Raw genomic sequence first — 144,179 nt, 5'->3', positions numbered from 1 at the left:
TTGTTTGTCCCTCTCAGCGCTGTTTGTACCTCTCAGCGCTGTTTCTACCTCTCAGCACTGTTTCTACCTCTCAGCACTGATCTACCAATCAGCGCTGTTTGTACCTCTCAACACTGATCTACCTCTCAGCACTGTTTCTACCTCTCAGCACTGATCTGCCAATCAGCGCTGTTTGTACCTCTCAGCACTGTTTGTACCTCTCAGCACTGTTTGTACCTCTCAGCACTGATCTACCTCTCCGCACTGCTTCTACCTCTCAGCACTGTTTGTACCTCTCAGCACTGTTTTTACCTCTCAGCGCTGTTTGTACCTCTCAGCGCTGTTTGTACCTCTCAGCACTGTTTGTACCTCTCAGCACTGCTTCTACCTCTCAGCACTGTTTGTACCTCTCAGCACTGTTTGTACCTCTCAGCGCTGTTTCTACCTCTCAGCACTGCTTCTACCTCTCAGCACTGTTTCTACCTCTCAGCACTGTTTGTACCTCTCAGCACTGATCTACCTCTCAGCACTGATCTACCTCTCAGCACTGTTTGTACCTCTCAGCACTGTTTCTACTTCTCAGCGCTGATCTACCTCTCAGCACTGTTTCTACCTCTCAGCACTGTTTCTACCTCTCAGCACTGTTTCTACCTCTTAACACTGTTTTTATCCTCTCAGCACTGTTTCTACCTCTTAACACTGTGTTTATCCTCTCAGCACTGTTTCTACCTCTTACTACTGTTTTTATCCTCTCAGCACTGTTTCTACCTCTCAGCACTGTTTCTACCTCTCAGCACTGTTTCTACCTCTCAACACTGATCTACCTCTCAGCACTGTTTCTACCTCTCAGCACTGATCTATCTCTCAACACTGTTTTATCCTCTCAGCACTGTTTCTACCTCTCAACACTGTTTTATCCTCTCAGCACTGTTTCTACCTCTCAGCACTGATCTATCTCTCAACACTGTTTTATCCTCTCAGCACTGTTTCTACCTCTCAGCACTGATCTATCTCTCAACACTGTTTTATCCTCTCAGCACTGTTTCTACCTCTCAGCACTGATCTATCTCTCAACACTGTTTCTACCTCTCAACACTGTTTTATCCTCTCAGCACTGTTTCTACCTCTCAGCACTGATCTATCTCTCAACACTGTTTTATCCTCTCAGCACTGTTTCTACTTTTCAACACTGTGTCTACCTGTCAACACGGCAAAACACACACATACACACTCACTTCTCTTGCGCCACACAAACCTTTTGCTATACACACAATCCTCTCGTCACACACTCCTGCTACATACACTCCTCATGCCATACACACACATTCATCCTGCTACACACACTCCTCATGCCATACACACACATTCATCCTGCTACACACACTCCTGCTACATACACTCCTCATGCCATACACACACATTCATCCTGCTACACACACTCCTGCGCTGCTTCTGTGTGTATTTGTAGGGCTCCCAATTGGGGCAGCGGTCTAAGGCACTGCATCTCAGTGCTAGAGGCGTCACTACAGACCCTGGTTCGATTCCAGGCTGAATCACAACCAGCCGTGATTGGGAGTCCCATAGGGCGGCGCACAATTGTCCCAGCGTCGTCCGGGTTTGGCTGGGTTAGGTCGTCATTGTAAATACGATTTTTTTCTTAACTGACTTTCCTAGTTAAATAAAGGTGTGTGTGTGTGTTTGTGTGTGTGTGTGTGTGTGTGGTCCCAAGCGAAAAGAACCCGGTGTAAAATTGATGTGAAACTCCAGAGAGAAAAGAAACACAAGTCTTCTTAAGCTGCGGGGAACAACACTCTTACTTACAGCACCTCACCCTCAAGCTGTTGCACAATGTGAAGATTCTGCTTAAAGTGCACACACTTTAAGAAACCACTTAGCACTGCCAGCACCTGCACAGACAAATGCAGAGAAAGTGTGTAGATGTTGGCCTACTGTATAGTAGAATTCATTTTTCTATTGGGCAACAATTCAAATCAAATGGTAAGAAGATAAGAAAGAAAAACAGAGGAATAGACAGTAGGATATCTTATTAGTCACTTTGTGTTACCACTTTTTCCAGTAACAAAGAGATAAATGCGTCAGTGGGTGTGCAACCCATGCATTAGTGAATTGTACTGTAGTCATACCATAGACGTGTAATGATAGTGTACATCTATTTTTGTATTTTCCCAGTTGAGTCTTTCCCTTAAATGTTTTTGTACAGCTCATGTGCCACGTTTGACTGTGTGTAATAGCTCTGTTCTGTTCTGTCGTGAGTCACTCCTACTGTCAAACAGATTTGAGTATAATATGCAGCATGGCTGTGAGCCCTTGGCTGCCGTCTTCAGCACATAATCGCCTCATTCGCTTTCTTTGGAAGTTTCTCTCAGTTGTAACATTAATGCTTTGGCAAAATGTACTCAATATTTGTCTCTTCTCTCTCTCTCTCTTCCTCTATCTCTATTTGTCTCTCTTCTCTCTATATATATATTTTCTCTCATTCCCTCTGTCCCCCCTGAAACTCCTTGTAAGAGAGAGGAAAAGAGAGGGAGGGAGGGAGAGAGAGAGAGAGAGGGAGAGAGAGAGAGAGAGAGAGAGAGAGAGAGAGAGAGAGAGAGAGAGAGAGAGAGAGAGAGAGAGAGAGAGAGAGAGAGAGAGAGAGAGAGAGAGAGAGAGAGAGAGAGAGAGAGAGAGAGAGAGAGAGAGAGAGAGAGAGAGAGAGAGAGAGAGAGAGAGAGAGAGAGAGAGAGAGAGAGAGAGAGAGAGAGAGAGAGAGAGAGACGGGAATTCCCCTGGTTTCACATCTCATGGCCCATCAGTTATCCTTCTGACTGTTGGCTGTGAGTCTGCTGATTCACCAGATGAGGGGGACTGTTCTACTCCATTGACTAATGTTCTACTGCGTTTCCCACCCCGAAGGTTAACCCCTGCAGCTGCCCAATCTCACACACACACACACACACACACACACACACACACACACACACACACACACACACACACACACACACACACACACACACACACACACGGAAACCAAGTTTATTATTTGTTTCCTCTTCTTTGAATTTCCCCTCCCCTGTCACACATTATGATATATCAAAACCAAAAGTTCTATGGAAAGTGCATCATGAGAGGAGTATGTTAAGTTGGAACCTACTCTGAAGCAGGCTCCTACATACAGCTTTTCTCAGAGGTCTTTCTATTGACCTAGAAGGGCCAATAGCTATCCAGCTGCAGCTTGAGGTCACGTTTCCTGCAAAACACAACAGGCTGTTCTTTGTGGCTTAAAGTTGAATCTGCCCTTTTCACAGGATTCCAACTCTTCCATGAAAAATTAAAGGATGCAGCTGTTGATTTTTTTTTATATATATGCTGTGTTCAAAATACATATATTTTTTTTATGTGTCCCTGTTATGAAAAAGTCCGTTTGGTTTGCTAGGCTTACAGCGTTGGGGGGGGGGGGGGGTAGACTATACAGAAGAACAAGCAATATTTGAAAGCCCATACAGTGCATTCGGGAAAGTATTTAGACCCCTTGACTTTTTCCACATGTTGTTGCGTTACAGCCTTATTCTAATGTGGATTCAAATGTTTAGTTCTTTTCTCCTTATTTTTCTGATCTACACACTATACCCCATAATGGCAGAGCAAAAACTGTTTTTGTAGAAATGTATTACATTGACATAAGAATTCAGACCCTTTACTCAGTACTTTGTTAAAGCACCTTTGGCAGCGATTACAGCCTCCAGTCTTCTTGGGTATGACACTACAAGCTTGGCACACCTGTATTTGGGGAGTTTCTTTCATTTTTCTCTGCAGATCCTCTCAAGCTCTGTCAGATTGGATGGGGAGCATCTCTGCACATCTATTTTCAGGTCTCTCCAGAGATGTTCGCTCGGGTTCAAGTCCGGGCTCTGGCTGGGCCCCTCAAGGACATTCAGAAACTTGTCCCAAAGACACTCTTGTGTTGTCTTGGCTGTGTGCTTAGGGTCATTGTCCCTTTGGAAGGTCCTAAACGATCTGGAGCAGGTTTTCATCAAGGATCTCTCTGTACTTTGCTCCGTTCATTTTTCTCTCAATCCTGACTAGTCTCCCAGTCCCTGCCGCTGAAAAACATCCCCACTGCATGATGCTGCCACCACCATGGTTCACCGTAGGGATGGTGCCAGGTTTCCTCCAGACGTGACGCTTGGCATTCAGGCTAAAGAGTTCAATCTTGGTTTCATCAGACCAGAGACTCTTGTTTCCATCTTGCCTATGCCGTTCTGTACCATCACTCATTCATATATCTTTATGTACATATTCTTTATCCCTTTACACTTGTGTGTATAAGGTAGTAGTTGTGGAATTGTTAGGTTAGATTACTTGTTGGTTATTACTGCATTGTCGGAACTAGAAGCACAAGCATTTCGCTACACTCGCATTAACATCTGCTAACCATGTGTATGTGACAAATAAAATTTGATTTGTTTCTCATGGTCTAAGAGTCCTTTAGGTGCATTTTGGCAAACTCCAAGCGGGCTGTCATGTGCATTTTACTGAGGAGTGGCTTCTGTCTGGCCACTCTACCATAAAGGCCTGATTGGTGGAGTGCTGCAGAGATGGTTGTCCTTCTGGAAGGTTCTCCCATCTGTTCAGAGGAACTCTGGAGCTCTGTCAGAGTGACCATCGGGTTCTTGGTCACCTCCCTGACCAAGGACCTTCTCCCCGATTCCTCAGCTTGGCCGGGTGGCCAGCTCTAGGAAGAGTCTTGGTGGTTCCAAACGTCTTCCATTTAAGAATGATGGAGGCCACTGTGTTCTTGGGGACCTTTAATGCTGCATACATTTTTTGGTACCCTTCCCCAGATCTGTGCTTCGACACAATCCTGTCTCGGAACTCTACGGACAATTCCTTTGACCTCATGGCTTGGTTTTTGCTCTGACATGCACTGTCAACTGTGGGACCTTATATAGAGAGGTGTGCCTTTCCAAATCATGTCCAATCAATTGAATTTACCCCAGGTGGACTCCAATCAAGTTGTAGAAATGTCTCAAGGATGATCAATGGAAACAGGATGCACCTGAGCTCAATTTCGAGTCTCATAGCAAAGGGTCTGAATACTTATGTAAATAAGCTATTTCTAAAAACCTGTTTTCGCTTTGTCATTATGGGGTATTGTGTGTAGATTGATGAGGAAAACGATTTATTTAATCCATTTAAGTATAAGGCTGTAACTTTTCAAATAGATTACCAACGCAACAAGGTTTGAGAGTTTTCACAAATTGCAAATCCATGCCCTGCTAATCATTTCCGCAAAACATAACAGTTCAAAAAGTAAGAACTGAGTTGTGTTTAGGAGATTAGATTGCAGCAAATGTATCACATCTCTGTTAAATGTGTCAAATTTGTTTGTCAACCGGGAAACCAAATCATCCAACAACAGCATTCGAATGAAGGCAGCAGACGCTTCTGGTAACCTGGCAACACAAAAACCTCTCTAGCCAATCAAGGGCTTCGCTCAGCGCATTAATATAATGAAATAGAAAGACTAGCTATCTAGTTGTTAGAAAATTCCAAGTCTGTCAATGCTGTAGAATTATTAAGAAGTTCGATTAAAGGTAAATATTTTGTATTCACATTTTTATTCACTCATCTGAATCTCGTTAAGTTTTTGTGAATAGGGAACGTGTTTTAACGTGCTGGGGATGGTGTAGTGCGACGTGGAGGGCTGTTCAGCCAGTTGCTCTTCCGCATATAAGAAGGCGTTTCTTTTAGTAGATGCGCACTTATAGGCACTGACATTTTAGTGTAAGACTCACGAGTGGATATATGGAAGTGCCTGCATGTTTCCTCCGCTAACATTTTCTAATTGTGCAATTTGAATGCCTTGAGAGGATACCTTCATAACCGTATGTATAATTTTCATATCAGCTCATTATGTGTGCACTTCTGACTATAACCCTTTTCATCTAGGTAGTTGATTCGATTTACCAAACTTTTTGATTTGCCTGTTTGTGAGATGTAAACTTAAGCTAGGCTCGCCAGCAGTTCACTTCTTACCTGTTTAAAAAAATTGTTTTAGGTATCAATTTTACACGCTGTAGTTTCCTATCTTGTGTAACCCTTTCGCGTCGTTTTCTGTGGCCATCTAACGAATTGGTGAAGTGCTTTTTAGAAATAGTTACTGTACTTGCACGAACTTGTTCTGTCGGCTTCCACGTTCAACCAGTTTCACGAGCGCGTGCTGTAAAATGTGGAATTAGCCAGTCAGTCAAATTATTGCGAAGTTAGCTAGGCCGATTTAATTGAAGTGTTGCTGTTATTCATGCCTGTGTTATTTCCCCAAATGTAAATATTTCGCACATGTATTCCTAAAAATCATCTTCCCCCTTGAAATTAAAAGTTAAGTTAGGTAGCTAGTTAAAATCTTGTTTTTTAATAAGTATTGTTTGATTAGGAAAAAAAATAATAATTTAGAACACGATGTTTGTGACATCCAAATGATTGCTCTCGAGCACCTTTCTATTTTACTCTGCTGTTTAGTTCTCGATTGAAAACATTCTCAGTCTGTTCTAGAAGTTCAGGAGGCATCATAGTAGCTAGTGATCAAAGGCTGGAATTCCAGTGCATTCTGTTTTGGCATCTCCTCACAGACATGCCATGCATGTTCTGTGGGGTCAGAAACGACTTGTTTTTGGTACTCGTAAACTAATTTTTTTTTTTTCCTGTCCTAGTTAATTAGAAGATGGCTAACAAGGCAGAGTCCACAATGAGCACTACCACTAGTGAGAGTGTGTCCCACAGTGTGCTGAGCTGGGACCAGGTGAGCCGTCTCAATGAGGTCCTGACAGCAGTGGTGCCGGTCCATGGCCGAGGTAACTTCCCAACCCTGGAGGTGCGGCTGAAAGACATTGTTCAGATGGTGCGCACCCGTCTGGAGCTAAGGGGAATTAAAGTGAAAGATGTTCGTCTGAACGGCTCTACAGCCAGCCACGTGCTGGTGCAGGACATTGGCTGGAGCTACAAGGACCTGGACATCATCTTCAGGGTGGACCTACCCCAGGAGTCAGGGTTCCAGTTGGTCAAAGATGTGGTGCTGGGCACTCTGCTGGACTTCCTCCCTGAGGGGGTGAACAAGGAGAAGATCACTCCCATGACCCTAAAGGAGGTCTATGTTCAGAAGCTGGTCAAGGTGTATACAGAGCAGGACCGCTGGAGCCTCATCTCCCTCTCCAACAACAACGGGCGCAACGTGGAGCTGAAGTTTGTGGACTCTATCCGCCGGCAGTTTGAGTTCAGCGTGGATTCGTTCCAGATCGTGTTGGACTCGCTGCTCTCCTTTTACGACTTCTCGCCAGAGAACCCTATGTCTAGCCACTTCCACCCCACCGTGGTGGGTGAGAGCGTGTATGGGGACTTTGGGGCTTCTCTGGACCACCTCATGAACAAACTGATCGCCACCAAGCGGCCGGAGGAGATCCGTGGCGGCGGCCTTCTCAAGTACTGCAACCTACTGGTAAGAGACTTCCGGCCCACCTCGGAGGAGGAGTTCAAGGGCCTGGAGCGTTATATGTGCTCCCGCTTCTTCATCGACTTCCCCGACATTGGTGAGCAGCAACGGAAGTTGGAGGCCTACCTGCAGAGCCACTTTGTGGGTGAGGAGAAGAGCAAGTATGACTACCTCATGATCCTGCGGCGCGTGGTCAACGAGAGCACGGTGTGCCTCATGGGTCACGAGAGGCGGCAGACCCTCAACCTCATCTCGCTGACGGCCTTCAGGGTGCTGGCTGAGCAGAACGCCATCCCAGACGCCTCCAGTGTCACCTGCTACTACCAGCCGGCGCCCTACGTCCGAGACCACAACTTCAGCAACTACTACGTTGCCTCGTGTAACCAGAATATTCCAACATGGCTGCCATGTAACTGAGAGACCCATATAACACGAAGACTGCTGCTTTGAGAAAGGGGAAAAAAGTCAGATGTGCCAAAAAAATTGAAATTAGGCCATAACTGGCATTTCGCTCTGTAGTCATAAAGGATATATTTAAATGGCCAAGTGTTTTGATTTTGGTCTCCCTTCTCCTTTCTCATTCCTTATCTACAGAGGTGTCAAGATCATTGGATCCAAAGTGATATTTTTTTGCCTTTTCTCAGATTGTAATGTTTTTGTTTCCCCTAATGAGAAGATTGGTTTCAAATTAACGTCCTGATTCAAGAATGAGATCTACTTGGTGCCCACATGTTAAGTGTATTTGGTCCATCTTCAAAGAAAGGGAAACAAATATTTAGAAGTTTATTTGGGTTTTGCTCCTGTGTGTATTGAAGAAAGAAAAAACGCAGAAAATTGTCGTTTAAAAAAAAAGAAGAAAAAAAGTGTATAATTTTTTTTTATATATGGTTAACTAAAGAGATGTGAAGCACAAGGTGTAAAAGGTAATCCTGAGATGACATCAATGTTTAGTTCACTGATGAGCAGTATGGGTTTGCTCATCAGTCTTTGAGGAATTTTCTATTAGTGAGATGACTGTCCCATCTCCTTTAGAAGGCATCCAAGTTACAAGGGAGGCAGAGGAATGGCTAATTTTGTTTTTAAATCAAAGGTGTAAAAAAGGAAAGGTAATCTGACCGAATATCACTAGCGCAGTGCTGCCAGAGTGCCTGTGCTGTGTAGACTTTGTAGAGAAAAATGTGTTATTTTCTGCTGTGACTTGCCTCCTTCCTAAATCTGTTCAGCCAATACTATGTATAAACAATAGTTCATACTATGTAGGGTGCATCTCAATAGTGTTAAGTGGCTTCCTCTCCTTAGTATCCTCTCCTCCATGCAACAGGTCAAATAGAAATGTAGACTGCCTATCCAAACCTTTCACCTGTTTGTGGTAATGCTTGAAAGGAAAGCAAAGGAAGCCATGAACGAGTATTGAGAAGCACACCATGCAGTGTAACTCTTTGGGCCTTTTTGCTCACCGATCGTGGCTAATGTATGTTGTGGGGAGTTGCTATTCTTTTCTTTTAAACCTCTTCCAAAACATTGGTGCAGCAGTGACCACTCAGATGTCAGAGTTTATGGTCCATGTGGTGGGGTCTGTACTGTAAGCTCATTCGGAGAACAGGACTTCACCTCCCTCTTTCTGGAGTCTAGTCTGAGAGTCCGGGAGAGACTGTCCTTTCCCTTAAAAGGAGCCCCACTTGGCGGGCCCTGGAACCCCTTGCAGGCCTTCCTTTGCAGGCAGTGGCCTGAAATGGGATCCCAGTCTGGTGCAGGCCAGCTGGCAGCCAATAATGAAAGTGGGGAGGGAGTGTAGGGTGGCGGGGTTGTGCCAGTGTGTGATGGCAACCTTATGCGTGGGGGCTGACTCACTTCCCTCTCCACCACCCCCTAAGGGTTTGCAGGGGCCAGGTTTGAACCCTTTTCTGGCCATGGGAGGATAGGGGAGCACTGCTGCCTGCCTGGCACATTTGACGAAATGTAAGTGTCTGGAATTCCGTTCCTATTTTGGACCTCACGTGTCTTGATTTACATGGCAGAAGTTGTACTCTGATCTACGACAGGCATCCGAGTACCCCCTCCCACCCTAATTAAACTTTAAAACCAATTTAGAAATTGCACCCCCACCATCTCCCTTTCTACTGACCTGGCAATTTTAATTTCCAGTCTAGTGAGCCAACTGTTCGCCTTAAGTATTTCTGTCCAACCAAACCCAGGGACTTTTATTTTTGGACCTAGAAGGCAACATGGCTTTCACTGATGGATGAGCAGCAGTGACTCAACCGTTTGCCCTCCTGCCCCCCCCCCCCCCCCCCCCCCCCCCCCCCCTGCTTGCTGACAGCCTGCTCCCTGTCCCTCTACTCTGCTTACACTCCCTAGGTGCCAGCTGCTGCTCGATCAACTTGTGCAAACTAAACTGCTCATCCAGATAAGAGCTAGGATGTGGTTATCTGCTCCGTTCACAGGCCTGGGGGGGGGGGGGGGGTCGGCATGGTCTCTGGAGCGGGTCACACCCATGGGTCGGGGCACGTTGAGCAGCCCAAACTAAACGTGGACACTGCTTTTAGTCCAAGGGCCACCCACTAATAAAGGCTTCAGAAAAGGCATTACGTGACCCAGGAAACAAAACTGCAAAGTTTCAACCTCATTATGTAGACAATTATATGAACACATTCATTACATTTTATAAATCAATGGTACAATTTCAATCAGCTCATTATGGTTAATTTCCCCTAGCAATGGAGGTTGCCATGTTAGTAGTTACACACTTTCTGCTGTCCATGCTTGCAGAAAGCAATGTACGGACCTGAGGAATCACGAAATAATACGAGATAAGATAAACTGTTCCAAGTTGTTTAAATTGCTTTATGTAGCTGTTGGGACCTTGAATGTTTTGAGAGCTGTGTTGGCTAGCAAATGTGCTGTCTTTAGTTTGGCAAGCAGGCAAAAGCAATGATGGCCCTTGTAGGCTGTACATCTTACATTAACTGAGAACAACTGTACGTGGTTAAAACACATTTCCTTGTTTCGGGGTTCATCTGGATCAGTGAAGGACCGGTAACATGTTGCTTGAGCCTATGCAAGGACAACCACTGAACTCATGAATAGTTCTGTGTGCAACAAAAGTAACCAACATGTCCTTTTTTGATGAGTTTTTTTTTTTATATATATATATATATTTTTTTTTAAATAACAAATGAATGCAAGTTTTGAACCGGTGTTCATATTCATAACATAATCTCTAATGTTTTTTTTTATTTCGCCATCTTGTGTGCTGGGTCACGGAACAGCAATTTATTTTGTGGGTGGCAATGGGACAATTTTAATCTGGGTTAGCTTTAGCTTAGCCACCATGTGGGCACATTTGGTGTGGACCAAAGTCTGAACCAGCAACTAAGCACTTAAGTGCCTTTACATTTGGTGGGATAATTTTTTTTTTTGTGGGTGGGAGTTGAGAGAATTAGTTAAGAGCTGAATAGTTGCTACTAGTTACCATGAAATTGTCATTTGCGTTTGGTTGAATTCTATTTTTCGTTTATGGGTTGAGACACTGCCATTGAATTATTTATGTAGACCTTTTTTTGGTGTCATGTGAAGTGTTTTTCTTCTTAAGCCCAACCCCAAACCATACTTTGAAACTTAGCTGTCTAGTCATTCCAGTAATTATTTGTCATGATCTACATTTCTTTTTTTTGCCCCCACCTCCCTCCCCTTCAATTTATCGAAACCAAAGCAACACCTGCAGCTAGTGCAATGACAAGCCATACATAATAACTGTCTGGCGTCAAATGACTTGTACACCCCACTCAATGGAAGCACTTTAGAGGCCTTGTCTTACTCCATACCCAGCTAGCGGAAAGTGTACATGTACATAAGCTATGGAGGAGACTGTATGTTGGAGGTGAGCTGGTTCTCAGGGAGGTTAAATGTGTTGAAGGGCTGTTTCAGACTTTTGAAGGCTGGGGTGTAAACTTTTTGAACCTTGGAATGTTTTTGAATTGTGCTCCCATCTTGGCCACCAGATTCCTATACTTGGTATTTGTCTCCCTCTCTGGTGTGTATTAGAGAAGACTTCTCATCTGTCTCCGCGCTGAGACCATTTCTGAGACCATTTTTAATTTGTGAAAGCTTGTTGCGTTTGGAGCCGATGGTCTTTAACCTTGGTTCTGATGAGTCACTTTTTTTACACAGCATTACTTCATAATTCAGGTGGAGAGGAGCTGTCAGTCATTCCTACAAATATTTACCACCATGCAAAGTGATGACTCAATTGAGCTTTGAGCCAGAACCAGCAGCTCAGTAGCTCTCCAGAACCAGGGTTGTAGACGCACTGATATTGAATTTGTGTAAATTCTGTGTCTTTGTGTCCCTTACCCTGCCTGAATGTGTTATGGTTATTGTGGTCTCTGTCTCTATCCTAACTGGGAATGTGTGCCTATTTATCAATTGTAAACAGATGAGTGTTATGTATGCTCCCCTAGATAAGAATGGGTGTGGCCAGGCTTGGCTATGTGATATATCGCTGCCCATATTTGGAGTTGTATGTTTCATGGATGGTGCAAGTGATGTTTCCCCCCCATTTTTATTTGTCCTATTTTTTTTCCCCCCTCTTTCATCTGCTGTAATTCCATGTGATTTTGCGTTATGGTCCCCTCGATTGTCTGGATTTCGGGGGGGGGGTTGGGTGATTTTTTTTATTTATTTTTTCCCAAAGAGCAAGTCTTATCTTTTTGGAAAGTGACGATCCCTTTTTGAAGCTCTTTGCTATTTTTGCATTAAGAGTTGTGGAATTTTACAGCAGATTTTTTTTTGTGTGTACGAGGATGCCTGTGTGGATGTGAGTTAAGTTAAAGATATGAAATTCTTGCACATTTTATTTTTTGAAATGGTTAATGGCAAAGAGCTGTCAGCTTTCTGATTTATGACGTTGATGACATCATTATACTATTTCATTTCAGCACTTTTACCTTTAGTTTTCCTTTTGGATAGAAATGTACTTCAGGAAAATGTGTTTGAAGAGGGAAAAACAACATTTAAATAAAGTATTAAATTCCAAATGTTGTCCAAATGGTGTTGCTATTCTGTTAATTAACATTTTTAAATGTGTTTTGTGTTTAGGTTTTAAAACGTTTGGTTGCACTTTGAGGTGTGTCAGTGGGTACATTGTGTGCATGGTTTTGCCTTAGTGAGCACTAGTACAATAGTTAAGCTAATTTGTTCCTCAACTTAATGTGTAGTAAATCTGTCAACATTTTTAAAATTATTATTATTAGACTAAAGCAACTTGGTCAATAACATCGAGCCTCTGTTTTCTCATTTCGATCACAATAGGGAAATGGTTACAAACACTCAGTTCAGCAATTACAGGCTTAGGTCTTATTCCCAACTCATTTTGATGCGGTCCTTTCCATGTAATGGAAATATTGACCCTGCCAAGTTTTCTAATGGGCGGGACATTGTTTTCCCAACATGCTGCATTGGACCACTTGGAAGCATCAGGGCCTACCTAGGGTCCAATGGCTAACTATCCATCAGTATTCACTTCACTATTCTCTCCGAGAGCAGGTCAGCCAAAAACTGGATGCTGGTGAGATTTTGTTATTCTAGTGCTTTCATACCTTGAAGTGTGAACCTGATCAATCACACTTACCTTTTTTTTTGAGGTTGAAGAACTGGGTAAAAAGTGTTCAAACTATCCATCCATACGTAATGCTGGAAACCTCAAGCGTAGACACTGAATCACACCCTGCTGCCATTAATAAAAAGGTGACTTATCTGCTGGGAATTACTCATGGTGTAACTTAAGTGATGCAGCTGTGTCCCCCGCATAATCTCTTAACCACTTTTTCCACCTCTGTCATTGCCGTTAACCCAAGGCACTCGCACTGTCTTTCTGTATAATTTAAACTGTCTTCCCCTCTGACTTTATTGAATTGATAGCATAACAGTCTCCCGTAAGTCATTGAAGTCTAGGTTGAAAACGAAAGGAGACCGGGAATCTTGCAGATTCAGTGCCTCTTTAATTCCCTGCTGGACACATAAAAAAACTTTTATTTTAAAGATGCTTTTTAATGTATGATCTTAATTACTAATCTTTTTATTCTCCCACCTGTCTTTGCTTCTTTATTTTATAATGTAATGCGCTTTGTTACTTGTATTGAAAGCCCTATGCAAATAGTTAAATGTAACTCAGACTCCACTTGCATTTGAATATCTATCAATATGCTGATGGCACTGTGACATCCCTGCCGTGCGATCTGAGCGATACCGAATAGACTTACTTAGACATTAAAGTCATGTGGGGGACTGATTTTAAATCTGTAATATCTTTAAATAGCCTCTACTGTCACTGAATTCCAAAGCACACTTCTGTCAGACGTGGCCCTTTCTGGGTGTAGATCGTGGCTTCTCACTCTCCTACACCCAGGTTCTGTTCTCGGGTTGTAAATTCCTGGCAGAGACTCTTTCCCCCCCCCCCCTTTTCATGCAGAGAGAGACCACAGAGTGAACAAGGGATTTCACTTGGCTCCTAAATCCCCAAAATGGGAGTTTTAAACTATGTCCACCTTTTGAGAGTGTGGGAAAGGTCCGTGGACACTTAAGGGACAGTTATGTTGAATGTGTTTCATTTTGTGACCTCATGAAGGACAGGAAACACACAACTATATCTCTGTGTACAATTCTCAATTATGGGGTTTGCATTTAATTCTTGTATAAAATGAATGAGTAAAGATGAAAATATTTGTTAAATTATGTGATGTTAACTTCTCTGGGATATGTGGGACGCTAACGTCCCACTTGGCCAAAAGCCAGTAAAAATGCAGAGCGCCAAATTCAAATATATTACTATAAAAATCAAACTTTCATGAAATCACACATGAAAGATACCAAATTAAAGCTACACTTGTTGTGAATCCAGCCAACATGTCAGAATTCAAATAGGCTTTACGACGAAAGCATACCAAACGATTATGTTAGGTCAGAGCCAAGTCAAAGAAAACCACAGCCATTTTTCCAGCCAAAGAGAGGAGTAACAAAAAGCAGAAATAGAGAAAATGAATCACTAACCTTTGATCTTCATCAGATGACACTCATAGGACTTCATGTTACACAATACATGTATGTTTTGTTCGGTAAAGTTCATATTTATATCCAAAAATCTGAGTTTAAGCAAGACGCTACTGTCTCACTTGGCCAAAAGCCAGAGAAAATGCAGCGCGCCAAATTACTATAAAAATCTAACTCATTAAGTCACACATGAAAGATACCAAATTAAAGCTACACTTGTGAATCCAGCCAACATGTCCGAATTCAAATAGGCTTTTCGGAGAAAGCAAACAATGCTATTATCTGAGGATAGCAACAGAGTAAACAAAGAGAGAGAAGCATATTTCAACCCTGCAGGCGCGACACAAAACACAGAAATAAAAATATAATTCATGCCTTACCTTTGACGAGCTTCTGTTGTTGGCACTCCAATATGTCCCATAAACATCACAAATGGTCCTTTTCGATTAATTCCGTCGATTTATATATCCAAAATGTCCATTTATTTGGCGCGTTTGATCCAGAAAAACACCGGTTCCAACTTGTGCAACGTGACTACAAAATCTCAAAAGTTACCTGTAAACTTTGCCAAAACATTTCAAACTACTTTCGTAATACAACTTTAGGTCTTTTTCAATGTAAATAATCGATAAAATTGAAGACGGGATGATCTGTGTTCAATACAGGATTAAAACAAACTGTAGCTAGCTTTCTGGTCACGCGCCTCTAACAGTACACATCAAGTGACCCTCGTTCAAGATGGCCGTATTTCTTCGTTACACAAAGGAAAAAACCTCAACCAATTTCTAAAGACTGTTGACATCCAGTGGAAGCGGTAGGAACTGCAAGAAGGTCAATTAGAAATCTGGATTCCCAATGAAAACCCATTGAAAAGAGTGACCTCAATAACAAAAAAATTCTGAATGGTTTGTCCTCGGGGTTTCACCTGCTAAATAAGTTCTGTTATACTCACAGACATGATTCAAACACTTTTAGAAACGTCAGAGTGTTTTCTATCCCAATCTACCAATAATATGCAAATCTTATCTTCAGGGGATGAAAAGCTGGCAGTTGAATTTGGGTATGCTTTTCATCCAAACGTGAAAATGCTGCCCCCTATCCTAGAGAAGTTAACATTTCATTTTGAAGGAATTATATTCCCTGTAAAGTTTAACTAGTCAGCGGCCACGCCCCCATGAGCACAGACATGATCTGGCGCCATAGAACCGCCTTTTCTATTGTTACGAATAAAACTCCCTCCTGAGGAAATCCTCTTCAGACCACGCATACCTCGGTGTAAGCTGAGGTGGCACAGATTTGAGTACCAAGACTAAGTAAACCCACAGCGGGTGCTGGGATTGCGAATAGTTGAGTACCAAAACTATACCACGTGGAGCATTGGCTACACGGCTGGAAATGGTTAAACTCTGAGACTATCAATCCCTACAGAATAAGAGCAAATCTTAGATACGAAGTACTAGTCTGCAGCTAGAAATTACGTAAACCGAGGACGAGAATAGACAACCGGCGAAACATCTATCCTATGAGAACATTTCTGAATGGTACTCTGAAGTATCCATTCTAACCACGAAAGACTTTGATCTTCAGGGAAACAGAAAGAAAGACTCGAACTGACTCTCCAGCAGACGGACCGACAATTCCAACAGAAAAGACAATATACGGGCGTAAATATATTGATTGCAATTATTCCCGAATGAGTGAGCGTTCATGTGCAAAGGGTTAGCATTTCAATGAATATAATTATCCACTGTGTAGTGAAGCCATTTTGTCTTTCCCGCTTCTTTCTCAGTCCACACCCCCTTCCCTTTGTCCACCAAGCTGTCATATTGGTTTAGCCCACTAGGGGATCTTCCCTATCATTGTTAGTAACCAATAGCTACTGTTTGTTTGTTTATGCATTTCTGTGATTATTTAGTTAGTAAATAAATGATTAAGCCAATTGGTGTACGGATGATTTATAATAAAGGCTGGGTTTGTGCAGATAACCAACAGTTTACGACGTTCAGATGAGACTGACGTGAGGTAAAGAATAATTAATTAATAGATGACTAATTGATCAGATGTTAAAATATCTGAAGAGTTATATTCGGAAAATTATAACTTTGTAATCTGAAGATTTTCCGTGGTGCCCCGACTTCCTAGTTAATAAAATTTACATGATTAGTTTAATCACGTAATAATAATTACAGAGAATTGATTTGGTAAAATAACAGTCTTCACCTTTAATGATGCCAAAGACACGACACTTCACTCTGTCGGTGTCCTCAGTATAACAGCATGCCTGTCGTGCTCTAAAGTCTTCCTCGGCTACAGGATGGTAAATCTCTCGTTTCCTGTGGGCATCAGTGGACACATAGAGAGGTGACAGGAGGGTGGGCACAATGCATCCCTCCCAGGTCCCTGTCCAGCCCAATAGACAATCACCATCCGAAACCCACACACAAAAACAGCCCAGCATATGGCCAGGCCAAACAATGCTTGATTTCTGGAATACTGCAGATAGAAATATGCAGAGAGACAATGAAAATGCAGCATGCAGCAGAATGCTTAGAGAGGGAGGAAAGGGACGAGAGAGAGACCCCATTGGGACAAGGCCACAATGAACCCGACTGTCCTCTCTCGCACACACACACAGTTGTGGTCATTTATCCTAAAAGATACAGAAGGGTTCCCCAACTGGTTTCCACTGGGTGGTTATATTTGGCCCCCCCAATTTTTTTAATTTTTTTAATATTACAATTTTATTGTTGGACATAAAAGACTAAAAACACCAGGAAATCAGTTTCAAATTATTTTAATTTTAGAAATCTGTCCCCAAGTATTCCCATAAAGATGTGATCGTATACAAATGTAAGCAAATTTAGAAATTAATGTTTTAGTCAAATATCAGTTTGGGCTTCTGTGGTCAATTTGATTTTTTTAAATTATGTTCCGTCCCCAGACCATCCGCTCAAGAAAATCGGCCCGCGGCTGAATCAAGTTGATGATCTCTACAATATCTCCCCCTTCTCTGCTCTACTTGGTTTGTATCTGAGGTCTCTGGGCCAAATGCCACTAATTAGCTCTGTGGTTGATTAAGGTTGATGTAACTCACATGTACAACCCAAAAATGTGTTGATCAAGGTGATCTATAGCACCGATCACATCTGTTTTAAAGGGTGTGATGACATGACTGATTGTGTGTTTGTTATGCTTGATACAGACTGGGACCACATGTTAGTGAACCCTCCACTCCTGGGCCTGTCCACGTAGTAGTTTCAAAGTCAGGAGAAGTTCAGAGAAGGGGGAAGAGTTTCTGGGTAACACAGCCTCAGCTCCACAAGCAGTGCCGGGGGCAATGTAATATCTAGTCAATTGTACAACTGAATGCATTCAACTGAAATGTGTTGTCTTCTCTATAGAGCAGTGTAAAACAGAGATCCACTCAGTGTGTTAGTGTGTGTAAAAGGGGGAAGAAATAAAGCGTGACACCTCTTATCGCAATGAGTCCTTGGTCAGCATGACTGTACAACACCCTGAGGCATCCTCCTGACTCTGCAGGCCTGAGTTGTGGCCTGTGGAACTAACTTCTGAGAAATCTAGCAGTTTGAGCAAACTGTCCCTCCCGTTCAGGAAATGGATAAGCTGCACAAACATTCCCCATTTCCCCCCAGCAACAGCCCTAAAGCAATGAGTGCCATTTATAACAGGCGACATACTCAAGGTCCTGAGAAAGAGGTGTGGGGAGGGGGGGTTCGCCGGCGGCAGATACCAATGTGGTTGAAACGGAGAGAGCAAGACAGAGAGTGAGAGAATAGAGTGGCCTGCATGCACTACTGCATGTTTCCGGTGGAGACATTTCTCAGAAGCACCTCTATATCCCCATTTGACCCCCTCCCCTAACTTCCAGTTATGTGTGTGAACTTCCAGTTATGAAATATTGAAATCAGATTAGATACTTTTGAAAAACTAGATATTACTTATTGGATTACTTTGAAATCCAGAAAAGATGCAAAAAATACATTGACACCTTTGTGTTTTCTCAATGGAATTCAATTCAGCATTGAAAAAAGGCGCAAGTTTAAGTTTGTTCCACCTGAGTGAGTCTGACCACAAGACAGAGACCACTGTGATAACACACCAAAAGCTTTTGATGGATCCTTTTTGTCTTCTAATGCCACTTAAGGGAAAAGTAATCCAAAAGTAACAAAGTAATCAGATTACGTTACTGAGTTTGGACAATCAAAAAGTTACATTACTAATTAAAATGTTGGACAGGTAACTAGTAACTGTAATGGATTACATTTAGAAAGTAACCTACACAACCCTGAAACCCAGCATGTCGGCTCAATAGGAAATTTCTTAAAAATGTCTATTGCCCAATCTGTAACACTTCAGCGATACAGATTGAATAGAGCCCTAAAACCATAATCATTTGGGGAGACTGTATTAATAATGTATTAATGTAGGCATTAGCTGTGCAGCTCCCAGAGGCCAATTCTAAGAGACTCCAGGATTGACCCTTTTGACTCATAACATACGCTACTGTTATCATCTGCTGTTGCCTAGTCAGTTTATCCCTACCTATAGTATATGTACATATCTACCTCAATTACTTCGTAACTCTGCACATCGCCTCGGTACTGGTACCCAGTGTATATAGCCAAGTTATCATTACTTATTGTGTATTTATTCCTCGTTATTATTTCCCTTTTTTTCTCTCTGCATTGTTGGGAAGGGCACGTAAGTAAGCATTTCACTGTTAGTTAACAAAGCATGTGACAAATAAAATTGTATTTGATTTCAAGGGTTGATTCTGGACCGGGTAGTGTTCTCCCCCCACTACAGCAGACAATCTTTGATGAATGGGTAGTTAATTAGAGTAAAGGTGAACATTCGTCAGCGTTTGTCTCCAACATGAAACAGTGCAGATATTTCAGAGGAGTAATTCTTGGCTGCTCTGATGGACAGAAATGTGCAGTGGCGAGCCTTAGGCTACATGTTTTACAATCACATGCAGGGTCACTCGTAGGTCTTATGTGTTCTGTGTACTAAAGAAGTGTGGTTTGATGGTGATCTGTTCAGACTATTCTCCTAAGCGTGTGTAACTGTAAGTAATTACTGATATGGACTGTGTGTATGTATATATATATATATATATATATATATATATATATATATACAGGTTTCTGTGGAGGAGTCCGCATTAATTCAACATCAAAGGAAGAGATGTAAGATGTATTGGACTCAAGCACATGGTGATCATTGACAACCTTGAAATCATCCACATAAGAGAGTGCCCATTGGGACTGAAGTCCTTTACTAATCAACAGCTACATAGAAAATGAAATGGGCAGCACTCCAAAGGATGCCTTCTTCATCCTCCAGTGTATCAAAATCAGTGAAACTGAAAGCCAGAAACAGAACACACTTTCTGTGATCAGAAACTAAAAGAGCGTGTCTCTCTTAATCGCTGTTAGTGTAGCAGTGTTGATCGTTCTGCCTGACCTCTCTCACCCATTCCTCTGTGGAGAGCAGAGCGAAAGGTGGCCAGGTGTGTGTGTTGCTTTGTCCACCACACCATTGTACCCAACTAATCCCTCCTTCACAACAGGAAGTCTGTGAATGATGGATTTACCCCGCTCTTCATCCCATCCCTCGCTCCTTCCAGCTTTGTCTCTGTCCAGAGTTTTAATCCGGCTTTGATTAATGAATGGATAAAAAAAAAAAGACAAAATAAAGGTGATGGATGGAGGGTTAGGGACAGGGCAGGTGGAGGGAAAGGGGCACGGGAGCAGAGGAAAGGGAGAAAAGTGGAAAATAGAGTAGCGCGGACAGGTTTTAGTCAATGAGACCACTTCACAGCTTCCTGGAAGAGATGGCTCTTTTCTGTGGAAGACAAGTGTAATGGAAAAAAACTATTCTGTGTGAAACACCTGCTGTTTATCCCTCCACTGCTTATCTGTTGTTTTCTCCCGTCCTTACAGTAATGTTGGGCCATGCCACAGATGTTTCCATAACAGTTTGATAGAAGCAATTTTTAAATCAAATGTTCAACATGGACTTTAATCATTACAATTCATATATTAGAGTACAGTATGTTCATACATGTACATATTCTCAAACTGGATTAGACTAAACAACAATCCTACACTGAAAAAACAATCATGGCAAAGTCTTTTGAATTTTCCTTGTTGTGATTAATGTAATGTGTTAGTGAGCTTACAAGTTAGGGTGCGATAAGAAGGAACTGGTAATAAAAGTTCACAAAAACAATGTATAAGTGTATTTCCTGAAAGCGCACACACCCTCGCAATATCGGTAAGCAGAAGATACAATTTCAAACAGCACAAGGTCAGCATAAATCAGAATGGTACGACTGTTTATTTTCATGTCTTTACCTCAAAATGAAAAACTCTACATCATTAACATGGCACGGAATGTATTGGGATGCAGCTCAAATCTCTGATTACATCTTCTCTCTAATAGACCACTAAAACAACACTAACTATAGCTGATACTTACATTCACTTACATGTCTCAGGAAAGCTTGTGTGTTAATTGACAGAAGAGCAAGGCTGGCATACAGTGAAAAAAATCACAATGTAATAGAGAAAGGAGAAATCAAGTTAAACATACTTATGAAGAAACTGACTGCATGGTGAACACAATCATTAGTTCATTTGGTATTCAGAAATCCAAAATTATGCATTGACGTCACTAGGAGATTTGTGCAAAATAAATTCTAGATACAATATGTTTAAAGTTAGGATGCTGCACTATTATTGCATTCCTAACATCTGACGTATAACTTTAACTGTGATAATGGGCATTGGAAGATGCAGCATCCCATGGTATAAATTCAATGTAAAGAAAAATAGGAACCGTTTGGTTCTTCATTAAAAAAAACATTCTTACACACAGTACCGCGCTAAGTACACTCCAGAAACAAACTATCTGCCTGTGTTTTCAAAAGAGGAAAAAAAAGAATGCTAATTTAATATTTTATCAAACACTCTTAATCCGTTCAACAATTAACTTCTATGGCATTTAATGAATGTTCTTTGACAGAAGCAGTAGAACTGTGTTTATGGTTTCATTGTTTCAAGTGACACACACACGCACACACACACACAGCTGCCATTAACACATTAAACACTACAGTACGTTTACCTAAAAACAGATTCACATTTAAACTGCTTGTGAACATATACAACCTCCAAAACCTACCATTCGGTGAAGTTTTGCAAAAATAAAAAATTTGAAACATAACATGAGTGATGTCACTCTCACACACACAGGAGGGCAGGTTTTTAAGATAGGCCAGCGGAGTGTCCTGGGATAGGTTGGTGAGTTCACACAGGCTCCGTCACAGAGAGATCCATCCTTCTATCCGTCTGTCATCTGATTGCATCACACTGCTAATAAAAACATCATCTTAGGTTCATCAGTATCCAGGCTTTTCAGAGTGTCAGCGTCCGGTATACTGTCCTTGTGAGGTCCCAGACAAAGCCCACTGAGGCCCTGGGTGGCTTATAGCCTGGTCAGAGAGCTGAACCACAGGGGTCCTGCTGGTCAGAACATGGAAGTGGAGCCAGTCATGTGACTGTAGATGTAGTTATGTTGCGTTCATAACCAAGTGTGAAAGTGTTAATTACCAGTTGGATGCACTCACATGCTTTGAACTCTTAAGTCTTATTAATGAATATATTCTTTCTACAGCTTATCAGTGTACACCCAATATGTTCACCTTGTTGATGATGCTTATTATGCATTATGGTTGAACCAAAAGATTACATGTAACAAACATTTTATTAAATTGGAAACAATTAAATGTATACAGTACCAGTGAAGAATTTGGACACACCTACTCATTCAAGGGTTTTTCTCAATTTTTACTATTTTCTACATTGTAGAATAATAGTGAAGACAAACTATGAAATAACACATGGAATCATGTAGTAACCAAAGAAAGTGTTACAAATCAAAATATATGCTAATTTAGATTCCTCAAAGTAGCCACCTATTGCCTTGATGACAGCTTTGCACACTTTTGGCATTTTTTCAACCAGCTTCACCTGGAATGCTTTTCCAACAGTCTTGAAGGAGTTCCCATATATGCTGAGCACTTGTTGGCTGCTTTTCCTTCACTCTGCAGTCCAACTCATCCCAAACCATCTCAATTGGGTTGAGGTCAGGTGATTGTGGAGGCCAGGTCATCTGATGCAGCACATCATCACTCTCCTTGGTCAAATAGCCCTTACACAGCCTGGAGGTGTGTTGGGTCATTGTCCTGTTGAAAAACAAATGATAGTCCCACGAAGTGCAAACCAGATAGGATGGCGTATCGCTGCAGAATGCTGTGGTAGCCATGCTGGTTAAGTGTGCCTTGAATTCTAAATAAATCACGACAGTGTCACCAGCAAAGCACCATCACACCTCCTCCCCCATGCTTCATGGTGGGAAATACACATTGCGACTGCACTTGAAGAAACTTTAAAAGTTCTTGAAATTTTCCATATTGACTGACCTTCATGTCTTAAAGTAATGATGGACTGTCGTTTCTCTTTGCTTATTTTAGCTGTTCTTGCCATAATATGGACTTGGTCTTTTACCAAATAGGGCTATCTTCTGTATACCAACCCTACTGTACCTTGTCATAACACAACTGATTGGCTCAAATGCATTAACTTTTAACAAGGCACACCTGTTAATTGAAATGCATTCCAGGTGACTACCTCATGAAGCTGTTTGAGAGAATGCCAAGAGTTTGCAAAGCTGTCATCAATGCAAAAGGTTGCTACTTTGAAGAATCTCAAATATATTTAGATTTGTTTAACACTTTTTTTGGTCACTACATGATTCCATATGTGTTATTTCATAGTTTTGATGTCTCCACTAATATTCTACAATGTAGAAAATAGTAAAAAAAATAAAAACCTGGAACGAGTGTGTCCAAACTTCTGTTACTGTGAAATGAATTTAAACAATGTTTGTTGATGCTAATATTATGTACAATATCTAATTATGTTGCCATATGATAATAGCCTAATATATTCATGCTGTAAACTATCGTCTTAACAGTGTCACTCAATTAATTCAAATCGACCTAATAAATCATGACACCGCTCACTGTTGTCATTGGGTGCACCGTTTGTCGACATAAAAGGGTAATGTCATGAATGCTTGAACCAGGTTAAGGCGGCACAGGGATGCCAAAACGTTGGTGGTTTACCCAATAAATTACTGGGAGTTCATAGAGTGTGCAACTCTATTTTTTATAGCAAACCAGCTGCATCAACCATAAATTAAAAGTACAGCTATTATGCTGTACTTAAACAAATGAGTGTTCACAAACCATATTAATATATTGCTTTGTTGTTGCATTTATCTGCTGAAAATTATGTGGTTTGAGCGCAGGGGTAATAGACTAGGTTCCCACTAGTAATTACCAGTTGGAGGGGCGTTCAAGTGGATTTTTCCCAGTCGTATATGGTAAAAACCTCCTTCCCACTTGGATATGAACGCAGAATGAGTCTCAGGGTGTTTCTCAATATGCATACTACCGTGCTCCACACTCTCATTGAGTACGTTCTTATGAGGGCGAGAGTGTGGAGAATGCATAAAACATCACATCTGAGAAGCACTCGCACTCCCCCTACTGTATTACCTCACGCTTTATCTCCCCAGTCACTGAACCTTCTTCCAGCCACAATGGCAACAAGACAAAACAAGACATTCACAAAGCAAACATTTACTTCATAATTATCAGCTAGATTATCAGCTAGAATCATAAATGTAGCTAACCAGATAGTTTAACAGGCAAAAATGACCTAAAACTAATATTTTGCAATATGTAAATTATTCATAGCTATCTGGCTGGCTAACAGTGGTAGCTAGCCAGTTAGCCCTATTGACTTATGTGCTTGTGATCTACAGTACGTAGGCAGTTAAACATGCCAAAATTAACACAGGATGTATTTATTAACATATAATGATCAAGTATTGTAGTCAGGAAACATTTGAGATGTGAATAGGCAACATTTCATTCCTTAGTCAGAGTGTATTTTCTCTGCTTCAGCTAAAATAATGGCCACCAATGATTTCGGGAAATTCTCCATTTCTAACGCTGTTGCGTCATATTTCCTTACATACTTTCCATTGAAGCTAGCATCGATGCATACTTCAAAATATGTACAAAACGGAGTGTGCATTCAAGAAGTGCCCTCGGTGCTCTGTTTCGCATACTTTGATTTGGACTCATACTTCGACCCTCCCGTGAGCCTATTTGCGTGCTCGGAATATGGAAGTATGCATTTTGAGAAACACCCTCAGAGTCCTTGGCTTTTATCTCTCTCTGTCGGAGTTCTGATTGGTTCACACCTAAAACACACACGAACAAATACATACAGGTGGTGTCATTACAATGAGGCTATAAACATTGCTTGACATTTTACTATCAGGTTACACACTGCACTGTGTATATAGTAGTAGTCAGCGGAGAGCATTTTTACTGCGAAAATCCAGAGATGTTACCAAAAAAGGCAATGAAAGCAGAAGTAAAAGATCAAATGAAAGATATTAAAGAGAGATTGTATAATTCTCTCATTCATTTGTAGGCCTGGTTTGCCTCTGTCTGATTGAGTTCAGTTTGAGTTGAGTAGAGCACACAAACCTGAGTGTATATACAGTTGAAGTCGGATGTTCACATACACCTTAGCCAAATACATTTAAACTCAGTTTGTCAAAATTCCTGACATTTAATCCTAGTAAAAAGTCACTGTCTTAGGTCAGTTAGGATCACCACTTTATTTTAAGAATGTGAAATGTCAGAATAATTGTAGAGAGAATGATTTATTTCAGCTTTTACTGCTTTCATCACATTCCCAGTGGGTCAGAAGTTTACATACACTCAATTAGTATTTGGTAGCATTGCCTTTAAATTGTTGAACTTGGGTCAAACGTTTTGGGTAGCCTTCCTCAAGCTTCCCACAATAAGTTGGGTGAATTTTGGCCCATTCCTCCTGACAGAGCTGGTGTAACTGAGTCAGGTTTGTAGGCCTCCTTGCTCAAACACGCTTTTTCAGTTCTGCCCTGAAATGTTCTATAGGATTGAGGTCAGGGCTTTGTGATGGCCACTCCAATACCTTGACTTTGTTGTCCTTAAGCCATTTTGCCACAACTTTGGAAGTATGCTGGGGTCATTGTCCATTTGGAAGACCCATTTGCGACCAAGCTTTAACTTCCTGACTGATGTCTTGAGATGTTGCTTCAATATATCCACATAATTTCCATCCTTATGATGCCATCTATTTTGTGAAGTGCACCAGTCTCTCCTGCAGCAAAGCACCCCCACAACATGATGCTGCCACCCCCGTGCTTCACAGTTGGGATGGTGTTCGTTGGCTTGCAAGCATCCCCCTTTTTCCTCCAAACATAACGATGGTCATTATGGCCAAACAGTTCTATTTTTGTTTCATCAGACCAGAGGACATTTCTCCAAAAAGTACGATCTTTGTCCCCATGTGCAGTTGCAAACCATAGTCTTGCTTTTATATATGGCGGTTTTGGAGCAGTTGCTTCTTCCTTGCTGAGCAGCCATTCAGGTTATGTCGATGTAGGACTCGTTTTACTGTGGATATAGATACTTTGTACCTGTTTCCTCCAACATCTTCACAAGGCCCTTTGCTGTTGTTCTGGGATTGATTTGCACTTTTCGCACCAAAGTACGTTCGTCTCTAGGAGACAGAACGCGTCTCCTTCCTGAGCGGTATGACAGCTGCGTGATCCCATGGTGTTTATACTTGCTTACTATTGTTTGTACAGATGAACGTGGTACCTTCAGGCGTTTGGAAATTGCTCCCAATGAGGAACCAGACTTGTGGAGGTCTACAATTTTTTCTGAGGTCTTGGCTGATTTCCCAATGATGTCACGCAGAGGCACTCAGTTTGAAGGTAGGCCTTGAAATACATCCACAGGTACACCTCCAATTGACTCAATTGATGTCAATTAGCCTAATCAGAAGCTTTTAAAGCCATGACATCATTTTCTGGAATTTTCCAAGTCAACTTAGTGTATGTAAACTTCTGACCCACTGGAATTGTGATAGATTATTTCACTTACAAATCACTGTGTCTGTAAACAATTATTGGAAAAATGACTTGTGTCATGCACAAAGTAGATGTCCTAACCGACTTGCCAAAACTATAGTGTGTTAACAAGAAATTTGTGGAGTGGTTGAAAAACGAGTTAATGACTCCAACCTAAGTGTATGTAAACTTCCCACTTCAACTGTACACAAACTGGCATATTTCAACTAAATGTCTCTGGATAGGAATGCCTACTGAGTAGACAACCCTGAAGTCATTAAAATGGCAGTGTTTGCTGGTACATTATTGTAATGTACTGAGTTGCATCCAAAACAGCGGACATCTCACTGTTCCAGTTGTTCCCCATAGAAAGTGGTAAGCAGGCCAGTGTATAGTAATACTCATTACTTCCTCTGGGCAGTTCAATTCGCTGTGTCGACTATTTCCTCATAAGGAAATTTCTCTCTGTTCACAGCCTTGTGGCTAAACCCTTATGGTACCAACGCTTGGACTGAAAATTGAAAGATCATTTAAACTAATGTTCTGCAGGGAAAGCTACCGCTCTGCAGGGAAAGCTAACAGGCTAGGGCTAACACCAGCCGATCAGCAGGGAAAGCTAAAGGGTTAGGGCTAACACCTGCCTCTCTGCAGTCCAGCTGCTGATGCACTCATAGGCCAGGGTAGTGAGGGGAGAGACTGAGGTAGTTACCATAGTTAGCATGAAGAGCTAAAAGTGCACTTTGCAACATCAACTAATCTACATACAGATAGATCCATAATGGAGCCTCCACTTCAAAGAAATTCCCTTCCCTTCCCTACCCAATCTAACCCTACACAGGCCCAGGCAAAAACATAATCTAACCCTACACAGGCCCAGGCAAAAACATAATCTAACCCTACACAGGCCCAGGCAAAAACATAATCTAACCCTACACAGGCCCAGGCAAAAACATAATCTAACCCTACACAGGCCCAGGCAAAAACATGCAATTTAATTACTTAAAAATCATACAATGTGATTTTCTGGATTTTTGTTTTAGATTCCGTCTCTCACAGTTGAAGTGTACCTATGATAAAAATTACAGACCTCTACATGCTTTGTAAGTAGGAAAACCTGCAAAAATCGGCAGTGTATCAAATACTTGTTCTCCCCACTCTATACACAGTCAAATAGTCTCTCACAAGTTACAATACAGAACTAAATGGGTTCACAAGCAATCACCTCCCAGTCTTAGAAACATTACAAATAAAATGCATCCAGCTTCTAGAAATGTCATTTCTACTGGTGATCCTAGCAAGCGTTTGTTCATAAGATGCTACCTCCAACATTGATTCGATCCACTGTTTCAGAGCAGGAGTGGCATGACCCGTGCAAATTCCTAATTTGTTACATTAGGTAACTCTGTTCTATTGCCCAAGAGACATTCTGGGTGAAACTGGAATTGTTGACCCCAACCATTCCTCCAGATATTTCAAAACATCCTTCCAGAAAGGTAGAACTAATGTTAATTTCCATATTGCGTGTAAAAATGTCCCTGTGTCTTTTTGACATTTCCAACACAGAGAATTGTTGGTCAGCCCCATCCTATGAAGCCTTGTTGGGGTCTAATAAAACCTATGTAGTATCTTATATTGAGTAAGTTTCCCCCTGTCTTCCCTTATGTTCCTCCCTGAGCTGGACAAGATCTTCAAAACAGGTATCATCCTCAATTTCACACTTTAGGTCAATTTGATATATTGTTCCGAGGTGTTTATAGTCTTTACTCTGCAGATGATGAAATATTGAGTAGAAAATGGCTGCTTTATGTTTGGGTAATTCCAAATACTCAGCTATTGGGTTCTTTCCTGGATTTCATTGATAGCCGGTTAACAACCATTCTCTCAATTGTAAATATTATTTCCAGAAATGTCCCTCGTCTCCAACATCCTATTTGTGTACCAAATCGGAGTAGGACATTAAAACATCTTCATTGTACAGATCACCTATAGTATGAATTCCTTTCATTAGCCACTGTTTCCAGTACACAGCCTTCTTTCCTATCCGTAGCCTAGGATTGTGCCACAATGATGAGTATCCTCGTTTTAGATGTGAAATTCCACATATCTTGTGTACTGTTCATACACCTCTGAGTGTAACAAAATTGAGTTGGGAGTTTCAATAGACCTCTCCTCTGTAAGACTATGTGACAGAGTATCAACAGAGGTGAAAGGATAACTTAGAACAGGAATTATTGTTATGCAATCCAAGCCAGCATCCCTTTGCCCCAAAGCTTCGGCAATTTAGCCATTTCAAATGATAAATTGTAGAATTTAACATCTGGTAAAGCCAAGCCTCCTACATCCCTTGGTGAGAACATTTCCTTCATATTAATTCTGTGTTTTTCCCTATCCCACAAAGTATTTAGTTAATTTGTCATGTTGTTCGGTCTGGAATATTCATAGGTAACAATGCAGAGATATAATAAAATTGTGGGACCACAACCATTTTAATCACGTTGATCTTTCCACATAAAAAGTTACCTTTTCCTATTTTTCTAAATTGGTCTTAATCTTGAATCGTAGTGGCTCAAAATTTTGGTCTCTTCACTTGGTCCAAATTTGAGCTTAACCTAATGCCCAAATATTTAATCCCAGTAGGAACCCATTTGAAATTAAATAGGGTAACGGTTCCAGAGTAACATATGGCATTAATTGGCATTGCTTCCGACTAACTGCAAGATGGCGCTGACAGAGATGGTCGCCTCGCTTCGAGTCCTTAGGAAACTATACAGCATTTTGTTTTTTGATGTATTATTTCTTACATTGTTACCCCAGGAAATATTAAGTCTTATTACTACATACAGACAAACTGAGCAACAGCACCTCTTCAACCTCAGGAGGCTGAAGAAAGATGGCTTGTCACCCAAAACCCTGACAAACTTTTACAGATGCACAATCGAGAACATCCTGTCGGGCTGTATCACAGCCTGGTACGGCAACTGCACCGCCCTCAACCGCAAGGCTCTCCAGAGGGTGGTGCGGTCTGCACAACGCATCACCGGGGGCAAATTACCTGTCCTCCATGACACCTACAGCACCCGATGTCACAGGAAGGCCAAAAAGATAATCAAGGACAACCACCCGAGCCACTGCCTGTTCACACCGCTACCATCCAGAAGGCGAGTTCAGTACAGGTGCATCAAAGCTGGGACCGAGGGACTGAAAAACAGCTTCTATCTCATGGCCATCAGACTGTTAAACAGCCATCACTAACTCAGAGAGGCTGCTCCCCACATTGAGACCCAATCAGTGGCCACTTTTATAAATGGATCACTAATCACTTTAAACAATGCCACTTTAATAATGATGTTTACATATCTTACCTTACTCATTTCCTATGTATATACTGTATTTTATACCATCTATTGCACTTGCCTATGCCGCTCGGCCATCGCTCATCCATATATTTCTATGTACATATTCGCATTCACCCCTTTAGATTTGTGTGTATTAGGTAGTTGTTGGCAAATTGTTAGATATTACTGCACTGTCGGAACTAGAAGCACAAGCATTTCACTACACTCTTATTAACCTCTGCTAACCATGTGTATGTGGTCGATAAAATTAGATTTATTCCAATTGATTTTGTAGCCTGCCATACTAGAATATGATTCAATACAAGTAAGTAATCGTGGTACAGACCGAAGAGGATCAGAGACCAGCAGTAGAATATTATCTGCATACATAAGTAGCTTGAATTATTTTCCTCCTCAATGTACACCCCTTATTTCTGGATCTGTTTTTATCATTGTTGCAAGAAGCTCTAAAACTATGGTGAACAGGAGAGGGGAGAGCGAGCAAAACTGCCTTGTGCCTCTAGAAAGACTAAAAAAAGGAGACATAATTCTATTTGTAAGTACTGATGCTTTAGGATAGAGGACCCTATCCATTTACAAGTCAGGTCCAGAACCACATTTTTCTAGGGTTCTTAAGAGAAAAGCCCACTCTACCCTATCAAATGCCTCCTCAGAATCTAAGGAGACAGCAGCGATAAGAACTATATTTGATCGGTTTAACCACATGAGATGTAAGAGCCTCCTCATATTATCACTTCAGGTCCTGTTATTAATAAATCCTACTTGGTCACTATGTATAATATTAGGTAGTTCCTTCTCTAAGCGTATCGCAAGGCTCTTAGTAAGAATCTTACAATCCACATTAAGGAGGCTGATAGCGCTAAAATTCCCAGGTTCTGTAGTATCTCAATCCTTTTTAGGAATCAGCGATATCAAAGCCTCATTAAAGGTGTCCGGAAGGGAGCCATTTTTAAATGCCTCCTGGAAAAACCACTGTCAATACAGGTTTAAGAATGTCAATATACTTTTTATAATATTCTTCAGGAAGGCCGTCCAGACCCGGTGATTTCCCTGCTTTCATAGATAAAATGGCAGCTCTAACATCCTCTTCTGTTATAGTACAGTCCAGGTCCTCTACCTGGCTATCTGATAATCAAGGTAATTCTGTACCCATATCTATAGGGCTCGCTGAGGAGGATGTGTATAAATTAGTGATGCACCGATATTACTTTTTTGGCAGATAAAAATATACAATTATTTACTTGCCAAAAAAAACAATACTGATATTTAACATTTTAGCGGCCTTTTAAGCATTCCAGTACAGTTAAATAGTTGAAACACACACATGGATGCAGCGGTCTAAGGCACTGCATCTCAGTGCAAGAGGCGTCACTACAGTCCCTGGTTCGAATCCAGGCTGTATCACATCCGGCCATGATTGGGAGTCCCATAGGGCAGCACACAATTGGCCTAGCGTCGTCCGGGGTAGGCTTACATTGTAAATAAGAATTTGTTCGTACATGACTTGCCACGTTAAATAAAAGGTTACACACACAAAAAAGTTATTTTGTTGGCATTTATATACACTACCGTTCAAAGGATTGGGGTCACTTAGAAATGTCCTTGTTTTTGAAAGAAAGGCAACTTTTTTGTCCATTAAAATAGATCAGAAATACAGTGTAGACATTGTTAATGTTGTAAATGACTATTGTAGCTGGAAACAGCAGATTTTTTGTGTAATATCTACATAGGCGTACAGAGGCCCATTATCAGCAACCATCACTCCTGTGTTCCAATGGCACGTTGTGTTAGCTAATCCACGTTTATCATTTTAAAAAGGCTAATTAATCATTAGAAAACCCTTTTGCAATTATGTTAGCACAGCTGAAAACTGTTGTTCTGATTAAAAAAGCTATAAAACTGGCCTTCTTTAGACTAGTTGAGTATCTGGAGCATCAGCATTTGTGGGTTCGATTACAGGCTCAAAATGGCCAGAAACAAAAGACCTTTCTTCTGAAACTCGTCAATCTATTCTTGTTCTGAGAAATGAAGGCTATTCCATGCGAGAAATTAACAAGAAACTGAAAATCTCATACAACGCTGTGTACTACTCCCTTCACAGAACAGCGCAAACTGGCTCTAACCAGAATAGAAAGAGTGGGAGACCCCGGTGCACAACTGAGCAAGAGGACAAGTACATTAGAGTGTCTAGTTTGAGAAACACATGCCTCACAGCTCAACTGGCAGCTTCATTAAATAGTACCCGCAAAACACCAGTCTCAACGTCAACAGTGAAGAGGCAACCCAGGGATGCTGGCCTTCTAGGCAGAGTTGCAAAGAAAAAGCCATATCTCAGACTGGCAAATAAAAATAAAACATTAAGATGGGCAAAAGAACACAGACACTGGACAGAGATATGGCTTTTTCTTTGCAACTCTGCAGTTTCTGTTTTCAGGCTGGTTGTATTGGTGCTAGCTACAGTTAAAATTGGAAGTTTACATACACTTAGGTTGGAGTAATTAAAACTCGTTTTTTAACCACTCCACAAATTTCTTGTTTTGGCAAGTCGGTTAGGACATCTACTGTGTGCATGACACAAGTCATTTTTCCAACAATTGTTTACAGACATATTATTTCACTGTATCACAACTCCAGTGGGTCGGAAGTTTACATACACAAAGTTGACTTTGCCTTTAAACAGCTTGGAAAATTCCAGAAAATGATGTCATAGCTTTAGAAGCTTCTGATTGAGTCAATTGGGGGTGTACCTGTGGATGAATTTCAAGGCCTACCTTCAAACTCAGTTCCTCTTTGCGTGACATCATGGAAAATCAAAAATCAGCCAAGACCTCAGAAAGAAAATTGTAGACCACCACAAGTCTGGTTCATCCTTGGGAGCAATTTCCAAACACCTGAAGGTACCACGTTCATCTGTACAAACAATAGTACGCAAGTATAAACACCATGGGACCACGCAGCTGTCATACCACTTAGGAAGGAGACGTGTTCTGTCTCCTAGAGATGAACGTACTTCGGTGCGAAAAAGTGCAAATCAATCCCAGAACAACAGCAAAGGACCCTGTGAAGATGCTGGAGGAAACAGGTACAAATGTATCTATATCCACAGTAAAATGAGTCCTATATCGACATAACCTGAAAGGCCGCTCAGCAAGGAAGAAGCCACTGCTCCAAAACCGCCATAAAAAAAGCCAAACTATGGTTTGGAACTGCACATGGGGACAAAGATTGTACTTTTTGGAGTAATGTCCTCTGGTCTGATGAAACAAAAATATAACTATTTGGCCATAATGACCATTGTTATGTTTGGAGGAAAAAGGGGGATGCTTGCAAGTCGAAGAACACCATCCCAAACGTGAAGCACGGGGTGGCAGCATCATGTTGTGGCGGTGCTTGCTGCAGGAGGGACTGGTGCACTTCACAAAATAGATGGCATCATGAGGATGGAAATTTATGTGGCTATATTGAAGCAACATCTCAAGACATCAGTCAGGAAGTTAAAGCTTGGTCGCAAATGGGTCTTCCAAATGGACAATGACCCCAAGCAGACTTCCAAAGTTGTGGCAAAATGGCTTAAGGACAACAAAGTCAAGGTATTGGAGTGACATCACATAGCCCTGACCTCAATCCTACAGAACATTTCTGGGCAGAACTGAAAAAGAGTGTGAGCAAGGAGGCCTACAAACCTGACTCAGTTACACCAGCTCTGTCAGGAGGAATGGGCCAAAATTCACCCAACTTATTGGGGGAAGCTTGAGGAAGGCTACCCAAAACATTTGACCCAAGCTAAACAATTTATAGGCAATGCTACCAAATACTAATTGAGTGCATGTAAACTTCTGACCCTCTGGGAATGTGATGAAAGAAATAAAAGCTGAAATAAATAATTTCTCTTCACTATTATTCTGACATTTCACATTCTTAAAATAAAGTGGTGATCCTAAATGACCTAAGACAGGACATTTTTACTAGGATTGAATGTCAGGAATTGTGAATAACTGAGTTTAAATGTATTTGGCTAAGGTGTATGTAAACTTCCGACTTCAACTGTAGGTACCAAGGTAAAGCTAGCTTCCCCAGAAGTTACGGTCGAACAAATTATGCTTTATTACCAAAGCGCTACTGAAAACACATCGTTCGTGGCCGGTGTTTGCAGACTTTTATACAGCTTTGACAGTGCTACTGTATCTTTTTTGACTTGCAAAGACCCAAATGGCATTCCATAGTATGCATGTCGTGAAGCTAATAGCAGTGGCGCTATTGCTGTGTAACTCCGGTAGGGCAACATCTGAAAAATAGCGGACTTGGTAGTGTGTACCGGTGTTCGACCAGTCGGCGAAAGCCAACATCACCCACGACAGAGAACGGTTGATTGTCAAGGGCAATGAATTCCATTATCTTGGCTTTAATGGATTTCGGCCTTTGAGTTGTCGTCTCGCTGAAATTTTCAAATGACTGCTCGACCCACACAGCAGACATTGTGGGCTAAGTTAGGAACGCTGTGTTGCACGTGTAGTGCAACATTTTGTGTGTCGTCATTACGTCATGTACCTATGTTATATAGGTATGCACGTCAGCTTTGACATCGGTTTTGCACATCAGCGTTAAAATAGACATCGGCCGATACCGATGTTGGCATTTTTAGTTAATATTGTCCGATTCCGATATGTTCACCTATATATCGTGCATCCCTAATATAAATCTTCATAAAAACACACTCTCTCTCTTTGGATGAGGTCACCATCTTATTGCCCTTCTTAATTGCTGGAATTATGTTAGAAGTGTTCAGCATTTTTAGTTGTCTTACCTAGTAGCCTGCCTATCGTCTCACCTCCCTCATAAAAACTGGTTAAAAAAGTATAAAAACAGTACATATTCTGCCTTTTTGTTATCCATTACATGTAACTGAAATTTCAATTTGCAGGCAGTTTGAAATGTGCCATCTGTAAAATGTCTGGTCAAATCCCTTCCAAACCACATACTCGGTGTCTAATATTTTTACTGCTTCAACCCTTCCGCTCTTCTTTTTGGACGCATGTGCCATTATTTTCCATCTAAAATATGCTTTATAGGTTTCCCATACTGTGAAACTCTTTTCAGTTGAGCCTATGTTGATCTCAAAAAAGGATGTAAGATCATCTGCTAACGATTGGCTAAATATCTCATCTTGTAATAGCATGGTCTATATCAATATGTAACTATACTATAGCATGATCTATGAGGGCAATGGGCCCAATCTTGCAATGAATCACGTTATTAACCATGAAATTAGTTATCAAGAAGAAATCTATTCTAGTGTGTGTCTTATGACAGTGGGAGAAAATAGAGAATATACCCATCATTAGGATGGACTAATCTCCGTATGTCTGTAAGGCCCATATCTTCTGCTAGCATATGTATTGCAAGTCTATCCTTTGGCGTGGAGTTACTTGTAAATGTACTTCTATCAATCATATCAATCATCACTTGGTTGAAGTCTCCAGCAAGGATGATCTGCCCCTCCATATTTCCCAGTATAACGTTTACCTCATGGGGGGAAAAATATATATATATATATCAGTGTCCTCATTGTTGGGAGCATATATGCTGCATACCACTACATTAATCCCATTTATAAGAGCCTCAATGCAGATAAGCCTGCCAAACTCGTCAGAGTGGTGCTTCAAAATTAAGTATTTTGTTTATCAGAATAATCACCCCATTTTGTTTGGAATTAAATGAGCAATGATAAACTTCTGCAACCCAGCCTCCTCTAAATTCCAGTGCCTATCTGTTAAATGTGATTCCTGTATGAACACAATATTTGCCTGTTTTGATTTTAAAATGTAAATCTTTTTCCTCTTCCCTTGGTTACCACAACCATTTATATTCCAATAGATTATGTTTACATAACCATTAGCCATATTTGTGTTGAGTAGTTATAGCCTGTGAAGTGTCCCATTTAACACACGTATATAACATTTCACAATATATGCTCCAGCTGTACAATAAAACAGTGTAAATAAACGTAGAAAACCAATCCCAAAATAAAATATAGCAACTAGGAATGTAACTTTGCTTCTTGATGATAGATAAGATAACCTGCAGTCTCAACTCAAAATTCCTTATGGTCTGTGAGGCGCTTGAAAGCCTAGGCTAAATTAGCAACACTCCCCAGAGTCCCGCAAACACATAAGCTACCTTCATTTGTATAGTAAACAGCATACAATTCAACTTGTATTTTACTTCGTCCCGTCTTCTTTATCTAGGCTAAACACCTTACTCTAGCAAGAATCTCTGCCTCAATGTTGTCCTTAAAAATAATTTTCTTTCCCTTCCAAGAAAAGAGCAGGGTCGCTGGGAATGCCAGTGTGTGCCTGACGTTCTTCTCAAGGTTGTTTCTTTACCATTGCAAACGTCTTCCTCTTTATTGCAAGTTCCTTGGACAAGTCTGGGTAAATAAGACAGCTGGCGGCCTACACACTGAACACCACCCTTTTCTTTCGCCGCTTTAAGTACCTTGTCCCGGGCTGTAAATCGTAGGAAGTGGATGAGAACCGTTCTCGGGGGCCTATTCTCGTCAGGCATGGTTAAACTGCAATGGGTTCGTTCAAGTCATCAATTCCAAATCCTTCTGGGGTGATTTTCTGCACACACACACACAAGATTAGTCCACCGCCAACCTCACTCCCCTCTTTCAGATTAAGCAACATCACTGTATTTCTTCTACTTCTGTTCAAGTTCTTCGACACAATTCCACAATATATCCAGCTTTTTCTCATGATTCTCACTACCATTCTCCAGACAGGAGATGTCTTCCTCCACTGTCAAAATCCATCCTTCTGCCCCATCCATCCTCTCTTGTATCGCATCAACTTTTTCCTTTAGCTCGGAAGTTGTTTTTATCGTGTGTTTATCCATGTCTTGGTGGGGGGGGGGATTCGGGAGGACTTGCTGTTTGTTTGCTAGCCGATGTGGCCTTCTGTGAAGTTTAGTGTGTATTGACATTCCAATAACGCCACCTTAGCGAGATGTTTCAAAATGTGAATTATCTTTATATTAATATATTGACTTGCAGTACAGTTTAAGACAAAAATGAAAGTGTGTGCCCTTAAATTTCAGTATTTACATGCGGTTATTAGGAGCTCTCTAATGTGCTGCCTTCTTTTTTGGCAGTCCCACGTGAGTCCTGCCTCCATCATTCTTAAATGGAAGAAGTTTGGAACCACCAAGACTCTTCCTAGAGCTGGCTGCCCGGCAAAATTGAGCACTCAGGGAAGAAGGGCCTTGGTAAGGAAGGTGACCAAGAACCAGATGGTCACTCTGACAGAGCTCCAGAGTTCCTCTGTGGAGATGGGGGAATCATCCAGAAGGACAACCATCTCTGCAGCACTCTACCAACCAGATGGAAGCCACTCCTCAGTAAAAATCACATGGCCTCCCGCTTAGAGTTAGCCAAAAGGCACCTAAAAGACTCAGACCATGAGAAAATGATTCTCTAGTCTGATGAAACCAATATTGAAGGCTTTGGCCTGAATGCCAAGCGTCACGTCTTGAGGAAACCTTGCACCATCCCTACGGTGAAGCATGGGTGGCAGCATCATGCTGTGGTGATATTTTTCAGCTGCAGGGACTGGGAGACTAGTCAGGATCGAGGGAAAGATGAAAGGAGCAAAGTACAGAGAGATCCTTGATGAAAACCTGCTCCAGAGCGCTCAGGACATTAGACTGGAAGGTGAACCTTCGACCCAACAGGACAACGACCTTAAGCACAGTCAAGACAACGCACGAGTGGCTTCGGGACAAGCCTCTGAATGTCCTTGAGTGGCCCAGCCAGAGCCCGGACTTGAACCTGTTCGAACATCTCTGGAGAGACCTGAAAATAGATGTGCAGAGATGCTCCCCATCCAACCTGGCAGAGAAGAATGAAAGAAACTCCCCAAATACAGGTGTGCCAAGCTTGTAGCGTCATACACAAGAAACTCAAGGCTGAAATCGCTGCCAAAGTACTGAGTAAAGGGTCTGAATACTTATGTAAATGTAATATTTTAGTAAAATAATATATATATATATATATATATATATATATATATATATATATATATATATACACACATTTTCTCAAATTTATATAAACCAATTTTTGTTTCGGCATTATTGGGTATTGTGTGTAGATTAGTGAGGGAAAACAAATATTTAATCCATTTTAGAATAAGACTAATGTAACAAAATGTGGAGTCAAGGGGTTTGAATACTTTCTGAATGTATATGCCATATTAATTAACAAGGCTGATGGAACAGATCAGAATGTTAAGCTTAAAATGTTGCTAAACTACTATTTCTTCACATTTTAGGCACAGCAATGTACACATAGCAGTAGGCTTACGCATGAATGTTCCAAAATTCAATTGCGGGAAAACACCATTCTAAAATACGCACCGCACATGCGAGCGGTTTCATGGCCAGAGATGGAAATATCGGTTAGAAATTTTTGAAAGAAGGGGGATTTAAAGATGCAACAACTATCATGGGTTGCTAATATGACTAGGATAATGCCTTTGGCTGCTAGACAATGAAAGTTTAAAGAAAACCAATAGAACGCATATGAGTAATTCTAAAAATAATATTGCTACTTTGAAGCAAGGTAATGCCTCATAATATGAAGTAAAATGTTCAGGTGTCAAACAATGAAGCAACAGGAAAAATACAAGGATGCTAATAATAGGCCTAAATGTCTTCAGGTAGATGGAAAGGCTTTCCCAAAAACCTTCTCTATTAAAATGTTAACTAGCTACAAAGTAGACTATGCCTATCTGCCAGAATATTATGATAATTAGCATAAATCCAATGGCCATTTCTTTTCCAAACTCCATCTCATGTACAACAGAAATACTGCTAACCAAACAGTGCTACGTGCCTGCACACATCGAGTTAAAAGGCAACTACACTCAAATCAACATTAGATTTTTTCCAAGACCTCAAATTTAGTCTCCTGATGTGGTTCAAGCATTGTTACGGCATTAGAACATACAATTGTGTTGTATTTACGTTTAAAAAAAAGTGACTTTGAGAGCAAAATCTGAAACCTGTAAATTTCTGACTCAGTTGACAGTCTCATTTATCGGTTTCAATAGTAGGCCTAATATTAGCCTACTTGCCCAGTACAGCTTGGGTTGGCCTGACTGTGAAAGACCAATATGGAATTTATGATTTTAGGTCATTCAGAGTGTATAAGTCACCGTTTCTCATAGAATTTTTCACATAGGGCACCTTTCCTTCACTGGGCGGCCCGTTTTAGAAATGTTTTAGCATAATTAGAGTATACCCACTTCTCCAGGCACCACTATACCAGCGTATAAGCTTACAAATGAACCAACTCCACAAACTAACGAGTCACCCAGAGCCAGTAAGGAGTCATTGCATCATTTCCCCTCTCTCTGCTTCATCTCAATACAAGATCAAAAAAATATATATTAAAAGAGCAATTGTGTAACGCTCATTCCTTTTCAGTTCTGCTTTTCCTTTCCATCTGATTTAGGGTGATAACTCCAGCTGACAAATTGAGTTAAGTAGAACACACAGACCTGCGTAAGTATACTAAACAGGCATATCAAGTGTTTACATCAGTGGAGGTATTTTAGCGACTGTGACCAGTAATTTTGAAATAACCCAGAATAAATAACTAAAATAAATATGCACTATGCAGAAATCGCTTCACCATTTCCTGGTTGCTAAAATGTTAATAGTTTGCCTAATTTCAGTTTGTGACAAACAAGCAAGTATAGTGTAGAGAACCATCTAAACCGCTGTGAAATGTACAGTACCAGTCAAAAGTTTGGACACACCTACTCATTCAACGGTTTTTCTTTATTTTTACTATTTTCTACATTGTAGAATAATAGTGAAGACATCAAAATTATGAAAGAACACATATGGAATCACATAGTAACCAAATAACTGTTAAACATAAAAATATATTGTATATTTGAGATTCTTCAAAGTAGCCACCCTTTGCTTTGTGGTCAGCTCTGCACACACTTTGGTAAAAGACCAAGTCCATATTATGGCAAGAACAGCTCAAATAAGCAAAGAGAAATGACAGTCCATCATTACTTTAAGGCATGAAGGTCAGTCAATCCGGAAAATTTCAAGAACTTTGAAAGCTTCTTCAAGTGCAGTCGCAAAAACCATCAACCGCAATGATGAAACTGGCTCTCATGAGGACCGCCACAGGAAGGAAGAACCAGAGTTACCTCTGCTGCAGAGAATAAGTTCATTAGTTAACTGCACCTCAGATTGCAGCCCAAATAAATGTTTCACAGAATTCAAGTAACAGACACATCTCAACATGAACTGTTCAGAGAAGACTGCGTGAAATCAGGCCTTCATGGTTGAATTGCTGCAAAGAAACCACTACTAAAGGACACCAATAATAAGAAGAGACTTGCTTGGGCCAAGAAACATGAGCAATGGACATTAGACTGGTGGAAATCAGTCCTTTGGTCTGATGAGTTCAAATGTGAGATTTTTGGTTCCAACCGCCGTGTCTTTGTGAGACGCAGAGTAGGTGAACGGATGATCTCCGCATGTGTGGTTCCCACCGTGAGGCATGGAGGTGTGAAGGTGTGGGGGTGCTTTGCTGGTGACACTGTCTGTGACTTACTTAGAATAAGGCACACTTAACCAGCATGGCTATCACAGCATTCTGCAGTGATACGCCATCCCATCTGGTTTGCGCTTAGTGGGACCATAATTTGTTTTTCAACAGAACAATGATCCAACACACCTCCAGGCTGTGTAAGGACTATTTGACCAAGAAGGAGAGTGATGAGTGCTGCATCAGATGCCCTGGCCTCCACAATTACCAGACCTCAACCCAGTTGAGATGGTTTGGACTGCAGAGTGAAGGAAAAGCAGCCAACAAGTGCTCAGCAAGACTGTTGCAAGTGCTCAGCAAGACTCCTTCAAGACTGTTGGAAAAGCATTCCAGGTGAAGCTGGTTGAGAGAATGCCAAGAGTGTGCAAAGCTGTCAAAGGGTGGCTATTTGAAGAATCTCAAATATATTTTGATTTCTTTAACACTTTTATGGTTACTACATGATTCCATGTGTTATTTCATAGTTTTGATGTCTTCACTATTATTCTACAATGTAGAAAATAGTAAAAAATATAGAAAAACCATTGAATGAGTAGGTGTCCAAACTTTTGACTGGTACTGTATTTTCCAAAACCAAAAATATTGTATTTTCAGCTGGTGTACAATACCGAAAGTAGATGAAGAAAAAATGAAACATAAAACATGGGAAGCATAGAAATAGCGCACAAAGAACAGATCTACTGCTTCTTAGACTTGCTTTCAATGAGAATGACAGATCTATAAGTCACATTTCTATGTGAAATGGGTTGGGTTGCACAAAAAGTGACATATTGCAGCTTTAACATTCAACCACATAACAATTCCGGTTTCATTTCCAGTGATGGATCACCCATTTTATCAAATGTCTTGGGTTTACTCAAAAGTATTTGCTGAACAGTTTGCTCTCTTTTTGCAGACAATTCGGTCCTTTGAACAAACCAACAAAAATAGTCTGAAGATTAGGTACATGTTACATTTTAAAGTCGTAACACACACAAAGTGCAACACTTAGAATCTGATACAATGTGGGAATATACCCACAACTCAATGCATGAGAGTGTGTGTGTGTGTGTGTGTGTGTGTGTGTAGCCCTGCAGATGTAGGTCAGCCAGGTTGGTAAACTAGACAGAGAGAATGGTGTGTGTAGGCCCTCACCCGTGCATCGTACTCCAGGACAAAGGGAGGGATGTCTATCTGTTCAGGCAGGATACAGGTGAACAGCTGCTGGAGGGTCTCTACATGATGGACCTTCTGCTTCATCCCTGACACACTGAACGTAGTGAAGAACCAGGTGGACACCTGACACACAAGAGAAATTAACATGATAAGATTAGATACATTGAGAAAAACTGGTGAAAATGGGGGGGGGGGGGGGGGGGGGTTTACAATTGGACCTGCCCTGAAGGTTCAATTGTAATACTTGTTTATAACACAGATGTGTTTTGGCTGAAGCCTTCTACTGTATTTAAGTGGTAATCTATTGAGACAAATTTACTTCTCCCTAAATTCCACTTATTAGGTTTGATTTAATAAGGCCAATAGACTTCACTCTCCTCTTTAGTACGCAAGTGTGTGCTTTGCTTCCCATTCCAAACCATTTTAACCCATTCATTCTAATGACCCCAGCACAATGCCTGGCCCGTCTCTCATACACACCTCAGGGTCAAGTTACCTCGGAGTTCATGGATCCTTTAAATTGACCAATTAGTATATTGCTAAACTGTGAGCCTTCTCCCATCTAAAGGGCTGATTCAACTCAGTAACTATGCAGATGAGACCAGAAATTGAAGCTTGAACAGGGTAATGTGTCAGGGAGGCTCACAGCCAAAATAAGTCTTGGTGAAACTGCAGAACAGTAGTGGGGTGGTGTGTGTGCATGTGAAAAGAGCCCTGCTGATCTTGGTCAGAAAAGAGGGCATAAAACAGTCAATTCAGAAAGTAAACCAAATTCCAAGTACAAATTTTCCTAATTGAAAATCATTTTTATTTAAGTGTACCTGAATTCACTGGAATTGACCCCAACCCTGGTATATACTGTACATATCCTAATAATGCCTAGTAGTAGAAATACACCTAACAAGTTTTTGGGAAGCAGTAAAACAGGGGTACTGTTGACTTTACCTTGGAGCGAAAAGAGGGGTGTACAAAGTAGAAAGCACTCAAGTTATTCTTAAACCTGGAATACAAAACAAAGCAAAAGCCATTTACTGACATGTCACTATTGGCTAGCATGTTAAATAGTTATAATTATTATAATGATTTATTATTGCCCAAAACAGCCATATCAAAAATATGCCTGGAAAGAAGACTTAAGCACAAGCATAGAAATAGCACACATAGAACAGATCTACTGCGGCACTGCATCGCAGTGCTAACTGCGCCACCAGAGTCTCTGGGTTCGCGCCCAGGCTCTGTCGCAGCCGGCCGCGACCGGGAGGTCCGTGGGGCGACGCACAATTGGCATAGCGTCGTCCGGGTTAGGGAGGGTTTGGCCGGTAGGGATATCCTTGTCTCATCGCGCTCCAGCGACTCCTGTGGCGGGCCGGGCGCAGTGCGCGCTAACCAAGGGGGCCAGGTACACGGTGTTTCCTCCGACACATTGGTGCGGCTGGCTTCCGGGTTGGAGGCGCGCTGTGTTAAGAAGCAGTGCGGCTTGGTTGGGTTGTGCTTCGGAGGACGCATGGCTTTCGACCTTCGTCTCTCCCGAGCCCGTACGGGAGTTGTAGCGATGAGACAAGATAGTAATTACTAGCGATTGGATACCACGAAAATGGGGAGAAAATGGGATAAAATTTAAATAATAATAAAAAATAAAAAAAAAGAACAGATCTACTGCTTCTTAGACTTGCTAGCAATGAGAATAACAGATCTATAAGTTACATTTCTATGTGAATTTGGTTGGGTCGCCCAAAGTTACACATTGCAGCTTTAACATTCAACTACATAGCAATTACAGTTTTATTTCCAGTGATGGATCACCCATTTTAACTGCCATCAAGTTCTTCAAGCGGCTTAGGTTTACTCAAAAGTATTTCCAGAACAGTTTGCTGGTTATTTTTCTTTTTGCAGACAATTGGGTTCTTTGAACAAACCAAAGAGAGATTTTTTACAAAATGACCAAATGTCCATAAAAGTGCTCCAATTGTTGCAGTGTCCTCAGGCCAAGGAACTGTCAAAAGAACACAAACTAGGAAAAAAATTAAAATCACCCAAGGCCATCCAACAGCATGCACACACACACACACACACACAACCCTCTACCCTTTCCCATGCCTCTCTGACATGGACATGCAACATCAATAGGCTACACCTGCCTATGTAACTAACATGCAATTACATGGTTTTAGTCCCCAAATGTGGAACCAACCCATCATCTTTCGGAGGTAGACAGTAACCACCCATAGCCAGTACAGGCTTAAGGCGTCTGCCTGCTTCCCAGCCGAAACAATTTGGAAGAGTTTGTGCATATATTATGACAACATTTTGTGACGTTTTGGACTTCAGTAAGGCTGTTTAGGCACACGTCATTTTTTCTCGAGGCAAGCTGAAGTCAGTGCCACTTTGTCAGTGCCTGGTCAACAGTACAGATTCTTCAATAAAGTCTTGTCATTCAATGTAAGATGATTTTTTTTGCATGCAAACGAGTTATTGAGGAATACTGCACCAAAAATCTTAGATGTAAAATTGTGTGACTAAGACCTCCTCGGCTAAAACGTAGCAGTTTCTCGTTTTTCAAGCGAAGGTCTTTTAAGGGAGTATGCGAGCACACTCGTTCGGTTCATCCGAACTGAAGCATGCTGACACTTTTACAGAACACTTGGAAAAAAACGCCCCAAACAAATGACCATTTAACCATTGTTTCATCGGTGTTCTGAGAGACCTAACAGAGTGGAGTAGAGCCTTGTTTGGGCCAGTCCTCAAGGAACAAAATCTGTCTCTTTGGTGGAACAGCCTCTCACTCCCTCATCTCCCCAGCCAGACAGGATCATGAGTCTCTCTCTTCTTGGTCTAGGCCTAGGGGAAGAATAGTAGTGCCAAAATGGACCTCTGCTCCAAGAGCCAACGCTAAAGAGCTATAGGTAAGATGATTCCTAAATGTAGCAGGTCCATTTATTGGTCTAGAACAGAGATGGGCAGCTGGCTCGATCAATTTCCAAAAAGGAACTCAGTCGGGGTCTCAACTTACTGTTGAGAGTTAGAATAGTAATTTTGAAATTTGGTTGTGCATAAGCAGTTTTTCCTCTTATGTCAGTCACTGACAGTCACTCAATTATCCCATGTCAGCTAACATTTTTTAGATTGGTAAATTAGTCTAGCCAACAATTTAAACTTGTCGTAATCATAGTCGAATTACCGACCGGGGGGACCCCATTGATTTGGTTCTCACTCAGATATATTAAAAATGGCAAACATTTCTCTCCGCTGTCAAGAGTGAGGCAGCTAAAATGTTTTGCTCTCAAGGTGGGGGCCCCCCAACAAAATTTCACTTAGGGCCCCAAAAAGGCTAGGGCCGTCTCTGACTGTATGTGTGGGTATGGATGTGGGTACGCAGCCCTCCACCCTCATCAAAGTTTCCCATCCCTGGTCTAGAGCAGCAGTGCTGGTGACTCGGGAGTGCAGGTGTACAGTGCAGACATGGAGGACCACACAGTTTCTCTTATGGGGGACATAACTTGCTCATCACAACTATTGGGAAAATAAGTCAGCAGTGCCAAGAGTTATCAAACATGTTCTTCTGGTTGTAAGCTGGTTTATTTGGATGATGGACCTACTACCCCATCAGCATACTGTTTACTGGTGGAAACTCAGTTTATCTACTACACTGAACAAAAATATAAGCACCATTACACAGGTGCACCTTGTGTTGGGGACAATAAAAGGCCACTACAATTTGCACAATGCTACAGATGTCAAGTTTAGGGCGCGTGCACCAATTCTCTGTCAACAGCTCTGATCTCTACCATAAGCCGCCTCCAACGTTGTTTTAGAGAATTTGGCAGTACATCCAACCGGCCTCACAACCGCACACCACGCATATGGCGTCGTGTGGGCGAGTGGTTTGCTGATGTCAACGTTGTGAATAGAGTGCCCTATGGTGGCGTTGTCCGTAGCTTATGGCCCAACGAACACAATTGCATTTTATTGATGGCAATTTCAATGCACAGAGATACCGAGACAAGATTCTAAGGCCCATTGTCATGCCATTCATCCGCCGCCATCACCTCATGTTTCAGCATTATAATGCACAGTCCCATGTCGCAAGGATCTGGAAGCTGAAAATGTCCCAGTTCTTCGATGGCCTGCATACTCACCAGACATGTTACCCATTGAGCCTGTTTGAGATGCTCTGGATCGACGTGTAGAACAGCGTGTTCCAGTTCACGCCAATATCCAGCAACTTCGCACAGCCATTGAAGAGGAGTGGGACAACATTCCGCAGGCCACAATCAACAGCAGGGGATCTGGTGTTTTGCGGGTACTATTTAATGAAGCTGCCAGTTGAGGACTTGTGAGGCGTCTGTTTCTCAAACTAGACACTCTAATGTACTTGTCCTCTAGCTCAGTTGTGTACGGGGGCCTCCCACTCCTCTTTCTATTCCGGTTAGAGCCAGATTAAAAACAACAAAAAAAAGATACGGTCGGTTGTAGAATCTCTCAATGACTACAACAACTAGCTTCAAAGACTATAATCTCACATTGTTCACGAAAGAGGAAGTTGTGTAGTACGACCACTGCTGAGAAGTTGGAGTACTGTGGGTGGTGCTGCCTTATCTATGGCTGTGGGGTTGAGGTGAGAAGGCTTCTGGTTTTCATTTGCAGGTTGTGGTTTTCAGCTCTAGTGCAGTGTAAATGTGTCAGTAGACAGGGAAAAAAGTATTTAGTAGTTGACCTCGTCTTAGACTGTAATAGACGTACTAAAGCAGAGGGTACGCATGGTTATGGTGTATAGTGTTGACATTGGCACTGCTAAGTTAAAATGTATGGTGCTGTGACATCTTGAAACAGAAGAGGGGAGATTAGAAGTCACGTAGAACCTGATGCCATTTTCTTCAATTGCACATGAAATTCATTCATGGCCGATTGTTGTCAGCAACAAGCTGTTTGATCAGTGAAGTTTGTAGAGTTGGCCAGAAATGCAAATGTTTTCGTAATGTTAGTGTCTTTGATTTGGGCTGTGTCACCGCCAATATATAATTTTCTGGGAACCATCTCAGAGCGTTGGGAAGCCGTTCCATAACAGACTCCAGGTTTCCAAAACGTATGTGTACCCAAAAGCTATCCCGTTTCAGTTCTCAGAAAGTGAGCAATGTCTCCTTGGTCTCATGGTAGCTTGAACAATATGTTTAGATCAAATAAAATGTTATATGTCACATGGGCTGAATACAACACCTTACAGTGAAGTGAAATGCTTACTTACAAGCCCTTAACCAACAACGCAGTTAAGAAAATATTTACTAAATAAACTAAAGTAAAAAAGTAACACAATAAAGAGGCTATATACAGGGGGTACCGAGTCAATGTGCAGCGGTACAGGTTAGTCGACGTAATTTGTACATGTAGGTAGGGGTAAAGTGACTATGCATAGATAATAAACAGCGAGTAGCAGCAGTGTAAAAACAAAGGGGGGTCAATGCAAATAGATGCTATACAAAAAGGTGATAAACCAGAACTGGTCAGTGAAAATCAACTATTACTGGAGGATGAGCCAACTGTACGCTCTAAAGAACAAACTACAGCTGATAGTTCATAGGGGTTAAAGACCCCAGAACAATTTCACGGTAAATCCCCATTCACAGGGAGAACGGTTTCATCTTACGCATTCAGATTTGATTCACTTGTCGTATCTGGTAACCAACAGTCTGTAATTGTCTCTAGACTTCAGTTCTCTCTCTCTCTTCACTAAATCAGTCAAATATGTGGTGTGCGTCTTACTTGGTGTCTACAATCTCGTTGAGCTTCTTAAGGAATTCAGAGTCCAGATGGTTGTGTTCTCCGGTCAGAGTGTGAAAGTAAACCATCACATACTCCTTCACTGTGATGTGGTCCATGACATGGATAAAGTACAGCAGGGCCTGTAGTGGAGTAATACACACATGGTGGAGAGGTCAAGGCTTGTTCACAGAGCAACAATATTGATTTATTTTCTATTGTGCAACTAAAACGGTGATGTTCATGATGTTGCCTCCAAATGAAGCCTGGTACCTTTTCCATGTCGATTAGGTTGACAGGAATATTTCTGCCCACAAGAACCATCACTGTCCTGCCACACATGTCAACACCTGTGGAAACACACACACACACACACACACACACACACACACACACACACACACACACACACACACACACACACACACACACACACACACACACACACACACACACACACACACACACACACACACACCACTAAAAGATAAGCCCAGCAGCCCGCCAGTGTTACTACACTGCCTCCTAGAGGAGACATGGAACAATTACACTCAGTGAAAAAGAAGGGTGTCATGAGCCTCACTATATTATATCTATGGCTGAAAAATAAGTATAAAAAGCGATCCAAATAACTAAATTAATCAGTTTGAGGAAAGGGAAAGCAAGAGAAAGAGGGGGAGCAAGAGAAGGAGTGAAAGAATGTTGTCATGGCAGGATATCTGAGGCTGTTTCATTACTGGCCATTTTTTATCCTGAGAAAGATAAATTATAAAACTGATTATTTCACCCCCAGATGCTGTGTTCAATGAGCTGGAAAAAGGATTTCACATACAGACACACACTGAACTCACCAGTTTGATATAAGGCTTTCAGTGCTGCTATGTCAGACAAGTCCTCTGCTCTGGCTCGACATAACCAGCGGTTATAACTGCAACGATAGGAGAGGTTATAATAAATTACGGAAACACTGTACTGGCTTAGGGTGTACTGTAAATCTTGGTAAAACTACGGTATAGGATGCATGGTAGGGATGTAGTGTACAAGTTGGGTAACACACTTTCTCTGGTGCTGTTTCTGCATGGTTTCATCAGACAGCTGGCCCTGCAGGATTAGTTTGCGCTGTTTGTCCACGTCTCCCTCCATCCGGGAAAAAGCATGAGTCCCCACCTGGCCCAGGTCTGAGTCTAGAGTCTCCGCCTCAGAGTCAACTACACAGCACACACACAGATACAACAATCTATGAAAATGACTTTCAACTCTAAAAGAAAATACACTCTCCCTAATTGTTATATCAACAAATATCATATCTTTAAACCATTGCTGTCAAAAGTCTTTGTGTTTATTCCAGTGTTTGTTGTCGTTGGGCCTGACTCACACCTCTAGGTCTGGAGTTTTTCATCTAGGGCTGAGCCCCATATGGATAACAGTCATCCAAGGAGAGGCAATATTAAGACATAAAAGCATACACATGGCTAATGTGAGTAACTAAAGTAACTAAACATAATTTACCAGTCCAGTATATTCATATACATCAACACATCTAGACAAAACTAAAACACAACCTTACGGGACGGGAAACCTTTTCAACACTCAAGAAAATATTTGAACACAAGAGGGAGGTCATCCTGCATTCCTTTATTGAAGACATACAGGTAACTGCCAAAATGAACGAAACACCAACATAAAGTGTCTTAACAGGGCATTGGTCCACCACGAGCCAGAACAGCTTCAATGCACATTGGCATAGATTCTACAAGCGTCTGGAACTATATTAGAGGGATGTGACACCATTTTCCCATTAGATATTTCATCATTTGGTGTTTTGTTGATGGTGGTGGAAAACGCAGTCTCAGGCGCTGCTCCAGAATCTCCCATAAGTGTTCAAGTTGGTTGACATCTGGTGACCGAGATGGCCATGGCATATGGTTTACATCGTTTTCATGCTCATCAAACCATTCAGTGACTACTCATGCCCTGTGTATAGGGGCATTGTCATCCTATGGGGGCATAGCCATGGTAGCCAAAATAATGGCCTGCCCAGCATTTTCATACCCTAAATATGATGGGGTGTTAATTGCTCCAGAACCACACCTGTGTGGAAGCACCTGCTTTCAATATACTTTGTATCCCTCATTTACTCAAGTGTTTTCATTATTTTTCCAGTTACCTGTACATCCTCCTCTCTGCCATCAGAGCACCTGTCAGGGCAGCGCTCAGTGGAAAAGATGAACCAACGGAAAGACATGTTTCATTTAACAATTAGGCTCCTAAAGCCTTCCACACTGATGTAAGATCCATCACTCTGCCTGTCTGTGTGTAGTGTGTGTGTGTGTTCCACCACTGGCCGAGGGTATGACTGAGATGTTCCACTAACTCGACTATGAAAGATCATCCTGCATTCTTCTCCCATGTCCACTGAGTGCGTCTCCATGGATACAAATGACCTGGTTTTAAACCAGGCAGTACTGGCCAGGACTGTGCTGTTCAGACTCCAGGAAATACATCTGCTGCTTAGAGATGAAGAACTGCTGGTGGCGGCAGGTCTATTATCACCATGTATTCATACAATGCATCACCTACATGGAATGGAGGTTGTTCAGGGCCTAAAATGAACACCCGCCAAATGCGGCTAGATTTTGCAATTGGCGGGTAAGATGTTTACTTCACCAGCCACGTTGGCAGGTGGTCAGGGCTCCACAGTGAGAGCATTTCACTTGCATTTGCAAATAAAAATAGAGTTAGAAGTCAAGCATGAGCACATTTAAAACTAAAAAAAAAAAATTCTACAGTAGCTGTTTTTGAAGTGTTTGTCTTTTTGTTTCATAGATGGTACCTAATCACACAAAGACCTATGAATCCTATTATATATAACCTACCTCGCGCAATGTGCATAAACACTGCCTGGCTAGGGAGCTGTGCGCACTGTGATTGAAGTGAAGATTCATTTTTTCAAAAGTATACTAAAGTGAGCGTTTTTTCCTTGTGTTTCTTAGCTATTTACAATGTTTTGTTCACAAGCAAGATTGTTTTTTAATGTTTGAGTATAGTAGCATGTCTTCGCTGAAGCAGTCAGATTCTCATATGTCAAAGTCACACTGTCACTGACAACTCCAGCCGCTCCAAGTGCCGTCACCTCCTGCCCTTAAAAGGGCAGCTGAACATTTGGCTCATCTATTTTGGTTAAAAGATTTGGGTCACATTTTTGGGGTAAAAATGTTGCAATATACCAGATCACTTCTTGCTAGTAATACATATACTGCTTTAGAAACATTACAAAGCATGCTCATCTGTTTTTTTGTTTATGGTGTAATTATGTCGGGACAAATATTTTGTCTGGTAAAAAATATAATTGGCTGGTAGATTTTTTTTATCTACCTGCCACAGTGGCTGGTGGATCAAAAAGTTTGTTTCAGGCCCTGATGTTGTTGCTATGGTAACCATATTGAAACCACTATGCACTACAGCTCAGAGATGAGTCACATCTAGGGGGGTTGTGGGAAATGTAGTCTTACCTTCCAGACAGCCTGGTTTCTCGGTGATGCGGATCTGTCTCTCTGGGACTACAGGCTCGCCTTCTGAGTTCCCGATGTCAGCCGGGATTAGGGGCAGGCTGGCACGCTCCTCTTCCTCAGAACGAGGGTAGTAGAGAAGCAGCAGTTTCCTGTATGTGGGCTGAGACACACACAAAACTATGTTAACCACACAGATATTAGATTCCACAAACTCACACATGCTTTCTAACACAAAAACCTTCACACACATCCTCAGTTTCTAATCACTATGTGCATTTTCCCTCTTATCGGTGAAATACACTGTCTTTTTGTGTGTTAGCCATCTTAGACATTAATAATTACCTCAAACTAAAACATTCATGTTATATTTGAAATATTTAATGTTCCCTATGAAAAACAAATGAGTGAGTAATCACAAAAAAACATGGAAACTTTGCCTTTGAAACACAGCTTAAATATTTCATGCTCCAAACATTCCCCTTAAGTTGAATTTCACACCAGAAAAAAATGAACAAGCCAGTGCAGTTATGTGCATGTAAACCTAAGCATGTGTACACATCACAGGAACTCGTGACCATGCAGAAGAGAAAAGAAGAACACACCTCATCCATGTCTGTCACGGCGAACACCACTGTCTCTATGCTCTCTCCATATTTCTCCAGAAACCTGCGGACCGTTCCTGCAAACACACACAGTTATACACACCGTAACAGACAACAGATATGCTAGTTGATGTGTAGTGAGCATTCTGGCAAAAAATGGTTGCTTTGTATCACCCAAGTGGGTGCTAAACATTGGTGGTGGGATAGGTGAGTTTCCCCCTTACAATGTAAAGCGCTTTGAGCACCTACTGTATTTGTAAAGGTGCTATATAAATGCAATAAATCCTTATTATTGCACACACCTTCATATGTTTCACATAGGTCAGAGGTCATGGATGAGTTATTGAACATCATGCCAGTGTGAATAGTTGACAGCCACAAGTTAACTACATGAAATTGTGACAGTGTACTATACGCTAATGTATAAGAGATCATTAACTTAGTGAATGTATGCTGTGCATGCGAGTGTGTGCTGTGCGTGTCTTACTGAGGGCAATGTGTGTGGCATCCTCCAGTGGGTATCCTCTCTTAGTTGTGCTGACCACACAGACGGCCACAGACGCCATAGCCTGCTCTCTGCAGAGACACACAAACAGCTCAAACATACTAACAGTAGCCACACCACAAACCCCATTCAATTGACAGTGCAGTACACACCACAAACAGAGTAAAGTGGTTTATGTACATATTACCTCACCTGTACCCCTGCACATTGACTCGGTACTGGTACCCCCTGTATATAGCTGTGTTATTGTGTGTAACTTCTGCATTTAAAATAATAATAATAATGTAATATCAAATATTTTCTTACTTAAAAAAAAAATGCATTGATGGTTAAGTAAGCATTTCACCTGCTGTATTCAGTGCGTGACAAAAAAGTGATGAGAAACATGGTGACAGATGGCCATGGCATATGGTTTACATCGTTTTCATGCTCATCAAACCATTCCGTGACTACTTAGGCCCTGTGTATAGAGGCATGAGGCTGTAAGGGAGCACCTCACGCTACACACACACCTGTGTGGTATTGTGGGGAGAGAACACTTCTCTCGTATGTAAACAAGCTGTGATCTAATCAACATGCCTGCCGTCCAAGTCACACCTAGCGGACTGCAGTTAGTCAAATGGACATGAGGTGGAGCAGGCCTCTTCGAACAATGTGTTGTACTTATGCATCAGTCAAACTGATGTGGACAAATGAATTAAAGCTGCAATATGTAACTATTTGGGTGACCAGAACAAATTCGCATAGAAAAGTGTATTATAGACCTGCCATTCTCATTGAAAGCAAGTCTAAGAAGCCGTAGATCTGTTCAATGTGCACTATTCTATTCTACGCTTCCATGTTTCGTTTTTGCGTCTTACTTTTGGTTTTGTACACCAGCTTCAAACAGCTGAAAATACAATATTTTTGGTTATGGAAAATATATTGCACAGTGGTTTAGATGGTACAATGATTCTCTACACTATACTTGCTTGTTTTGTAACAAACTGAAATTAGGCAAACTATTTCTGCAACCAGGAAATGGCAGAACGATTTCTGCATAGTGCATCTTTAATGTCTTACTTGGCGAGCTGCATGACGTTCCTATAGCAGTTGTACAGAGAGTTCTCAGCAGCCGTCCTGTACTTGGTTTTGTACTTGGGGCCCACCGTGTGGATGATAAAGCGCGCCGCCAGGTTAAAGCCTTTGGTCATCTTTGCCTCGCCTGTCCGACATCCTGTGGATAAACACATACATACCGGTAATACAAGAGCATATCAAGATCCCACAATGAACACACAAAGAGAACATTCTTCACCTTCAACACAGCCTTGAAGGGGATTTACATAGCAACAAGACCCAATGGACACAAACCAACACTTTTTCCTTTTCTAAAATATGCATTTGTATAAAAACCTGTCTGTAATGTGTTTGCCTCCACAGTGCTCACATTATGTTAACACATGACATTCACTTTCCCAGCTTAACACAAGGTCATGATCAGTAGAGACAAACCAACAGAAGTTTTAATTGGACAACAAAAATAAGCATTCTGATTGATCAAGTTGAGATAGTGTTTTGAAACGAATGCGGTACTTTCTCATGTTTCGTGCCCACTGAGTGCAAACCAGGCATGTTGCCATTAACCTGATGAGTTAGTGGTGCCCCCTACCTTTCAGTTTTAGCATCTCGTCTCGAAGTTCAGGCCCAGCGTAAGTGTGGATGCTCTCAGAGATAGGGTTCTTGTCCGTCAGAGTCTCATTACTCGTGTTGACGATCGCTGTGCAGTTCAGCAGGGCAACATCGCCATTACTGAGAGATGACAGCAGAATGAAAGAGGGTCAGATGTCTTAACTCTGTATTGGCCATACTCAAATCTCCCTTTGACATCAAAAAGAAGAAGAAACTGTACTATGAAACAAAGATTAGTTATATAAACGATGAAAGCTTTGGATTACCTTCAATACAATTTTGGGCAAAAAGGCTAACTTTGATCCATATTCTGATATTGCCAACTACTTCAATTACTTTTTCATTGGCAAGATTGTTGATGGCATGTCATGCCTACAACAATAATAATCATCCCAAAAATAATAATATGTTTGGGCAAAAGAACACAGCATTAGCCATTGGAAAATGCATAGAAATTAAGAAGAAGATTGTGGGAGCTGTTTTGTTAGACTTAAGTGCAGCATTTGACATTATCGAAACTGCTGGAAAAACATACAGTACCAATCAAAAGTTTGGACACACCTACTCATTCAAGGGTTTTTCTTTATTTTACTATTTTCTACATTGTAGAATTCAAATCATAGTCACACACCTCATGTAGCCAAGCCCATAGGTGTATATGTTTTGTTAAAGTGGCCAAATAACTTCTTAAAATTAAGCATATTAATCCGTTTTACAACGGGTGCAGAGCCTAACTGCCATACATAAGCAGCAAGTGAGTTTTAAGTTTGGGGAAGATCATTTTCACCAGAACAATTCACCTTTATAATAAAAGCATTACATGCATAATCACATTTACAGTCACTTTTGAGAATGGTGTTTTCCCACTAATGGAACATTCACGCTAATAGCCTACTGCCATGTGAGCATTGCTGCGCTTATAATGCGAAGAAATAGCCTAATAGTTTATCAAAATTTTAAGCTAAACGTTCTGATTGGTTGTGTCAGCCTCATTTATTTATTTTTTGATGCTAGTGGTTGTATTAATTTGGGCTTCATCTCATCCCACAACATGTTTGGAATATTTCTTTCTAGATAGAATAGGACAACTTTTGTACTATGGGGGATAGTAGACCGACATATTCTAGTGCTTTTGCTGTTCGTTAGGCCTACTCATCTTGTTGGCTGACAAAGTGAAATTGGACAGTTCTTCCAATATCTTTAATATGCGCCTCGGAATTGGTTAAGGACGTGCGCAGTTGCGTCCCCGATATGTCGCTCTTCACTTGTAGCCTGTGAGAAATACCCGATCATGTGACGGAGAGCCATGTGAGTGAGGTGCATCGGAGCATGCAGCTGGGAGAAGGGAATTTTAATGATTATTTTCAGCCTAAGGGCACAACGGCCACTGGCTGCAAAAGGCATGGTTTTTTTTAGGTGGCATTACTACCACACAAAGGGGATGCCGCCAGGAAATTCGAGGCATTATCAAGTGCTTGTCAAATATTGTGGATGAGAAATTGATGAAGTGTGTACAGCCTGCACTCAACACAGAATGTGCACTCCCTCAAATCGTTTAGAGAAAATATCCTTACTATTTAGCTATGTTCAATTGTATTCTTCATACTAGAGGACAACCGATAAATCAGGGCCGATTTCCAGTTTTCATAACAATCGGTAATCGGCATTTTTGGACACCGATTGTGGCCGATTACATTGCACTCCACAAGGAGACTGCGTGGCAGACTGACTACCTGTTACGCGAGTGCAGCAAGAAGCCAAGGTAAGTTGCTAGCTAGCATTAAACTTATCTTATAAAAAAACATCAACTTAACATAATCACTAGTTAACTACACATGGTTGACGATATTACTAGTTTATCTAGCTTGTCCTGCGTTGCATATAATCGATGCGGTGCCTGTTAATTTATCATCGAATCACAGCCTACTTCGCCAAACAGGTGATGATTTAACAAGCGCATTCGCGAAAAATGCACTGTCGTTGCACCAATGTGTACCTAATCATAAACATCAATGCCTTTCTTTAAAATCAATACACAAGTATATATATTTTAAACCTGCATATTTAGTTAATATTGCCTGCTAACATGAATTTATTTTAACTAGGGAAATTGTGTCACTTGCGTTCCGTGCAAGCAGTCAGGATATATGCAGCAGTTTGGCCCGCCTGGCTCGTTTTGAACGGTGTGAAGACCATTTCTTCCTATCAAAGACCGTAATTAATTTGCCAGAATTGTACATAATTATGACATAACATTGAAGGTTGTGCAATGTAACAGCAATATTTAGAGTTAGGGATGCCACCCGTTAGATAAAATATGGAACGGTTCCATATTTCACTGAAAGAATAAACTTTCAGTGAAGGAGAGGGACTATACTGTTACACTGGCAATACTATAGTGCCTATAAGAACATCCAATAGTCAAAGGTATATGAAATACAAATGGTATAGAGAGAAATAGTCCTATAATAACTACAACCTAAAACTTCTTACCTGGGAATATTGAAGACTCATGTTAAAAGGAATAACCAGCTTTCATATGTTCTAATGTTCTGAGCAAGGAACTTAAACGTTAGCTTATAGCCATATGACATAGCCAGATCAGGACTTAACATAAGGACAATAGCGTATGCTATTCTGTTCTTCTGAAATAGACTACATTTTCTTCATACCATGTTTCTTTATAACTGTCTAATAAAAAACATGAGCTGGCGCACACCCAGAAAAATTATTTTGTGTGGAGGTGTTGACTAACGGCGAATAAACTAAAAAGATAAAGAGAGTTGCACACTCCATATATAAACTGGGTAAATAAATTACTGGGAGTTCATATATGGAGTGTCGGACTCTGTCTAAAATAAATAATGGATTTATTGTGAAAGTGTAGGCTATATTACATGGATTTATTACACTTTTTAAAATGTAGATGTTCCAAAGAGCTGCATCAATGGCTTGTAGGCTATGCGTGGAAGCCAGGAGATGCTAAATGTGTTTATGCTAACTAACGGTCAATTACCATGAGACCGGCAGTTACTTTCTTGAAAATCACCAGCTGACAAAATGTCATGACCGCCACAGCCCTAAGTGTTTCATATCGAGAGATTGACTGCATCACTTCTTGTCTTTGTGAGAGGTATTGACATGTTGAAGCACTGAACTCATGCTAGCAGTAAAATCTGATTTTAAAAAACAACACCTCACGGAACACGGACTGTGACGAGACACACACATTCCAACAAACTCTACACACACTGTAATATTGTACATTTTATATTGTATGATGTATTGTTTTATTTAGGATGTAGGCTATTGTTTTATAATGATGTATTGATTTATTCCTGTTTCGACCCCAGGAAGAGTAGCCGCTCCCATGGCAGCAGCTAACGGAGATCCCAATAAATACATAAATGGCTGCGTTTATAAAGGCAGCCCAATTCTGATATTTTTTCCCACCATTTCATCTTTTGACCAATCACATCAGATATTTTTCAGAGCTGATCTGATTGGTAAAAAGACAAATTACTAAAAAAATATCAGATTTGGTCTGCCTGTGTAAACGCAGCCTATGTAACACAACAGTTTATTAAGTTAGCCTACATGTCTGTTTAAAGTGAGGATCCTGCCCATAGGGCTTTGTCCAGCTGCATAAGGGTAACTACTCAAGCAGCGTGACGTACTGGGTCATATGACATCCTAAGGCAGGGCTAGCCAACCCTGTTCCTGAAGAGCTACAGTCCTGTAGGTTCACGCCAACCCTAATCTAGCACACCTGATTCTAATGATTCGTTTGTTGATAAACTGAATCAGGTTAGTTAAAATTGGGCTGAAGCAAAAACCTACAAGCCTGTAGCTCTCCAGGAACCGGGTTGGAGAGACTACTACTCAATGACTATGAAAAAGAATGAAACTTCAAAAACCTTTATTTTGGACGTCAAATCAGAAGGCAGCTGTGCTACTTAGGTTTATGTATTTACAAGCAAAGCACACACACGATCAAGATTACGGTGAAACACGTGTTTCACTTCACTAAAATGCTTCAGGTAGCAAAACAAGCTATGGAAAAATCATAATTGCGTCCTCACTTCCTTGGCAAATTACTGCAGTTCTACTTCAAAAAGGTTGGATGTGAATGAGCTAAGTATCTTAGGACTTGTTGTACACACTTGTGGTTAAAGGAGAAGTGCACAGCCTCATTTTTCATCAAAGCTCTCTGTCAAATCACAGTTATGCCAAGACAGCAAGAACCAGTGTCTGGAATGTGTTTCATGTGACACTCGTTCTACAACACCTTGCTAGCGAGTAGCTAGTGTAACCAACTCAGCAACAACACCAGGCACAGTCTCACGTTTGACAGCCCGCAGTACTTGTAGCTAGCGTTAGATGTAATCCATATCCTGGCCATCTGATTGTTAAACAGAAGCCCATTTTCACAAGAGTAGCTATTTCCCAAACAATATGTGCAGTGCAATCAAGGCTACAGTGTCGTCTGGGAAATTCGTTTTGCGCCGGGTGGGCGGGGTTTGCTCATTTGACTAGTCAATTAGTCTTTCAAGGAGATGTCTCCGCCCACCAATGGCACTGGGCCACGCAAAACTAACTCGCCCAGTATTTTCCGTGAAAAGAGTGCCACCAAGTGTTAATAGGCAAAAGGGGGCATTCATTTTTTACAGAATTGTAATCCAATCCCTCAAGTAAGTAATGATGCAGTCACTTACCAAACTCTGTTTTGGACAAGTGACTTTATGACCAAAAATATTCTATTTACACTTTGTAGTCAATTGAGATACTATAATACATGTTTCTGACTTGTATCGATTCTGACTTATATCGATGCCACATAGGCCATTTTCAAAACAAGTTTGTTTTCAAGGGCAGTTGACCTTTAACATTTTAAGCAAGTGACACTTGTGGTGATCCTTGCTCAAATGGAGTGCAAGTCAATCAAGACACTGTGTCAACTCCTGAAAATTAAGACAAAACAAGAGCAGAAAAGTGCTTCTCCTAAGACCTGTGTAAAAAGGACCAAGTTCAGTCCAGAGATCTGTTCCTTTAACTGCAGCAGGAATGTGAGGAGGGATTGGGGCAGCCTGGGTACAAATGTCTTACTGAGAGACTCCTACCAGTGGAACCTCTGAACACATCATGTGCTCAGCCGCCACAACAAAGAGGATTTATAAGGTAGAGGCTAGAATGATGGGGGTGGGAGAGAGAAAGAGTGTTTATTGAGGGGGGTGATCCACAGTGGTGCAAGAACAGGATAACAAGGCACAAGAAGCCAGGGCTACACCTTGAGACCTTATAGCCGTCAACAAATGCATTTGATATGAGTTTGACAATAACGATTGTGAGAGAAAAGGAGAGAAACCCTGAGATGGAGGGAAAAAAAGAGAGAGACCAAGAGATAGAAGTGGTATTAGAGCAGTCCTTCTCAAATAGTGGGGGGCTCGGAGCGATGCCAGGGGGGGGGCGCGTGTGACCCTGGGGAACATGCTTTTTTTTGCACCGAACAAGAGCACACAGCACAGAGCAGGATATATGAAGTGCAGATAACAAACCCTTAAGAGACACCATGGAAAAATATTTAACAGGGATGAAAAGAAAGGCGGAGAGAGACGGAGATAATGAAACAAACGTAAGTCTCCCGAAAGCTAAGACGAGGAAATATGACGACGCGTATGTAGCGCTTGGCTTCACTGTGACTACGGTGGGAGACGAGGAAAGACCGGTATGTTTACTGTGTCTAAAAATGTTGGCAGCGGACAGCATGAAGCCAAATAAATTAAGGCGTCACTTAAAGACATTACACCCCAATGACGCTGATAAGCCGCTTGAGTTTTTTCAGCGAAAACTTGCTGAATATTGCCAACAATCGTCCCGCTTTGTGAATGCTACTTCAGTAAACCAGCGAGCACTGCTGGCATCATAAGGTGGTGTACCAAATTGCTCAGTGCAAAAACCCCCACTCCATAGCAGAGGAGCTGATACTGCCTGCAGCATTAGACATGGTCTCTGTCATGCTGGATGACGCAAGTGCTGCAAAAATAAAAACTATGACTTCCTCATTTTGATAAAAATTTTTTTTTTAAATCAGCACAAATTGTTTTATTCATTTTTGTTTTATAGGTCAGTGTTTCATATATTGTGCTCCTGAGTTAATGTTGCTGATCAATTTGAATGTATTATTATTTATTTATTATATTTTATTTTATTTTTCAGTATCAAATGGTCCAAAACAAATTACAGTTTAAATAAGGATAGATTTTTTTTTTTTAAATTTCAGGCAAATTGATGCATTTTAAGTATTTTCTGTTACAGACTAAAAAACAATGATAATAAAGTTATTCTTTGTTGTAGGTTGATCTATATCTTTATTTTTTGTTTTTTGTTTTGTTTAATATTAATAAGGATACAATGTTATGCAGAGGTGTACTTATAACAATTTTATACACAAATTATACTATTTACAGTCGCGGCGGAGAGTTGGGGGGCGCAAAATGTTTACTTCTTCCTAGGGGGGGCATAACAGAAAATAATTGAGAAGCACTGTATTAGAGACAAAGGTCCAGTGTGCATGTGTGCGACTCACTAGAGCACTATTTTCCTGTTGATGTCCTCTCTGTAGGGGAAGGGGGATAGGAAGGCCTGCTGGCTGACGTTGTACTCCTTCTCTCCCTCAGGGTCCGGCTGCCGCTCCCAGGTGGACAGAGTCTGGACCTCCACAAACTGAGAGCGTGCTCCCAGAGGATCCATTCCTGCACTGCGCTGGTCTGCACCTCAATGCTCGACACTGCAAACAAAGCCAGAGAAAGACTTTAAAGTGTATTTTCAGTGTCCACATCCTGGAGCCAAATAGGAAGGAAGGGAAAGGGGGATACCTAGTCAGTTGTACAAGTGAATGCATTCAACGGAAATGTGTCTTCCGCATTTAACCCAACCACTCTCCTGAGTGACACAGCAGTCTAAGGCACTGCATCCCAGTGCTAGATGCGTCACTATAGACACCCTGGTTCGAATCCAGGCTGTATCCCAACCGGCCGTGACTTCGAGTCCCATAGGGCGACACACAATTGGCCCGGGTTTGGCTGGTGTAGGCCGTCGTTGTAAATAAGAGTTTGTTCTTAACTGACTTGCCTAATTAAATAAAAAGGTTAAATTTAAAAGTAAAAAAAAAAACTCTAAATCAGCATCTATGACAAGGACCAACAGACAGTCACAATTGGTGATTACATGCATGTTTCAGTGTTCATAATTAAGTAGGCTTGGCAATATACAACCCATTTTGTAAAGCAAAAGCATTTTAGCACAATCAAAGAAAGGCTTTGACTGACAGTTTAAAAATAGATTCCAGTGTCTAGAGTCAAGACAGTAACAAACCATCCCGTTTTCAGTACTTCTAACCTCTAGTATACAGCCTGAAAATGAAGCCTCACATAATGAATGTACTTGTGTGAGGTTAGCTGGCAGTTAATAAAGAAAATTGGGTGAAACAGGCAAGCAAGGTCTGGCTCCGTTTTTTCCAGACCCTGCAGCTATGTAAGACTGTGTTGTCGAGACTATCAGCTAACTACATAACGTTACCATGTCAACACCTATGACTGAGGGCCTCTGTCTAACGTTAGATTGGCCGCTTTCTAGGAACGGTTACGTTTTGGAGCGTATGACACGAGGGGAGGACATTACTGTGAAGTGAACCTAAACAGACAGGGAATTCAAAAGCACCATAAGGACGTATTGAAATGCAGAATGAAGATAAACATATAGCTAGTTTGTCTATATTTTTGTTGACTGCAGTATGGTCAACTACACTTGACGAACAATACTATTCCTCCCACATTTCCCAGTGTTTTTGCTTGTGCGACTACTCATATTAAGGTATTACCATTTTAATGGTTAAATATGGGAAAACATCTAATTATGAAAAAACGAAATATGTCATAATCACCAACCACAGAGCTCGACCTCAGTTGACCATCCCATACGCAGTGTAGCGTTTGCTTTCTTTTACCTTTGATTCGCAAAGTATCTGCTAGCACGGCAGAAAATAGTAGCATGCCCGAAAAGGGAAAGGAATTTAAAGATGTATCTATATATCAGGAAGCTACAGGAGAAAATGTTACACCTACCCGTTTTCCTTTGTCCACGAATCTATTAGTTGTCGACTTCGAGCAGGACAGAATTACAAAACGCGAAGAATACAGGGTGTGTTCGTGATGTTCTTAACATCACAAACATGGCAAAACTCGATTTGATAAAGCCAATTCCCATCGTACTGTCACGTTTACTACAGTTTGGTGAGTTCCTGATCAGCTGATTCGCGACAGAGAGGAAGACGCGAAGCGAGAGGGTTCACTCTGCCCAAAATCTGTCCACTAAAACAAGACCGAAGTAGTGATTGATGCACTTCGGATGAATCGTGTGGTGAATGAAGAAAAAGTGAAGAGTCCATCTGTGCTTTTGTTTTTTGAGCCCGAGTGGCGCAGCGGTCTAAAGCACTGCATCTCAGTGCTAGAGGGGTCAATACAGACACCCTGATTCGAATCCAAACTACCTGTCCTCCATGACACCTACACCACCGATGTCACAGGAAGGCCAAAAAGATCATCAAGGACAACAACCACCCGAGCCACTGCCTGTTCACCCCGCTATCATCCAGAAGGCGAGGTCAGTACAGATGCATCAAAGCTGGGACCGAGTGACTGAAAAACAGCTTCTATCTCAAGGCCATCAGATTGTTAAAACAGCCATCACTAACATTGAGTGGCTGCTGCCAACATACTGACTCAAATCTCTAGCCACTTTAAAAATTAAAAATTGAATGTAATAAATGTATCACTCGTCACTTTAAACAATGCCACTTTATATAATGTTTACATACCCTACATTACTCATCTCATATGTATATACTGTAGTCTATACCATCTACTGCCTATGCCGTTCGGCCATCGCTCATCCATATATTTATATGTACATATTTTTATTCATTCCTTTGTTGTTGTGAAATTGTTAGATTACTTGTTAGATATTACTGCATGGTCGGAATTAGAAGCACAAGCATTTCGCTACACTCGCATTAACATCTGCTAACCATGTGTATGTTACCAATAAAATTAGATTTGATTTGATTTGAAGGGTGAAAGAAAATGGTGGCCAAAGTCAGGTATGTCCAGAGCATTTCATATGCAGCAGCTGTTAAAAGGGTTGAGGGTTTGAATGGTTAACCTGAAGAGTCCATGGTGGTAGATAGATCTTCACTGCAGGCTGCAGGGGTTGCCTTTCACCAGCAGGATCCTGACATTTTAAAGGTTAATAACCTGTTGAGGACAGGGGGCGCTGTTTTCACTTTGGGGGAAAATCGTGCCCAATTTAAACGGCCTCGTACTCAATTCTTGCTCGTACAATATGCATATTATTATTACTATTGGATAGAAAACACTCTCTAGTTTCTAAAACCGTTTGAATTATATCTGTGAGTAAAACAGAACTCATTTTGCAGCAAACTTCCTGACAGGAAGTGGAAAATCTGAAATCGATGCTCTGTTCTAGGGCCTGCCTATAAATGGGCTTCATATATATCAGTATACATGCACTTCATACGTCTTCCACTAGATGTCGACAGGCAGTGAGAGAAGAAATGGAGTGTATAACTTGATCTGGGGTCGAATAAAAGCTCTCGGCATGACGTGTCACCAGTTTCCTGTTTTCTGGAGAGCGCGTGAAGGGACCTGGTTTTGCCTTCTGTAAAGCTGTCGTTATGGACGACTAATATCTCCGGCTTTGATTTTATTTGATACATGTGACAATATCATCGTAAAGTATGTTTTTTCAATATAGTTTTATTAGATTATTGAAATTTATTCGGGACGTTAGGCGTGTTGCGTTGTGTGCCTTTGTTCAGGAAGGAGAGCTTCGCGCCACTTTGCTAGCTTTCCGTGCTAATTGACTGGAGAAGAGGACATTATAAAACCAAACAACGATTGTTCCCGACAAAGGACCCCTTGTACAACATTCTGATGAAAGATCATCAAAAGTAGGACCCATTTTATGATGCTATTTCATATATCTGTCGAACATGTGAAATAGTCGTTTGCGCCCAGATTTTGGGTACTCTCTCGCTATAACTAAGCTGGATGTCGTAATGAAGTTATTTTTAGAATTCTAACACGGCGATTGCATTAAGAACTAGTGTATCTATCATTTCCTATACAACATGTATTTTCTAGTAACGTTTATGAATAGTTATTTGGTTAGAATAGTTGAGTGCCATAAAAATATCTGCACATTCTGGGAAAAAGATGCTACGTTAGCACAATGTATAACCACTGATTTCAGCTCTAAATATGCACATTTTCGAACAAAACATAAGTGTATGTATAACCTGATGTTATAGGACTGTCATCTGATGAAGGTTTATGAAGGTTAGTGAAAATTAATATCTTTTGCTGGTTTATTCCCTATCGCTAACGTGCCTATTGCTATCGCTAACGTGCCTTGATGAATGAATGCGGTAGTGTGGTAGGCTATTGTAGTAAGCTAATATAATGCTATATTGTGTTTTCGCTGTAAAACACTTAAAAAATCGGAAATATTGGCTGGATTCACAAGATGTTTGTCTTTCATTTGCTGTACACCATCGATTTTTCAGAAATGTTTTATGATGAGTATTTAGGTATTTGACGTTGGTGTCTGTAATTACTCTGGCTGCTTCGGTTCTATTTCTGGCGGTAGCTGTGATGGTAGCTGCAATGTAAAACTGATTTATACCTCAAATATGCACATTTTTCGAACAAAACATAGATTTATTGTATAACATGTTATAAGACTGTCATCTGATGAAGTTGTTTCTTGGTTAGTTTGGTTGGTTCTTGGTTAGTTAGGTTGGCTTTGTGCATGCTACCTGTGCTGTGAAAAATGTCTGTCCTTTTTTGTATTTGGTGGTGAGCTAACATAAATATATGTGGTGTTTTCGCTGTAAAACATTTTAAAAATCGGACATGTTGACTGGATTCACAAGATGTGTATCTTTCATTTGCTGTATTGGACTTGTTAATGTGTGAAAGTTAAATATTTCTAAAAAATATCTTTTGAATTTCGCGCTCTGCCTTTACAGTGGAATGTGGGAGGAGTTCCGCTAGCGGAACCCCGGTGCCAGACAGGTGGACTTTGTGGCCTTTATAGCTATGGTGATGAATGGAACTGCCAAGGTGGAGAGAAGGTCCAGGAAGATAGAAATCATTGTGGATGAGGCGGAGCGGTTCCTGGGGCTGAAAGATATCTTGGCGAAGCAGTTACATGGAATATTGTCACAAGCCGTACCACCCTCTCAGGCCCTAGAGCCCGAGAAGAGAGATATGGAGATTTGAAAGAAGGAAGTAGTGGGAGTTTTGTTTAGTTTTGTCAATGTACTATTTTTATTTGGGTGGATTAAGTTAATTTCCCTATTACGTATGGATTTTCTTTTTACCTTGTTTTGGTTTCAACCTGTCCAATTGGTAGCGGCAATACACATTTTGGGGTTGTAGTCCGCCATAAAACCCACAGAAGAAGATCGCGAAGTGAGGAATTTTTCTATGGAGGTCAATGAGAGAATGTCGAATTTGGTTTAAAAAAATGTATTGCTTATTTGCTACATGAGGTTTAATTGATTGAATGGAAGTTTCGTAATGTTAGGTTGTCACGAATACATTGATAAACATGGATGCATGTGGAATTTTCTCAACTTTACTTTTTCCACATTTTGTTGTGTTACAGCCTGAATTCAAAATTGAATAAATCTTTTTTTTCCAATATATATATTTTTTTTGTATTAATACACAATACCCTATAATGACAAAGTGAAAACATGTTTTTAGAAATTTGTCCAAATTTGTTGAAAATGAAATAAAATAATATCTCATATATATATATATATATATATATATATATATATATATATATATATAGGTATTCACACCCCTGAGTCAATACTTCGTAGAAGCACCTTTGGCAGCAATTACAAATGTGAGTCTTTCTGGGTAAGTGTCTCAGGGCTTTCCACACCTGGATTCTACAACCTTTCCCAATTATTATTTTAAAATTCTTCAAGCTCTATCAAATTGATTGTTGATCATTGCTAGACAACCATTATCAGGTATTGCCATAGATTTTCAAGTAGATTTAATTAATCCTATCACGTTCAACTATGTAAGTGTAACGGATGTGAAATGGCTAGCTAGTTAGCGGGTACGCGCTAATAGCATTTCAATCGGTTACGTCACTTGCTCTGAGACCTGAAGTAGGGTTTCCCCTTGCTCTGCAAGGGCCGCGGCTTTTGTGGAGCGATGGGTAACGATGCTTCGTGGGTGTCAGTTGTTGATGTGTGCAGAGGGTCCCTGGTTCGCGCCCGTGTCGGGGCGAGGGGACGGTTTAAAGTTATACTGTTACATAACCATTGGCCTCATGGTGAAATCCCTGAGCGGTCTCCCTCCTCTCCGGCAACTAAGTTAGGAAGGATGCCTGTATCTTTGTAGTCACTGCGAGGCATTGGAAAAAAGAAAACCTCCCCGGTCTTTGTGATTGAATCTGTACGTGAAATGCACTGCTTGACTGAGGGACCTTACAGATAATTGTATGTGTTGTGGTATAGACATTATGTAGTCATTCAAAAATCATGTTAAACACTAGTGTGAGTCCATGCAACTTATTATGTGATTTTTTAGCACATTTTTACTCCTGAACTTATTTAGGCTTGCCATAACAAAGGGGTTGAATACTTATTGACTCAAGACATTTCATCTTTTAGTTTTTAATTAATTTGTAAAATTCAAGTGGTGTGAATACTTTCTGAAGGCATTGTATATCTGCCCTCTCACTGGCTAGAATCTCAGAGTTTCTAAACCCAGAGGTGCATCATTGCGAGACTAAAAGCCAATTTATGCTTGATCCGAAATGGGTTTGGAGGCTCCGTGTGGAGGGTGTGAAGCAATTGCGTAGTCTCAGTAGGCACACAGAGGCCAATTTATGCTTGATTTGAAAATATGGAATGGTGGGTGTGACGCAATTGCGGAGCCGCCGGGGGAATGCAGAGGCCATTCCATTGGTTGACGGTAGATGGGGTCGGGAGGTCCTGTATGAACACAAACTAACTTCCTTGACAACTTCCTTCACAACAGTGTGATTTGAGGGCCCATGACAAATATTTTCAGCCTCCTGAAGGGGAAGAAGCGTTGTTGTGTCCTCTTCACTAATTTATTGATGTGTGTGGACCATGATACTGTAGATCCTTAGTGATGTGGACACTGAGGAACTTGAAGATCTCGACCCGTCGATGTGAACTAGAGCCCCGTCGATGTGAATGGGGGCGTGCTCGCCCCTCTGTTTCCTGTAGTCCACGTTCAGCTCCTTTGTCTTGCTGACGTTGAGGGAGAGGTTGTTATCCTGGCACCACACTGCCAGGTCTCTGACCTCCTCCCTATAGGCTGTCTCATCGTTGTCGGTGATCAGGCCGACCACCGATGTGTCGTCGGCAAACTTAATGATGGTGTTGGAATCGTGAGCTGCCACGCAGTGGTGGGTGAACAGGGAGTTCAGGAGGGGACTAAGCATGCACCCCTGAGGGGGCCCCGTGTTAAGAGTCAATGTGGCAGATGTGTTGTTGCCTACCCGCACCACCTGGGGGGCGGCCCGTCAGGAAGTCCAGGATCTAGTTGCAGAGGGAGGGGTTCAGTCCCAGGGTCCTTAGCTTAGTGGTGAGCTTGGAGGACACTATGGTGTTGAACACTGAGCTGTAGTCAATGAACAGCATTCTCACATAGGTGTTCCTCTTGTCCAGGTGGGAAAGGGCAGTGTGGAGTGCAATAGAGATTGTGTCATCTGTGGATCTGTTGGGGCGGGATGCGATGTAGAGTGGGCCCAGGGTGTCTGGGATGATGGTGTTGATGTGAGCCATGACCAACCTTTCAAAGCATTTCATGGCTACAGATGTTGTAGGAAATTAGCTGTAACTGCAATTTTTTTCTCTCCGCCCCATGGCAAAATGTTTAGAATTGTAGAAAACTTGCTATTAACTCTATGGAAGCCCAATAATCCATCCCACCAAAACAGTCTGAAATTTCAAACAGCTCTTACACTAAACGTAATATTCACAATTTCACCGTTTTATTCCAAACTCATAGTGTGGAAATATAAAACACAGGAACATCACGTTTTTGATTACACTGGCCTTTAAAACTGCAACATTTTCTCTATTCCACATGGCAAAATGTGTAGAATTTTAGGAAATTTACTTTAAAACTTTTCTCACCACCGTAACGAGGGGGGGCACTGAAATGTTTTACCGCGAGGTGAGAGGACCCCAAACCAAATCTTGCTTCATACTGTACTGTCTTGCTAGAATGGTCCCACCTGATCTCGCCTCCTCCCGCCTGTCTTCCATCTTTGAGGACATTTCCATTGTTAGAGCGGTCACTCGACTATCTTGTCAATATGAAATAAAATCTTTGTTCACGACAAATAACACACCTATCCCTCCGTACAAGACACACACAAAAAAAATATTACGGAATAATGGCTAGGGACTCACGATAAATCACAACATTTGTGTAATACGCATAGGCCAACGCCACTCAGAGGAGCGTTTGGAATTGTATGTAAATCCTCGAGAGAGTTTTATATATTGTCGGTAAATTTAGGCATTTAGATATGGTCAAATATATGGCTGAGGAGATATTTTCTGTAAATCAACAACACAATACCCATTATACTGTAATGAAACAGCAGGGAGCAGGTCTCGAACCCTCGACCTCCTAGCCCGAGGTCCGGCGCGCTATCGACTGTGCCGCAAAAGCATGCTCGAGCGGCAGAGTCGATTTCCGCGCTTATAAACCCAGGGTCGTTACACTACTCCCTCCTTTCAAAGAGCGCGTCCTCGCGCTAGCTTGCGACTCTACGTCTTACAGGAACGCGCTCACCGGCCAAGCACACGCACTGTCGTGGATGCGAGGTCCGATCACTTCTGACACCAATGTAATGAAACAGCAGGGAGCAGGTCTCGAACCCTCGACCTCCTAGCCCGAGGTCCGGCGCGCTGTGCCGCAAAAGCATGCTCGAGCGGCAGAGTCGATTTCCGCGCTTATAAACCCAGGGTCGTTACAATACAGACTAAAGTAATGGATACATATAAAAGTCCATGTGATTGATCGTTAGTTTCATATATTGCAGTTGAACACAACCATAAGTACAATACTCAGGTAACACTTTAAAAAAAATATATACGCATTGTCGTATCTGCCTTTCTGCAATTTGAGAGACATTAATGTGTGCTATGTGTTTGTGTTCGACCAACTGTGTTTGATTAGTAGGGTCTTCCTCGTGTGCCTAGAAGTCCGAAAACATCACTGGCTGGATGCCTCAATCTAGGAATTAGCAACATTATTCAAGTAAGATTAACAATTGGGAAAAGTATACATCATAAATGTGTAAACGAAACGGTTATCAATCAGTCACAAAATATGTTTTGCTTGTTTTACTGTGTCATTTAGTTGGTTTAGCAATGCTGTGGAACACCACGTGGGCCTAACAAAGCTAGCGACATAGCTAACCAGCTATTGCAGCGGGACTTGGCTATGGTCACTGGATCTCACAAAGTCTTCGAACAAATGCAGTTCTCAGAATTGATTTAGCTAGCTATTACAGTAGTACTAGTAACTGTTGTATACATTGTTTTGTATGTTGTAGCTGTAATGTAGCCTGGTCCCAGATCTGTGTGTGCTCTTGCCTAACGTTAACGCTACTCCTTTGCTGTCCTTGGCTATGGTCTCACATGGTCACTGGATCTCACCAAGTCTAACAAATGTAGTTGTCAGAATTGACTTAGCTAGCTAGCTATTACAGTACTACTAGTAACTGTTGTATACATTGTTTTGTAGCTATAATGTAGCCTGGTCCCAGATCTCTTTGTGCTCTTGCCTGACGTTACTCCTTGTCAAGCCAAACAGGACAATTCCATAAGGAGTTTTTAGCAAGGGGCAGAAACAGATTGGCATCCTGGCTTGCTATAATGCACATTGTACACTTGTTTCACCGTTTAGCCTACATAATGCTGATGCACTTGCCCTTCTGTAATGCATTGAAGTCAGAAGGGCTAGCTGATGCTGCAGTTGTCATTCCTTGTCTGTTCTCCAATCCATCATCATATGATATTCATCATCACTGTCTCATCCTCCCTAGCCTGTGATATTGCCCTGATCTTGTGACCATGGGGTTGACCAAGCAGTACCTGCGCTATGCTGCCAGCGCCGTGTTCGGAGTAATTGGGAGTCAGAAGGCCAACATCGCCTTTGTCACCATGCGAGGAGGGGAGAGAGGACGCTTTGTGGCTGTGGCTGCCTGCGAGCATGTCTTCATATGGGACGTGCGTAAAGCTGAGAAGGTGAGAGACTTGGGATGATCTATTCATGTAGGGTTGACTCAGTGGATTTGTCAGTAGGCTACTGCTGCTGTCATAGCCGATATCAGGGTCATCATTGCTGACAGTGCTCTTATAATTGGGTCTGAAATGTCTTAACCCATGGCTGTCAATAACTCAAATAAGATGACTTGGCCAGTGATACCAAGTTGTAACTGTATATATCACCAGTATTTCCTCATAGTGAGAGATGACATATTAGGTTAGATGTCTTCCTTTGAAACTGTCCTATCCTCTGTCCCAGGTTCTTATTCTCAAGGGGAACAAGCACGAGGTGACGTACCTCTGCCCCTCCCCCGATGGCGTCCATGTTGCCGTGGGTTACGAAGACGGGGCTGTGCGCATCTTCAGCCTATTGAACGGCGAGAGCAACGTGTCCTTCAACGGGCACAAGTCCGCAGTCACTGTGATCCGCTACGATACTCTCGGTTCTCGGCTGGTGACCGGATCCAGGGTAAGAACAGAACTATGCTGCCATAGAGATGGCAAGGTCCCCAGGGATGTCCACTGTCCTGACGTCATGGTTAAGCTAAGGCGTTTGCATTCAAAATATGGTTAGTAATATGTCTATTATTATCTATTTTCCTTTCAGGACACGGATGTGATTGTGTGGGATGTGATCAACGAGTGTGGTCTGTATCGACTGAAAGGACACAAAGACGCTGTCACACAGGCCCTGTTCCTCAAAGACAAGAATCTCCTGGTCACCAGGTAGTACATCACTCATATGTAGGGCTCTGACTTTCTGTCTTAGCCCTTGGTACTATTACGGCGTCGGCATACTCCCTTAAAGGTGCTGAACAGTCAGTCTGAAAATTACTTTTTCTCCCATGGCTAACTACCAGGAAGTTTGAAAAGACAGGCTGATTGGGCAGGGATCTTATATTCATGAGCTCGCCTTGACTGACAGCTCTTTGAAACGCCTATGTCGAGGAACTTGGATGCAGTGTTGCAGTAAAATCATCTCAAGCTAATTTGGTGATACATAAAGCAACTCAAACAACATTGAAATTGCATCAATGATATCACTTTTTTTTAATATATATCTCCCATTTATATTTATCTCCCATCTCTTGTAATGCAGTTCACAGTAGCGCTGATGGATGTGTTGACTTGACAACTGCTTCAGAGTTGGTCTCTTACTGTGGTCCCGTGTGGCTCAGTTGGTAGAGCATGGCGCTTGCAACGCCAGGGTTGTGGGTTCATTTCCCACGGGGGGACCAGGGTTCAATTCCCACGGGGGGACCAGGGTTCAATTCCCACGGGGGGACCAGGATGAATATGTATGAACTTTCCAATTTGTAAGTCGCTCTGGATAAGAGCGTCTGCTAAATGACTTAAATGTAAATGTACTGGTCCCCCTTTTTCCATGCTGGTTGAATATCATGTTACCATTGGTGTATTAATATGAGAGTTAAGGTGATGTCACCTTGTCCCCTTAATAATGAATCCAAGTGTTTGACATGGGGGGAGGGGACCAGTAACTTTATGATCAAACTTCATCAATGTAGAAGGAAGTCATGTTTCATACTTTGGTTAGGTTTCCTTCAAATATCTTCAAATTTAATGAAAAAAATGATTTTGACTGTTCATGATCTTTAAAAGACCGCTGCTCGAATTTATTTTTTAGACACCGTAGCCAGTATACACTTCCTCAACAAAAAAAAAGGTCATTAATTGATGTTTTTGTAGAGGAGATCTTTGTTGTGTAATTTTACATCTAACTAAGATGTTTGGTGCAGTATTTCTCAATTGAAAAAATGTGCATGTGAACACTTTATTGAAGAATCCCTACTGTTGACCAATCACCAACGAAGGTGCGTAGCCTTCGGCTACCGACTTTGTCTTGCCTCGAGAAAAAATGTTGTTTGCACGAACAGCTGAAAAAACCATTGCCGAAGACCAAAACTAACAACTTCACAAAATGTCAGAATATATGCATGAATTGTTTTGGGAAGCATTCGGACGCCTTTTGTGTTCTAGCGTTGAAAGACGAGGAGCGCAGGTTGGATACCAGCTAGGGAAAGTTACACCCCCCCGATGTCTGAATGGTCTTTGTTGTTTTCTCCAGCTCCAAGGACAGCTTTGTAAAGTGGTGGGACCTGGACACCCAGCACTGCTTTAAGACCATGCTGGGACATCGCAGTGAGGTGAGTGCTCCTGCCTATCTTAACATTTGATTGTCACGTGTTGTTGACATTGGATGGTGTACTAAGAGTTGATTGGATCTCTTGTCTGATTAGTTAGTCATTTTTGAGAGACACTTATCTGATTAGAGAGAGACCGCAGGAGCGGTAGAGATACTCTTAATGATCGGCTATGAAAAGCCAACTGACATTTACTCCTGAGGTGCTGACTTGATACACCCTCGATAACTACTGTGATTATTATTATTTGACCATGCTGGTCATTTATGAACATTTGAACATCTTAGCCATGTTCTGTTATAATCTCCACCCGGCACAGCCAGAAGAGGACTGGCCACCCCTCATAGCCTGGTTTCTCTCTAGGTTTCTTCCTAGGTTTTGGCCTATCTAGGGAGTTTTTCCTAGCCACCGTGCCTTTCCAACTGCATTGCTTGCTGTTTGGGGTTTTAGGCTGGGTTTCTGTATAGCACTTTGAGATATCAGCTGATGTACGAAGGGCTATAGAAATACATTTGATTTGATTGGATCACCTTGGTTGTGTGTTTGTCAGGTTTGGGGCATGGCACTGCTGAACCAAGAGCGTAGATTGATTACAGGCTCAGCCGACAGTGAGCTCCGGGCCTGGGACATCAACTACCTACAGGAGGTAATCACAGGGGAGCTACAATGAGCCTTCTACACACATAACTACATATTTTGGACAATAATGAAAAAGTCTAAAATATCTTATCTGAATAAAATGCTAGTTGAGTCCTTCACACACACACACACACACACACTCTCTCTCTCTCTCTCTCTCTCTCTCTCTCTCTCTCTCTCTCTCTCTCGCTCTCTCTCGCTCTCTCTCGCTCTCTCTCGCTCTCTCTCTCTCTCTCTCTCTCTCTCTCTCTCTCTCTCTCTCTCTCTCTCTCTCTCTCTCTCTCTCTCTCGCTCTCTCTCGCTCTCTCTCGCTCTCTCTCGCTCTCTCTCGCTCTCTCTCGCTCTCTCTCTCTCTGTTTGTCCGTCTTTCAGGGCAGAGAGGCTGGTGAACCGAAGGAGAAGAAAGGAAAAAGCCTACTTGATGATGATGAGGAGGAAGCTGTGGACGAGAGCCCTGAGGAGGTAGGACAGACCATGATCCTCTACAGGGCAAAACACCATAATTGGTTACCTGCAGCACAAGTGAATCAGTTCATCTATAAAATAACTCTGAAGAAGTATAGTAGCTAGTAATGAATGGCATATGTAACGGTAGCTAACACTGTTCCATACAGATTTTATGTACCGCTGCATTCAAACGAGGCTGCGATGAAAACTAATGGGACTGAGCGACTGTTGGCATCAAAATCCGGGGTGTAAACTACGTTTCTATTCAAGCGTTGATTGACATGGTAATAGACCAATAGTTTTTGAGAAAAGTTGAAAAAATCGGACCCCTCTGACGCTGTACGATACATTGTGACGTATAAGGACGTATTGTACAACGCATTATGCAACACGTGTGCCGTACAGCCTTTCCACCAGGGGTAGAACTTCTCTCACAGATTAAAAACAAGAAAGTGTAAGGGAAAGGGGAATGGATACCTAGTCAATTGTACAACTGAATGCATTCATTGTTTGCGTCATCACTGCAAGCCATCATGACTCAAAAGCCGGTGACAGCCGCTGTTTACTTCTGAAGATAACTTTAGCGTCGCCCTAAAAACCCGATTCAAATTCGACATAAACCTTCAAATAGGTATGTGATGACTCATTATATAAACTCTTTATAGTGTTTTATTACAATTTTAGAGGTGATCAGTTGGACAAATCGGGTGAAAAAAGCAGTTTCCCCATACGATATGTCTCCCCTTTCACTATTACTCAGTAGCCTTCACTTCCCCACCCGCCATTTTTAAAAAGACCCGACGGAGCTCCATTGCCTTCGTCAATCATATGCCCGTCTCTGTATGATTGACGAATGCAATGGAGCTCCGTCGGGTCTGGAAGGTCTCGTCATTGATTTGGCTGGTAAGAGGAGAAATTGTGCCTTACAATGGTATTCATATTACAGTTGCCCTGTAAGTATATATATTTTTTGGTCACGTGTACGGAACACTGTCAAGTACGGAAGTTTGTTAGTTATCGTTGCTGTCTAATAGCATATGTATCTGAAACCTGTGTGTTTCATACTTTTCCCTCTTGCCCTCTTTCCCTCGCCCTCTGTCTGTCTCTCTTTCTCTCACACACAGAGGATCTTGAGTTGTAAGAAAGCTGGCTCTTTGCTGAGAGAGGCCAGGGACAGGGTAGTCTCCATGACTACCGATGCCAAGGCCAAGGTCCTGGCGTGCCATGTAAGTATTGACCTTTTAATGTTGGTACAGTCTTACTTACCCTCCAGTCATATTGATTTATTGTCATACATTTCTCAGATCACTAATATAATGTGTATTCTTCCCTCTGATCTTTCCTCCTTTTCCATATCCTTCTCTCTCAGGGCTCAGACACAGTGCTGGAGGTGTTCAGTGTGCTGCCGGAGGACGAGGTGGAGAGGGTGATGGCCAAGAAGCTGAAGAAAGCCAAGAAGAAGGCCAGGTATGTTGCACACAGTAGAGATCACACTGTTACGTCAGCCACGGCAGGGACCAGTCTGCAGATAGCCCAAGTTGGGCCAGACAGATACTGCAAAGCCTTCAGAGATTATTTGAAATAATAAAATGTGTGGAATCTAATTCCAATCAAACTAAATACTTCCAATGTTTATAAATACAGTTATGTTGATGAAATTGGTGAAATGTAAAGATGAGGTGCTGCTGCCCCCTGGTGTAGGGATGCGCAGCATGCAGAGGATGCCCCAGAGCCTGTGGTGGAGAGGAAACTGGCAAATGAGATTGTGAGACTAACCAACATCAAGGCCTCCGCCAATATCAGGTACACAGCAACACACACATGTGCACTCTCTCACACACTCAATCAATCAACCAACCAACATTTAGTGTCATGTATATCCCAGATGGGTGGACTGCCTGATGTGTGCGGGTGGGGAGTTGAAGGTAGCCATGCTGCTCCAGAACAACACAGTGGAGACCTACAGCCTCAAGACGTCTGACAAGAATCCCACGGGCACTAAGACCTCCCGGCTCACCCTGGGAGGCCACCGCACCGATGCCCGCACGCTGGCCTTCAGCTCAGACAACATCGCTGTCCTCTCCGCCTCCGGGGACACCGTCAAAGTCTGGAACAGGTGGGAAAGTCAGGTCACACAGGACTGACCTGACCGTGTGGTTTCACTGTACAAGTTAAATCTAGTTCACTAAGCTGGCTTTCCAACATCTTTTAAAGGAGACACATGTTATGACACCTAGACACATACTGTATTATGAGCAGTTTTCTACATTCTGATTGGGTGTCTAACGGGAAGTCTCTACCCCGTCACAGGTCTACCCTGCAGGTGATTCGCACCATGGCGTGTGACTACGCCCTCTGCTCCCTGTTTGTCCCTGGAGACAGGCAGATCATCCTAGGAACCAAGGTAACACGCATGCACACACTAACGTACACCAAACTACTGTAGATGTGTATTATCCAGTATTAAACTATTGTGTGTAACCCAGGCTAATCTTCTCTCTATCAGAGTGGTAAGATTCAGATCTTTGACCTGGCATCAGGTACCCTCCTGGAGACTGTCGACGCCCATAACGGAGCTTTGTGGTCCCTCTGTCTGTCTCCTGATCAGGTACTGTCTGTATCTGCCTCTCTCTGTCCATGTTCAACATCATCCACAATACATGTAGTGTACAACTCCATAGGCCCCTTATCTGTAGACAAAAGCCCATAAAATAGTATATATATATATATATTTTTTAACATTCCCATTTGCTCTGACTGTTTATTTGACTGTAATTATGTGATTTCCTCAGAGGGGGATAGTGACTGGCGGGGCTGACAAGACTGTGAAGTTCTGGGAGTTTGAGCTGATTAAGGATGAAGACGCTGCACAGAAGTAAGCCATGCTTTATTCCTTCTGTTTCACATAGTGTCAATAACACTTAGAATACTGTTTCATACGAGAGGCAACTCGTTTTATGCCCAGTCAGGCTGCACGCTGTTATTCAAGTGAGCTTTTATCAAGTGAGCACTTGACTGGAGTTTCTGTTTACTCTGCTCTAATTGTTTGTGTGTGTGTGTTGCAGGAGGCTGACGGTGAAACACATGCGTACACTGCAGCTGGATGAGGATGTGTTGTGTGTGAAATATTCTCCTGACCAGAGACTGTTGGCTGTCTCCCTGCTGGACTGCACCGTCAAGGTCTTCTACACAGACACACTCAAGTTCTTCTTGTCTCTGTATGGACACAAGCTGCCTGTGCTTTGCCTGGACATCTCTCATGTGAGTACCGGTACTCATCCTAGCAACCGCAAACTAAACGAAAAACTAATGTAATGAGTGACAGTAGATGAAAATGGAATGTGCATACTTGAGTGTGTGTTGGTTAAAGTTGCTGCGTGTATGTTTTCAATCTGTCTTGACTCTGAATGTTACTTGTCCTTCTCTCAGGACAGTGCTTTGATAGCAACTGGCTCTGCAGACAGAAACGTCAAGATCTGGGGTCTGGACTTTGGGGACTGTCACAGATCTATGTTTGCCCACGATGACAGGTACAGAAAAAATACAACATATATTATATATACACACACAGTTGCAAGAAAAAGTATGTGAACCCTTTGGAATTACCTGGATTTCTACATAAATGTGTCAAAAAATGTGATCTGATCTTCCTCTTAAGTCACAACAATAGACAAACACAGTGTGATTCAACAAATACCACAGCAATTATTGTATTTTTCTTGTCTATATTGAATACATAATTTAAACATTCACAGTGTAGGTTGGGGAAAGTATTTGAACCCATAGGCTAATGACCAAAAAGCTAATTAGAGTCAGAACTCAGCTAACCTGGAGTCCAATCAATGAGATGAGATTCGAGATGTTGGTTAGAGCTGCCCTGCAATATAAAAAACACTCACAAAATCTGAAGCATTGCCTGATGTGAACCATGTCTTGAACAAAAGAGATCTCAGAAGACCTAAGATTAAGAATTGTTGACTTGCATAAAGCTGGAAAGGGTACAAAAGTATCTCTAAAAGCCATGATGTTCATCAGTCCACGGTAAGACAAATTGAGAAAGTTCAGCACTGTTGCTACTCTCCCTAGGAGTGGCCGTCCTGCAAAGATGACTGCAAGAGCACAGCGCAGAATGCTCAATGAGGTTAAGAAGAATCCTAGTGTCAGCTAAAGACTTACAGAAATCTCTGGAATATGCTAACATCTCTGACGAGTCTACGATACGTAAAACACTAAACAAGAATGGTGTTCATGGGATGACACCACTGAAGAAGCCACTGCTGTCCAAAACAACATTGCTGCACGTCGGAAGTTCGCAAAAGAGCACCTAGATGTTCCACAGCGCTACTGGCAAAATATTCTGTGGACGGATGAATCTACAGTTGAGTTGTTTGGAAGGAACACACAACACTGTGTGGATAAAAAAAGGCTCAGCCGTCCTGCAATGAACATCAACATCAAAACCAACATCAACATCAAAACCTCATCCCAACTGTAAAATATGGTGAAGGGAGCATCATGGTTTGGGGCTGCTTTGCTGCCTCAGGGCATGAACAGCTTGCGATCATTGATGGAAAAGTGAATTCCCATGTTTATCAAGACATTTTGCTGGAGAATGTAAGGCGATCTGTCCGCCAATTGAAGCTCAACAGAAGTTGGGTGATGCAGCAGGACACCGACCCAAAACACAGAAGTAAAGTATAAATTCCCTGTCTTAGGTCATTTAGGATCACCACTTTATTTTAAGAATGTGAAATGTCAGAATAATAGTAGCGAGATTTATTTCAGCTTTTATTTCTTTCATCACATTCCCAGTGGGTCAGAAGTTTACATACACTCAATTAGTATTTGGTAGCATTGCCTTTCAATTGTTGAACTTGGGTCAAACGTTTCGGGTAGCCTTCCTCAAGCTTCCCACAATAAGTTGGGTGAATTTAGGCCCATTGCTCCTGACAGAGCTGGTGTAACTGAGTCAGGTTTGTAGGCCTCCTTGATCGCACACGCTTTTTCAGTTCTGCCCACACATTTTCTATAGGATTGAGGTCAGGGCTTTGTGAGGGCCACTCCAATACCTTGACTTTGTTGTCCTTAAGCCATTTTGCCACAACTTTGGAAATATACTTGGGGTCATTGTCCATTTGGAAGACCCATTTGCAACCAAGCTTTAACTTCCTGACTGATGTCTTGAGATGTTGCTTCAATATATCCACATAATTTTCCATCCTCATGATGCCATATATTTTGTGAAGTGCACCTGTCCCTCCTGCAGCAAAGCACCCCCACAACATGATGCTGCCACCCCCGTGCTTCACCGGATGGTGTTCTTCTGCTTGCAAGCCTCCCCCTTTTTCCTCCAAACATAACGATGGTCATTATGGCCAAACAGTTATATTTTTGTTTCATCAGACCAGAGGACATTTCTCCAAAAAGTACGATCTTTGTCCCCATGTGCAGTTGCAAACCGTAGTCTGGCTTTTTTATGGCGGTTTTGGAGCAGTGGCTTCTTCCTTGCTGAGTGGCTTTTCAGGTTATGTCGATATAGGACTCGTTTTACTGTGGATATAGATACTTTGTACCTGTTTCCTCCAACATCTTCACAAGGCCCTTTGCTGTTGTTCTGGGATTGATTTGCACTTTTCGCACCAAAGAACGTTCATCTCTAGGAGACAGAACGCGTCTCCTTCCTGAGCGGTATGACAGCTGCATGGTCCCATGGTGTTTATACTTGCGTACTATTGTTTGTACAGATGAACATGGTACTTTCAGGCATTTGGAAATTGCTCCCAAGGATGAACCAGACTTGTGAAGGTCTACAATGTTTTTTCTGAGGTCTTGGCTGATTTCTTTTGGTTTTCCCATGATGTCCAGCAGAGAGGCACTGAGTTTGAAGGTAGACCTTGAAATACATCCACAGGTTCACCTCCAATTGTCTCAAATTATGTCAATTAGCCTATCAGAAGCTTCTAAAGCCATTACATCATTTTCTGGAACTTTCCAAGCTGTTTAAAGGCACAGTCAACTTTGTGTATGTAAACTTCCGACCCACTGGAATTGTGATACAGTGAAATAATCTGTCTGTAAACAACTGTTGTAAAAATTACTTGTGTCATGCACAAAGTAGATGTCCTAACCGACTTGCCAAAACTATAGTTTGTTAACAAGACATTTGTGGAGTGGTTGAAAAATGAGTTTTAATGACTCCAACCTAAGTGTATGTAAACTTCCGACTTCAACTGTATATGTGTATGTAATCAACCCAGGGGAAAAAGAAATGTCCTCTCAGTCAACTGCGTTTATTTTCAATATATTTGTATGAACATAACAAAATTCAACAACTGAGACATAAACTGAACAAGTTCTACAGACATGTGACTAACAGAAATGGAATAATGTGTCCTTGAACAAAGGGGTGGTCAAAATCAAAAGTAACAGTCAGTATCTGGTGTGGCCACCAGCTTCATTAAGTACTGCAGTGCATCTCCTCCTCATGGACTGCACCAGATTTGCCAGTTCTTGCTGTGAGATGTTACCCCACTCTTCCACCAAGGCACCTGCAAGTTCCCGGACATTTCTGGGGGGAATGGTTTAGCCCTCACCCTCCGATCCAAAAGGTCCCAGATGTACTCAATGCGATTGAGATCCGGGCTCTTCGCTAGCCATGGCAGAACACTGACATTCCTGTCTTGCAGGAAATCACGCACAGAACGTGCAGTATGGCTGGAGGGTCATGTCAGGAAGAGCCTGCAGGAAGGGTACCACATGAGGGAGGAGGATGTCTTCCCTGTAACGCACAGCGTTGAGATTGCCTGCAATGACAACAAGCTCAGTCCGATGATGCTGTGACACACCACCCAGACCATGACGGACCCTCCACCTCCAAATCGATCCCGCTCCAGAGTACATGCCTCGGTGTAACGCTCATTCCTTCGACGATAAACCCGAATCCGACCATCACCCCTGGTGAGACAAAACTGCGACTCGTCAGTGAAGACCACTTTTTGCCAGTCCTGTCTGGTCCAGCGACGGTGGGTTTGTGCCCATCTGCGATGTTGTTGCCGATGATGTCTAGTGAGGACCTGCCTTACAACAGGCCTACAAGCCCTCAGTCCAGCCTCTCTCAGCCTATTGGGGACAGTCTGAGCCCTGATGGAGGGATTGTGCGTTTCTGGTGTTACTCGGGCAGCTGTTGTTGCCATCCTGTACCTGTCCCGCAGGTGTGATGCTCAGATGTACCAATCCTGTGCAGGTGTTACACGTGGTCTGCCACTGCGAGGGCGATCAGCTGTCCGTCCTGTCTCCCTGTAGCGCTGTCTTAGGCGTCTCACAGTACGGACATTGCAATATATTGCCCTGGCCACATCTGCAGTCCTCATGCCTCCTTCCAGCATGCTAAAGGCACATTCACGCAGATGAGCAGGGACCCTGGGCATCTTTCTTTTGGTGTTTTTCTGTCAGTAGAAAGGCCTCTTTCGTGTCCAAAATTTTCATAACTGTGACCGTAATTGCCTACCGTCTGTAAGCTGTTAGTGTCTTAACGACCGTTCCACAGGTGTATGTTCATTAATTGTTTATGGTTCATTGAACAGGAAACAGTGTTTAAACCCTTTACAATGAAGATCTGTGAAGTTATTTGGATTTTTACAAATTATCTTTGAAAGACAGGGTCCTGAAAAAGGGACGTTTTCTTTTTTTGCTGAGTTTATATATATTAATATGAATATAGAATATACTGCAAGAACACATCATCCTAAGCTGTCAGCCATATGGTCAGTGTAAATGGCTGTGTGGAAGCTTGACCAACGGTCTTGAATGATATAATTTAATAGATGTTGGCTCCACTCTCCCCATTTCCAGTAAAATATTTAATTTAATCTCCAGTTTCAGAAACACTGTCCTTGTTAGCTGCCTCTGACCGATGACATCACCCCATCTGCTCTTTCATGTCGCCGTTTTTATTCCATTTCTCATCTGTTTTTTTCTCTCTCTTTTCTCAGCGTCATGTTCCTTCAGTTTGTCCCCAAAACCCATCTGTTCTTCACAGCGGGGAAGGACAAGAAGATCAAACAGTGGGACGCAGACAAGTTTGAGCACATCCAGACCTTAGAGGTGACATTCACTCCCATGCTGTTAGCTACATTTCACAAATGGAGACGAGGCCTAGAATTCATGATAACATTTTGGGGAATATTGATAAGTGACATAACCAATTACCTAAATGCTCTTTCTTTCCCATTGGAGGAATTACGTTTCCCTTCCATAATTGACTAAATTGAAAATGGATTTGACCCCACCCCTAGTGTTGACCTTTAACCGCTGACCCATGTGTGTGACGTGCTATCCTCAGGGTCACCATCGGGAGGTTTGGTGTCTGGCCATCAGTCCTAACGGGGACCACATTGTGTCCTCGTCCCACGACAAGTCCCTGAGGCTCTGGGAGAGGACCAGAGAACCCATCATCCTGGAGGAAGAGAGGGAGATGGTGGGTAGTGGTGCCCCAGAAACATGCTCTGTCTGTGGGTAAAAGGGAAGGGAGATAGTTGACACCAATCAGGTTTTATCTTGGAACTTTTTCACCATCTCAAATGTTTTTCTTTAGGAGAGAGAGGCTGAGTTTGAGGAGGGCATGGCCAAAGGGGATGAGCCTGTGGTAAGTGCTGACTTTATTTCAAACCAGTGGAAATGAAAATGTTTGTTTTCTCAGTGTCGTTCAGTCTCGCTGATGTCTCGTGTGTCGCACAGGTTCCAGGAGAGATCAAAGATGCGGAGGCAGCACCAGCGGCGAAGAAAACCATAGAGACAGTCAAAGCTGTGAGTCTCCATGTCAAGTAACTAGACTGCAGAGATGGAGAGGTTGTGTGTGTGCACGTTCGGATAGGTATGTGTGTGTGTAGTTTGTAATGGCCGGTGTGTGTGTCTCTTCAGGCTGAGCGTGTCATGGAGGCTCTGGAGCTGTACAGAACAGAGAGCAGGAAAATGGAGGAGCATCAGATAGCCTGCCAGTCAGCCGGAAAACAGTTGCCTCCACCTAAGGCCAATCCTATCCTTGTGGCCTTTGGAAACGTTTCTGTAAGTTTTTAATTCCTTCTGAAATGATCATAATACATGCATTGCCCAGGGTACTAGTTATGTTCCTTACTAATCTATCATGTTAACTTAGTAACCACATCCTCCTGCCTCTCTTGCAGCCGTCTCGCTACGTCTTGGACGTAATAAAGAAGGTCCGGTCCAGTGAGCTGGAGGTGTCTTTGTTGGTCCTGCCGTTCCCCTACATTCCAGACCTGCTGTCACTCTTCAACTGCTATGTCCAGGACGGCCTGGAGGTGGAGCTAGTGTGCCGTTGTCTCTTCTTCCTGCTCAGGTATGCTAGCCTCTGACGCCAGGCTTCTCAAGTAGTGTGAAAACCTGGATAAGTTCTCCTCAGGAAGAGGTGGAGTTTAGATTCAAACTAGTGACACGTTGCCACTTATCAAACCAATCAACTATTTTGAATGGGTGAAGCTCCAAAAAGATGTGCTGTTTCTGAATAATTTTCTGGCTTGCAACAAGGTAGCTACCATAAGATAAAACAAATGACACTGCATAGGCTAATAAAACTTTGTCTGACACATGGTAGGAAAACAAGGAAATGCCTCTACTGAAGGGAAATGTAATTTCTACTCCGAGCCAATAAAATGTGAGCGTTAACAGCCAGTGCTTCCTTTCAATCGCTAAAGTTCTCCAGACTTACAATAGTCGAGTCAACACGACGAGATTTAGAAGGATGACCCCTTGAGACTACGGTTATGCTAACAAACAACCTCGCACCAATCATAAGTGTTTGTTACTCAGTTTGTGTGTTTCTCACATATGCAAACAACCTCACACAAGTGCGTGTCTGGTGTCTCTAAGGTACCTGAAGTATGAGCGTGAGTAGATGAGCCTAAAGTAGTGTGTCAGGGTCAGTCTTCACTGTGCTTGTCCTTGTCTCCAGAATCCACTTTGGCCAGATCTCTAGTAACCAGATGCTGCTGACCGTCATAGACGAGCTGAGAATCAACACCATCTCTAAAGTCAGAGATATCAGGGTGAGACTAATCAAAAAATATAGAAAATGTACTCTAAAGGCTAATGATCCTCAAGTCATATAAAGCTGTATCTCTTCTTCTGCTCCAGGATGTTCTGGGATTCAACAGTGCTGGTCTCCAGTTCCTCCAGAGGGAGGTCGAGAGCAAAGAGGAGGTCATGTTTTTCGCGGATGCCACCGGTCTCCTTAAAGAGAAGAGGAGGAAGAGGAAGAAGAGAGAGAGAGCTATTCTCACTATTGCCTGAATCACCACAGGATTTTATATATATATATATATATATATATATATATATATATATACACACCCCACATCATGACCAGTAGGCTACTGCAGGGGTGGCCTTAAGCAGGGAGATTTACACTGTTAGTTTTATATCTGAACTGTTATAGGATCCTGATAGGACATAACACTGTGTTATTCAATGACATGCTTCATTTCCCAAATAAACTGTGTCTGAGTTACTCATGTTGAGCCTCACTCCCTCAGGTTTTACAGAAGGCCTGTGAATGAATAAATCCACTGCTCCCTAACTCAAGTCCAAAGGACGTACTGTATGTATACACGGCAGATCCCTCTGCAACCACAGGCTCGTATAAAACATTCATATAAAACTCCTTCTTTAATAGTTACATTTCGAGTTGGACTTTTCCCTCCCTGGTTGGTCTTAGCTTCCTGTCACATGGAGTTTGGACAGGTATGATTTAGGCCTGTTTCTCTGGGTCTTCCTGTAACACAGCCTAGGGGAGTGATTCATGGCTGGATCGGGGCCAAACCGGACCGAAGTGGGCTTCGGGGGGGGGGGGGGGGGGGGGGGGGGTCAGATCAGTCACAGGCCACCAGAGTCTCAGACCACCAAGACTACTGCTCCCAGAGAGCACACTGGACAGAACTAGATTCAGTCAGCTACTGGGAACCCCTCCTCCCTCCTCTCCACAGTTATTTTATACTGCCATCAGTGGGAGAAAGGCAGATTCAGCTTTACTTCACTGCTCTTGTAACCCAGGCTGAATTTACGGGGTCTATACCTCGTGTACGTAGACTACATATTTCAAGGAGACTAGCAAGACTAGAGTATAGTACCCACATCTCAGTTTTCAGCGGCAAATTTTGCTGAAAGATGGACTGCTTGCGTTTTCCCACCCAACCCTGAATGTTAATCCTGTAACAGCAGTGTTTCACACCTACATCAAACACGTTTTGTGTGTTTATATCCTGACCGCAGGGTGCCGTGAATTAATGAAATGGACACCTTAAAACACCTCCCTCTGTTCACTTTTTAGTCTCGCGTCAGACAAAAAACAAATTTACTCTGTATTTATAAGGCTGTAAAAAGGCACGGCAACTCTTTACGAGGCTGGATTTGGCTCTTTAAGCCATAAATGTCACACCTACCAAAATTAAAAATTCTTCAGAAAAAACCTGACTCAGACACACACACACTGTTACAACCCAACAGCAATAGATTACAAAAACTAATCTCAAATCTAAATGGCATTCGAATGCATCATTTATTATCAAAACAGAATGAAAACTTTTAGATACAGTATTTAGCAAACAAAGTTTCACCCCAAAATTACCCCAAGTTACTTTCCAGTAAAACCTATGAACTCAATTTAACCGTGCTTTATTCAGTACAGCCTCCAGCACACTTTTCCAGTTTAATGTGTGTAATCTCTTTCTCTGCCTCAAACAATATCTAAAAGTGAGGGATTTCATAGCAATATTTCCCTGGTGTTTTCGTCAACATGTCATATTCTGGCTGTTAACCGAACACCCTTAACAGCTATAGCACACAGTGAGTGAAATGTTTATGATGTTTCCTCCCTCCATCTCAGTCATCTGCACTGTGGCTACAGCTACTCATGGACCCCGAGTTTATTATTCATTTCAGCTTCATAGCTTTTCACAGACAACAGGCCAGTGTACCTGGGAGAAATGGTGGTGGGTTCCATAGCTGTGACTGTTCCTGAAAATGACAGACTCTTGGCTCTTCAGATGAGTAAACTGTCAGAGAGAAATTTAGAATAAGCGCTTACCTCTAATAGTCCTATTTAAAAGGTGTTCCTGGATAAATTACTATGGATTGACAAATCCAGTTTCAAGATTAGTGTTTATAAGAGAATGGAATAACTATAAAAAAGTAAGCTATAAGCACACAGGTCAGGTAGAAAGCAGATATGTATCTATTGTAATTGCTGCGTTCATGCAGAGGACCCCTATATGTACAAAATTGTTAAGAGGATGTACAGATAATGATGACATGCTGTATCAGGTGTGCCAAGTACAATGTTTTCCAAAATAGTCAGCCGTGGCACACTGTTGGATTGGAGCGAGAGAGAAAACAGTAGTTTTTTTCTTCAGTAGTGTATTGGCTTAGACAGTCAACAAGCTCCTGCAGTCTCACGTCAGAATTAAACATTCATTCATGTTTCTAAAATTTCGAAGGTGTTCCAAATTTCAAATTGTTTAAGGTTAAGTTTAGGCATTAATGCTGAAATCTTAAGGTTAGGCATTAACTCCGAAGGGTTAAGGTTTGGGATAGGCTTAAAACAACAATCTCAAAAACAACTTTCTATCACTGGTTTCTAACAGGCCTCTAATGCACCAGAGACATTACATCCACATTTTTAAGGTTATGGTAAAATTTAGGCATTAACGCCGAAATCTTAAGCTTAGGCATTAACTCCGAAGAGTTGAGGTTTGGGATAGGCTTAATACAAAAATATCAAAAACAACATTCTATCATTGGATTCGAACATGCAACCTTTTGCACGCCGTATGGTGAGGCAGACACTCACTGTTGGCCCTAGTGGCTGGTTTCTACGACATCTCCTGACCATCTCCCAATGTCTAATACTGACATGTATCCCGGGTGACCTAGCTGAGACAGTAGGCTACACTACTGAACTTGACCACTGGGTGGAAGGCTTACCTTTCCCAAAACACTTGGCGGTAGCCACATATGGCGTCCATGTGAATCTAAAGGCCCCTATCCAAGTGTAGATTACAGCCCTAGCACCTGTTCTGCTGTTCAGCTCATAATGGTTAAGGTTAGGACAGGGTCCAACACTGACTGACCACTGATCCAAACCCCACATCAATACAGCATCGTCATCACATTAGTTGCATACCACAGCATGGAGGTGACTGACCCCAAATAATCCATTATCTATAGTGTTCAAGTTCAAACAGAACATGACCCATATCTTTCACGTAGATTTATGTCTTCTAGTATTAGTGTCAGTGTGGCATTTCTTTGGCCTCTGTTTGGATGCTTTTGCTTAGCAACCGCAAACAAGTCTGAGAAGTTGTTCAGATGAGCTATGAGCAACACCTGCTGAACTAGAGGACGTGTTCAGCTTTTTGAACAGATGGAAACAGTGAACAGTAAGTTAACAATTAGTCAGTTAGTCAGTGAGTGAATCATTTCACAAGTCATTCCTGTAGTGAGCCATGTGTTAGGTTAAATCTGCATCCAGCACTCTAGCTGAATAAACCTGCAGCTACCTGGGTAAGATATGGGGTGGCGGATCGGTCCGAGGAGACCCTGAGTCATAACCTGGTTGCTATGGGAGCGCGGCAGGAGAAGGCGAGGGTTTGGTGGTCATCCAGTCAGTGTCTAAGTGATGAGGTGGCAGAACGCTCAGTCATGCCCAGCTCTGACCACCTCTCTCTGGGGTAGTTTCCATATGAACGCTCCCTTTATCTGCCTCTGCCCTTTTACTCTCTTTATTTACCTCTTCTTTTTTATTTTGTTTCTATTTGAATTTTTTATTCACTGTGGCGTTATTTTTCTGAATAACCCTGTATGGTTAGTGTGTCTTGCATTCTTTCTGTTCTATCTCCCACCACATTCATAAAGCTACAGCAGTCATGTGGATGAACCATGATTTCCATCTAAATATTTGTAGGCTATCTCCACTTTCAACATTTGAAAAAGTAGATGGAAATATTTTATAATAGGATTCCCATTTCCTCATTATCCATTCCAGCAGTGTTCCATAGAGATTCATGGCTGTTATACTTCAGCCTGAGGAGGTGAAAGTGGTGGCGCTCCCTCCACAGCGTCAGTCACACATGTCGAGTAGGTCAGCAGCACGCCTCCACTCATCTGGGCGGAAGAGAGGAACATGGTTTAATAGTCTGGAGAGATCAGGGGAGAGGAAACCATTTCTCCCCCTGCCCCACACCGGGGTCAACCCTCCCTGGGCCCTTATGAAGCCCCCCACACGGACATGCACACGGACATGGACACGCACACACAAACAAATACAGAAACAGACACACATCCATCCCATTATCTGAAAACAGACATACAAACGCCCACACACTTTCACCTTTCAAGAGCTCTCCCCAGAAATCCACATAGCTGATGTAATTAGTCATTTTAGAGCCCTGCACTTCATATTACTACCCATAAACAGACATTCAATACTTTCCTTTGAGAGCCCTGTTTATCCTACTAGAGTTTTATAGTCCATGCTGGACCTCTCCGTGTTTATTCTCTAGAACAATAATGCCACTATACTCCACTGCTGGAATGCAATTAATTTGTCCAATTAAACACAGAAAATAAATACAAACCCATTAGACTAGCTCTGCTCCGATTTGTCCCAAAAACACTTGAACAACGGCACTCTGCCTGAGGTTTTATGGAGTAGGTTTTAAAGCAGCAGGGCTGATGGATGAAATGACATGGAATGAGATGTTTGTCAAAGGTTTAATCAGTTATTATCTAAATATACTTTGACATAAATCTGGATTACAGACAAGCAGTGGGGACTTCGTTTGTGAAAGGAAAAACACTGTGGAAACTAATGGAATACATACACTTTCACAAAGTAGCTACTGAGCACAATATCTTTGTCAAATGGATAAATGGATATAGTAGACCGTATTATGCTACAAACTATGAAGTAGCCTAAATACACAAAGCATGTATTGCAATGAGCATCATTAAAGCTAACATTAGGAGGGGGCATACAGTGCCTTCGAAAGGTATTCAGACCCCTTGACATTTTCCACATTTTGGTAGATTACAGCCTTATTTTAAAATTGATAAAATGTTTTTTTTTTCATTTTTTTAATCTATACACAATACCCCATAATGACAAAGAAAAAACAGGATTTTAGAAATGTTTGCTAATTTATTAAAAATAAAAAAACTGAAATATCACATTTACATAAGTATTCAGACCCTTTACTCAGTACTTTGTTGAAGAACCTTTGGCAGCGATTACAGCCTCAAATCTTATTGGTTATGACACTACAAGCCTGGCACACCTGTATTTGGGGAGTTTCTTTTATTCTTCTCTGAAGATCCTCTCAAGCTCTGTCAGGTTGGATGGGGAGCGTTGCTGCACATCTATTTTCAGGTCTCCAGAGATGTTCGATCAGGTCTGGGCTCTGGCCAGGCCACTCAAGGACATTCAGAGACTTCTCCTGAAGTCACTCCTGCGTTGTCTTGGCTGTGTGCTTAGGGTTGTTGTCCTGTTGGAAGGTGAACTTTCGTCCCAATCTGAGGTCATGAGCGCTCTGGAGCAGGTATTCATCAAGGAACTCTCTGTACGTTTCTCTGTTCATCTTCGCCTCGATCTGGACTAGTCTTCCAGTCCCTGCCTCTGAAAAACATCCTCACAGCATGATGCTGCCACCACCATGCTTCACCGTAGGGATGGTGCCAAGTTTCCTCCAGATGTGACGCGTGGAATTCATGCCAAAGAGTTTAATCTTGGTTTCATCAGACCATAAAATCTTGTCTCTCATGGTCTGAGAGTCTTTAGGTGCCTTTTGGCAAATTCCAAGTGGACTGTCATTTGCCAGTCAACAGGTGGACTACAATCAAGTTGTAGAAACATTTCAAGGATGATCAATGGAAATAGGATGCATCTGAGGTCAATTTAGAGTCACATAGCAAAGGTTCTGAATACTTATGTAAATAAGCTATTTCTATTGCAAAAATGTCTAAAAACCTGCTTTCACTTTGTCATTCTGTGGTATAGTGTGTAGATTGCTGAGTATTTTTTTTTTTAATCCATTTTAGAATATGACTGTAACGTAACAAAATGTGGAAAAAGTCAAGGGGTCTGAATACATTCCGAAAGCACTGTATTTCACAGAAATTATACTAATTTAAATGTAAATGGTCTCAGTTCTATGTAGGAAATACATAGTTTGTTATGTACAAAGTAATGCAAACAACTGTGCTAGAAATTACAATGTCCAAACAAATAATCAATCTAAGCTCTTAAAAGGCTGAAACTAATTTGTGGGATGTTTTCCTGGGGAGTGGAGTGTAGAGTGCAGTGCGTCTGTCATTGTGATGAAGTTCCTACCGTCACATTGGGAGTGAATCTCATAGGAGGCTGGACAGAGGGCCCACAATGCCCCAGACAGACAGCCAATTTCCTGTGTTAGAAAAGCCTGGCTGCATAGCTCTATAAACGCAGTGCGCCGGGAACACAGGAACCAGTACGTATAGGACCAAACCACAAACACATAGCAACGATGACATACAGGTTTATATAGAGTTTACATCAAAGAATCCCAAAAACCTGTACCCACATCATAAATATTGCACTGTACAGACTCACACTCACAAACACACTGTAGGGCTTTGTGCACCCTGCTGTCCTTACCTCGTAGGTCAAAAGTTTCATTTTGAGTTGCATGATTGAGTCAGCCTGAATACTGGAATGTTTCTCTATAGTACATGTACGCAGTTCTTCCCTTACCTTAATTTGACCAATTGGTCCCGAGTGGCGCAGCGGTCTAAGGCACTACATCTCAGTGCTAGAGGCGTCACTACAGACTCTGGTTTGATTCCAGGCTGTATCACAACCGGCCATGATTGGGAGTCCCATAGGGCAGCGCACAATTGGCCCAGCGTCATCCGGGTTAGGGTTTGGCCGGGGTAGGCCGTCATTGTAAATAAGAATTTGTTCTTAACTGACTTGCCTAGTTAAATAAATGTTAAATAAATTAAAAATGTATACTGTAAGGCCTAACTACAGGTGTGTTGAACATATTGTATGGACTAGGAGAAGATAACTACCCATATCAGTTAATTTCAGCAGCATAGGAGGACTGGAGAGATAATTGGTGATCTACCCCTTGACACACAAACAATTAACACACATTGAGGAAGTCTAACTACCCAAACATCCTGTAGTGTAGCGAGAGAGATGGCATGGATGCTCTATTTCAGTGGGCATGTCTCGGTTTGACCTACCATTGAATCAAGGTGTCAAAACTAGCTACAAAGTCGGGGAAACATGGAATAATCAGACGGAATCAGAAGCTATTCCAAAAATGCCTGTGAGTAATGAGTGCAGAGTGAACCATGTCAAAGTGTGTCAAAATAGCCCAAGAGGAGGTTGAATCTTTAAAGGGAAAGAGTGGCTCATTTAAAGGGGAACATGTGGAATCTGTGTCTAACATGTCAGGATAGCCTTTGGGGATGAGAAATTGAAGCCTGACGTGGGCACAGCTATTCGCTTTAAAGCTTCTTTTTTTTAAAGAGAGAGGAAAATAAAATAAAGGTCTGAAAGGAGGGTAAGGATGGCCTGTCAAAGATCCCCCACCCCCCCAGACCACCCAGAAACAGGGTCGAACTGTCAGTCAACCAGGAACAAACATGCTCTTTAGTCTTTTATTACCACCGTGAAACTGATAAATACAATATAGTAATTATCTGGGAATGCCGATGCATTAGTTTAATATGGGGCAAAGTTAACAGATATTTTCATGAGCTAGTGAGACTCATACGAAACACTGTGTAAACACTTTAGTAACAATGCATCGTAAAACCATTGGAATCGAGTTGTTTTACATGTTTGCTATGTTATACATTGGGTAGACTCTCTAGCAGCTCTACTGTCAGCAAAGGTAAATGTAGGCAGATTGCATGTAGAGGGGACAATAAAGCTAGTATATTCACTCTCTCCATATTTCAGAGTTGAGTAGCTAATATTTATCCTAATGTACGGTTAGACTGGCTGCCAGCCTGTTGGATTATTGCCCGCTCACTACGATCACTGATCCAAACAAACACACACATAATGCACACAAGCACACAGACACACTCGTATCCAGAGGTCAGATGAGGGTGCAAAGTGTGTGTCCCCTGTGTGTGTGTTGGACCCAGTCGTCTGTCAGCAGGCAGGTTTGGGCTCTGAGCTCAGGGTAATCCTGGTGTCAGTGACCAGACCTCTGACCGGACCGGGCAGCCAACACCAGCTTGGGCACACGCACACACACACACACACACGCAGACACACACCACCAAAACACGCAGTCTAATCCTCGTCTAATCCCACCTCACCTCATGCTGGACACCACGATTCACAAAGGTCGAGATTTCAGCCCCCCTCTTTCCAAAGCCCCCCCAGAACAAAGAGGGAGAGTCACTGACTGCTTCATATTAGTGTTTAATTAAGTTAAAAGACCTCTCCTTTCTCTGCCGCACTGGTCTCTCCACAGACCAATAACCCAATTGAAGTCGTCTATTCTTTCATGGCTCTGAGCAGGCATTCCAATGGGCTGGGATCACCGCCCTGCCGTCCGCCCCGCCGTGTAGCTTCAGCTATACAGCTAGGGCCTTGTGGTTGCCTCTGGCCATGGCTGATCTCTCACTCGTGATTAATTCAATAAAACCATTAAGCGGTTCACTCCCTCCCTCTCTCCCTCCCCTCCTCTCTAACCTCGCACTCCATCCCTGACTAGCCCCCAGGCGTGCTCACACTGACAGATCTCTGCTTAGCACCTTCATACATTGCAGATAACCTTTTTAGCACCGGCCGGCTAAACAGAGTCAGGCCTGATCTCCAGAGGTTGGTGCTAGCTGTAGAGGGATGGAGGGATGGATGGAGGGGAGGGAGGGAAGGAAGGAAAACAGATTAAATCTCTTTGAAAGTACTCTCCCTTTGAATGTTTTATCGATGGTGGAGCAAACAATGGTGTTTTCAGCTGTTCGGAAGATAAGTGCCATGTGTGAGATCATTAGATGTGTTATCCTGGTCTCTAAGCTTTTTTTAGGCTTTTCCCTTCTTCTCCTCTCTATTCCTCTGTTCATTTTACTAACATTTTCAGCTGCTCTCAAGTAACATTTTATCTGGCTAACTTGCGGCAGGGCCATAAATCTATCTAAAGCACACAGTGACTCCCACGCTTCGATTACACCGCTTTGGCAGCACTTTTTATTTCATACCCAAATTACTGTGACAAAAAAATCTGTAAAACGATATAAATCCTTCATTTATCATGCACTACTACTGTTATTGTCCATTCAAAGTCTATGTTGATTCAAGCTCTTCGTATTTCATCTGGGTTTAGCCAAGTAGTTAAGAAGAATTATTAACACATAGCCACCCCTTTGAAGGTTATGTTTGTCCCTTCTATCATTTTTGTATATATATTTTTTTTACAAATAAATGAGTTTCCCTTCTATTTAGCAAAGGTTAAATCAAAGGTTGGAAATGAGGTGATTGTAGATAAGACAGGTCTTGAATAGAGTTGGTCTGGGGTGTTAAGGACTGCTCTCTCTCTCTCTCCCTCTCTCTGGTGAAGTTTTCAGAGTGTTGGTGAAGTGAGGGCAGAGAGGTCTGGCCTGGGCAGAGTGCCACTAAGCAGTGGGGGGCCTCATTCTGAAGCTGCCTCACACACTGCCTGAGTAGAATATAAATTACACCCAAGGTGAATAACAGCCCATATCATATGAGAGCGTTGTGTTCGAATTGTAAAAATGAAGTGTGGATGACACCACCGCTGCTTTCGGTTCCTCTCGCTGCACACTTGTGCCATTCCCATTTTTTGGGGGGTAAGAGTATCTTTTAACACTCCAGAGACTCTAGCAATGGATACATCCACCCACCATCACATCAGATATTAGGGAGAGAGACATAGAGAGAGATATAAAGAGAGAGGGAGTAGAAGACAGGTTGTCCAGCCGTAATGAGCGACAGTAACTCATGTCAGAGCTGGGCTGTGAGTTATGACCTTTTTGGTCAGGATGGGGTTAATGTTTTCACTTCCAATGGCCTGACACCCTACCTAAGGAGCGCGTGGACAGCTTGATGCGTCTGCGCCAGAATTTATAACCGCGATCATTGTCTCTGTTATTTTTGCCCTCTGAACTCTCCGCCCTGACACTCGTCTGCCTTTGCAGCCGTCTCTCGCATGGTGTACTCTGAAGTGCCAGATCCCTTTCGCCATGTCTCAGCGTGGCGGTAAATCTGGAAGGCTGGCAGGCTGGGGCCATAGTTGCCAGAGAGGGAGGACAGGGGGAGAATGGAGATGGGGTAAGATTGGTAGGATATATGGAGGGGGAGACGAGGTGAGGGTGGTAGGACAGGGGGAGAATGGAGATGAGGTGAGGGTGGTAGGACGGGGGAGAGTGGAGACGAGGTGAGGGTGGTAGGACGGGGGAGAGTGGAGACGAGGTGAGGGTGGGATTACAGGGGGAGAGTGGAGACGAGGTGAGGGTGGGAGGACAGGGGGAGAGTGCAGACGAGGTGAGGGTAGTAGGACAGGGGGAGAGTGGAGACGAGGTGAGGGTTGGTGGACAGGGGGAGAGTGGAGATGAGGTGAGGGTGGGAGGACAGGGGGAGAGTGAAGAAGAGGTGAGGGTGGGAGGAGAGGGGGAGAGTGCAGACGAGGTGAGGGTGGGAGGACAGGGGGAGAGTGGAGACGAGGTGAGGGTTGGTGGACAGGGTGAGAGTGCATACAAGGTGAGGTTGGGAGGACAGGGGGAGAGTGCAGACGAGGTGAGGGTGGGAGGACAGGGGGAGAGTGAAGAAGAGGTGAGGGTGGGAGGACAGGGGGAGAGTGCAGACGAGGTGAGGGTGGGAGGACAGGGGGAGAGTGGAGACGAGGTGAGGGTTGGTGGACAGGGTGAGAGTGCATACAAGGTGAGGTTGGGAGGACAGGGGGAGAGTGCAGACGAGGTGAGGGTGGGAGGACAGGGGGAGAGTGAAGAAGAGGTGAGGGTGGGAGGACAGGGGGAGAGTGCAGACGAGGTGAGGGTGGGAGGACAGGGGGAGAGTGCAGACGAGGTGAGGGTGGGAGGACAGGGGGAGAGTGCAGACGAGGTGAGGGTGGGAGGACAGGGGGAGAGTGGTGACGGGGTGACCACGGGTGGCCCTTGGCTGACCTTTGGGTTTTGAGTGGCAGACAACCCTCTGACTCCTGCTCTTGTCACCAGGTGTGAGTTTCTGCATTTCAGTTGACGTGAGAAGCTGAATAGTCAGTAATTTCAGCTTTGACTAATTACTTGCCCGTGTGTCTTTTTGGACTTGTTTTTGTCACCCACAGTCACAAGCCTCAGTGTCAGACATTTTGTTTCAGAGACATTTCCCATTAGTTGTCAGCCTGTCAACGTGGCTTGGAACTCAACAGCCTTCCAAATTTAGACAGAAATGCTGATCTCCCCACCCAAGTAAATAAGCTCAGTGATGTCATGATATGTTGTTGACTACTGTCTGCAGTATTATTCTTGGTTGTTCAGATCCTCAACGTGAGTCCAATCTCCCAGTGTAGTTTGTGTAGTATTTTGCAGTTGCTATGTGTGCCAAATGTGTGTGCGTGCTTGTGTGTGTGTGGTGCTGGGGGACCCACAGTTCTGCCTGTGCTGTGGTCTCATGGTGTGGATAGGTCCCTCAGGGCCTCTAAACTCCCAGACCTCAGCAACCCGAATCCCAGCACACATGTTCGGCCCAAGCCTATAAAACACACATATTAAGCACCTGATAATTCAGAGAAAAGTGAGGGAAAAGCATAGGAATGCGCAACGAAGGCCTCGTCTTGTTTATACACACCACTTTACAAGAGCCTGTCGCTACTGCTGAGTCGGCAGGCCAAGAGAGGTACACTGAGGTAAAAAGGTTCAAGGAGACTGCCTTCTGCCATGACTCTTCCTCCTCTCTCTGCTTCTCTTCATCCCTTCATTCCTCTGAGGGTGAAAGGGCAGTCCTCTAGGTGCCCAGTGCTGAGCCCATAAATTGATGTTGGTGTGCCCTGAACAGCCTGCTAGGCCGAAGTGTCAGCAAAGAACAGGGCTACTACGTGTTTATGTGTGTGTGTGTATGTAAGGTGTGTGTGCGTTTGTGTGTAACGAGGGCAAAGGAACATTGAGAAATAAGTAGGGCAGGAGAGAGGAACATGGAAGAGAGAAGAGGGGAGAGTGAGAGAGGGAGGAGGACAGGGAGGACTGGAGAAGTGAGGAGAGGGTCATAAATTAATCAAGAGGTCGTGGTGTGGTGGAGTGGTTTTGAAGAGAGGGGAGAAAAAAGCCTTGGAAATTCGCTGACAAGATTAATATGCAGTTGATGGGAAGGTTTTCACGACAGGGTGCCAACAAATAAACACAATTCAGGGATGCCACGTCCCTCGTGGGGTGGGTTCTATGAACGGACACCGCCGTTCCCCAAATTCCAGGAAGGCGATCCGGTGTCAGGTGGTCCCAGCCGCTCGCCCTCAAGGGACGGAAAGGTTATCCTGTTCTCCGAGAAACCGGGAGATCTCGGCACGATAAGGTTCACTGAGACAGCTGCGGACTAATCTCCAATCCATGCCAGCCGTAATATGGTACAGATCACACTCGGCTATCCGATAGCAGTGTGAAAATGAGCCAACTCATTTAAGATACATTTTAATCAATTTTCTTACCGCAACTTGTGTGTTACAACAACACAATGTTTTCACACCCAGAACCACTATGCTGGAATAGATGTATTTCTGTAAACTTTCATTTGATTTGACCTTTGGTCTTTAAAGAAGGGTGAAGTGGCATGCGTAGGCCTCAGAGGGTTCACTGCGGCTGTGTTTCTGTTTCAGATGGTGTTTTGGGTCACTTTAATGATGTGGTGGTCATCGCTGGGCTCATGGCAGGAACCTGATCAGAGGCTGGCTAACTGGGGCCGTGCTGGATCCCTGCACCGGGCTCTATGAAAAGTCACAAATGGGATCATTCCTGTGCCGTTTTTTACTACCCAGAAGCCACCAGACCGGGTGAGGTGTGTTCCTCTCCGGATCCCCAACTGAGCCACTTTTAAAACCTAGTAGCCACCGCTAAGTTCAACCATCCAGAGCCCCAAAGCCAGGATGCCAACTAATCTAGCCCCAGATCACAATGTGAATTCACCCTTCCTTTGGCAAGAAGAAATTATGACATCACAATGTGACACCCTGATTCTCCAAAGTAGCCTTATAGTACCTATGACAGTGGGTCTCTAACAGCGCTGTTGGTGAGAATAAATACATCCTAAGTAACAAATGGTTCCTGCCCTTTACAGGAAGTGGATTGAGGAAGTGGATTGAGAGAGATATTTTAGGGGTGTTCCAAATCAACTGGAGGCTCTAATTTGAGAAACAGAGGTAGCAGAACTTGACCCTGGAAAAGTTTCCTCCAGAGACCTTGAGGACCCTGCTGGATCAGTTCTTACTGTTCTCCGTGTTGGAAAGGTTTACCGTCCCGTTATGGCTATTAGTATCTCTGCATGGGCTGGGCTTACTTGGAATTCATAATTGAAATAACATGTAACAGATTGTGAATGACGTGTAACAAATGACTAGTAACATGTAGCAAATAATTATTGACATTTAACACATTTAAATCTCTTCTATCTTTATCAATTCTGATGAGACGATGGCTGCTGAGTCATTAGCCTCACAGCAGCACTCTGAGAAGCGCAACACTCCCAACATTCAACTGAGCACACAAAGCCCCTCAAACACCCACGTTCATCCAGTCACCCAGTCACCCAGCCACCCAGTCACCCAGTCACCCAGTCATCCAGTCACCCAGCCACCCAGTCACCCAGTCACCCAGCCACCCAGCCACCCAGCCTCCCAGTCACCCAGTCACCCAGCCACCCAGTCACCCAGTCACCCAGCCACCCAGCCTCCCAGTCACCCAGCCACCCAGCCTCCCAGTCACCCAGTCACCCAGCCTCCCAGTCACCCAGTCACCCAGCCACCCAGTCATCCAGTCAGCCAGCCTTCTTCTCTCTTTTCTTATCCTGTTCTCCGAACCTTCGCACTGTTTCGTCTTCTCTTTTATTTTCTCACTATCCCGCTCTCTTCTCTCTTCTTCTTTCCACTGGGTTTCTCAGCCAAACCCTTGACAGGTAACAATCATCATCAGGCCTCAGCCCAGAGAGGGGCCTGGTGGGAAAATAAGGAGCTTCTGATGTCACGGCTACAGAGTTACACAGGGAGATGTAAATGAGCTGTCGTTCAGGCTGACCACTCTGTGCACGATCCAAATAACCCCCAGCAGGACCCCTCCCGCCCGCTGACCCCCCGTCCTCCCCCGGCCCCCTCCACAGCCACGGACCCCCATGCTGTCTTTGAGCTGACACATGCCGTGTGTCTCAGCACGGAGGAAGTGTGGAGGACACACCTGCTGCAGCACACAGGCCTTAGCTGCTAACCGCTGACACACTGACGGATCACAGAAGCCCTTTGTCGAACAGAGAAATTAACACTGACGCTCGCTCATTAGAGTACCATTGTAGCATTAGCACTTTGTCCTCCATTAAGGATCGCCACGGCAACACACTGAGTTTCTTAATGTACCGTAGGGCAGGGTGCTATTGCTACTTTGGCTGAAATGGCCAGGCTGTGTGAAAAATATGTTCCTGGCTGTCTGACAATCAGCCAAACTTTGTAGCCAATCAGCCTGCATGTAGCAAATGAACACATTTATATAGACACATAGAAACTAAGTCTGAGAGAGGTATATTGGTATATATATATATATGTGTGTGTGTGTGGGGGGACAATGTTCAGCACTGGTTTCAAGGTCACTGGCCCATGTCTCTCCCCCTCCTTCCCCCTGCAGGGGGATTGTAATAGCTCTGATGACAGACATGTCGGACCAGCTGGGACAGTTTAACCCCTGTGCAGAACAGGTCCCTCACACACATACACACACCCTTATAAATACACATTCAAAGTAAATAGAGACCCCCGGGCCCCGGTAAATAAAGGCAAGAAAATAAGGATTGTTATTGTTGAATATGGTTAGGCTGTCTGGTCTATTAACGTTTTAAATTCTTATACTGGACGCACAGACTCATGGGAGGGTATTCCTCTGACAAAACAGTTTGTCCAGAATTTAGCTGAATGACTGGTGTCTCATACCTTGTAAGACGAGCGTATAATTTCATCGCGGTCATGTGCTAAATTCCACTTAACTCACGACACCTGGCTGTTGACAGTCAGAGCTCTCGCCATTTTAATTGGACATGCCTCCAGCAGATCAAAGTTAACCCCTCCGACATGACGCACGTATACCGATTCATCTAGTGAAACAATGTGCTGTGACCTGATGTCCTCATTACTAATGTGTCTATAGCCCTGTTTATACCTTGTTCTAACATGCATCCTTCATCCTGATATTGTCCTGTTCTTGTCCGATTACACTTATAATATCTGATCACAGTCAGATTACAATGCATATTTTATTTGTCTACAGCTGTCTAAATATGTGGGCACAATCAGAATGTGGACAAGATCAGGACAAAGGACACATGCTAGCATCAGGTATAAACAGGGATACTGTCACGCGGAGCAGAACAGGTGAACCCAAGAGCAGACTCAGACGAGGAGACTGGGATGAGGTAACCAAGGTATTTATTGAAACACGGGGGGAAGATTGAGTGCAGGCCAGGGGAAGCTCGGGCGGGTTGCCGGAAACCAGGTGCGGAGGCTGATGCTGGAGCGAGAGGTGTTGGGACAGGGTAAGCAGGTCTGGAGGCGAATCCAAGGGAGCGTAGAGTGGGGAATCCAGGACAGAGTAGCAGGACTGACGAGAAGTCGGACTGGAGACAGGGACCAGAGTCAGAGCGGGCAGAACTGTAACGGAGAGGAAAACAGTGTCAGGCAAGGGAAAACAGGCACAACAGGACAACAGGAACAAACGGCTAGAAACATGGACTGACTGAGCAGAGATTACGATCTGGCAGTGTGGAAGAGGCAGGACTGAGTATGTGTAGAGGTCTTGATTATGGAACAGGTTGCAGCTGGTGGGGATCTGCTCTGACTCCAGCACACCTGTCTCCGCCCACACAATCACACACACACACACACACACACACACACACACACACACACACACACACACACACACACACACACACACACACACACACACACACACACACACACACACACACACACACACACACACACACACACACATAAAGGGAGATAGCACTGGGGGAGTAGCGGGAGGTCAAGGAGACACAGGATGAGCACTAGAGGGCATGGCAGGAGCAGATGTGACAGATAATGTGAGATGACGTGGTTGGTAAGGGGCTCTGTGTTCTGCAATATGTGTGTGGAGAACACCTGTGCCATCACCACCTCTGGCTCCCTGTTGAAATCTGGAGTCCATCTCCTCTTCTTGTTCCTCTTCCTTTTCCTGGGCATGGTGGGGCTCTCCTCAGGTAACCTCTAGTAGTGTAGTCTGGACTGGCCTGGAGGTTAAGGCCCACCAGGTTCAGTATACCAGGCTGTAGTGTAGTCTGGCCTGGTGCTCCAGACTCTGGCCTTGAGATTCAGGCCTAGTGGGTACCTACACAGTGAGAGACCGGCTGTGTGTAACAGGCTGCTGTAGTGTACCGTAGTCTGAGGTTCAATGGGTCCTACTGGCAGAGCAGAGCAGAGGGCACTGGAGGTGCTGATCCAGGAACAGCTGGAGAAACACTGGTCACATGGGAGCAGGCTTTCCCTCCAAACAGCTGGGATAACAAACCCTCTCAACCCAGCAGCCACCCAGGCAATACACCCAACCACCCAGGCAAGGCAATACACACAGCCTCCAAACTATGCCCCATAGATACTACATGGTCTGTAGAGGTGAAAGCAGTAACTATCGAGTAGGTGTTATTCAAATGTTCCTCAGTTCACATAGGGACAAATCCAAACCAAATTTAAATGCACATATGTTTCTGACATATGCATGACTTAAGTGAAAAACGTGACATCTGTTCATCTCAAGTTAGGATTAAGTCCAGAAGTTTTTACATACTGTAAATTAGTGTTTCCAGGTCTAGTGATAGCTGAGGGAGTCCTCATATGGCACAGGTCTATGAATGTGACTTCTGTGGATTTCTCTCTCTCTCACACTCTGTCACACATGCACTCACACACACACAAAGGGCAGCTGGACTGGGCCTCTCCCTGGAAGCAGCTCCCTGTTGGTTCCTCCCCACCTGCCTGTCCACACGCTGATGGCCCTGAGTTGGGGTGGGGGGGGGGGGGGGGGGGGGGGGGGTGGGTGAGATAAAGAACTACTCCAGTAAGAATTGATTGATTGATTGATTACGCGTGTATGTATTTCAATGTTGAGAGTGTTCAGACAAAGAGACATGCACAATAACATTGAGAAAGGAGAGCATAGACAGCTCAAAGTTTCAGACAGAGAGAGAAAAGGCCAGAGAGGGACCTGTGTTTAACCAATGAGATAACAACGTTCTGTTGGGAGGTGCTCTGATGGGTGGTGGAGGGCCAGAGGAGGGGGTTGAGGGGACAGAGGTGGGGGTTGGGGGGAGGGGGGGGGGGGGGTAATACATCATGTTTCCGTAGGGGGATCCTTAACATGCAACAACATTGTTCACAGCTTATCAGAAAGTTCATGTCACACCCAGGGATGTCCACAGGACCGCCAGCCTGACAGATCATCCTCTCTGACAAAGACGGATGAAAGCAGAATGTCAGAAGGGCGCAGGACGGGTGGCCATCCAGAACACCCACACTAAATTTAGGGGTAATGGCAGGGGGCGGGGGGTGTAGTGGCAGGAAAAACATCTCTCTCTCTCTCTCTCTCTCTCTCTCTCTCTCTCTCTCTCTCTCTCTCTCTCTCTCTGCCTGCCTGCCTGCCTGCCTGCCTGCCTGCCTGCCTGCCTGCCTGCCTGCCTGCCTGCCTGCCTGCCTGCCTGCCTGCCTGCCTGCCTGCCTGCCTGCCTGCCTGCCTGCCTGCCTGCCTGCCTGCCTGCCTGCCTGCCTGCCTGCCTGCCTGCCTGCCTGCCTGCCTGCCTGCCTGCCTGCCTGCCTGCCTGCCTGCCTGCTGTAACAGAGCTGTTATTTGCTGCATTCAGGCTGAAAATGTTTTTTTAAGGATGAATGTTAACTGCGCGTGACGGTGAGTGTGTTTCCATCCAGCAGATTAGAGGAGATAAGTGGAGGTACAGCCGCTGGGTAGCATCATTCGCTTTAAAAAGTGTCAGCATGGCCAGTCAATTTATAGCTTCCCTCCCATCGGCACTGGTAAGTGATTCGCTGTGTAACCGTATCCGTTAAATCCAGACCCCCCTCTGTCTCCCACCTTCCACCTTCAACAATATCCTCCACAAAACACGCACACACGCACGTCCACAAGCACACATGCACACACCTGCTCAGTACATCCCAGCTCTGTCGTTTTGATCCTGATACCCCCTCTCCTCGACAGGTTCCACCGCAGTAACCTTTCACATTTAAACTAACTCCAACCAACCAGAACCTCCTGCCAATGCTTGGACCGCGTGTGACGACTGGGAGGGGAGGTTGTGCCAAGCTGGGGCCAAGGGGCTGGAGATGGTGGATTGCAGGGTTGGTCCTTGTCTGCTCTTTTCTGGTGACAAAAAACGAGGCGCTCTTTAATGTTATATCTACATTTGATAGACTGTACACTGTGAGCCATTCTCTTTTTCCTAGTATTGTCCACTGTAGAGTAAAAGTTGAGATAAAAAAAAAAGTATATTCACAGATTTTGTCTTAATTGAGACATTGTTTTAACCCACATGTTTTTGTTCTGGGTGAAAACCCCAACAAAGGCTCTGCCTTCTAGAAACAACATTCCAGAACATTACTTTCCCCAGAAGCACAGGGATTTCATCAGCTTTAAATTATTTACATTTTCACAGAGACATTTGTTTTCTGTCAGCCTCCATATCTAAACACTCCATGACATGAGGACATGTCTCGGAGGTCAGAGGTAACAATAACACGTAATAAGCTATTTAGTTCAATTAGATTCATCCATTTATCCTCTAAAGGAAAACTAAGGAAAAAATGCAATTTACATTAGTTGTAACACCTTACATAAAGTGTTACAATGTGTTTGTGTATGCTCTAGAAATATGCTCTAAAAACTCTTCAAGTCAATTGTGCATACAGGATTATTTTATATGCATTAATATGTAATTACAAGTTACATATTAAGTTATAAGGAGTTATAATCCATTAGTTACGAAACCAAATGAGTTGAATTTTAGAAGATCTTATTTTGGTAGCCTTATTGATCCTGGATGAGTAGTAGCTCATTAATGAGTAGTGTGTTGTAGTAGTGGTGTGGTCTGGCCGTGAGCAGAGGGCTGCTGTGGTCCAGATGTGCTGTTGAGGGACGGCTTCATGGCCTGAGCTCTGGACAGACACACCGCTCTACCATCTGAGGAGTGGCACACACACACACACACTCACACACACACACACACACACACACGCGCGAACATACAAACACATGCACACACATGCGTAATGAAAGTGAGGGTGTGTATGTAAGAGAAAGTGACCTTATTTGAAAAGATCTGGGGGTGTCGGTTAGCTAACTCACCTCTAATACCCCTCTATCACACATGACAGCGCTCATCCAAACACAGAGGTTCCACTGACCCGTTAAGCACGTCACTAACACACTCCACAGGAACAGTGTACACCCAGCATCCCCGTCACCACACACTGAGCATTCCGGGGCATAACATTTCTAAAGTAAAATCAGGATTTGGGGGAAATAAAAGGAAAGAAAGTGAAAGATTGAGAAATCTATTTTTGTCATTATTTTGTTCGGCTCTCTAATATTTACATTTAATTCAGATATAAATGAACATCATTGAGAGGGAAAATGTCACTTCTTATGTAATAACCCTAAACCTAGCTTCATGTCCACAGCATGCTTCAACCCTAACCCTAGTCATTACCCTAACCCCTAAAACTAGCTTCATGTCCACAGCATGCTTCAACCCTAACCCTAGTCATTACCCTAACCCTGACCCCTAAATCTAGCTTCATGTCCACAGCCTAGCTCAACCCTAACCCTAGCCATTACCCTAACTCTAACCCTAGCTTCATGTTCACACCCTGGCTAAACCCTAACCCTAAACCTAACTCTAACCCTAAACATAACCCTAATCCTAGCTCAACTCTAACCCTAGCCTCAACCCTAACCCTAACTCTAACCCTAACCTTGGTTTATCATACTTTTTATCCTGCTTTTCTCTTTGGACCCATAATGTGATTGTGCTCGACTTTCCCTTTGACCCGAGCCATAACGACCAATAGAGCAGGAACCTATCTCCTGTTTCTGTAGCTTGAGGTAGCTTGATGTACAAGTACCCCCCCTGGACAGACGCTAGTCTGTCGCAGGGCCTTTCTACAAATGAATCTTCTTAATGCTGAGTGCCAAGCAGAGAGGGTCCTGGGGATCAACCTGGGATCGAACCCCCAACCTTCCATGTCAGGGCGGACACTCCAATCACAAGGCCTAATTGAGAAACCCTAATTGATTGGTCAGAGAATGATCCGTGACTGGTGATTGGTAGTTCTGGTTGATTGACAGGCAGATGCAGGAGGCAGTGCCTGGGGTGAAGAGCGAACTATTTTTCTCTCTCTCGCTCCAAGTTACTGTGCTCTGAGCTTGTCTACAAAGGGGCCAGGGGGATATTTACAGCATGTAGACACATGAAGGTCAGATGCGTAAAGTGGCCCTGATGGCTTTCCCAAATGGCATCTCCTGCAATGCCGAACCCTGATTGGAGCATGTCATTTACGGTGGCCAGCAAGTGTCCCAAAACACTGCAGGGAGAATTCTGCAGTAAATCGGGGGCTGAGAACTGGCTTTGTTGACATCTCTGAGCGATAATGAAACTGTGGAGGTGATCGTGTGTAGTGTTTGGTAAAGGGGGGAGTGTAGACAGTTCCCTGAAGTAGGAAAAATGGGAAGGAAACCCATTCTGAAGCTGGGAGTCGGAGCTGTAAAGGGACGTCTGGGGCACCACAGTCATGTCCAGCAAATAATTCACGTTGAAAAGTTTTTTCCTCCTTAATTTCTGGTCTGGCAGGCCTTTCCCCTCTGGATAATTTAGTGGCTGTTCCTGGGGAAGGGTGGGCATGGGAATGAATCACATACAGACTGAGCCCTTAGCTGCTCTAACACTGGGAGGACATGTTTAATATGTAGGTCTACCACTGACCTCTCTCTGTGTTTAATATGTAGCTCTACCACTGACCTCTCTCTGTGTTTAATATGTAGCTCTACCACTGACCTCTCTCTGTGTTTAATATGTAGGTCTACCACTGACCTCTCTCTGTGTTTAATATGTAGGTCTACCACTGACCTCTCTCTGTGTTTAATATGTAGGTCTACCACTGACCTCTCTCTGTGTTTAATATGTAGGTTTACCACTGACCTCTCTCTGTGTTTAATATGTAGGTTTACCACTGACCTCTCTCTGTGTTTAATATGTAGGTCTACCACTGACCTCTCTCTGTGTTTATATGTAGGTCTACCACTGACCTCTCTCTGTGTTTATATGTAGGTCTACCACTGACCTCTCTCTGTGTTTAATATGTAGCTCTACCACTGATCTCTCTCTGTGTTTAATATGTAGGTTTACCACTGACTTCTCTCTGTGTTTAATATGTAGGTTTACCACTGACCTCTCTCTGTGTTTAATATGTAGGTTTACCACTGATCTCTCTCTGTGTTTAATATGTAGGTCTACCACTGACCTCTCTCTGTGTTTAATATGTAGGTTTACCACTGACCTCTCTCTGTGTTTAATATGTAGGTCTACCACTGACCTCTCTCTGTGTTTAATATGTAGCTCTACCACTGACCTCTCTCTGTGTTTATATGTAGGTCTACCACTGACCTCTCTCTGTGTTTAATATGTAGCTCTACCACTGACCTCTCTCTGTGTTTAATATGTAGGTTTACCACTGACCTCTCTCTGTGTTTAATATGTAGGTCTACCACTGACCTCTCTCTGTGTTTATATGTAGGTCTACCACTGACCTCTCTCTGTGTTTAATATGTAGGTCTACCACTGACCTCTCTCTGTGTTTAATATGTAGGTTTACCACTGACCTCTCTCTGTGTTTAATATGTAGGTCTACCACTGACCTCTCTCTGTGTTTAATATGTAGGTTTACCACTGACTTCTCTCTGTGTTTAATATGTAGGTTTACCACTGACCTCTCTCTCTGTGTTTAATATGTAGCTCTACCACTGACCTCTCTCTGTGTTTAATATGTAGGTCTACCACTGACCTCTCTCTGTGTATACAGTACATATATTGTTTCAGATGGAAAGACTTTTAACTCTATATCCCCCACAGGGCCGTAACTACATATGAGAACACAGAGGTTCAGACCTAATTTTATCTCATTTGATATTTTTTTAATATAATAAAACTATATTTTTTGTACAAAATAAAGAAAATAAATGAGTGGTAAACATTTAAATTCTGCTCCCAGCGTTGATCAAAGGTCAGGGCGCTTATATTCTTGATCTGACTGAGTTGTAATCACGCCTGCCTCTCTGCGAATGAGTGGAATCATGAACAGTGGTTTGTTCGTTATGTTCGCCTGCGAACATGCCTCCAGATTTGCCTTTTTTTTAGCAGCACATTCAACAATCTCTCAAACGGCTAACTCCGCCCTCTTGCGGTACAGACCAAGGGCCTGAGACGTGAAACAAACTACCCTAGCTCGTAGTTGGCTCAAGTAGGCAACTACAGACGCTGCTGACAGTGTTTTTGCTAGATGCTGGACAAAATGCCATTTTAAAACTGTCCCGCGACTCTTGCTGTGTCTACAGACATCCACCAAACAAAAACCAGCTCTCTGAGAATGACTGCTGGTAAATAGTCGCTTATAGATATGTCCATCAGTCAGGTGGCTAGCTGCCGGCAGAGACTTCTATTGCAGTAACGTTGAAGGGCTCTGGCTAGTATTCCTTATCCAAGAAGGATGAAGTAAGAAGCTAACGTTAAATTGGAGCCTACCTCAGAAGGAGCAAAATATTGTCTACTAAGTTGTCAGTAACTTTGCTTTACAGAGAGTGGACTACTGAGACAGACAGTGACGTGTCACTCAGTGGTGAGGCTGAGGCAGGCTGCAATGCATGCAGGAGAAGCAGAGGAGAGAGAGAGAGAGCGGTTAGTACATAGGTTCCCAAACTTGGGGTCTGGGGCCTCATGTGGAGTCCCCTGAGAAAATCTGTACTAATCTTATCAAACAAGTTAGGAAGATATGTTTCAGTATGAACATCTCCACATGGCCTATCTTCCCTACAGGCCTATACCTACATTAAAATGCAAACAATGCAGTTCTAAAAATGTCATCGTTTTTGTTTATATCGGTGGTTGTTCGTCTTATCTTCATCGCCCACTGGAGTTTATAGTTGACCCATTACCCACTGTGTTTTGGCACTACATCACTGATATTAATACAGAATTGTAAATAATATTCTATTAACTCATGTAAATGTGATAATATGATCATCTGTGTGCTCCATTGATGTATGTTGGTGCGGAGCATGATTAGTGCCTCGGAGGACAAATGTGAACGCTTTGTAATTTGAGAAAAGAGATATCTATGTAAAGAGTTGACTATTTTATGTAATTCATCATTCCAACTGACTAAACAGTCACTGATGCTACGTGTCAGTGTGAATCAGTTCTCATATTTCCCCCCTTTCAAATTATAACATTACAAGTGTATAGCTAATAGGCTCTGTGTTTGTAGATCGACTGAGGTGAATGAACCTGCAGCAAGTGATAAAGGCCCCCTTACGGATCTCACTAAAATGCAAACCCTGGTTACGGCCCTCATCCCTCATAGAATTAATTCCCATATGGGTCCATGCCACACCTAGGTTCAAACACATAATTACTTAACTCATTTGAAATTGAAAATACAGCTCAAAACAACTACTTATATTTGAAGTACTGTATTTACATGCCTATTTGTAAAACCAAATATTCTGCCAGATGGTATTTGAAATACATTTGGAAAGTACTAAATCAACAGTAGCTGTATATGTATGGTTCATTCAAAGGCACCTTGGCTTCGAGGTTTTAACAGAGCTAAAGACCTGTTGCTAAGTGTTTCTTAGTGTTTCGAAGGACAGGTGTTAGTACTGGTAGTGCTGTGAGTGTTGTAGAGAGTATCTCTCTCTTTCTCCTCCCTCACACATACAGTACCTTGTAAAAGGTTATGAGATGCCTTTTCTTATATTCATCTGGCCTTAGAACTGGGTGGTCTGTTTGACCCTAACCCCCCATTGTCAAAGGTCATAGTACAGTGTGTCCTCAGACATGCATGCCATGTTTGAATCCAGGAATCTATGCTATGGAATGTGTACACACGTATTGGTTACGTACAGTAATAACTTATATCAAATTGTATCAGAATAACTAAATCAGCTGCTAATTGAACAAAAAAATATGTATTTGGAATTCTGCACTCCATAATGTATTACTATCAGAAATTCTAAACCTGATTGAAACAATTATTCCACCATACTGCCAAGAACACCAGTAAATACATACAAACTCAGTGGGTTGGCCCTGGTTCTGGGTAGGCAGCACAATGGCATGGCTCGGGTTAGCTTGGTGGTAGCTTGGTTCTGGCCAAGTCCAGTCCTGGACATTACCAGAAACTGAGGGTGAGGAGTGTTTTATGAGGAAGATCACATCCTTGCTGAGGTGGGACAAAGTGAGAAGAAGCTCTAATCGTGTTCTTTCCCATTTTCCCCATCACTGTGACATTCACCAGTCATTTTATCAGAAGGGTGAAAAGAGTGATGGAATGTTGTGGCTTTACGCTTCAGCTGTAGATCTGTCTGTCTGAGCTGTGGATTTCAGTAGTATTGGCAACAGACAATACACACTGATATGCACACACACACACACACACACACACACACACACACACACACACACACACACACACACACACACACACACACACACACACACACACACACACACACACACACACACACACACACACACACACAGACACACACACACACAGCTGATAGCTTTAACATATCAAGTCCGGCTTAGTGTTTTACAGTCCTGGCCTTCCAGCATGACTCCTGAAATAGATATCACAGAGAACCAAATTTGGTGTGACTGTGCTGTCAAAGACAATCTCTCAGTTCCTCTATTTAACTCAAATTCTTGAATCACGTTTTACTACCAGTGGCTAAAAGTTTGGCGAGAGTGTGAGACGCTGACACATTACTGTAAATATTTGTCCTCGTCTTTCATTCCGAGGTATTTGGAACCATGAATGCATTATTCACACTTATCTTTCCTCAGTTCTTGGAATAGTGCTTGTTGACCTGTAAAACTGTATTTATAGCAGCATCCAGGAACGTAAGACACTCCCATCAATAACTAACTAACCCCGGCTAGCTGGGCGGGCCAGCACAATCAACCTGTCTGCTTTTATCAGCCTCACAACATCACAACATCACACTGCTAGTGTCTCAGTCCAACACTTAGTCTGTTTAACAATGTTACAGTGACTGTCACAGCATCTCACCCTGGCCCATTTAACACAGCAGCCCAGTGACAATCTCTCAGTTCCTCTATTTAACTCAAATTCTTGAATCACGTTTTACTACCAGTGGCTAAAAGTTTGGCGAGAGTGTGAGACGCTGACACATTACTGTAAATATTTGTCCTCGTCTTTCATTCCGAGGTATTTGGAACCATGAATGCATTATTCACACTTATCTTTCCTCAGTTCTTGGAATAGTGCTTGTTGACCTGTAAAACTGTATTTATAGCAGCATCCAGGAACGTAAGACACTCCCATCAATAACTAACTAACCCCGGCTAGCTGGGCGGGCCAGCACAATCAACCTGTCTGCTTTTATCAGCCTCACAACATCACAACATCACACTGCTAGTGTCTCAGTCCAACACTTAGTCTGTTTAACAATGTTACAGTGACTGTCACAGCATCTCACCCTGGCCCATTTAACACAGCAGCCCAGTGACGCCATGGCACCTGGAGTATTTCATATTACAGCTCCTACGACAACATAGCGCCTGGCCTGTGCATACAGCAGGTGTGGGAGCATGGCTCTCCTAGCTGCTGCAGCTATCTCAACATCACAACACTTAGTATTTAACAGTTCTCACCAGACCCTAGATATTGTATGGATAGACAAGGGGGAACGCTTGGCGTCACATTACACTGTGTGTGTGTGTGTGTGTGTGTGTGTGTGTGTGTGTGTGTGTGTGTGTGTGTGTGTGTGTGTGTGTGTGTGTGTGTGTGTGTGTGTGTGTGTGTGTGTGTGCATGCCTGCGCACTTGTTTGCTTATACTATATGTCGCTCTATGGGTCTAATCTCGTTGAGCTAGGGCAGGACAGAAGCATTCAGATCATAGTAACTCCAAATGTACAGGAAAGAACATAATGGGATAAATATCCATTCAGGATGCAGACAGAGAGCTAAATGATGTCATATGCATGACATAAGCTCTGCAACAGGAGCGATGCCAAATGGTTTTCTAGATCTTCCTCCGTATCGTTTCCTCTGCCATTCTTTCTCACTCTCCCTATCGTTCCTTCTCGTTCTCCACCAGGCCAAACCTCACAATAACAGCACAATGGTGCCACTGTTCTCTCTGTCCACAGATACACAACACAGCTGCACTGAGACACATGGGACTGAGACAGACACCCATCAGTTATGTCATAGAAGCACACACACGGTGAGATCCACTCACACTTCCACATGCCGTTCATTTCACAGCTGTGGCCTTTAGCACAAAACAAACAGACACATATTTCCTTTAGCTGAAAGTATTCAAGTATTAACAGCTAGGTGCTAAAACTAACACATATAAAACTTGAAAAACAACATGCATGTGTAAAGAAACATATGACAACACACACACACACACACACACACACACACACACACACACACACACACACACACACACACACACACACACACACACACACACACACACACACACACACACACACACACACACAATTATCCCAGCACTAAGCCCAGACATGAAACCGGCCACAAAGTCCAGAAGTGACACCTTAGTCCAGGATTTCATTTTGTGAAATGGCGTTAGAAAAACACACGATGTAGCCAGTTGTTTGGGGGGCAAATGGAGCAGACATCATAAAGGCAGGTTTTATTAGCTGTTGCTTGATTTGTTCCTGCAGCCCGTGGAGTGAGCTGCTAAATCAATGCATCCAGCTGTTCTCCCGGTCGGGCTCTCTGGACGCGCAGCAGGTGTATGGCCCACTACGCCTGGCTGTCACACACACCCGCTCACATAACAAATAATAATGGCCTCCACACACGGCCCATCCATCACCGTTATGGCCCGGCCCAGAGAGACCGCCACTCACACACTCACACAGGGGTCCCCCCGAGCACACACTCATGACATGAGGCATGTAGGTGTGCACACACAGCAGTGTGCATAAAGACACACGTTCACACACAGGTGCTGACATACATGTAGAGTACACACTTTTGCAGACGCGAAATAGATGCAAACACACAAACGCTTACACGTGCGCATACACACACACGCGCACGCGCACGCGCGGTCTGACGCAAAGGGGCTATCTATCATGGTTATGGCCCCGCTCCACTCAGAACTCTGCCTTACAGCAGGCCCGTAAACGACTTAAGCCAGTGAAGAAAAATGTTCCATTTACTATGTACACCAAATGGGACCTTTTTCTCTTCCCCTCCGCTGCTGTTGTTATAGAGGATATCTGGAGTTTTCAGACAGAGAGGGAAAAAGAGGAGATCTAATACACTTATTTATTTGGGCTTTCCAAACACAATAGTCGAATTGTGGCGGGCCAAAATCAATTAGTCTTCCAAACAGCAGGGGTCCACATCTGGTGTAACTCTAAACTAGAGGCCAGGGAGGGGTGGGGGAGGATCAGGGAAAGAGGTGAGGGATTCAGCAGGGGATGGCAGCAAACTCCACAATAATCTGAAGTGCAGAGAAAGGAGGAGGAGGAGGAGGAGAGTAGAGATGTGATATGCAGTACAGTACCTCATTATATCTGTCCAGATATAGCCCTGATCTACCATCATAGAAATACAATACATCCCTCCCTCCTTGTGTGTGACCTGCAGGATACTATCATGTTGAGACACTGGCAGGGAGAGGGACATGTCCCGATACAGATCCAAACAGCTGCTTCACAGTTGCCCTCTTTCACACTTGAAACAGTGGAGAACAGTGTGTGTGTGTGTGCGTGTGTATGTGTGTGTGTGTGAGACACATGAAAGAGTAAGGCAGCAAAAGGCATCACTAAGAAATATTCAGTGCCTCGTAAATCAGTGCTGTACTGGTGCATAGCTTTAACAGAACCAGACACATGTACAACTGTGTGTGTGTGTGTGTGTGTGTGTGTGTGTGTGTGTGTGTGTGTGTGTGTGTGTGTGTGTGTGTGTGTGTGTGTGTGTGTGTGTGTGTGTGTGTGTGTGTGTGTGTGTGTGTGTGTGTGTGTGGCTGAGAATGTGTGTCTCATTCTGTTAGAGACAAAATCAGACAAAGTACCCACTATTCTGTCCTATAGGGACAGTCACATAATGTAACCTAATTGTAATCCGATCAAGTGTTGGCAGGTCGTTGACATTCATCATGGTAAAGCCATGTTCCAATTCTCTGACTGTGAAGGTTGTTGGGTTGCCGTTGGGTTGCATAGATACTACCCATGGTGCAATGGACCCTGTTGGTTGTCCAACGAAGGTCTTGAACTGACTAGAAAACCTTTAGGAGCCCCTGTCACTATGCACTTCCTTCTTCTATGGACCTGTGTTTAAGACGGTACTTCAGGTGTGCAGTTTTTGTTCTATGCAATGCGACCCTGTTAGGCATGGTCAACGGATGTCGGAGAAACAGGTCATTATGAGAAGTTGTTGTTAATTTACCTACCTGATTAAATAAATCAAATAATGAATACAACACAATGGATGTGAGGTGTGAAAGTCTTGGAAAAAGATGTTCCTATTCAGGAGTTATCTATGTGTGGTTACCTACCGCTACTTCCTCCCACTAAGGAAAGCCCAGGATGTATCATTAGTTCCCATCTCAATGGTTTTTAAATAGCTTGTACTGTATATTAAAGTCATCATGATTTTTTTTTCTTACAAAAATTCCACTATTAAACATGTTGCATGTTGTACCCCTGAGAGTTAACACATTTTATGTGACATTTCATTTCCTTAACATAACAGCTCTACTCAGGTTGACTTCAACAGGGGCTCAGTTTACCCTGATATATCATCTGATATATCATCTGCCGTGAACCAGGTCAGCTGGTCTAATTAAACTACCGCTCCGGACTAGAGGAAATTGTAAAGAATGAAACAAATGACTACTGAATTAATACGGCCTCATGAGAGAATGACTGTGTGGTGTATGAGTGTGTGCATACTGTATGTGATTGGCTCTCTTTATACCCTTGTTTATTTTATTTTCAGGTGCAGCTGCCCAAGGGTAGGTGCAGTTGAAAGGGAAGCTGACGTTTTGTTTTGAAGCTTAGGCCTTTTTGGAAACCTTGGTTTTGCTAAGAAGGTATCACTTATAATGAAATGATGACTCTGAGGTCACTTTGTTAATTGTTTTGTGTTATAGCCTCTCTCCTAGTTTTGTGCTGAGCTAATGCTAACTTGATTTATGGAAACTGAAATTGGGAGAGAAATCAAATAAACGGTGAATTGTGATCTGCCTCGGACCCTCCTTCCATGTTCTTCCACTTAATCCCAAACTATAAGAACCTGTGTAGGCGTAAACCTAGGGTGATGTAGTCGGATCTATTCTACTGAATTTACTTTAGTCACAACCCCTTTCGGCCAGGGTGTGACACACACACAAAACAGTCCATTGGGAAAGTATTCAGGCCCTTGACTTTTTCCACATTTAGTTACATTACAACCTTATTCTAAAATTAATCAAATTAAAAAAGAAATCTCATCAATCTACACACAATACCCCCATAACGACAAAGCAAAAACAGGTTTTTATACATTTTATAAAAACTGAAATATACATTTACTTAAGAACTCAGACACTTTACTAAGTACTTTGTTGAATAACCTTTGGCAGCAATTACAGTCTCGAGTCTTCTTTGGTATGACGCTACAAGCTTGGCGCATATGTATTTGGGGAGTTTCTCGCTTTCTTCTCTAGAGATCCTCTCAAGCTCTGTTATGTTGGATCAGGAGCGTTGCTGCACAGCTATTTTCAGGTCTCTTCAGAATGTTTGACCGGGTTCAAGTCCGGGCTCTGGCTGGGCCACTCAAGGCCTTCAGAGACTTGTGTCGAAGCCACTCCTGCATTGTCTTGGCTGTGTGCTTAGGGTTGTTGTCCTGTTGGAAGGTGAATCTTCGCCGCAGTCTGAGGTCTTGAGTGCTCTGGAGCAGGTTTTCATCAAGGATATCTCTGTACTTTGCTCCGTTCATCTTTGCCTCGATCCTGACTAGTCTCCCAGTCCCTGCCTCTGAAAAACATCCCACAGCATGATGCTGCCACCACCATGCTTCACCGTAGGGATGGTGCCAGGTTTCCTTCAGATGTGATGCTTGGCATTCAGGCCAAAGAGTTCAGTCTTGGTTTCATCAGACCAGAGAATCTTGTTTCTCATGATCTGAGAGTCTTTTAGGTGCCTTTCAGCAAACTTTTACTGTGCCTTTTACTGAGGAGTGGCTTCCAATCCAGTCTGGCCAATCTACCATTAAGGTCTGATTGGTGGAGTGCTGCAGAGATGGCTGTCCTTCTGGAAGGTTCTTCTGGAAGGTTCTTACGTTTAAGAATGGTGGAGTTCTTGGGGACCTTCAATGCTGCAGAGTTGTTTTGATACCGTTACTCAAATCTGTGCCTCGACAGTGGGACCTTATATAGACAGGTGTATGCCTCCAAATCATGTCCAATCAATTGAATTTACCACAGGTGGACTTCAATCAAGTTGTAGAAACATCTCAAGGATGATCAATTGAAACAGGATGCACCTGAGCTCAATTTCGAGTCTCATAGCAAAGGGTCTGAATATTTATGTAAATATGGTATTTCTGTTTTTTATTTCAAAAAAACTGGTCTCGCTTTGTCATTATGGGGTATTGTGTGTTGATTGCTGTGGAATTTGTATTTATTTAATCAATTTTAGAATAACGCCGTAACGTAACAAAATGTGGAAAAAGTCAAAGGGTCTGAATACTTTCTGAAGGCACTGTAAGTATGTATAACTTTGTGATGGTATTTATTTGTATGTGTGGATGTGTTTATAGATGAGGGCTAAAAGGATCATGTTTGCTGACTTTTTAGCCTGGTACACACTAAAATATATTTTAAGTGAATTTATAAGACGTCTCGTTTTCCCATCAGTGCACTGCAGTCTCCAGACAGTGGCTATCATCACCTACCTTCTAATCTACAGGCTGGTTCTTAACCAAGTATCTATAAGGACAACACTAATCCCTGCACTCTCACTGCTTCCTCTGTCTCTCCCGCTAGTTTCCTGTCTATTTCTGCTGCTGCGACTCATCTGCTCCTGAGACTCTCAAGTTCTACCTGTATGTCTTTCCATTAATCACAGGGACCAGTTTTATGCCATGGAGCGGAGGAGAAGGAGAAGGAGAAGGAGAAGGAGAGGGAGTTGAGGGAGGTGAGGGAAGTGAAGGGGAGAGGATGAGGGAGGTGAGGAAAAGAGAAGTGGAGATGCTAATCCCCATAAATCTCCCCCATGCCATAGTCAGAGAAGAAGGGGAGCTATGGGAGACCTTGAGGCATTTGCCCATCCGTGGCGCTGTCCCTCTCCTCTTCCTCTCCGTCTTCATCACAACAGACAGGGTGTATATATATCGATGGGGAATGTGGGGGCAGGGTTGTCCAGGGACAGGGATACCTAGGCATTTTCTGAGAGGGACCAAGGGACGGTTGTAAATTAGCAAGGAGGATACTTGAGTTATTTTACCTAATAATTCTTACAGTATAAAGAAAAAGAGCTAGTACACTTGCCAAGGCAACCCCAAATAATTTGTCTTTCCTACACCTAAAAACTTGAAGTAATGTTTTTAAAAGAGGACAATTATGAAAAGATCCTGTACATCAAACAAACTGGAGACTATTTACGATTGAACTGTATGCACATTATAAAACACACAGCTGGCATAGCCATTCTGACTCACATAGCAATTACAGTGAATCAAAACGGGTTCTCTTGTTTTCAGTGCCACTAATGACTCAGTTAATGTACCTGTTAACAATGTCTTCAGTTGACCTCTATCACATAAAAGCCATAACCTACAGTACTTGCTGAGAATTAGTGTTTTAATAGGATATAGGGCCATTATTGGATCTCTTTGTTCGCTTGTGTAATTCAGATTATTGTACTGTATGTGCTCATCTCTCATCTCTCTGGGTATCCAGCATAACCTCCGTCTCCTTCTCTTCTTGGTGAGGGACACCTAGGTCAAATACATGTTAATGTAAGAGCAGATGCTGGGAGATGAGAAGAAAGTATAAGGAGTGAATATTTAATGAATCAACAGACAGGAAACAAAACATGAACAGTGTCTGGACAAGGGACACATACCGACATTAATGCTGACTCGGGAAAGAAACTGAGGAGGTGACAGATACAGGGGAGGTAATTAATAACGTGATGGAGTCCAGGTGAGTCCGATGAAGCACTGTTGCTCTTAACAATGGCAACAGGTGTGCGTAATGATAAGCAGCCTGGCGAACTCGAGCGCCAGAGAGGGAGATCAGGAGAAGACGTGACAGTCAAATACTTTAGAATGCTTGAGCTGTGCACTATTTAGCTTGTCCTGTACAATGGAAAGTAATGAATAGTCCCAAAATTGCAAGCTAAATCAAGCGCACCTCAAGTATTAGGCAGATGTGTAAACTAGGTGTCACGATCGTCTTGATAAGAGAGAGAGGACCAAGGCGCAGCGCGTGAAAAATACATCTTCTTTTAATGAAGGAAAAAAACAAACACTTACAAAATGAACAAAACAAACGATCGTGAAGCTAAACAGAACTAAGTGCACACATGCAACATAGACCATAGACAATTACCCACAAACACATGATGCCCATGGCTGCCTTAAATATGGCTCCCAATCAGAGACAAATGAAGGACATCTGTCTCTGATTGAGAACCACTCAGGCAACCATAGACATACCTAGAAACATTCACTGAACACAAACCCATACACTAAACCCAACACCCCCTTTACCATATAACCACCCAAGACGAGACAAAACACAAACATTCCCCATGTCACACCCTGACCTAACTAAAATAAATAATGAAAACAAAGATAACTAAGGCCAGGGTGTGACAGTACCCCCCCCCCCAAAGGTGCGGACTCCGAACGCACAACCTGACATAGAAGGGGAGGGTCCGGGGTGGGCCTTAATATGGCGGTGGCTCGGGTGCGGGACGTGGCCCCCACTCCACCATTGTCAATACCCGCTTTGGTGGCGCCTCTGGAGCGGCGACCCTTGTAGAAAGTCCCGGACTGAAGACCATCCCAGAGGGCGCCACCGGACGGATGGGTAGCTCCGGACTGAGGGGTAGCTCCGGACTGAGGGGTAGCTCCGGACTGAGGGGTAGCTCCGGACTGAGGGACGGCAGCTCCGGACTGAGGGACGGCAGCTCCGGACTGAGGGACGGCAGCTCCGGGCTGAGGGACGGCAGCTCCGGGCTGAGGGACGGCAGCTCCGGGCTGGCTGACGGATCTGGCTGCTCATGGCTGGCTGACGGATCTGGCTGCTCATGGCTGGCTGACGGATCTGGCTGCTCATGGCTGGCTGACGGATCTGGCTGCTCATGGCTGGCTGACGGATCTGGCTGCTCATGGCTGGCTGACGGATCTGGCTGCTCATGGCTGGCTGACGGATCTGGCTGCTCCTGGCTGGTTGGCGGCTCTGGCAGATCCTGGCTGGTTGGCGGCTCTGGCAGATCCTGGCTGGTTGGCGGCTCTGGCAGATCCTGGCTGGTTGGCGGCTCTGGCAGATCCTGGCTGGTTGGCGGCTCTGGCAGATCCTGGCTGGTTGGCGGCTCTGGCAGATCCTGGCTGGTTGGCGGCTCTGGCAGATCCTGGCTGGTTGGCGGCTCTGGCAGATCCTGGCTGACTGGCGGCTCTGGCAGATCCTGGCTGACGAACGGCTCTGACGGCTCGGGACAGACGGGCGGCTCTAATGGCTCGGGACAGACGGATGGCTCAGATGGCGCTGGGCAGACGGATGGCTCAGATTGCGCTGGGCAGACGGATGGCTCAGATGGCGCTGGACAGACGGATGGCTCAGATGGCGCTGGGCAGACGGATGGCTCAGATGGCGCTGGGCAGACGGATGGCTCAGATGGCGCTGGGCAGACGGATGGCTCAGATGGCGCTGGGCAGACGGATGGCTCAGATGGGGCTGGGCAGACGGGCAGTTCAGGCGCCGCTGGGCAGACGGCAGACTCTGGCCGGCTGAGGCGCACTGTAGGCCTGGTGCGTGGTGCCGGAACTGGTGGTACCGGGCTGGGGACACGCACCTGAAGGCTAGTGCGGGGAGAAGGAATAGGGCATACTGGACCCTGGAGACGCACATTTGGCCTAGTGCGTGGTGCCGGCACTGGTGGTACCGGGCTGGGGACACGCATCTCAGGGCTAGTGCGGGGAGCAGCAACAGGACGCACAGGACTCTGGGGACACACAGGAGGCTTGGTGCGTGGTGTAGGCACTGGTGGTAATGGGCTGGAGACACGCACCATAGGGCTAGTGCGTGGAGGAGGCACTGGTGGTACTGGGCTGGGGCGGGGAGGTGGCGCCGGAATTACCGGACCGTGCAGGTGTACTGGCTCCCTTGAGCACTGAGCCTGTCCAACCTTACCTGGTTGTATGCTCCCCGTCGCCCGACCAGTGCGGGGAGGTGGAATAACCCGCACCGGGCTATGTAGGCGAACCGGGGACACCATGCGTAAGGCTGGTGCCATGTAAGCCGGCCCGAGGAGACGCACTGGAGACCAGACGCGTTGAGCCGGCTTCATGGCACCTGGCTCAATGCTCAATCTAGCCCGGCCGATACGTGGAGCTGGAATGTACCGAACCGGGCTATGCACGCATACAGGAGACACCATGCGCTCTACTGCGTAACACGGTGTCTGCCCGTACTCTCGCTCTCCACGGTAAGTACAGGGAGTAGGCGCAGGTCTCCTACCTGACTTCGCCACACTCCCTTTAAGCCCCCCCCCCCAAGAAATTTTTGGGTTGTACTCACGGGCTTCCAGCCTTGCTTCCGTGCTGCCTCCTCATATCGCCTCCTCTCGGCTTTAGCTGCCTCCAGCTCTTCACGAGGGAGGCGATATTCTCCCGGTTGTGCCCAAGGTCCCTTTCCATCCAATATCTCCTCCCATGTCCATGAATCCTGTGTAGGTGGGTCCTGTTGCTGTTTCACACGCCGCTTGGTCCGATTCAGGTGGGTAATTCTGTCACGATCGTCTTGATAAGAGAGAGGACCAAGGCGCAGCGCGTGAAAAATACATCTTCTTTTAATGAAGGAAAAAAACAAACACTTACAAAATGAACAAAACAAACGTGACGCTAAACAGAACTAAGTGCACACATGCAACATAGACCATAGACAATTACCCACAAACACATGATGCCCAAATATGGCTCCCAATCAGAGACAAATGAAGGACATCTGTCTCTGATTGAGAACCACTCAGGCAACCATAGACATACCTAGAAACATTCACTGAACACAAACCCATACACTAAACCCAACACCCCCTTTACCATATAACCACCCAAGACGAGACAAAACACAAACATTCCCCATGTCACACCCTGACCTAACTAAAATAAATAATGAAAACAAAGATAACTAAGGCCAGGGTGTGACACTAGGTCTACTGTGGAATTTCCCAGTCTGATCCGCAGACAGCAAGATACTGTTATATTTTTGTGCAGAGCCATTGATGAATGTACACTGTTAAACTTCTTATGGCCTGGGGCAGTATTGAGTAGCTTGGATGAATAAGGTGCCCAGAGTAAACTGCCTGCTACTCAGTCCCAGAAGCTAAGATATGCATATTATTAGTAGATTTGGATAGAAAACACTCTGAAGTTTCTAAAACTGTTTGAATGATGTATGTGAGTATAACATAACTCATATGGCAGGCAAAAACCTGAGAAAAAATTAAACCAGGAAGGTGGAAATCTGAGGTTTGTAGGTTTGCCTATCCAATATACAGTGTCTTTGGGGTCATATTGCACTTCCTAAGGCTTCCACTAGATGTCAACAGTCTTTAGAACCTTGTTTGATGCTTCTACTGTGAAGAATGAGGGAAGGAGAGCTCTTTGAGTCAGGTGTCTGGCATGAGCTGACCACGCGCGCTCCCGTGAGAGCGACCTGCGTTCCATCGCATTTCTGAAGACAAAGGAATTCTCCGGTTGAAACATTATTGAAGATTTATGTTAAAAACATCCTAAAGATTGATTCTATACATCGTTTGACATGTTTCTATGAACCGTAATGGAATTTTTTGACTTTGTCTGGAGCTAGTGCCTGCGCATTTGGATTACTGTACTAAACGCGTGAACAAAAAGGAGGTATTTGGACATAAATTATGGACGTTATCGAACAAAACAAACATTTATTGTGTAACTGGTATTCCTGGGAGTGCATTCTGATGAAGATCATCAAAGGTAAGTGAATATTTATAATACTATTTCTGGCTTCTGTTGACTCCACAACATGGCAGATATCTGTATGGCTTGTTTGGGCTCTGAGCGCTGTACTCAGATTATAGCATGGTGTGCTTTTTCCGTAAAGTTTTTTTGAAATCTGTCACAGCGGTTGCATTAAGGAGTATTTCTGTAAATTGATGTGGCTCTCTGCAAAATCACTGGATGTTTTGGAGGCAAAACATTACTGAACATAACGCGCCAATGTAAACTAAGATTTTTGGATATAAATATGAACTTTATCGAACAAAACATACATGTATTGTGTAACATGAAGTCCTATGAGTGTCATCTGATGAAGATCATCAAAGGTTAGTGATTAATTTTAACTCTATTTCTGCTTTTTGTGACTCCTCTCTTTGGCTGGAAAAATGGCTGTGTTTTATGTGACTAGGTACTGACCTAACATAATCGTTTGGTGTGCTGTCGTCGTAAAGCCTTTTTAAAATCGGAAACTGTGGCTGGATTTACAACAAGTTTATCTTTAAAATGGTGTAAAATACTTGTATGTTTGAGGAATTTTAATTATGAGATTTCTGTTGTTTGAATTTGGCGCCCTGCACTTTCACTGGCTGTTGTCAAGTCGATCCCGTTAACGGGATCTCAGCCATAAGAAGGGGTAAGTACACATGTGAGATGAAAAAGTCTGGAATCCGAAAATATAGCAAACAATTACTCGTGACAGGTTAATTATAGATCTTTGTTAACATTTTAGAAAGTAAAATTAGGTAGGCCTATATTTTCTGAGAGGGTAGTTACATGTAGTTCAAGATGATTTCCAGCATATGACATATTTGTGCCTGTATCTGTTGTGTATATTTAGATCAGTAAAGCCTATTCTTTGGCCCCTTTTATGGTATCATTCCTTGTCTCACCTGTCTCCAGGAAGATAGTGTTATGATGCAAAGTACAGTAACTTTAATACAAACTCAGAATAAAAACAATGGTTGACCAAAATATTATACAAATTATACTGTAATGTGGATAATACTTCCTAGAAAGCTAACAGAAATATGAGGTAACAAGCCAAATGAAATTCCTAATTTGATATAAAATGTAATTACTCCTAATCAATAAAAGCTACATATTCAATTTCATTATTATGAGCTGTGGTAGCCCTTTACTCCTAGTAACATGAGCACACCTGGCCAAACTATATATCCAGACTGACCAGAGCCTTGACAAGAGTCACTAGACTCAATGTCACAAGAGAACACATTTCAACCTTGCTTGTTAGGGAGATGTAGTTGCAGAATTGAAGAACAGAGAATTCCCACACAAATTGAACACCACTGGGCTTTATGAGCTGATCTACTCCTGTAAAGCCTTACAAGACAGAAAACTGTCATGAGAGTTAAGTGGTCAATGACTTATCTTAACAGCAAAGTGATACAGCTCTGTTGGCAGACAAAGATAAGTCTAAGGTTTAGGGATGATAAGGAACCCGTTCTGGCTTGGGGGAGAAAGTGAGAGGAAGCATTTTATTCAATAGGCATGACAAAGCACATACATTTGTAAAAGCCAGAGGTCTGTTAGCTAGCGGCTGGCACAGCTACAGTAACAACATTAAAGTGTCTGACACAAAGTGATGTGTGCACACAAAACTTCAAAGACAACTGTTTTGCCGGTAGCAGCACATTTTGAAGAAGGATTTACTTGCAATAATATACGACATGACCAAAAGTATGTGTCAAGGTTTCAGGCTTGTAACTTCCAGAACGAGGAAGAATTTTGAGTTTTAGTACTGGGAGTCAGAGTTGGAAATTAGTCTGTGCGCGAGCGACGAAGAGGACGCATACCTGCTAATTTTGCTTTTCTATTGAACATACTTCTTTCAGTACAAAATATTATAGTTTAATTACATTTTAGGGTACGTGAGGATTAAATAGAAACATATTTTGACTTGTTTTAACAAAGTTTAGCGGTAGCTTTTTGGATTCCTTTCTCTGCATGTTGAACGAGTGGATTACTCAAATCGATGGCGCCAACTAAACTGACTTTTTGGGATACAAAGAAGGATTTTATCTAACAAAACGACCATGCATGTTGTAGCTGGGACCCTTTGGATTGCAAATCAGAGGAAGATTTTCTAAAAGTAAGTTAAAATTTAATCTATTTGTGATTTTATGAAGCCTGTGCTGGTTGAAAAATATTTTGATGTGGGGCGCCATCCTCAAACAATCGCATGGCATGCTTTCGCTGTAAAGCCTATTGTAAGTCGGACAATGCAGTTAGATGAACGAGACTTTAAGCTTTTAACCGATATAAGACAATTGTATGTACCTAAATGTTTAATATCCATAATTTTTATGATTATTTATTTGAATTGCGCGCCCTCCAATTTCACCGGAAGTTGTCAAAAGGTGTCCCGCTGGCGGGACGCCTAGCCCTAAGAAGGTGTCTTGTCATACCATGTAATGGTTGCTGCATCCATTCATTCACTGAGTCCATCCATCAAAATTATTATTAATTTTCAGTTATTTGATAACCTAAAGCAGGGCTACTTTTGAATGCCAGAGCGTGTAAGTGGCCAAGTGTGGAGCGAGCAGCAGGGCATAATTAGAGCATATTAAAAAAAAATTGTTAGCCTTCTCTCCCGCACCAATTTTGCTCTGGGACTGCTCAGCCACAAGCTCTGGGCATGCTCTGCCTAGCATTTTTAATTTCCTTTATCACCATTCTTTTAATTAGGCAAATTCGGTTGTAATGATTAAGCCTACCCCACCCACAGTAGCCTATATCAAGTTTATTTAATATAGCCCTTCGTACATCAGCTAATATCTCGAAGTGCTGTACAGAAACCCAGCCTAAAACCCCAAACAGCAAGCAATGCAGGTGTAGAAGCACGGTGGCTAGGAAAACCTCCCTAGAAAGGCCAAAACCTAGGAAGAAACCTAGAGATGAACCAGGCTATGAGGGGTGGCCAATCCTCTTCTGGCTGTGCCGGGTGGAGATTATAACAGAACATGGCCAAGATGTTCAAATGTTCATAAATGACCAGCATGGTCAAATAATAATAATCACAGTAGTTATCGAGGGTGTAGCAAGTCAGCACCTCAGGAGTAAATGTCAGTTGGCTTTTCATAGCCGATCATTAAGAGTATCTCTACCGCTCCTGCGGTCTCTAGAGAGTTGAAAACAGCAGGTCTGGGACAGGTAGCACGTCCGGTGGACAGGTCAGGGTTCCATAGCCGCAGGCAGAACAGTTGAAACTGGAACAGCAGCAAGGCCAGGTGGACTGGGGACAGCAAGGAGTCATCATGCCCGGTAGTCCTGACGCATGGTCCTAGGGCTCAGGTCCTCCGAGAGAGAGAAAGAAAGAGAGAAGGAGAGAATTAGAGAGAGCATACTTAAATTCACACAGGACACCGGATAAGACAGAAGTACTCCAGATATAACCAACTGACCCTAGCCCCCCGACACATAAACTACTGCAGCATAAATACTGGAGGCTGAGACAGGAGGGGTCAGGAGACACTGTGGCCCCATCCGATGATAACCCCGGACAGGGCCAAACAGGAAGGATATAACCCCACCCACTTTGCCAAAGCACAGCCCCCGCACCACTAGAGGGATATCTTCAACCACCAACTTACAATCCTGAGACAAGGCCGAGTATAGCCCACAAAGATCTCCACCACAGCACAAACCAAGGGGGGCGCCAACCCAGACAGGAAGATCACGTCAGTAACTCAACCCACTCAAGTGACGCACCCCTCCTAGGGACGGCATGAAAGAGCACCAGTAAGCCAGTGACTCAGCCCCTGTAATAGGGTTAGAGGCAGAGAATCCCAGTGGAGAAAGAGAAACCGGCCAGGCAGAGACAGCAAGGGCGGTTCGTTGCCCCAGAGCCTTTCCGTTCACCTTCACACTCCTGGGCCAGACTACACTCAATCATATGACCTACTGAAGAGATAAGTCTTCAGTAAAGACTTAAAGGTTGAGACTGAGTCTGCGTCTCTCACATGGGTAGGCAGACCATTCCATAAAAATGGAGATCTATAGGAGAAAGCCCTGCCTCCAGCTGTTTGCTTAGAAATTCTAGGGACAATTAGGAGGCCTGTGTCTTGTGACCGTAGCGTACGTGTAGGTATGTACGGCAGGACCAACTCGGAAAGATAGGTAGGAGCAAGCCCATGTAACGCTTTATAGGTTAACAGTAAAACCTTGAAATCAGCCCTTGCCTTAACAGGAAGCCAGTGTAGGGAAGCTAGCACTGGAGTAATATGATCAAATTTCTTGGTTCTAGTCAGGATTCTAGCAGCCGTATTTAGCACTAACTGAAGTTTATTTAGTGCTTTATCCGGGTAGCCGGAAAGTAAAGCATTGCAGTAGTCCAACCTAGAAGTAACAAAAGCATGGATTAATTTTTCTGCATCATTTTTGGACAGATCATTTCTGATTTTTGCAATGTTACGTAGATGGAAAAAAGCTGTCCTTGAAACAGTCTTGATATGTTCGTCAAAAGAGAGATCAGGGTCCAGAGTAGGGTCAGGGTCAGGGTCAATGAAACATGGTGAAGCCCCAAAATTGCCCTCACTAGAAGCCTGTGTTTCAGACATAAGGAAGTGGATGGCTGAAAACTTTCTACTTTTAAACTCGGACAAAACAGAGATGCTTGTTCTAGGTCCCAAGAAACAAAGAGATCTTCTGTTAAATCTGACAATTAATCTTGATGGTTGTAAATTAGTCTCAAATAAAACTGTGAAGGACCTCGGACCCTGATGACCTTTTAATGGCGTCAGACCGAGGCTCTGCATCTGTCCTCGTGCTAATAGACCTTAGTGCTGCCTTTGATACCATCGATCACCACATTCTTTTGGAGAGACTGGAAACCCAAATTGGTCTACACGGACAAGTTCTGGCCTGGTTTAGATCTTATCTGTCGGAAAGATATCAGTTTGTCTCTGTGAATGGTTTGTCCTTTGACAAATCAACTGTACATTTCGGTGTTCCTCAAGGTTCCGTTTTAGGACCACTATTGTTTTCACTATATATTTTACCTCTTGGGGATGTCATTCGAAAACATAATGTTAACTTTCACTGCTATGCGGATTTACTGCTATGCATGTTTCATTGAAATGTACAGCTGTGTGTCATCCACATAGCAGTGAAAGTTAACATCATTCACAGAGACAAACTGATATCTTTCCGACAGATAAGATCTAAACCAGGCCAGAACTTGTCCGTGTAGACCAATTTGGGTTTCCAGTCTCTCCAAAAGAATGTGGTGATCGATGGTATCAAAGGCAGCAATAAGGTCTATTAGCACGAGGACAGATGCAGAGCCTCGGTCTGACGCCATTAAAAGGTCATTTACCACCTTCACAAGTGCAGTCTCAGTGCTATGATGGGGTCTAAAACCAGACTGAAGCATTTCGTATAGATTGTTTGTCTTCAGGAAGGCAGTGAGTTGCTGTGCAACAGCTTTTTCATTTTTTTTTGAGAGGAATGGAAGATTCGATATAGGCCGATAGTTTTTTATATTTTCTGGGTCAAGGTTTGGCTTTTTCAAGAGAGGCTTTATTACTGCCACTTTTAGTGAGTTTGGTACACATCCGGTGGATAGAGAGCCGTTTATTATGTTCAACATAGGAGGGCCAAGCACATGAAGCAGCTCTTTCAGTAGTTTAGTTGGAATAGGATCCAGTATGCAGCCTGAAGGTTTAGAGGCCATGATTATTTTCATCATTGTGTCAAGAGATATAGTACTAAAACACTTAAGTGTCTCTCTTGATCCTAGGTCCTGGCAGAGTTGTGCAGACTCAGGACAGCTGAGCTTTGGAGGAATACGCAGATTTAAAGAGGAGTCCGTGATTTGCTTTCTAATGATCATGATCTTTTTCTCAAAGAAGTTCATGAATTTATTACTGCTGAAGTGAAAGCCATCCTCACTTGGGGAATGCTGCTTTTTAGTTAGCTTTGCAACAGTATCAAAAATAAATGTTGGATTGTTCTTATTTTCCTCAATTAAGTTGGAAAAGTAGGATGATCGAGCAGCAGTGAGGGCTCTTCGATACTGCACGGTACTGTCTTTCCAAGCTAGTCGGAAGACCTCCAGTTTGGTGTGGCGCCATTTCCGTTCCAATTTTCTGGAAGCTTGCTTCAGAGCTCGGGTATTTTCTGTATACCAGGGAGCTAGTTTCTTATGACAAATGTTTTTAGTTTTTAGGGGTGCAACTGCATCAAGGGTATTGCGCAAGGTTAAATCGAGTTCCTCAGTTAGGTGGTTAACCTGTTTGGGCTGCAGGGGCAGTATTGAGTAGCCGGATAAAAGGTGCCCATTTCAAACGGCCTCGTACTCAATTCTTGCTCGTACAATATGCATATTATTATTACTATTGGATAGAAAACACTCTGTAGCTTCTATAACCGTTGGAATTATGTCTCTGAGTGAAACAGAACTCATTCTACAGCACTTTTCCTGACAGGGAGTGAGATTTCAGAAATCTTGGCCCCTGGTCCCAGGTCAGTTTTAAGGTCCCTGTAAATGCTATGAGGATACAAACACTGCCTACGCCTTCCTCTAGATGTCAGTAAGAGGTGACAATTTGAATGGAGTCGATTGCGCAATCAGGGCCTGTATAAAAGAGCCCAAGGCGGAAGTAGCTTTCTTTTCTTCCTGCGCCTGACGCACGATGGACGTCGGACTGGCTCTCTTTCCAAGCTTTGGTTTAGCCACTTCTAAATCGCCGGTCATGTTTTTACTCGTTATAGGTGTTAAAAACATCATAAGGTAGTTAATTTAAACCGTTTTATAGCAATTTATATCCGTTTAGTGCGATTTTGAGGCATTTCTTTGTGATGCACTTTGAACGGCTGGGCACGTTTCCAGTACATGCCGAACGTTAGTGGCCATTTCGACAGGGCAAGAGGACATCTTTCGACCAAAAGACGATTAGACCGAAGAAAGGATACATTGCCCAAGATTCTGATGGAAGATCAGCTCATAGTAAGAAATATTTAAGATGATAAATCGTTGTTCTGTAGAAAAATGTTAAACGCATATTCCGCCATTTTTTTTGGTATAGCTTCGCTTGGTGAACCCTGTATTGCACAGTAAGGATAATTTTAGAAATGTAATTCAGCGAGTGCATTAAGAACTAATTTGTCTTTCGATAGCTGTCCAACTTATATTTTTTTAGTCAAGTTTATGAATAGTTATTCATTAGACAAGATCACTGTCAAAGATGGCGCCCGACATTTTCAGGCCAGTTTTGCTACTATTCTCATTGTATAACCACGGTTTTTGTGGCTAAATATGCACATTTTCGAACAAACTCTATATGTATGTTGTAATATGATGTTACAGGAGTGTCATCGGAAGAATTCTGAGAAGGTTAGTGAAAAAATTAATATATTTTGGCGATGATAACGTTATCGCTCTCTTTGGCTTGAATCAATGCTCGGGTAACGTTTGCACATGTGGTATGCTAATATAACGATTTATTGTGTTTTCGCTGTAAAACACTTAGAAAATCGGAAATGTTGTCTGAATTCACAAGATCTGTGTCTTTTCATTGCTATGGGCTGTGTATTTTTAAGAAATGTTTTATGATGAGTAAATTGGTAATACACGTTGCTCTCTGTAGTAATTCTAGTCGCTTTGGTGAGATTTGTGATGGTGGCTGCAATGGCAAACTATGATTTATACCTGAAATATGCACATTTTTCTAACAAAACCTATGCTATACAATAAATATGTTATCAGACTGGCATCTGATGAAGTTTTTTCTTGGTTAGTGGCTATTTATATCTTTATTTGGTCGAATTTGTGATAGCACCTGATGGAGTAAGAAACTGATGGAGTTAGAAAAGTGGTGTCTTTTGCTAACGTGGTTAGCTAATAGATTTACATATTTTGTCTTCCCTGTAAAACATTTTAAAAATCGGACATGTTGGCTTGATTCACAAGATGTGTACCTTTCATATGCTGTATTGGACTTGTTAATGTGTGAAAGTTAAATATTAAAATTTTTTTTTTTTTTGAATTTCGCGCCCTGCACTTTGAGCTGGATGTTGTCATAGGTGTACCGACCTCGGGCTTGCAGCTATAAGAAGTTAACTGATTTTTGTCCTCTGACGTCCTTGGGTAGGCAGAAGGAGTCTGGAAGGGCATCAAGGAATCTTTGTGTTGTCTGAGAATTTATAGCACAACTTTTGATGCTCCTTGGTTGGGGTCTGAGCAGATTATTTGTTGCGATTGCAAACGTAATAAAATGGTGGTCCGATAGTCCAGGATTATGAGGAAAAACATTAAGATCTACAACATTTATTCCATGGGACAAAACTAGGTCCAGAGTATGACTGTGGCAGTGAGTAGGTCCAGAGACATGTTGGACAAAACCCACTGAGTCGATGATGGCTCCAAAAGCCTTTTGGAGTGGGTCTGTGGACTTTTCCATATGAATATTAAAATCACCAAAAATTAGAATATTATCTGCTATGACTACAAGGTCCGATAGGAATTCAGGGAACTCAGTGAGGAACGCTGTATATGGCCCAGGAGGCCTGTAAACAGTAGCTATAAAAAGTGATTGAGTAGGCTGCATAGATTTCATGACTAGAAGCTCAAAAGACGAAAACGTCATTTTTTTTTTTTTTGTAAATTGAAATTTGCAATCGTAAATGTTAGCAACACCTCCGCCTTTGCGGGATGCACGGGGGATATGGTCACTAATGTAACCAGGAGGTGAGGCCTCATTTAACACAGTAAATTCATCAGGCTTAAGCCATGTTTCAGTCAGGCCAATCACATCAAGATTATGATCAGTGATTAGTTCATTGACTAAAACTGCCTTTGAAGTGAGGGATCTAACATTAAGTAGCCCTATTTTGAGATGGGAGGTATCACGATCTCTTTCAATAATGGCAGGAATGGAGGAGGTCTTTATCCTAGTGAGATTGCTAAGGCGAACACCGCCATGTTTAGTTTTGCCCAACCTAGGTCGAGGCACAGACACAGTCTCAATGGGGATAGCTGAGCTGACTACACTGACTATGCTAGTGGCAGACTCCACTAAGCTGGCAGGCTGGCTAACAGCCTGCTGCCTGGCCTGCACCCTATTTCATTGTGGAGCTAGAGGAGTTAGAGCCCTGTCTATGTTGGTAGATAAGATGAGAGCACCCCTCCAGCTAGGATGGAGTCCGTCACTCCTCAGCAGGCCAGGCTTGGTCCTGTTAGTGGGTGAGTCCCAGAAAGAGGGCCAATTATCTACAAATTCTATCTTTTGGGAGGGGCAGAAAACAGTTTTCAACCAGCGATTGAGTTGTGAGACTCTGCTGTAGAGCTCATCACTCCCCCTAACTGGGAGGGGGCCAGAGACAATTACTCGATGCCGACACATCTTTCTAGCTGATTTATACGCTGAAGCTATGTTGCGCTTGGTGACCTCTGACTGTTTCATCCTAACATCGTTGGTGCCGACGTGGATAACAATATCTCTATACTCTCTACACTCGCCAGTTTTAGCTTTAGCCAGCACCATCTTCAGATTAGCCTTAACGTCGGTAGACCCGCCCCCTGGTAAACAGTGTATGATCGCTGGGTGATTCGTTTTAAGTCTAATACTGCGGGTAATGGAGTCGCCAATGACTAGGGTTTTCAATTTGTCAGAGCTAATGGTGGGAAGCTTCGGCGTCTCTGACCCCGTAACGGGAGGAGTAGAGACAAGAGAAGACTCGGCCTCAGACTCCGACCCGCTACTTAATGGGGAAAACCGGTTGAAAGTTTCTGTCGGCTGAATGAGGACACCAGTTGAGCCTTCCTACAGCATTTCCCTCCAGAAGCCATGAGAAAGTTGTCCGGCTGCGGGGACTGTGCGGGGGGGGGGGGGGGGGGAGAGATTTATACTACTATCTGTACTTACTGGTGGCACAGACACTGTTTCATCCTTTCCTACACTGAAATTACCCTTGCCTAACGATTGCGTCTGAAGCTGGGCTTGCAGCACAGCTATCCTCGCCATAAGGCGATCGTTCTCCTGTATATTATATAGTACAGCGTACAGCGACTGCAATTAGAAGGCATAATGTTAATGTTACTACTTAGCTTCGGCTGTTGAAGGTGCTGACGAACCATGTCCAGATAAAGCGTCCGGAGTGAAAAAGTTGAATGAGGGAAAAACGTTGTGAGGGAAAAACTAAAAATATAAACGGTAATTAAAAAGTAAAAAGTAAAAGTAAAAACCATAAAGTTGTCAGCTAGCAAAGTAAGGTTGGCAACAAAACGCACAGTAACACGTCTGCAAGTTCAAATATATGTAGTTTATATTCTACTTTCTAACATTAGATATCTAGTTTCTATTTTGAAGGACTTCAAATGTATTAACGGATGTTTTAGGTAGACGATACATAGGCTACTGTAATATGTATTTTAGTTTTTCTTGGAATAGAAACACCATAATATAATCCATTTGATTAAGCTAAAATATCCTAAATAAATCGTAAATAATAAAGGCCAGCTTCTTTTCATAAATAAAAGGGAATAAATTATCTCAAACTGCAGCGGTCAAATGATTTGCGCACAGAATCAAGCACCTACAAGCTTCACATTGAGCATGGGCAACTGCCATGTAGCTAGCTAGATAATAATAATGATTATTAGAATAATAATAATAATAATATTTAATTTGTCCAGCAAATTTTCCACACTCAATGTGCATAAGGGAGAAAGCAAAACAAAAACAAGAAACAGCAACAATACATAAAAAAGTATAAAAAACAATACTTAAAAAACAATACATCACAATACATCAAACCATTGACTACTAATGCAAAACATAGACTTGAAACAGATTATGCGATCAAGCATTAAAAGTTAGCTTGAATAGGTAGGTCTTTAGTTGTGTTGTAGACAGGGAAATTAAAGATGAAATATGTCAATAGAGCATTCCAGAGCTGAGGGGCCACATGTGAGAAGGCTCTGTCACCCATGTTGGCACAAGTTTGTGGCTGGTGTGACTAGGTTGTTTAATGATGGAAGTGTGCATGCTGGGAAGTAGTTATCTAGAAGTTTGCATATGTATGTAGGTAGAGCCTTCAAGTTGGGCAGCAGAATCTTAAATGTAGTTGTATATTGAACAGTAAGCCAATTGTGATGGAATAAAACAGGGATTGTGGATTTTTTGTGTAGTTTGTGAGAGCATCCTGGCAGCTGCGTTCTGGATCATCTAGAGTTGAGACAGGAACCTTACCCTTACAGATACTACTAGGCTGGCTAGTATTTACCAGCGGTGGCAAAAAATAGTTAGGGTAGATCCCAAAATACTAATTTCAGTATTTGGGGAATTAACTTGAACTACTCAAGCATAAAAATTCTAATACATTTTGTTGTTATTGTTGTTGTTGTAGTTGCAGCCCTAGATGATTGTCACAGTTAAAAGGATGATTGAGCTTATTTTAATCTCTCTGGGTCCATACTCTTGCTTAAACCTCAGGTGTAAACCTTTTGGAACAAAAATGCTTAGTGTTAGATTTTCCCATTAGAAAACTTGTCACACTTAACCACTCTCTCTCTCTCACACACACCATCTCTCTCTCTTTCTCTCACACACACACCATCTCTCTCTCTCTCTCTCACACACACACCATCTCTCTCTCTCTCTCTCTCACACACACCATCTCTCTCTTTCTCTCTCACACACACACCATCTCTCTCTTTCTCTCTCACACACACACCATCTCTCTCTTTCTCTCTCACACACACACCATCTCTCTCTTTCTCTCACACACACCATCTCTCTCTTTCTCTCTCACACACACCATCTCTCTCTTTCTCTCTCACACACACCATCTCTCTCTTTCTCTCTCACACACACCATCTCTCTCTTTCTCTCTCACACACACACACCAAATTTGCTGGTCACCACCAGCTGACCAGGTACGGGACCTCCTATGTGTGAGAAAAACATGTATGGGCCTGATCACAGAATTACATAGAATTACTATTAATTCAATAGGATCTCTGTGGACCTAGTCGTAAAGATTTGTCTTGAATCTTTTAAAACAAATAACCTTTTATTGTGGCATAAACACAACCAGTTATGATGTTGTCATCTGATTGTCAAACGATCACTCCAAAGTGCTCCATTACTGCTACCTGCGCACGTTCATCCACTCACAACATCCACTCACAACAATTACAGCCTCCAAACAGTGGTGAATGGAAAGAGACATCGGTTACACAAAACACCAAAAAGTGTGATGACATTTGTCCATTGTCACTAGGCCAGAATTTATGCATTCACTGCTGTCCGCGCGTGTTGGTGTCGGCCACTCATCCCTGTCTTGGCAAAATGTCAGTGTTTTTGTTGAACCACATAGCATTTTAGAGTGTATACCACTCGTTTACAAGTCCATTCGCTCATTTGCGAGCCTCTCACATGTGATAATGATAAATAATGGTGTAATAGCCTACATTTTAAAATTATTTTTTAAATGTATTATTGTGATTGTAAGGCCTGGGTGTCGGAGTGTGAAGGAAAAAGCGCAGGAGCAGCAATTGCAAAACAAATGCTTTTTAATGAAACACGGACAAACTAGGCCACCCTACTAACACACTGGGTGTACACTAATAAACTACCCCAGACACGTGGGGAATGAATAATGTCCAGAAACATGAAGCACAAAACCAACACCAACTTACATACAAACAATCCCGCACAAAGAAACGTGTATGCCGGCTGATTAAATAAGCCCAACTAATTAACCCTCATACAAAACAGGTGCGCCCAATAAACACATAGGGAGGGGGAGAAAAGGATCAGTGGCAGCTAATAGGCCGGTGATGACGACCGCCGAACGCCACCCGAACGGGAAGGAGAGCCTGCCTCGATCGAAGTCGTGACAGTACCCCCCCCTCTGACGCGCGGCGCCCGCAGCGCGCCGACACCGGCCTCGAGGTCGACCCGGAGGACGAGGTGCAGGGCGATCCGGATGGAGGCGATGGAAATCCCTCAGCATAGACGGATCCAAAATGTCCCCCACCGGTACCCAGCACCTCTCCTCCGGACCGTACCCCTCCCAGTCCACGAGGTACTGCAGGCCCCTCACCCGGCGTCTCGAGTCCAGAATGGCCCGTATCTTGTATGCCGGGGTCCCCTCGATGTCCAGAGGGGGAGGAGGGACCTCCGGTACCTCACCGTCCTGCAGGGGACCAGCTACCACTGGCCTGAGGAGAGACACATGAAACGAGGGGTTAATACGATAATAGGAAGGGAGTTGTAATCGATAACACACCTTGTTTATTCTCCTCAGGACTTTGAAGGGCCCTACACACTGCGGACCCAGCTTCCGGCAGGGCAAGCGGAGGGGCAGGTTTCGGGTCGAGAGCCAGACCCTGTCCCCCGGTACAAACACGGGGGCCTCACTGCGGTGGCGGTCAGCACTCCTCTTTTGCCGTCCACTAGCTTGTTGAAGTGATTCCTGGACGGCTCTCCATGTCTCCTTGGAGCGCTGCACCCATTCCTCCACCGCAGGAGCCTCGGTCTGGCTCGGATGCCATGGTGCCAGGACCGGCTGGTACCCCAATACACACTGAAAGGGGGACACGTTAGTAGAGGAGTGGCGTAGTGAGTTCTGGGCCATTTCGGCCCAGGGAATGTATCTCGCCCACTCCCCTGGCCGGTCCTGGCAATACGACCGCAGAAACCTACCCACCTCCTGGTTCACTCTCTCCACCTGCCCATTACTCTCAGGGTGATAACCGGAGGTAAGGCTGACCGAGACCCCCAAACGCTTCATAAACACCCTCCATACTCGGGACGTGAATTGGGGGCCCCGATCAGAAACAATGTCCTCCGGCACCCCGTAGTGCCGGAAGACGTGGGTGAATAATGCCTCCGCAGTCTGTAGGGCTGTAGGAATACCGGGCAACGGGAGGAGACGACAGGACTTCGAGAACCGATCCACAATCACCAGTACCGTAGTGTTCCCCTGAGACGGGGGAAGATCGGTCAGAAAATCTACGGACAGGTGCGACCAAGGCCGTTGTAGAACGGGGAGGGGTTGTAACTTCCCTCTAGGAAGGTGCCTAGGAGCCTTACTCTGGGCGCATACCGAACAGGAGGAAACATAAACCCTAACGTCTCTCGCCAAGGTAGGCCACCAATACCTCCCCCGAAGGCTCCCCACTGTCCTCTTCACCCCAGGGTGACCCGAGGAGGGTAGAACGTGAGCCCACCGAATCAATTTGTCCCGAACACCAAGCGGCACGTATTTCCGCCCCACCGGACACTGAGGAGGAGCGGGTTCCGCCCGTAACGCCCGCTCGATGTCCGAGTCCACTTCCCACACCACTGGTGCTATCAGCCTAGAGGCGGGAAGGATGGGAGTGGGTTCGGTGGGCCGATCGTCCGAGTCGTAAAAACGGGACAGTGCATCCGCCTTTACGTTCTGGGAGCCCGGTCTATACGTTAAGGTAAACTGGAATCGGGTAAAGAACATGGCCCACCTTGCTTGACGTGGATTCAGTCTCCTAGCTGCCCGAATATACTCCAGATTCTGGTGGTCGGTCCAGATGAGAAAAGGGTGCTTAGCCCCCTCAAGCCAGTGTCTCCACACCTTCAGGGCACTGACCACTGCTAACAACTCCCGGTCCCCCACATCATAGTTACGCTCCGCTGGGCTGAGTTTCTTCGAGAAGAAAGCACAGGGGTGGAGTTTTGGTGGCGTACCAGAGCGCTGTGATAGCACGGCACCTACCCCAGCCTCGGACGCGTCCACCTCCACTATGAATGCTAGAGAGGGATCCGGATGTGCCAACACGGGCGCATCCGTGAACAGCGCCTTCAACCTGTTGAAAGCTCCGTCCGCTTTTGCTGACCACTGCAAACGCACCGGACCCCCCTTCAGCAGTGAGGTAATAGGAGCTGCCACCTGGCCAAAACCCCGAATAAACCTCCGGTAGTAGTTGGCAAAACCCAAAAACCGCTGCACCTCCTTTACCGTGGTCGGAGTCGGCCAATTACGCACGGCCTTAATGCGGTCACTCCCTACCACCACGCCCGAGGTGGAAATGCGATAACCCAGAAAAGAGACGGCTCGTTTGGAGAACACACACTTCTCAGCCTTGACATATAGGTCATGCTCCAGCAGTCTACCAAGCACCTTGCGTACCAGAGACACATGCGCGGCGTAAGTGGCTGAGTAGATCAGAATGTCATCGATATAAACAACCACTCCCTGTCCGTGCAGGTCCCTGAGAATATCGTCTACAAAGGATTGGAAAACGGCTGGAGCATTCTTTAACCCATACGGCATGACGCAGTACTCATAATGGCCCGATGTGGTACTAAATGCGGTTTTCCACTCGTCTCCTTTCCGAATACGCACCAGACTATACGCGCTCCTGAGATCCAATTTTGTGAAGAACTGCGCTCCGTGACATGATTCCATTGCCGTAGCAAACCTCCCTCCTTTTTCTTCACAAAAAAGAAACTCGAGGAGGCGGGTGAGATGGAGGACCGAATGTACCCCTGTCCCAGAGACTCAGTGACATATGTCTCCATAGCCACCGTCTCCTCTTGGGACAATGGGTACACGTGACTCTTGGGAAGCGCAGCGTCTACCTGGAGATCTATCGCACAATCCCTTCCCGGTCGATAAGGTGGTAATTTAGTCGCTTTCTTTTTACTGAAAGCGATTGCCAAATCGGCATACTCGGGGGGAATGTACACCGTGGAACCCTGGTCTGGACTTTCCACCGACGTGGCACCGATGGAAACTCCCAAACACCTTCCAGAACACTCCTTTGACCACCCCTGGAGAACCCCCTGTTTCCACGAAATTTTAGGATTGTGCCGGGCCAGCCAGGGAATCCCTAGTACCACCGGAAACGCAGGCGAATCAATAATATAAAAGCTAATACGCTCCTTATGATTCCCCTGCGTCACCATGTCCAGGGGAACCGTGGTCTCCCTGACCACCCCTGACCCTAATGGCCGGCTATCTAGGGAGTGCACGGGAAAGGGAGAATCTATCGGCACAAGCGGAACCCTTAACCTAAGAGCGAGTCCGCGATCCATAAAGTTCCCAGCTGCGCCTGAATCGACTAGCGCCCTATGCTGGGAAGAGGGGAAAAATTTAAGAAAAAAAATCAAGACAAACATGTGACTAACAGGGGGTTCTGGGTGAGTTTGGTGCTGACTCACCTGGGGTGATCGAGAAGTGTTCCGCCTGCCATCTCGACTCCCAGACGGACCCCCCCAGCACCGATCGGCCGTGTGTCCTCTCCGACCACAGCTGGTGCAGGGAGAGCCTCCTCCTCCGGTACCCCTCTGCCCAGCCCCTCCCACCTCCATCGGAATAGGAGCGGAGGGACTGGGTGGTGGAACGTACAGGACCCTCTCAGAACGCCCGTGGGCAGCCAGCAGATTGTCCAGACGGATAGACATGTCAATCAGCTCATCCAGGGAAAGAGCGGTGTCCCGACATGCTAGCTCCCTGCGGACGTCCTCCCGGAGACTACACCGGTAGTGATCAATAAGGGCCCTGTCGTTCCACCCAGATCCTGCAGCCAGGGTCCGGAACTCCAACGCGTAATCCTGGGCGCTCCTCTTCTCCTGCCTAAGGTGGAACAGTCGTTCTCCCGCCACTCGGCCCTCTGTAGGATGGTCAAATACGGCCCGAAAACGGCGGGTGAACTCTGGGTAGTGCTCCTTCGCTGAGTCTGGGCCATTCCAGACTGCGTTTGCCCACTCCAGAGCACGACCCGTGAGGCAGGAGACGAGGACACTCACCCTCTCCGCTCCCGAGGGAGTGGGTCTTACGGTGGCAAGGTACAGCTCCAGTTGGAGTAGGAACCCCTGGCACCCTGCCGCCGATCCATCATAATCCCTCGGGAGTGTCAGACGGAGAGCGCTGGAGCCGAGGGATGGAGAGTCCTGGGCTGGAGGAGCCGAAGGTGGAGAGAGGAGACCACTCCTCTCCCATCTGTCCATTCGCTCCATCATCGAATCCATCGCTGTTCCAATACGGTGGAGAACGGTGGTATGATGGAGCACCCGTTCCTCCATCGATGGGAGAGGGTTGGCCGCTGCTCCTGCTGACTCCATAGGTCAGGGTGGGTGCGGGATTCTGTAAGGCCTGGGTGTCGGAGTGTGAAGGAAAAAGCGCAGGAGCAGCAATTGCAAAACAAATGCTTTTTAATGAAACACGGACAAACTAGGCCACCCTACTAACACACTGGGTGTACACTAATAAACTACCCCAGACACGTGGGGAATGAATAATGTCCAGAAACATGAAGCACAAAACCAACACCAACTTACATACAAACAATCCCGCACAAAGAAACGTGTATGCCGGCTGATTAAATAAGCCCAACTAATTAACCCTCATACAAAACAGGTGCGCCCAATAAACACATAGGGAGGGGGAGAAAAGGATCAGTGGCAGCTAATAGGCCGGTGACGACGACCGCCGAACGCCACCCGAACGGGAAGGAGAGCCTGCCTCGGTCGAAGTCGTGACAGTGATAGACCGGTATGGCATACCCCCACTATTTATTTTGCCGGGGCGCAGTACCGTACCGTACCGGCTTAGTTTAAACCCTGCAAATAATAATGTATATTACATATATACCATAGACATGTACAGTTAACAGTACAATGTTTAACATTATTCAAATGATCTACTTCGTCACATATGTATTATTTGACTCAAGGACGAGAAGGACTTATCTTTATCCGTAAAAGCACATGGCTGTGAATGACAAAAAGGAGCAAAACGTGCCTATTGAATTTTGTCAAATAGTAAGGATGCATCATGCATTCGGAAAGTTCTACATTAGTTACGTTACAGCCTTATTCTAAAATGGATTAAATAAATAAAAAATCCTTGTTAATCTACACACAAAACCCCACAATGACAAAGCAAAAACAGGTTTTTAGGAATTTTTGTAAATAAAAAACAGAACATATTCAGGCCCTTTGCTATGAGGCTCGAAATTGAGCCCAGGTGCATCTTGTTTCCATTGATCATCCTTGAGATGTTTCTACAACTTGATTGGAGTCCACCTGTGGTAAATTCAATTGATTGGATACGATTTGGAAAGGCATACAACTATCTATATAAGGACCCACAGTTGACAGTGCATGTCAGAGAAAAAAAACAAGCCATGAGGTCAAAGGAATTGTCTGTAGAGCTCCGAGACAGGATTGTGTCAAGGCAAAGATCTGGGGAAGGGTACCAAAAAATGTCTACAGCATTGAAGGTCCCCAAGAACACAGTGGCCTCCATCATTCTTAAATGGAGGAAGTTTGGAACCACCAAGACTCTTCCTAGAGCTGGTCACACATCCAAACTGACCAATCGGGGGAGAAGTGCCTTGGTCAGGGAGGTGACCAAGAACCCGATGGTCACTCTGACAGAGCTCCAGAGTTCCTCTGTGGAGATGGGATGACCTTCCAAAAGGACAACCATCTCTGCAGCACTCTACCAATTAGGCCTTTATGGTAGAGTGGCCAGACTGTCACGCCCTGACCTTAGAGATCCGTTTTATGTCTCTATTTTGGTTTGGTCAGGGTGTGAGTTGGGGTGGGTATTCTATGTTCTATTATTTGTATTTCTATGTTTTGGCCAGGTAGGGTTCTCAATCAGGGACAGCTGTCTATCTGTCTTTGTGGGGAGGTTGACTTTGTTTATGGCACATAGCCTTTAGCTTCATGGTTTGTTTTGTAGTGTTTATTGTTTTTGTCTGCATTTCCAATAATAAAGAGAAAATGTACGCTCACCACGCTGCACCTTGGTCCTCCTCCTTCAACAGCCGTGACACAGACGGAAGAAATTCCTCAGTAAAAGGCACATGACAAACCGCTTGGATTTTGCCAAAATTCACCTAAAGGACTCTCAGACCATTAAATCTCTGGTCTGATGATACCATGATTGAACTCTTCGGCCTGAATGCCAAGCGTCACGTCTGGAGGAAACTTGGCACTATCGCTACGGTGAAGCATGGTGGTGGCAGCAGCATGCTGTGGGGATGTAGTCAGGATTGAGGGCAAGATGAATGGAGCAAAGTACAAAAAGATCCTTGATGAAAACCTGCTCCAGAACGCTAAGGACCTCAGACTGCGGCGCAGATTCACCTTCCAACAGGACAACAACCTTAAGCACACAGACAAGACAACGCAGGAGTGGCTTCGGGACAAGTCTCTGAATGTCCTTGAGTGGCCCAGCCAGAGCCCGGACTTGAACCTGATCAAACATCTCTGGAGAGACCAGAAAATAGTTGTGCAGCGATGCTCCCCATCCAACCTGACAGAGCTTGAGTTGATCTGCAGAGAAGAACCGGAGAAACTCCCCAAATACAGGTGTGCCAAGCTTGTAGCGTCATACCCAAGAAGACTTGAGGCTGTAATCGCTGCCAAAGGGTCTGAATACTTAAGTAAATGTGATTTTTCTGTTTGTTTTTTATACATTTGCAAGAATTTCTAAAAACCTGTTTTTGCTTTGTTATTATGGGGTATTGTGTGTAGATTGATGACGGAAAAAAACAATTGAATCCATTTTAGAATAAGGCTGTAACGTAACAAAATGTGGAAAAAGTGAAGGGATCTGAATACTTTCTGAATGCACTGTACGTTGGTCCAGTTGTTCCAGACCTAGAGGAACAAGTTTAACCTTTTTTGGATCTCCCTCTGGTGGCCAAGCTTACCTATTTCAAGACATTTCATTGGTTGGCGCACTACTACCATACATTTTTTGCATTGATTGATTTGTTATTTTGTTCCTGGTAATACAAGTGACTCATGTGACATGTTTTCCAATGAGAAAAGCTAACACCAAGCATTTGTTTTTTACACTTTAGGTTTAAGCAAGAGTTAATGGTCCCTTCTTGTCTGTAGATTGTTTTCAGGGTAAGGAAACATACAGTGCTTTCAGAAAGTATTCATACCCCTTGACTTACAGTGGCTTGTGAAAGTATTCACCCCCCCCTGGCATTTTTCCTATTTTGTTGCCTTGCAACCTGGAATTAAAATAGATTTTTTGGGGGGGTTGTATCATTTGATTTACACAACATGCCTACCAGTTTTAAGATGCAAAATATTTTTTTATTGTGAAAAAAAAACAAGAAATTAGATAAAAACACAGAAAACTTGAGCGTGCATAACTATTCACCCCCCCACCCCCCAAAGGCAATACTTTGTAGAGCCACCTTTTGCAGAAATTAGAGCTGCAAGTCTCTTGGGGTATGTCTCTATAAGCTTGGCACATCTAGCCACTGGGATTTTTTCCCATTCTTCAAGGCAAAACTGCTCCAGCTCCTTCAAGTTGGATGGGTTCCGCTGGTGTACAGCATCTCTAAGTCATACCACAGATTGGATTGATTGGATTGAGGTCTGGGCTTTTTCCTTGATGGCCAAAAAGCTCAATTTTAGTCTCATCTGACCAGAGTACCTTCTTCCATATGTTTGGAGAGTCTCCCACATGCCTTTATGCGAACACCAAACATGTTTGCTTATTTTTTTCTTTAAGCAATGTTTTTTTTCTGGCCACTCTTCCGTAAAGCCCAGCTCTGTGGAGTGTACGGCTTAAAGTGATCCTATGGACAGATACTTCAATGTCCGCTGTGGAGCTTTGCAGCTCCTTCAGGGTTATCTTTGGTCTCTTTGTTGTCTCTCTGATTAATGCCCTCTTTGCCTGGTCCGTGAGTTTTGGTGGGCGGCCCTATCTTGGCAGGTTTGTTGTGGTGCCATATTCGTTCAATTTTTTTATAATGGATTTAATGGTGCTCCGTGGGATGGTCAAAGTTTTATATATTTTTTTATAACCCAACCCTGATCTGTACTTCTCCACAACTTTGTCCCTGACCTGTTTGGAGAGCTCCTTGGTCTTCATGGTGCCGCTTGCTTGGTGGTGCCCCTTGCTTAGTGGTGTTGCAAACTCTGGGACCTTTCAGAACAGGTGTATATATACTGAGATCATGTGACAGATCATGTGACACTTAGATTACACACAGGTGGACTTTATGTAACTAATTATGTGACTTCTGAAGGTAATTGTTTGCACGAGATCTTATTTCGGGGCTTCATAGCGAAGGGGGTGAATACATATGCACGCACCCCTTTTCCATTTTTTTTTGTCAAATTTTTTGAAGCAAGTAATTTTTTTCATTTCACTTCACCAATTTGGACTATTTTGTGTATGTCCATTACATTAAATGAAAATAAAAATCTATTTAAATTACAGCTTGTAATGCAACAAAATAGGAAAAACGCCAAGGGGGATGAATACTTTTGCAAGGCACTGTATTCCACATTTTGTTGTGTTACAGCCTGAATTCAAAATGTATTAAATATATTTTTTTCTCAACCATCTACACACAACACACCATAATGACAAAGTGAAAACATATTTTTAGGACGTTGTTGCAAATCTGTTGAAAATACATAAGAATATGGGGTGGCAGGTAGCCTAGTGGTTAGAGCGCTGGGCCAGGAACTGAAAGGTTGCTAGATCGAATCCCTGAGCTGACAAAGTAAAAATCTGTCTTTTTGCCCCTGAACAAGGCAGTTAACCCATTGTTCCTAGCCTGTCATTGTAAATAAGAATTTGTTCTTAACTGACTTGCCTAGTTAAATAAAGGTAAAAAAAGTATTCACATCCCTGTGTCAATACTTTGTAGAAGTACCTTTGGTGGCGATTACAGCTGTGAGGCTTTTTGGGTAAGTGTGGGTAAGAGCATTGCACACCTGGATGATAAAATATTTGTCCATTATTCTTTTAAAAATTCTTCAAGCTCTGTCAAGATGATTGTTGATTTTCTCTTGTTGCCATTGATTTTCAAGCCAATATAGCCCTTTCCTGGAGTCAAATGACCAAATCGCCCTCTAGTGGCCTCATGGATGGAACGTTAATATAATATTTTTCATAATTTCATAAATAATACACTTTTTTAAAATAATGCAGAAAATCTGGTGTTTATGTCAAAAGGTTGTTTGTATTATTTCAGTCTCTGTGATGTAAATAACATGTAATATCAAAATGTAATACATTTAAACTCTATATCTGACATGGTACAGGTGGCTCATAACCAAGTGTGTGAGGTGTATACTTTTGTTTCAAAGTAGATGTGTTTAAGACTACCAGCAAACACTCTGTGTGACCCTGATTTAGCCCACTGCACTAAAAAGGTTAAGTCAAACTGTAACTAGGCCACTCAGGAACATTTAATAAAATCTTGGTAAGCAACTCCAGTAAAGATTTATTCTTGTGTTTTGGTAATTGTCCTGTTGAAAGGTGAATTAGTCTCCCAGTGTCTGGTGGAAAGCAGACTGAAACAGATTTTCCACTAGGATTCTGCCTGTGCTTAAAGTTGTGTTCTGTTTCTTTTTATCTTAAGAAACTCCCTAGTTCTTGCCGATGACAAGCATACCCATAACATGATTTAGTCACCACCATGCTTGAAAATTTGAAGTGTGGTTGGTATTCAGTGATGTGTTGTGTTGGATTTGGTTCATTTATTTGCCACATTTTTTGCAGTATTACTTAAGTGCCTTGTTGGAAACAGGATGCATGTTTTGGAATATTTGTATTCTGTACAGGCTTCCTTCTTTTCACTCTGTCATTTAGGTTAGTATTGTGGAGTAACTACAATGTTGTTAATCCATCCTCACTTTTCTCATATCACAAACATTAAACCCTGTAACTGTTTTAAAACCACCATTGGCCTCATGGTGAAATTCCTGAGCAGTTTCCTTCCTCTCCGGCAACTGAGTTAGGAAGGAGGCCTGTATCTTTGCAGTGACTGTGTGTATTGATACACTATCCCAAACCTAATTAATAACTTAACCATGCTCAAAGGGATATTCAGCGCCTGCTTCTTTTATTTTATTATACTATAAACTGTAATCTGTCCTAGTTGGTATGGCACATTTTTTACGTATCTACTGTGAAAAATACTAGGATCTGGCGAGTGTAACACAGAAATCGATGCTCTCTTGCCTGGTTGCAAAATTCTAATGGTTTGCCTGATGTAACAAAACAAGCAATGAGTTACATCCATTTGAGTTCAATAACTTTTGACAGCACCCCTTTTGATTTGAGCAAAACCTTAAATACATATTGCCCATTGTAGAAGTGCTTGGAAATGAACTTTTTGGACCTGAATGCCCAAACATTCAAGAGATAAAGGTGCTCAAAGTTGACCTATTTTGCATACCCCACCATACCATGAGCCATGCATGTCTTCATCACTGTAAAATATAAACTATTGAGATTGATATAATTTAAAAGCTTACAAACATAGTTGACAAACTATTTGATAATTTCTTGAAAAAAATGGTTTAATAATATTTATCTTTTTTTTCCATAAACGTAAATGATCCAAAAACATGTCAGCTTCATATTTGCATGTGTTGTAACTTAGTAATTTTACATCATCTGAGGTTTTGTGTTATGCCCGCCATCGTTTGAGACAAAACATACTCTTGAATATAGAGTGGGTGTCATGTTTTGGCTGATAAATGTACAAAAATGGGAATACAATTTCAACTTTCAAATGGTACCACAAAGATTGTTGGAGGTCCACACACCGAGAATGTTGACTTGAATGGATATGAATATGTTGTTTTAAATTATACTGTCAATCCCCCATAGTAAACCTATTGAAATCATAGAAATATAGATACTAGAGCAGACAATAGCAATTCAGTTGACATTCGAAGGTAGGTGGACCGTAGCCCATCTTTGAGGAAGAAATTCAAAGTTATAATTTCAATTCAATTTAAATTTCAATGGTGTATCAGCTAAATTGCAGGGGTCTGAAGGGATAGGTCCATTTTATGAATTATATGTCTATGATTGAAATTACACCCACCATGTATTCAAGAGCATGTTTGTGTCTCAAACAAAGGCGG

General features: G+C 43.3%; 3 protein-coding genes across 3 annotated transcripts; 2 read left to right on the top strand and 1 right to left on the bottom strand.

Annotated features, from left to right (window-relative positions):
* Positions 1-5,749: 5,749 nt before the first annotated feature.
* On the top strand, positions 5,750-12,511 carry LOC120064082 (terminal nucleotidyltransferase 5C-like). The gene is made up of 2 exons (XM_039014424.1): positions 5,750-5,870; positions 6,696-12,511. The coding sequence occupies exon 2, from the start codon at positions 6,707-6,709 to the stop codon at positions 7,886-7,888; it is 1,182 nt and encodes a 393-aa protein (XP_038870352.1). The 5' UTR covers positions 5,750-5,870; positions 6,696-6,706; the 3' UTR covers positions 7,889-12,511.
* A 10,884-nt stretch (positions 12,512-23,395) lies between these two features.
* Positions 23,396-62,078, bottom strand: LOC120064080 (ganglioside-induced differentiation-associated protein 2-like). The gene is made up of 14 exons (XM_039014423.1): positions 61,899-62,078; positions 60,362-60,562; positions 53,756-53,895; positions 53,167-53,320; positions 52,087-52,175; positions 51,600-51,676; positions 50,998-51,157; positions 48,543-48,693; positions 48,337-48,413; positions 47,759-47,835; positions 47,489-47,628; positions 42,677-42,731; positions 41,711-41,854; positions 23,396-24,880 (listed from the first exon to the last, which is right to left on the bottom strand). The coding sequence occupies exons 2-14, from the start codon at positions 60,523-60,525 to the stop codon at positions 24,875-24,877; spliced, it is 1,434 nt and encodes a 477-aa protein (XP_038870351.1). The 5' UTR covers positions 60,526-60,562; positions 61,899-62,078; the 3' UTR covers positions 23,396-24,874.
* Positions 62,079-69,108: 7,030 nt separating this feature from the next.
* wdr3 (WD repeat domain 3) lies at positions 69,109-83,971 on the top strand. Its single transcript, XM_039014012.1, has 24 exons — positions 69,109-69,188; positions 69,979-70,180; positions 70,461-70,670; positions 70,809-70,927; positions 72,288-72,366; positions 72,914-73,009; positions 73,375-73,464; positions 74,574-74,675; positions 74,819-74,916; positions 75,151-75,252; positions 75,335-75,565; positions 75,760-75,853; positions 75,956-76,057; positions 76,242-76,324; positions 76,515-76,710; positions 76,879-76,979; positions 81,441-81,552; positions 81,791-81,925; positions 82,043-82,093; positions 82,186-82,254; positions 82,369-82,512; positions 82,632-82,804; positions 83,417-83,510; positions 83,599-83,971. Exons 2-24 carry the CDS (start codon positions 70,007-70,009, stop codon positions 83,752-83,754), a joined length of 2,811 nt encoding a protein of 936 aa, XP_038869940.1. The 5' UTR covers positions 69,109-69,188; positions 69,979-70,006; the 3' UTR covers positions 83,755-83,971.
* Positions 83,972-144,179: the final 60,208 nt, after the last annotated feature.

This window comes from Salvelinus namaycush, chromosome 19 (assembly GCF_016432855.1).
Source record: "Salvelinus namaycush isolate Seneca chromosome 19, SaNama_1.0, whole genome shotgun sequence".
NCBI lineage: Eukaryota > Metazoa > Chordata > Actinopteri > Salmoniformes > Salmonidae > Salvelinus > Salvelinus namaycush.
The sequence above is the reverse complement of the archived record's forward strand: the minus strand, read 5'-3'. Positions and strand labels throughout refer to the sequence as shown.

What these genes read in the sequence shown, in the direction of transcription:
- LOC120064082 (XM_039014424.1), top strand. Translation starts at nt 6,707, where the DNA reads ATGGCTAACAAGGCAGAGTCCACAATGAGCACTACCACTAGTGAGAGT.
- LOC120064080 (XM_039014423.1), bottom strand. Translation starts at nt 60,525, where the DNA reads ATGGATCCTCTGGGAGCACGCTCTCAGTTTGTGGAGGTCCAGACTCTG. An exon ending in AACGTCATGCAGCTCGCCAA is followed by an intron (nt 52,176 to 53,166) that starts GTAAGACATTAA and finishes GTGTCTCTGCAG; the next exon opens with AGAGCAGGCTATGGCGTCTG. An exon ending in CCGTGACAGACATGGATGAG is followed by an intron (nt 51,158 to 51,599) that starts GTGTGTTCTTCT and finishes TGTGTGTCTCAG; the next exon opens with CCCACATACAGGAAACTGCT.
- wdr3 (XM_039014012.1), top strand. Translation starts at nt 70,007, where the DNA reads ATGGGGTTGACCAAGCAGTACCTGCGCTATGCTGCCAGCGCCGTGTTC. An exon ending in AAGAATCTCCTGGTCACCAG is followed by an intron (nt 70,928 to 72,287) that starts GTAGTACATCAC and finishes TGTTTTCTCCAG; the next exon opens with CTCCAAGGACAGCTTTGTAA. An exon ending in TTTGCCTGGACATCTCTCAT is followed by an intron (nt 76,711 to 76,878) that starts GTGAGTACCGGT and finishes TCCTTCTCTCAG; the next exon opens with GACAGTGCTTTGATAGCAAC.